Consider the following 114,149-nt stretch of genomic DNA (forward strand, 5'->3'; position numbering starts at 1 on the left):
GTGACCCCTCAGGCCAACCACACCAGAGCCCCTCAGCTCTCACCTGGCATCTTTGCCCACCATCCTGTCCCCAGGCGTCCTGGTAGCCTCAGATCCACAGGGGACACTGAACATGTCTGTTCAGCACAGCAGACACAGAGGAGAGCAAAAGCCGCCTCCTCCTCCAGGCGTGGAGGTGGCAGGTGTGAGCATTCCTTCCAGACACCGGCAGTTAGGATTCCAGCGCAGTGTGGGGCGCCTCCCATGCACTGTGCCAGCTAAGGAGGCACCCCCCAGCCCTCCAAGGAGAACCACCGAGCAAGGACCCTGGGGATGGAGCAGCAAATGCCCCAAGCCAAGAAGGGGAGGGGGCAGGGAAGCAGGCAGGGAGAATAGGAAGCCAGTCAGTCCACAAGCATTTACGGATACAGTGTTAAAGGAAAGCGGCCCCAGAGTTGACATAAAAAAGCAAGATTCAGGGCCAGCCCGGTGGTGTAGTGGTTAAGTTCGCGTGCTCTGTTTCGGTGGCCTGGGGTTCCCAGGTTCAAATCCCGAGCACAGACCGAAGTACTGCTCATCAAGCTATGCTGTGGTGGCATCCCACATATTAAAAAAAAAAAAAAGTGGAGGAAGATGGGCACAGATGTTAGCCCAGGGCCAATCTTCCTCAGCAAAAAGAGGAGGATTGGCAACAGATGTTAGCTCAGGGCTAATCTTTCTCACCAAAAAAAAAAAGGCAAAATTCTGTAAAGTGCCATCCTCCAACTAAGAAGGGCAACAAGCACCTGAGAAATGGCTGGAGCCCACCAACCGAGGACAGGAAAGGGTGGCCCCGTACAGAAAGGGCGTCCAGCTGCAGAGCTGGCCCCAATGGGAGAGACAGACACACGGACATGCACACACAGCCTTAAGCTTGGCACAACCAAGGCAGCTAGAGGGGACGAGCAAGAAAAGCTGCCCAATGACAAGAGGATCTGTTTTCCCCAGAAGCCAGAAAACATTTAAACACAGGAAAGCATGCAAAGCAAGCGCCACTTCCAGGCAGCAAGGAGAACAGCTGAGCACACGCGACCTACCACAGGGCAGGTAGCCAGCAGAGAGGTGCGGCTGCCAGGCTCTCTTCCCCACATCCCCACCCAACACCATCCTCAGCTCATGGGGAGGCAAGAGCCCAGGCTGAAGGCACGATGAGTTCCTGAAGCAAGGTTTAAATAGACTTTATTGTTACAAGGGGGGCCCTACTGAGCAGGGCCTCATAAACAGATACACGTGGTCCCAGGAGGTCTCCACGGAGGAATCGAGAGATCATGATTGCAGAAAAGGTCACTGTAACAGAAGGACGTGATCCAGGGGAGGCCGGCCAGGAATGCAGCAGACATGATGAGGACAGGCCAGGGGTGGTCAGGTCACAGGGTCAGGGAGAGGCCAGCTCCCTTCACTCCCGCTTCTTGTAGCTCTCCAGGTGTGACAGGACCCAGCCCAACGGCAGGAGGAAACACAGGAAGCAGGAGGTGAGCCCAACGGCGACATCCTACACAGAGCACAAGAAAAAGGGAACCCCCAGAGTAAGGATGCCCCCAGGCTTCTGGTAGTCTGAGAGGTCCTCCCAGGTAGCAGAAAGCCCCCTCAGGGAGTCAACAGTCACGCTCCAGAGGAGGGACACAGCAGATCCAAGGCCCACTCTAGGGTCAGATATGGGGGTGGGGGGCAGTCTGGGTTAGGACCCAGGGAGAATCCACCACCAGCTGATAAAGTGAAGCACAGGAACAGGATTTTAAACCTGGTCTGTTGGGATCCAGGAACCTTGCATAGGCAGATAACTCTAAAAATGCACCTCCCGGCCGGTCCGTGGCTTAGCGGTTAAGAGCGCGCGCTCCGCTACTGGCGGCCCGGTTTGGGATTCCGGGCGCGCACCAACGCACTGCTTCTCTGGCCATGCTGAGGCCGCATCCCACATACAGCAACTAGAAGGATGTGCAGCTATGACATACAACTATCTACTGGGGCTTTGGGGAGAAAAAAGGAGGAGGATTAGGCAATAGATGTTAGCTCAGAGCAGGTCTTCCTCAGCAAAAAGAGGAGGATTGGCACCGATGTTAGCTCAGAGCTGATCTTCCTCACAAAATAAATAAATAATAAAAATGCACCTCCCCTTCCTTGCCTTAACCGCCTTCCCTTCCCATCTCCTTTCCAGAACCGCTATTCATCCTTTGGGGCTGGAGATAAAAGACTTTACAGTCACTTCCACAGCCCCTACAGCAGTTAAGACCACAGGACAACCTGGAGTCAGACTGGGGGTCACATTCCTTCTTTGCCACTGAAGGTGTGACTTTTCACATGCCAACACACCGCTCCTAAATTTCACTTCCCTCCACCACGAAATGGAGACAACGGCCCTCTCTTCTCGGGGTCACTGGGAGGACGGAATGAGACCAGCACAGTGCCCGGCACACGGCACACACTCGGCGGATGCCAGTTACAACTACCACGATGATTCCCTCCATGGCAGCGCTCCCCCGGCTCCGCTCCTAACTCGGGGCCCCGAACCTGGACGCTGAAGATCCGCATGCAAGGCCGAGTTCTGCCACTGAGGCCGATGTATAAAAGCGCCAAACAGGTGCAACTTGTTATTAAGGGTTAATGACATTTCTGGGAACTACACAGACCTGTTGTGGTCCTCCTGCCCCCCCCTTCCCTAATAACCATTCTCGTCGCTGACCGTCGTAGGGCACACCCAATGGACCGATGAGTGAAGGGGTTCAGAAAGGGCTCAGGAAGCTTGCTCGAGGCTGCAGAGCGAGTGAGCGACAGGGCGGGGGCCGGCAGAGCACCGACTGTCCCCCGGGCACTGCGCCCACGTTGGCGCCCGCGGACACTCCCAAACCGCTACGCTGCGGGCCGCCGAGGCCCAGCGCGCCCCCGACCCCGCCGCGGGACCCGCGCCCTCCCCGCCCGCTCCTCACCATGGTCCCGAGCTGCTCCCGCGCCGGCTTGGAATGGACCTGGGCGCGCGGCACCAGAAGCCGCCGGGCCGGGCCCGTCAGGCCCCTCAGCAGCAGTGGCGTCAACACGGACATGACCGCAACCGGCGCACTCCGCAGCGCAGCCAGCGCAACCCAAGGTCGGGAAGTCAAAATGGCGGCGGCGGGCGGAAGTTCCGGGGCGGGGGACGCCGGGAAAGGGCGGCCCGGAAGTCTCCCGGAAATGACGAAGGACACGCCTCCCGCCAGCCCCTGTCAGTTTTTGGCGCGTTCCTCGAAACAGCCAATCAACGCCATCTTACCACCGATGGGCGGGGCATGGAGGGGCGTTCCTTTCGATAATGCTCCGCCTCCAAGACGGCCTATCTTGATGAGTGACATCTACGACCACCCAATCACATAAGCCAAAAACAAGGGCGGCATTATTGACTCCTCCCTCCATTCATTCTCAAATCTCTTTCTATTCACAAATACCCCCTTCTCCGTCAGGCCTCCGTTATTTCCGGCCAAAAGACTGACACTAACCTCGTAGTTGAACTCTCCTCACTACTATTACCCTCTCCAATTCCAGTCTCTCTCCCTCCCTCCTTCCTTTTTAAACATGAATCTACCCAAATCATACACCTACTTACATTTCAGTGGCTCCCCATTGCTTACTAGACAAAGTCTCAATTCCTGGATGTCTCTCTCCAGCCTCATCTCTAACTATTCCACACAATTCCACACCTTCCTCCTTGCTCTCTGGTCCTCCCCCCACACCCACCCCCAATCCTTTTGCTTTGCATTTTATGTTCTACCTAGAACACATTTTCAACTCTTACCTAGCCCTCCTTTTCCACCACACTGACTCCTACCTCCAGGCCTCCACTTACTGGTACAGCTTAGTTTATTCAGCAGATATTTACTAGCCCCTACTGTCTGCTAGGTACTGTCCTGGACACGTAGTGAACAAGGTGGAAAAGCCTCCCTGATCACAGAACTGACCTTCCAGAGAGGAGACGGATAATGAACAAGCACTTAATGAAAAGCTATGAAAAGGGCCATGATGTGATAAGAAGTGACGGTGGCACTGCGTCAGGAAGCCTTCGCTGGCCACCCCAGGCCTGTGCCACCTCTGTGCCCAGCAGCCTCTGTGATGGTGAAGCTGTGTACCTGAGAGTTACTGTAAATATTCAATAAGATTACCTTTCCACCTTGTTATGAAAAGAAGTTAATCTTGTCAATTTGCTGTTTTCTTGTTTAACCTGAGCCGTGACTCAAGGGTCATAAGGATTTATGAGCTTCTTTTACAGGAGAAAAAGAATGCCTTCAAGGAAGTTACGCCAGATAACCAGCCCCCAGGTGACACTGATGGCCAGAAGTCAAATTGCCCAAGGGCTTATCTGGAGTGAAAGAAACATGGATTTCCCCTTTTTTTCTCTGAAACTCCTCCTGCCAAACCCCTTAGATCTATAAAACCCCCTGCTTTCTTCTCTTATGAAGGCAGATTTGAGAGAACTTATCCTCCCTCCTTCTTGTTTGGCCAATTTGAGTAAACCTTTCTCCATCTCCAAGATGTCTCAGTGATTGGCTTACTGTGCATTGGGCACACGAATTTGAGATTAACAGGTTCAGTATCAATGGCACTACCCACAGAGTCAGTCTCCATCCTAGACTGGGGACCACCCAAGGGCAAAGCCTGAGTCTGGTTCACTGCTGTCTCCAAAGAGCCTGGCACACATAGGACACTCAGAGAACATTTAAGAACTGCAGGAGACTGTAAAGTATTCAAGGAGGTAGAAGGTGAACAGGAGAGGGGATGAGGGGCCAGCCGGGGAGCCAGGCCTTGATACCGACTCGAAACAAGGTTGACATAAGGGAAGCCATATTGTAGAAAAGAAACCATATTGTAACATTGAATGACCTCTGATTAACTGACATGCTCTGTGGATTTTATGGCCCCTTCCAGCTGCAATAAGTTGATAACTTTGTTCTTTTGAGTTCCTTAGGAATGTGATGACCCCCGGGCAGAGAGTGTATGCTGATAGCCATCATCAATGACAACAGAAAAATCAGGGCATAGGGCATTGCTCTGGTCTCTGATGCATATCCAGTAAAACCAAAGACTATCAGGAACTAAGAACAGATGTCTGCCCCCACCCAGAGATCAGATGCCTCCCCCACCCGGAGACTCTACACAACTGGCCCATAGTGTTTGTTTTGTAAGACTTTTTCGGACAGGACATTAGTCGGCCATCTTCCCCCTTGCTAGCAAGCTGTAATAAACTGCCCTTTCTCTGGCCACCATCTTGCCTTTTGATGATTGGCTTTTGTCTGGCAGCAAGCGGATCGTGCCCTTGGTGCAGTAACAGCCTTACCTGTATGATCTCATTGCATCTTCACAACAACGTCTTGAGGCAGATGCTGTTATTATTCCAAATTTTTGACAAATGAGGAAATAAGCCTGGCGAGCTGGGAGACCTGCTCCAGGTCACACAGCTACAAGGCTGCGTAGCCAGGATTCCAGGGCAGTTCTGCTTCAAAACTCATGCTTTTAACCGTCACACAAGCCACTTCAGAGAGGGAGAGTTTCCAGAAGTTCCAGTTTTGACGTCCTGGTCAACAGCGTGAAAGGCTGTGGCAGGAGGCGGGTGGGGTGGAGTGGCAAGAGACTGGGAAAACGGGAGCTTCGGAGGAGAAACCTCAGCCCCATAGGGGTGCGGGGGTGGGGTGCTCACAGAAAGGTGGCAACGGACCCAGAGTACCCCGAAGGGCAGGCTGTGCCTGAGCTGCTTCTGGAGGGATGGACTCCCACACCCTGAGCTATCCAGGGCCCTTCCCCACCCTTCCCCTATCTCCCCACCCCATTCATGGGTATTGTTAATGTCCAGCAGTCTCAGCCCAGCCCCACCTCCAGCTACCAGGGCCTCTGTCCTCACCCTGCCCTGGGCCCTGGCAAATAGCCAATACTTTTAAACTGCCCCCCACTCCATCCCAAGAGGGCACAGGGCTGGGAGGCTCAGGCCCCAGCTGCCTGCTACTGGGAGAAGCAAGGAACAAGGACCTCCCTGCTGCCCTACTGGGCTCAGTCAGCCCTTTGTCCTACAATAACACCCAGACTAGAGCACAGCCAGGCAAGAGGCCTGGAGATACTTGAGGAAAGGGCGAGACTTGCTGTGGTTCCCGGGGCTACTCCTGGGGAACCGCACGTTCGTCTCCTTCACCAGCAGCTGGAGGAATGGAAGCAAGTGTTTGTCGAGCAGACACATGTGTGCTCTGTTCCAGGGCTTTCCCCAAGGCCACTGTGATGTGGCTTCTCTCAGAACCACGATCAGAGAGGAGGAAAGAGGCTGGCAGAGGTTAAGTCCCGAGGCTGAATCTACAAATGCCAGGGCAGGGTGTACACCGAGGTCTGTCTGCTGGATTAATACCAATGTCTCTGCTCTTCCCCCAGCTGCCGCCCCCCCCCTCCAAACCAGGGACAGTCCCTCAACAAGAAAGCAGGGCACTGTGTGGTGTTTTATACGACAAAGCACTATATAGGAACGGAAATGAACAAACTACAGCCACAACATAGATGGTTCCCACAGACACAACGTTGAGTAGAAGGGGCCAGACATAGAAGAGCACAGACTGTGTGATCCAGTTTCCATACAGTGCAGCAGAGGACAGGACTGAGCCATTGGAGGAGTGTCAGGTGGTGGGGTCCTGGGGGAAGAGGGAGGACACAGGGATGGAAGAGAGGTGATGGGGCTTCTGGGTGCTGGTTACACGAACGTGTTCACTCTGTGATGATCCCGTCACGAGTGGCTGGACGCTCGTGACTTGGGCACTTTCCTATGTGCTTGTTACACTTCAGTTAAAAAAGGTTTAAAACAGACAAGAAAAAAGCAAGGAGAACACAATGTGTGATATCATCTTGTTTTTCCAAAACAGAAAAAATATCCAGGGAAATAGACATGCATAGATAAAAGTCTGGAAGGACACACACAAATTGTGAACGGTGGTGTTCTCTAGACGGTTGTGGGAAAATAAGTGATTTTTGGTCTTTTTCTGCTACATCTTCCAAGATTGCACATTGGGCCCTTCTTGTGGCATTAAGATAAACAAGCAAGGAGAGGGGATTGGCTGGTCCAGTGAGGGAGGTTTGCCCTACAGGGTGACAGACTCTCTGGGAGCCAGGGACCCAGGACAGGTTTCCAAAGAGCAGGGATCTCATCCATCACCCTGGCAACTGCTGTGCTGTCTGCAAGGATGGGCAGCTCATCCTCCCACCCCGGGACCACCCACCACGCTCAGATTTCTGGGACTCTCTCCCTGCATGGGAGTGAGGCCTAAGGTCCCAGCCTGTGTCCTGGCTCTGATCCAAGGGCCCAAGCTGTCCCGCCCACTCCCCTCCCCTGAGTGGGGCAGTAGGAATAGATCCCAAGCCTTGGGGATGGGGAGGGGAGCTGGTCCCTAATCCTGAGACCAGCTTCACAGCCCACACCCCCAAGCCCTGACGGCCATACAAGGGCTGGGATGATCCCAGGTGCCCCATCCCAGAGCTGGCGCCCAGACCCCTCTGGCCGTACACAGGCTGGAGAAACACTGGGTACCCCCCACCCCAGGCCTGGCCACCTGTCCATTAAAGGCTTCGACCCAACAACTGCTCTATCCAAACACTGAGCTTGTGAGTCTTGGGAGGGGGCGAACCCCAACCTTGTGAGGCCAGCAGGAATGAATTCCTCAGCTGCCCCCACACACACCTTCTGGAGTTTGCCACCTTCCAGAGCATCTGAAACGGAGCTGGTACAAACCTAAGCTCCTCCCCCACCTGCCTGGACTCTCCTCCTGGAACATGGACGGGGTGCTGGGCACTGAGCCCCAGGGCTGGCCAGGGGACGGCTGCAGGGTGAAGGAGCCGACCCCAGGGCTCTTGCTGAGGGCAGCTGTGGCCTCTCTAAAGGCCCGTGGGGGCTGTCTCCCGGGGGTGGAGTAGCAGCAGGAAGCCCTGGTAGAGCCTTGGGAAGGGCCCAGTGTCCAGAGGAGGAGGGTTCAAGAAGGAGCGGGCGCAGGTCCAACACTGATTTGCTGGGTTACCTTGAAAATGTCCCTTTCCCTACCTGGGCCTTAGCTTCCCCATCTGCAAAATACGGGCTTTCATGCAAAGTCGGGCAGGAGAAAGCAGCAGGACGGCCTGGCCTCACCAGAAGAAAAGTGCTGGTTTGGGAAACTGAGCCGGCACTGGTCTGGATTGTCTCTGGACAAGGAGCAAGGGGCCCCTGGGCTGGGGGTGGGACAGCGATGATGCAGGGTCCCAGAAGGGACGTCTCCTCTTCCTGGGGCACAGCTGCTGCCAGGCACCAGACATCCAGGGGGCAGGTCCAGTCACAGCTGTTGGGGTGGAGCGACATGGGGTGTAAAAGCAGGGGATGGGGCAGGGGATGGCTCCCCTCAGTGGACACAGCTGTCCCAGCCCGGGCACCCCAGGGGTCCCGCTGCGGGCCAAGGTACAGCAAGGCTGTGGGCTGGTGGGTGCCCGTGGGAGCCGGGCAGTGGTTAACCCCTTCCGGCCCTCAGCCCACAGCCAGCAGCCATGTGTGACAGGACGAGGTCAGCTCACTGTGTGCTCACACGTGCAGGACAACAGCTCAGCTCAGGCTTCGCTTCGGAAGGCCGGCTTCACTGGGGCTGGAGGGCCGGCCCACACCCTGCAGCTGATTGCCCACAGCGACCGACCTGCAGCGGGCCAGGTGGCAGGGCTCCGAGTCTGCATGAGCTGTTGCTCCCCCGCCCCCCCAGCCCCAGTGGTACAGACGAGTAAGCTGAGACCCATGGAGGAGCGGGTCTGCTGGCTGGACCACCCCCCAAGCACACTCAAGGCCTCCCTGCCCCATCTCCCCAGGGCACAGCCCAGAAGGACTGGTGTGCAGGCGAGGAGACACAACATGCACGGCAACCTGATCCTCCAGTACCCTGTGGAGCATGGCATAGTCACCAACTGGGACGACATGGAGAAGATCTGCCACCACAGCTTCTCCAACCAGAGGTATCTGGCCGGGGTGGAGCACCAGGCGATGCTCACGGAGGCCCCACTCAACCCCAAGGCCACAGCAAGATGATGACCTAGGTCATGTTCAAGACCGTCAACCCTCCTGCCACGTAGGTGGCCATCCAACCCTGTGCTGTTTTTTTTTTTAAAGATTTTATTTATTTATTTATTTATTTTCCCCCCAAAGCCCCAGTAGATAGTTATATGTCATAGCTGCACATCCTTCTAGTTGCTGTATGTGGGACGCAGCCTCAGCATGGTCGGAGAAGCACTGCGTCGGTGCGCGCCCGGGATCTGAACCCGGGCCACCAGCAGCGGAGCGCGCGCACTTAACCGCTAAGCCACGGGGCCGGCCCGCAAGCCTGTGCTGTTGCTGTGTGCCTCTGGCCACACCAGCGTGAGGACCGCACCCCCGGTCTCACCCCTACCCTGCTGTGACCCCATATCCAGATTCCTCTGCCTCTGGGCCCCCAGCTTGGACCCACAACTCCAAACCCTGCGGACTGCTCTCTGCCTCTGGACCCCTGCCCCCTTCTTTGAAGTCCCTCATTCTTTTTCACTGTTCTCAATACGCTAAGGCCCTGCCCCTGAGAGCCCCATCCTTGGACCCCCACACCCCTCCTGCCACACTCCCCACCCCTCCCCACTCCCTGTATCCAACATTCAGGACACAGGCTGCCCCAGGAGGGCAGGCCACTTCCTTGCTCCCCCTCCCCAGCTCCCCGTCTGCAGCCCCACGTAACCCACTCCTCAGGCATCATACTGACTGCAGGGGTGGCGGCTCCCACAGTATGCCCATGAGGGCTACACGCTGCCCCTCCCATCCAGCACCTGGACCTGCTGGGGTGGGACCTCACTGACACTTGAAGGTAAAGATCCTCCCTGAGCATGGCTTTTTTGTCACCACTGGTGAGGGGCATGGGGTGGATGAGCCACCGCCCAGGCCCACTCCCTGTACCAGTGCCCTCCTGTGCCAGGAGGCCCACTGGTGCACCAACCCTTCTTCCAGGGCCCTGGAGCTAACAGTCCACCATGGAAGGGAGCTGGGCCCGCTCCTCCCGGGCAGCTGCAGCCAGCTCTAGTTCTGCTCCCTCACCTTGGCTCACGACTGGGGCCCCCCAACCTCATTCCGTCAGAGGCTCCTAGCCCTTCTCAGCCCGGTCCCTTCAGGGCCTCCTCTCTCCAACTTTGGGGTGGCCTACACTGAGCATGGTGTGGTGTGATCTGACCTCAGCCCAGCAGGGGCAGCTCCTCCCCCGCCAGCCTGCAGCGAATGTTCATCTTCATATAATTAAGATCTCATGGCAGGATTCCTAAAGCCCAAGAACAGGCTTACAGGTTCACCGTATCCACTTCTGCAGGGGCAGAGTCCAGGAAGCGCAGGCACCGTGTGCGCATGCCCGCGCAGTGGGAGGCCGCCCACCATGCTGCTCTCCCACCTGGGCAGGTGATGGGATTCAGGGGGCCTGGGTCAGAGAGGGCTAAGCTGGGCCGCAGGCTCTGGAGTCAGGGCACGTGGCACAGGTGGGGGACACAGCCCGCCTCTCCTCTAACCCTTCACCCTTTCCTCCCCATCCAGCCGAGTGGGAGATCAGGGAAAAGTGGGGGTACTCGGCCTTAGACTTTTTTTTTTTGTGAGGAAGACCAGCCCTGAGCTAACATCCGATGCCAATCCTCCTCTTTTTTGCTGAGGAAGACCAGCCCTGAGCTAACATCCGTGCCCATCTTCCTCTACTTTATACGGGACGCCATCACAGCGCGGCTTGACAAGCAGTGCATCAGCGCCAGCCCGGGGTCCGAGCGCTTGTGCCACTAGGCCGGCCCCACTCAGCCTTAGACTTTGAGCACGAGATGGCTCGGCTGCCTGCTCCTCCTCTCTGGAGAAGAGCTACGAGGCACCGGACAGGCAGGTCATCACCCCTGGCAACAAGCACCTCCCCGTCCCAAGACCCTCTTCCAGCCCTCCCGTGTGGGTAAGCCTCTGCCACACGGGGCGGCCACACCTCCATACCAGCCTTCTCAACTCCGTGCCCGTCTTTGTCGGGAGCCCCCTGCACGGGACAAAGGTAACCCCTCTCTCAGGAGAGAGTGCCCCTACTGGTGGGCGACAGGCCAGCTTTGTCCCTCCAGGCCAAGCACTGGGAGGGAAGACAGGGCCTCGAGGCCAACAGGTGCCTGCCTTGCCAGGCACGGAGTCCTCCAGGACCAACAAGACAACCTCCAACTCCGTCATGAAGTGTGACGCCGACGTCTGCAAAAACATGTGTGCCACCAATGTCCTGTCTGGGGGGCACGCTGGGCGCCAGGGCGCTGCAGATCGGACACGGGAGATCACTGCCCGGGCCCCCAGGACCGATGTGGGGGGCTCCCAACCGCTGGGGGGCTGTGCCGGCAGACGGCGCTTCCTCAGGAGGCAGAAACTCTGTCTCTCACAGCCTCTGAGGGGCATGGGGATGGAGGGAAGGGAAGGGGCTTGGGAGTCAGGCTGGGCTTGCTGCTGTCTTCCTCAGCTCTCCCAAGCTTCAGGTCACCTAACTGTTCTGTGGGGATAATACCTCCTACCCTGGGTTCAAATTCTGACTATGCCACCTACTACTAGGACCACGAAGTTACTTCACACTCCAGGACTCTCGACTGATCTCTAAATTGAGACCACCACCAGCACGATGGAACGGGGCTGTCATCCGGAGTGAATGAGATCATATGAGTAGGCGCCCCACAGCGCCCGGCACACAGTAAGCACTGTGTGGGTTGTCACTGGCACCGCAGGGGCTCCCCAAATGCCAGTTCCTTCCCCGCCACAGCCAAGTAACAACGCATCTGCATCAGACTGTCCTGTCCATGACGCTCCTCTGCAGCTCCTTCCCACCTGCCCCAGACCCTCGTCCTCAGGCAGCATAGGAATGGCCTCTGTGGTACTTGGAGAGGGAGAAGCAGAAAAAACTAGAATACAGCTGCGCTTGTCTGAATTGGCCACCTTCGAAGCCCAGCAGCAGAAACCACGTGGTGGGCAAGCTCCTCGCGCTGGGGAACGGCAGGCCCTTGCAACAGCTCGGGCTGACGCAGCGGAAGACCTCGCGCCCAGCAGTGCGCCTCTTGCTCCCCCTGCTCGCCAAAGGCGTGGCGTTTCGGCAAGTGCCACCAGAGTGAAGAGGCTTGAGCTGCAGCTGGAGGGAGGGGTGGAGGCAGCGGCACAAGGTGGCCACCCTGGAGAGGGGCCCCGGCCACCGAGGAAGGCGGCGGAGGAGGTGGGCACAGACCCCGCCAGCAGCGATGGGGGAAGGGCCCCACGCTCTTCCCCTACCCCGCAGCAATGGGATGGCCACCCCAAGGAGTTTCCACTTGGGATTAAAACAGCCTTCCAGGAACGAAGGACTGCGGGGGCAGAATTCTGTCACAGGAGACTCTGCTGCATCGCTAGCAGAGAGGACTGCCCCTCCCTTCCCAAGGCCTGTGACGTCTTCCTTGGTGCCTCCAAGGTAACAGCTGCACAGAGCATCAGCCCCGGGGCTGAGGCCACGACACGCTGGTACCCACTGGACAGATGCACCTGCTCCTCTTTCCCGGACTGTCACCCTGCCAGAGCGAAAACGCTCCGTGTGGCTTGGGGCTCCACCTGGCGCCCTCCCCACCTTCCAGCAGATGTGCTCACCAAGCAGGAGCACGCCGAGGCTGGCTCTCCAGTGTCCACAGGAAGTGCTTCTGAGCCCCAGCTCCCGGCCCACTTCCTGCCCCCCTCCCAGCTCCCCCTGGGCCAGGACTGGCAGAAGTCCTGCCCTGGGAGAAGCTGCATAGCTCCCGCTGTCCCACTCAAGGGCAGAGCCTCCCCAGCTCTTGACTTTCCTGCCCGTCAGGCCTAACATGAGCTACCCTTCCTCTGAGACTTTGTCTCTCGTGAGTGGAGGGATGAGAGGGTTGGAGTCTGTTTAAGAGACAAAGAATATTCAGAGTAGCCCAATAAAGTAAAATGGAGAAAGTGAACACCACTCTTATCTCATCTGTTCAACTCCCACACAAGTACGCTGGAATTTACATTTAGCTGCAGATGTCAAATGTCACGACGTCTGGCTTTAGGCTCTCTATCTAGGACGCAAAGCAGGCACCCCTCAGACGACCTTTGACCTCTACCCAGGGCTTCTGGGAAGTGGCGCGCACACACACACACTCGGTCTCAGTTCCCACCTCCGGCTGCTCGCCCCAGACACCCTAAGGTGTTGTCAGCCCCGAGGCTTCCTTCACAGGAATGGGTATGGGGCCTCCCAGGGTTTAGGCCCAATGCTGGGACAGTCGTGGGCATCTTCTGAGGCCACGCTGCATATGGCACCCCAGCATCAGGAAGCCACCCCAGCAGCTGAACAAAGTGTCTTTTATTTGTGACATACAAATACAATCAATGCAAAAAGAGATCACTTTTTCTCTTTGATTCCAGTGATAAGTTGCTAAAGAAAAAATATATAGATACCAAGAAGTTTATCTTCAAAGTTTCCTCTAAAACAAAAACCAGAAAGGGTTAAAAAGAACCATATACATATCATATACACATTTGACATCAACAAAAATAACCTGAAATAGGATGGATACAACTAGGAAAAAAGTCTTAAAAAATATTTTAACATGCCCCAAAGAAACAATAAACAAAAAAGCCTGGTACATAAGGCCGGCTATGTTTCTCAAAACCAAGACCTGGGGGAAGTGCAGAAAGACTGATGTTTGAGAACTGAGTCGATACCAACAACAGAGACCGAGCTGCTGTCTCAGGCAGCGCCTCCCACTCCAGCCCTGCCCTCCCAAGGCTGGACGAGCAGGGCATAGTACCAAGGTCCCCGTTTACCAAGGGGCTTGGGGCCAGGCATCCAATGACTGGAAAGAGACAACGTACACTGAACTCACCTTATGTGGGATTTACACTGAGGGTTCCTTTTGGTCCCCTGAGCGGGAGGTATCAGAAATCCACAATCTAAGACAATAAATATTTATCATTCTGCATCCTTCGAGACAGGGATTAGAGGAAAAACTCTTCCTAAACATGCTTCTGCCATTCCATGGTTCTTGGAAGGAGCCCAGCAATGCCCTGCCAGCAATTCAAATCCTCCCCCTTGGAGCCAGCAGGGCAGGGGCAGAGGTGGGCTTATCCCAGTGTAAAGCTGAAGGCCCTCTCCTAGGCAGCCCTGCCCCACTGGTGGCGGGGTCCAGAGCCACGCGGAGCACTCGGCGGAGGGCTGGGCTGGCTGAAGGAGGCCGTGTGTGTGGGTCCCGGCACAAGCAGGACTCAGCGGACAAGCAAGAACAGCTCCAGGGAGATCCGCCAGCACAGACCGCCTGAGTCAGGGCAGAGGGTGGGGTGTGAGCAGATCTGAGGTCAGAAGGACCGACAGATCGCCACAAGAGCAACTTCACGAAGGCTACCACCTTTAAGACACTCCCTAAAGCAGAGCTTAAGGATGTCCAAGGGGAGGCCTCAGATGCTTTTTCCTGGATAAGGATTTGGTTGTTTTCTTCCCTGGAAGAGGAACGAGGGTGAGGGTGAGCTCTGAGCCTGCACACCCTCCCTACCCCATGAGAAGAGGATGGCCTGCTCGTCCCAGCTCCCGCCCGCTGCCACAAGGTGGTATCAGAGAGAGAACAGCAGCGGATTCAGGAACAAGAAGGGTTCCTACTGCAGCCTGAGCTGGCGGCCAGGGCGCTGGCACTAGTGCCTCACTGAGGCCGCGAGGGGCAAGGCTGGGGAGCGCAGGCAGAGGCCTGCTGCTGGCTGGGGCTCTCTGCAGAGGTGGGGCAGCGCTGGGGAGGGGTGCCCCACCTTCAGAGAACTATCAGCACCAAGACAGGAGAGGAAATGGCACTCGGTGAGCCGGGAACGAGGGTCCTCCTGGGGGAAGATGAGGGCTCCCTGATGTTATCCCCACTTGGGAGTAAGAACAGAGGTATCTGGGGTGGCAGAGAGAGTGAGGGAAATAGAGAGGAACAAGCTGGCTGTGAATGGAAAACTCGAGTCACTGCCATGACGTCAAAAGGTGAAGCTTAGAATGCAGCCAAGTCCAAACAACCAGAGAAGCCATCGTCCCCACGGCCGGACCCATCCCACACCTTGTTCCTGGTCCTCTCGGCTCCTCTCACTGACAGCGATGGAGAGGGCGAGGCAGCCCTCCTCCCAGAGGCGGCTGGGCCCCTGAGAGACTCCACACCAACTGTGGATCCATAAAAGCAGAGCCAGAAAGAGCCCCCTTACTTCCCTGTGTCGTGGCACAGATCTTCCCATGGTTTCCGTCAGGGTGTTCCATCCACAAAACGAGTCTTCCTGAAGCCTTTCTTTACGCCCAGATCTTACACTGAGTCCATTCCTCTTTGGGGACCAGCCAGACCCTGATCCAGGGTTCCAGGACTTTCATAAAGGTGGGAATAAACACTCCATTTGTCCAAGTGTGTGCGAGTGTGGGGGGCTTGTCAGGAATCCGGCTGCAGAGAAGTTGGGGAACCTTACAATCGAGGGCATGAGAGCCGAGACAGAAGGCAGGCACTGTGTGAGGATGCGCTCCATACCCCGGCCTCTGCCAGCTCTTCCCTCAGCATCTTCTCCTCTCTGCTCCCTCCTGGCACTGTGCTCCTCTAGAAGAGGGGAGGAGGGCAGCTCGGACCACTCGTCCTCAGGGTTCTGTGCTCTCAGGGTACAGCCTGGCACGTGTAGGGCTGAGGAGGCCACAGCTCTGGGGGCACCCAGCAAGCGGCGTGAGACCAGGGGAAAGGACAGGCCTTGGAGAGAGCATTCTGGCTTGGGAGTTCAATGGCAGCAGCCGCCACAGTGCCCGCCCGTGTGGGAGTGCTGGCTGTCCCCAAACTTGGTCCTCCGGCTCAGGATCTCATAGGAGCAGTCCTCCCCACAGCAACCAGACATGCTGGGGGAAGAGTCGTCGATTTCAAATCTGCAAGGCAGGCAGGAAGAAAGCGCTTGCGGCAGGGAGCTAACGGCCTTCCTCCCTGGCCCCAGAACTCTTCCACCAACCACACTCACGATACCCCTAGACGGGAGGGCACAGGAGGAGGGCAGGGGACCAGGCCAGAGGGCACTCACAAGCCGTCTCACTGACCCCAACCCTATGGACCACTGGACGGGGGGCTCAGGCTCAGGCATCAGGATGAACGGGGGCCAGGACCAGGAAAAAGGCACTGGGGCAGGCACCTCCTACGCCCCGAGGGCCCCAGCCCCGAGCCCAGCTCCTTACTGCAGCGCTTCTCTGAAGAACTGGTAGGCGCCATGATTGTGCTTAAACACCGTTAACATAACTTTCTTCATCTGTGTGCTGAGAAGAAAGCAGAAAGAACACCTTCCAGAAAGAGAAACAGATGTTAAGTCATGCTTCCTCCTCTCGTGTCTGCCTGCTGTCCGCCACTCGCTCCTGAGCAGCACTCCTGAGCCCCGACTCCAGCCTCTGCTAGGGCACCCCACACTCAGTGCTTCCCCGTCAGGGGGCTGCTCAGACGGCCCGGCAGCAGGCCCCCATCTGACCAAGTTCTTCACCACCTCCTCTCTGCACCCCATTACTCAGGCACGGGACAGGCACTCACACGGGCTTGCTACACCCACCCGAACACACCAACTCCCGAGTCACAGCAGGGGACGGAGGATCTGACTGAGAGGGTTCTAGACGCCTTTCTTCCAAAACATTCTTATAAGCCTTGTCCTCCAAGGAGCCTCAAACAAGAGCAGATGCCACCTGAGCGACACACGGGGTGGCCCTTACCTATTGGCCATGAGCTGCAGGATCTGGATGAGGAACTTGCCCAGGCCTTTCCGCCGCACCTTGCTTTCCAGCTGCACCTCGTAGCTGGGTGAAGAAAGCGAGGGGAGTGTGAGGAGGCTGCGAGGCCGGTCAGCGGAGCCCACAGACCAGACGGGCACACTGGACTCTGCCACTGGCGGGGGTGCCTAGAGCAGCACGTGTCTCCCCCCACTCCTGCCCCCGCAGGCTGGGGCTCCTACCAGTACAGGACTTCATCCCCGCACTCCACGTCAAACCGGAAGTGAGAAAAGGCAACGGGGACGGAGCTGTTTTCCCAGGCAATGAGGTACCAGGCTCGGTCGTCCGTCATCTCCTCGCGTTTCTCTCGGTCCTTCCAGCCCCACTCGCTCTGCTCATACCTGGGAAACGGGGGCAGTGAGGACGGGGCGCTCGTGCTCGGGCGAGGAGAGGCAGCCTGGGGAAGAGAAGGCTGCCCTCCGTCGGGCGAGCTTACATGGTCTGCATGTTGGTCTTGGTCAGGTCGAAGGCCCAGTCCACGGTGGCCGGCTCCAGGCCAGACACTCGCTTACACTCGATGGAGACGTTTAACCTGAGAAGAGAAGGAGGCCTTGGGAGCCTGCTCCCCGTCCACCACAGCCTGCCGCCCTGAGAGCCTGACCGCGAGGCACGCCTGGCCTCCATTAATCCAGAGAAAAGCCAAGCCAAGCCTTGCCTCCCCGGACGTGACTCCAGAAGGCGCCTGTGAAGGAACTAAGCCTTTCGGGCCGAGATTAACAACTGTCATCACCGCCCGCCGCGCTGACCACAAGGCCCACTTCCTGCCTCCCCTGCTCGGCCCTTATCAGACTCGCACTCTGTGAACTTCTGTCCCTCTCTGCTACCTCTTTCTCTCTCCGCTGTCTTTTGTTCTTTGTTACAAACACTCTAGTTGTCTCTGTTCCCTTAGTTCCCGTCCTTTGGCATCTTCCCTGTTGCCGTAATTTCTGGACTCCTCTGGGCTCCCATGGGTCTCTTCCTCCTTATCCACCCGTCTCAGCTTTGAAAGCAGCTGGGTGACCTCAGGCCCTTCGAGAAGACTATGGCCCACACCCCCTGCGAGGAGTCCCGCCTGCCGCTTCCTCTGAGGACAGAGGGTGCTCTCGGCTGATCAAACAGGCTGGCCCAGGGTCCAACCCCAGGCTGTTTTCCTAAACTAACACATGCTGAAGGCATTAAGGTATCTTAATCTGCTCTTTACCTCTAAATGAAATTGAAGTAAATTACAGCTAAATTCCTTGGCCAAACTGTAAACTCATGTTCTCTAGGTGGTGCCACATTCTGAAAGGACTGAAGTCAGCAACTCTGAGTCCCTGCAGAGCTACCATATCAATATCTTCTAGTGGCCTCTGACACGACCCCTCAGAAGCCATTGCCACTGGAATCCACTGCCCCTCTGCTGACTGGCACGCCGTATGAGCTGTCCACGTGCTCAGCCTTGTAAACTCAGACCTTCCTGGCTCTGAAGCCCTCCTTTCTTTTTAAGTACTGACCATGTAGTAGTCAGAAATGCCCAAACACAGCACTGCATCTGTCTTAGCTTTATATTTTCCAAAGGCAGTCTGCAGGTATAAATTCTCTGCGAATCTGAGTTCTTTACATGAAAACAGGACCACAGGCACAGAAATCACACAAAATGCTAGGCACCAAAGGAGCCCAGAGTCGGCTGGCAATGCCTGCTTCAGAGCCGCTCTATATTTTTGGAAGTCAGCAAAAATGTGGAATATGGAAAACTAAGAGACATCACAGCAAGGGATCTCGAAACTATGTCAGGGGACTTCCCAGCAGCTGAATGACAAAGCTACTAGACAGACTGGAATGCATCTGATCACAGACAGGAAGGGGAATACATTAAAGTGATACTATGAAATTCAGACACAGCTATGCGAGGCAAATATAGCGTCACCTACGAGAGTCTTTACTTCATAATTCATATATTTGCATTTGTCTAACTGTTTCATTAAAATACTCACACCAGCTGCTACTTACAGAACTGGATATATTCTCCTTCCTCCTTCAACAACCTTGCAAGCTTGGCATCATCATTCCATTTAACAGATTAAAAAAATGAGGCCTGAGGAGTATCAGTGACTCATCCAAATACAGTTAACGAGAGGCACAGTTTAGATTCAAACCCATAGCCATGACTCTCTAAAACCATAGCCCCCGTTTTTCCCTAAGCCAACAGCATCTCTGTCAAGACAGATTATGCTTCCTCTTATATAAACCAAAAAGACAGAAAGGAAAGAGAGGCCTTCATCCAGATTCTACAGTAAACTGGATTAGTAGTAAAAACAGCAGTAATAACACCTAACACTGATCTCACTTTTAGTCTGCCCCAGGCACTAACCCTTCACATCTAATCCTCCTGATGACTCCATGAAGAGAGGACTATTATTAAATCCATTTCTGATTAGAAAATTGAGGCACAGACTGGTTAAGTAATTTGTCCAGGGTCTCACAGCCAGTAAGTGGCTTTTAACAAGTGGACTATACACTCAGGGAAAGAGCACTGAATTGGGAATTAAAAGCCCCCTCAGCTGCCAGGGAGAAAGTCCGTAAGCTCATAAATCTCATTCAACTTCTCTGAGCCTCAGTTTCTCCCTGTATAAAACAGGAATCACCCTAGATGATTTTTCAAATTTGTTTCAGCTCTATGATTCTTCATCCAGAGAGAATAACAAGTTCTAAAGAGACATCAGTCTGAGAACAAGCAATCTTTGCTCATTCACAGATTTCTCTGTCCCCCTAACCAGGGGATTTTGTATCAACGGGGCACTAGCCATAACTTCTGCTTTCTCATCACAAAAACCAGAGAGAACATCTGGGTCTGAGGAAGCCTGCCCTGGAGAGGTGAACTTCTGAAGAGACTCCAGGAGATAGGAGCCGGGAATGCCAAACACTCACCCATTGCGATCGTACTTCTTGAACACTGGGAAAGCCTCCAAAGGGTCCCCGAGCTGTGGAGGGAGAGAGAAGAGGAGTAGCACAGACACGCGGGGCACTCACAGGCTCTGCCCTCGAGGACGACGCGGGGCAGACCCATGTCGGGAGGCCCAACTCTCGGGCCCGGGAGAGCCCTTATACGGTCCCTCCACCTGCCTCAGCTCTGAAATCATGCAGGAGGGAGGCACTGAGAAGGAGGTCCAGGAGAGGGAAGTGAGCGTCATCTGACAGGGTAAGGGGAGGCTTCGCCAGCCTAACACTAATACTGGCCTGGGGGCGTGAAACCCGCTCACCTGACCCAGAGACGCAGCAAGGCCACGCGATCCACCTGCGCACTTCTATGACGCCCCCAACCAACCTCAGCTGGTCAAACCCAAAATGGAACAACCATGTCCCTGAGCCACATCCTTACAACTGTAGACTGTTTACTGAGTGGGCTAAAAGAATAACAAAAAGTGGGAGATGGAACGGGGGCAGAAGGCACCACCAGAATCTCTCCGGTTCAGTGTGAAGGCCAGGTCCGCTCACAGTTGAGCCCATCTGGCGCTCACATTCACGGCTACTCCTCCTGACTGTGGCCCCTGGACACCAGGCTGCTGCATCCTCGGCCCCAGCACAGCCTCTGGGACTTCACAGCCAGCCAAGAAAAGTTCGAAGGAATGAATGAGATTCTACCTTTTAGCAGGGAGGTTTCCTCCCCAAAAGGCAAAATCCTAATAAAAATTTCTCCAGACCCTCTTCCATCACTAAGGTAAGGAAGGAGACCCACAGAGAGATGTGAATCCACATTTCCCTGCACACCCGGGCCCATGGTGGCCCTCCTGGAAACTCTCTGGCCTGTGCTCATTTCCCTCCACAGCAAGGAGGTGGCAGAGGTGTGGGTGGCTAGTAACACAATTCTGCCACAGGGTGGCGCCAAAAGAAGTAAAATCCAAAACCAAGCTCCCGGAGGAAAGGACGGAGGGGAGAGTCACCCTGTTGGCGGCATCCACTTTGGCGCAGACGGCATCCATGGCTGCTCGTTCTTCCAACCGCTTCTGCTTCTTCTCCTTTGCTTTGCTCGACTTCCTCTGCAACAGGGAAAAGTGAAGTTGGCTGGAAGGGCTGTGGCCAAAGACTTGACTTTCCCTTTGAGGATCCCAAGGGTCAGTCCCCGAATCCAGAGCCTGGCCTCAGTGGCAGGAACTTCCGATCCTGGCTGCTGCACACTGGGGCAGTGGGAAAGGCTCAAGCGTTTGCCAGTTGTGAGACCTTGGGAGCATCACCAGACGGAAGAGCACGGACCCTCGGACCACCGGGTCATGGTGAGGGCCCAGGGAGAGCACGTGGTGATGCCTGCAGCAGAGCCTGGCCCCCAGCAGGTGCCTAATGAATATTCACACGTCCGCTCCCTCCGAAGGAGGTAACAACTAATTCAGACACATTCAAGGCAGGTTTCAGGGAGGAGATGGCATCTGAGGTAGCCAGTGACGGCTGTTCCTAAGCATAAGCTTCTTCAAAGCCTTTTCAATGGCTTCCAGCTTCAGGAGACAAACATCTGGCCTGGGGGCAGCCCCTCTGGGAGCCGGGCCCCCTTTCTAAGAAGGGCCAGAGCTCTCTGCCTAAGGAGATGGAGCCGTTCCCCCAAAGGGCTGCTCAGCCAAGGCCAATGAGTGGCGGGCACACCGCACACCTAGTAGCAACAAGGGCAGAGTGAAGGGCCCCAAGGGGGTCACCCGGGGACACAGGCCATGCTGACACGTGGTCAGCGAGGCCAACTTGCAGGGCACACAGGCAGCAGGGGAGGAGCAAAGGCAGGCTGTCCTTGCAGAGTGGGGCAGACAGCAGACCGCCCACAACCGCATCCAGAGCAGAGCCTATCTTGAGGCTCACGTGGGGTTCTCCAGGCCTAAATGGACCCTCTCACCCTCTTGTAAACAGCTGGTAACACAGGGAAAAGAGCCAGGTCCTGGAGGCTGACAGACTGTATCCACAGCCCCTCTCTGCTCTTCAGTGCCTGCTGGTCTTGGGGGAACACACAGCCCTTCTCTGACCTCCTCTCCTCATCGGACGCCTGGGCCCCTCCTACCTTCGAGGGAGTAAGCCCGGGGTGAGGGGGGGTGTTAATACGGCAAGTGCTGGATAAATGGCAGTTCCCATCCTCACTCGCAGGAGGACCAGAGCAGCACATGCGCGCGGAGGTGCTCAGCCCCCAGCCCGAGTCCAGAAAGAACCCCAAAGGCACTGGTAAGACAGCTCTGCTTTTTACCAACCGCACGGCCTCTCCTGACCCCACCGCCCATGCCCCGAGCTCACGAGAGACGTTTCCTACCTCCCCCCACACCTCAGTCTTGACCCTGACCAGCCCCAAGGACGGCGGAGCTGAAGAACCAGCTGCTGGGAAAGTGACTCAGGATCAGTTCTACCCTTGGTCCCCCAAGGAAGGACACCACTTTACTCCCCTCCAGGCAACAAGCAGGCGAGAGTGCGACACACCAGGAGCTCACAGGGCTTGCTCTTCTAGGTATGAACTTGTCCAATGCCAGCTGTTTACTACCTGCAGGCTGAGCACCGTGCCAGAAGCCAGGCTAGTGCCCACTTCCCACCTGCCTAGAGGGAGGAACACACAGAGAACAGACCGTGTCACTATGCTGGGATCTGGGGACAGAACGAGCCTCTCTCTACACACAGACGTTTCAGAGCACCCATCTTTTTCTCCGGGAATTTGGGTTTCAAGACAACACTGATACACTCAGCTTACAAAGTCCTTGCACAAACATTACCTGGTGCAATTCTCAGGGCAGAAACCGTCACCTCCCTTCACACGGGAGCAAACGGAAGCTCAAAGGGATGCCGTGGCTTGCTCAGAATTCCCCGGAGAGGAAATGGCAGGCGGGAGACTCAATCCCAGGGGCCGGGCCACAGATCCAGTGTTTGTTCCACCAGCCCCACCGTCTCCCATCTGAGCCCTGCCAAGATGAGGCCTGCGGCCTCAGAGCCCTCCGACAGCCACTCAGCAATTCATTTCTCACTATCTCTCTGGTTCAGTGATGGCTGACACGACACGCCAACACAGTGCCACCCCAGGCCCTACCTCCACACTGCGGCAGGGGTCAGGAACAGGAAGGTCCCCAGGGCTGTGACACTAGGCAGAAAGACAGGAGCTTTGGCATCAATCAGGCCAGACCCATGCTCCTCCTGCCCCACCCCCTGCAGGACTTGTGAAAGCAACTCCATCCCCAGGAAGACAGGGACGCAAATGCTGGCCTCGGCGAGTAGCTATAACGAGAGGGCAGAAGCCAGCACCCCTTCGCAGTAGAGGCAAGCTCGCTCCCTCCACCCTGCATGCTGGCTCTCTCTTAACACACACTGAGCTGGCTGAGCTGGCAGATCAAAGATGCTGGAAGGAAAGTGTGAGGCACGGGACCCAGAAAGCACTGCAGTGTGGGTCCCCTCCACAGCAGCTCCTTTCTAAGCACATGAAGTAAGTAATTCCTAAGCACGAGCAGCAGGAGGGCCAACCCCGGGCCTCCCGGAGATTTATGGGCTCATTCATGCAGGGGAACAGGCAAGCCAGGCAATGCTCAGAGCGAGGCTTCGAGGCTTTGGGCCGCCACGGCCTGCGCCTGCAGATAATAAGAGAGCCCCTTAAGCGCTTGGCTGCCAGCATCCGGGGTAGGAGGCGGGCTGCAGCCGGCTGGGCAGACAGGCTCCCCCTCAACCCAGCACACTCCAGGAAAAGCGGGCTCCTACTGTTCCAATTAGCTTTGCCCTGCCTTGCAGAGGTAAGGCTATCCTGCAGGGACGCAGGAAAATTCTCCTAATTAAAATGGGAAATAAGCACAGCGAACAGTAAAGCTCATTGTGGTTAAGTGTCTTCCCCAAGGGAGCTTTATATGATAAAAAGAGTGTCGGATTTTGAGTTGAGACCTGGATTGGGTTCTCAGCTCTCCCACTTCACAGCTGTGTAACTTTGGGCAAATCTTCTTTTCAGCAAGTTACTCAGCTTCTCTGAACCTCAATTTCCTCATCCTTAAAATGGGGCTGATAATGCCTCCACTTCACAGGACTGTCGTGAGGACAAAATGATACAATGTACGACATATAGAGTTCTTCACAGGAAGGACCTATGTTTACAAGGAGCCACTAGTGTCAGACACTCTGCTAGAGCTTCAATAAAGATGACATTTTTATCTTTATAGTAACTCAGCAAGGTGCGTGCACCCACTTCTTTGACGAGAAAACTGAGGTTAGATAGCTTTCGGCATTCAGGGTCACAGAGCCAGGGAACAGAATTCCCAGAGACATCTTCCCACCACCCGTCCTTCCACTGCCAGCAGACTGTACACTCTCAGAGGTAGAGGTCACATCATGTGCCAGTGTATACCCAGTGCTCAGCAAATGGGAGGTACTCAGGTCATGCCCGCCAAATGTATCATCCAAGATTCAAACCAGGTCTGAACCCTAAAGACCATGCTCCTTCCACCACATCAACTACATTAACATGGCACTTGTTTTCACATGCAGCTGTGAAACTCCTCCCCTTCCTATTCCTATCAAACTAGTGTCTCCACACATGGTCCCCTAACTGCTGGCGGTCACACAGAGAAATTAAGAAACAGAAAAACCCCAGATGGGGGCGGGAGGCACTTTTTCAGAAAAGGGGTTTGGCATCTCTTAGATTTTCAATGTCGACGCCTCCATCCCACAAAGTATCCAGGATCCTAAAAGAACCTCTGTTTTTGGCGAAGGCAGACAGAGATCTAAATTCTAACTCCTAAAAGACAACTCCTGTGTGGCAGCAAGGGCTAAGAACTTTGAGAAGAATGGCGCTCCACTGATGCGGCTCTCCCTCAGCCTGAGGTCAGGCTGTCAAACGGAGCAGGGCCCTCTGCTGGAGGGTGAACACTACGATGACCTTCCTGCCACTGAAGTGGGGCGTCCATGGCTCCCACCCATGAGGGATGAGGATAATGAGAGGGTTCCAGCTCTGGTTCAGATCTCTCTTTTGCAGTAAGTTTTAGGCCAGGAGAGACTAAGTAGGTGCCGTTCTGAGAAACACATCTGTAAAGTATGAGTAATAAGATTGGGGCCCTAAAGGAAGCAAGGATGGCAGTATCGCTGAGGCCTGCTGCTTCAACTCAACCAATGAGGAAGTGTTGAACCAGAATGCCATGCTATGCTTCTTGTTTCTCACTCAGTCTGTAGTGGCTGATGCTGGGTAGACACTTACCCAGTGATACTGCAGACACAGGTTTCATTTAGTTTCAACAGGAGCTGGGGTCTGGAACCTTTCACCAAAATCAATGTTAAATACTCCCCAGGTCTCTAGACTTGATTTGCTACATATGAAGTACACAGTATCCAAAACTCTTTGTTGAAACATGATGAATGCGTTTTGACATGGATTACATAAAGTACTTTGACATGGATTAGACAACTATTTTTGTCTAACAAGTTGATTTGTTCAGTCAATAACTATTTGAGTGAGAGGAAAAAAAATCTAGGTTAATAACAGTAGGGAGACTGGGCCGGCCCCGTGGCTTAGCGGTTGAATGCACGCGCTCCGCTGCTGGTGGCCTGGGTTCGGATCCCGGGTGGGCACCGACGCACGGCTTCTCCGGCCATGCAGAGGCTGCGTCCCACATACAGCAACTAGAAGGATGTGCAGCTATGACATACAACTATCTACTGGGGCTTTGGGGAAAAAATAAAATAAATAAAATTATTTAATAACAGTAGGGAGAAACCCAATGGGTTAAAAATAGCACAAATCCATTTCAGATAACTAAAGACTGAGAATACAGGCAAAAATAACAGCCACTATTTAGGGGGCACCTATCTGGCTATTTATATCCACTATCTCATTTAATCCTCACATCTATTCTAAAGGGGGAGGTACCATCAACCTCGTGACGTAGATGAGGTGTCACTGAATTCAAATTCAGTAAGGCTATGCCACTGCCACATTCCATGCTGCTAGCCAGTGAGGATGGGCTGGAATTGAGCTATCTGGCTCCAAACTCAGGGCTCCCTAAAGGTGGTGGAAATTCCACGTAAAAACTAATATACACAGTACCAGGGAGGGCTGGTTCCATTTACAGGAGGGTGACTGATGCTGCTCTAACTGGGACTTAGGAAGCTGAACTCACAGAAACATGTGGCTAACTTCTGCTCAACCCTCTCTGAACACAGGCCAGGGAAGCACACAAAATGCACCCCCAGGCGGCCTTGCACGGAACAGGTGGTCACTACCCATCAGCGGCTGGGGCCATCACCCGTGGTCCCCATCAGCCCCTGCTCACCTCTGCACAGCTTCCTCACGCAAAGCCACCTGTAGTACTAAGACCACTAACAACCCCAGTAACAACAAGAACCACTTCCTCGCATCTAGGAGGCCGTGAAGGCAGGCCTCTGCTGGAAGGGAAGAGTTTTAGGAGCAGAGGGAACCTGGAGGAGAGGTTTCGAAAGAGTAGGGGAACTGGCTTCGCTGCGAATATCCGAGTAGTGGGAAGCGCAGCGGCCGGGGATCTGGGAGACCCGAGTCGGGGTCCGGCCCCCCGTCACCGCCTGTGTGACCTTGGCTGGGTGCCTTCTTTCCTCTGGGCCTCAGCTCCCTCCACGCCAGGGCCGGCCTAGGACGTGGGAAGCCGCGAAGCCGGTGACAGCCAGGTGATGGATGACCCCTGGGCGCGGGGGGACACGCCAGGGACCGCGCGGAGACTTTGGGGAGGCCCAGAAGGTAACAGGTCATCCAGGAAAGCAGGGCGGGGGGCCCCCGAGGGGGTGGGGCCCGGAGAAAGAGGCTCTCAGGGGATTCCCGGGCTGGGCCGGGCGCGGGGACCCTTAGATGGGGGAGTCGGGTCATGTGGGGGCTGGGGGTCACGTGAGGCCGGAGGGGGTCGGGGTCACGTGAGAGGGGTTCAAGGAACAATGGGGGCGCAGGGGGCGAGGGGAGCGGGGAGCACTCCCGGCCCTCGCGTCTCCTCTCCCCGCCTCACTCACCCCCATGGCGGCGGCGGCCCTCGGCTCCTCCTTCCCACACTTGCCGGCAGGGAGGCGGCGACGGCGGCGGCGACGGCGGCGGCGGCGACACCAGAGCGGCAGCGGGCCCTGCAGCGCGCATGCGCCTGGCGGGCTCCCCCGCGCGCCCCGGCGGGCACCGCGCCGGCGCAGAGCCCGGGGGAGGGGCGGGCGGGGCAGGCGCGCAGGTGGAGAGCCCGGGGGCGGGCCGAGGGTCTCGCACCCGAAGGGGCGGGAGGCGCGGAGCTGCGTCGCGCTGGGAATGACGTGCCGCCCGGGCCCGCCCCCCTCTTCGCCCGGCTGCGTCTGTAGTTATGGCAACGGCCGCGCTCTCCCGGGGAAGCGCGCCGCCGGGCAGCAGGGTGGGTGGGCGCGCCGCCCCTGCGTCCCGCCTTCCCCGCCGGCCGGAGCAGCTCGCGGAGCAGCCACCTTCACAGACGACCACACGCGTCACCTGTGAAGTGCCAGCCCCTCCTGCAGCCCTCGGGCACAGGGGAAGTCTTTGCAAACGTTCCCACTTTCTAGACCTTGAACTCTAGAAATTCCTTTTCTAGCTAGAGTCCTGTTATTCATTCATCCGGCTTCTAACCATTCATTCACCCTTCATTCATTCGTTCTCCCAATGAACATTCACAGGCACCTGCGCTGGGCTGAGCCCAGGGGGCACAGAGAGGAGCAAGACGCCGCGGCAGTCCAGAACTTCCTGTTCAGAGGGGAGACAGGCATGAAACAACTGTTTAATGGAGAATGGATGGTGCTGGGAAAATGAGCCCCCAGGTGTCCTGGGCAGTATTAATTTCAGTCTGTCCCAGCAGATCCAAGTGTGACCCCCACGTGACCTGCATCAGAACCAGCTGGGGAGCGTGTGCGCTGTGCACACCCCTGGGGCCGACCCCAGAGTCCCCAGGGGGAGCCAGGGTCTGCGCTTCTAAGAGCTCCCCACGTAGGTCGTACACACGAAAATTACAGAACCGCTGCCAGAGACTTAAGCTTCATAGACTTTGTCAGGTTTTGCTCATTATCCCATCTTCAGTGGTCAGCGCAGTGGTGGCTCCAAAACAGGCACTCAAGCAGCATTTGTTAAGTGTGTACTATCTGCTAGGCACTGTTGCAGGCAGCAAAGAAAACAACAATAACAGGGCCGGCCCCGTGGCTTAGCGGTTAAGTGCGCGCACTCTGATGCTGGCGGCCCGGGTTCCGATCCCGGGAGCGCCCCGAGGCACCACTTCTCCGCCCAACGCGAGGCCGGGTCCCACATACCCACATACAGCAGCTGGAAGGATGTGAACCTATGACGTACAACTATCTACTGGGGCTTTGGGGGGAAAAATTGAATAAATAAAATCTTTAAAAAAAAAAAAAAAAAACAATAACAAACAGAAAGGCACTGCCCTCATAGAGCTTGTGTTCTAGAAGGAGGCAGATAAACTAAATAAACAGATGAAATACATAATACATTAGATGATATAGGTTCTATGGAGGAAAATAAAGCAGAGAAGGAGGATAGGGAGGGTCAGGGTTTATAGTTGTAACTAGGATGCTCAGGGAAGGCAAGTTTTTTTTTTTTTGGTGAGGAAGATCAGCCCTGTACTAACATCCATGCCAATCCTCCTCTTTTTGCTGAGGAAGACTGGCCCTGGGCTAACATCCGTGCCCATCTTCCACCACTTTATATGGGACGCCGCCACAACATGGCTTGATGAGCGGTGCGTCGGTGCGCGCCCGGGATCTGAACCCTGGCCACCAGCAGCGGAGCGGGCTCACTTAACCGCTAAGCCCCGGGGCTGGCCCCAGGGAAGGCAAATTTGAGGTGACATTTGAGGCAAGATCTGAAGGAGGTGAGGGAGCAGGTCATGAGGATATCCGGAGTAAGGGCAGTCCAGGCTGGGGGTACGGCTAGTGCAAAATCCCCAAGCAGGAGCACGATTGGAATGTTCGAGGAACTGCAAAAAGAAAGCACAGAGTGGCTGGAGCAGAGTGGGCCAGCGGGAGAACAGTAGGAGGAGAACTCAGACAGGAAAGGGGAGGATCATTTAGGGCTTGTAGGTTTTGAAAGACTTTGGCTGGAGCTAGATTGAGCTGGGACATCCCCTCTGCATGAGTGGAGGAGCGGTAGGGCTGGCTTATGTGCTCAGAGGACCTCTGGCCGCTGGTTAAGAAGAGAATGTAGGGAGAGGGGCAAAGGTGGGCCAGTGCTGTAATCAAGGTGAGAGTGGTGGTGTTTGCACCAGCTGGATGGCAGCAAAGGTGGGAGAAGGGGTCAGGACCCAGATGCGTGTTGATAGTCGAGTCAACAGGTCTTGCTGGCGGACTGGATGTGAGATGTAAGGGAAAGAGAAGAGTCAGATACCGTCAAGGTTTTTGGCTTGTGCTACTGGAAAAATGGAGTGGCTTCAACTGAGATGTGGACGACTCTGGAAGGAGCAAGATGGGGGGGGACAATCAGGAATTCAGTTTTGGCTATGATGTCTTTTAGACATCCATATGGAGATGTGGTCATCAGAGTCTGGAACTCAGGGGAGAGGTCCAGGCTAGAGGTACAGATTTCAGCGCCATCAGCGTATGGATGGTATTTAAAGTTGGATGAGACTGGCTGAGACCTCAGAGGAAATGTACGCCAACTAGAATGAACGAATCTTGAGCCTGTATCTTATTCCTTGGTCAGAAAATCTGGTTGCTAGCACTATGGGGACCAGAAGAGGGAGCTAAGGGTGGGAGGAGGGTGGACAAGGTGGGAAGAGAGGACATCTGAATTTGCCCTTGAAGGAGGAGGAGACAGGGAGATTCCTGGGGGAGGGAACAGTATTTGCAGAGCTAGGGAAGCGCATGAAGGGGTGGAGGAAGGTGAGACTGAGGCCCAACCCCACCCCAGCCCAGTCCCCCACCCTGTTTGGGCTTCTCTTCTCTCTTTACCCACATTGAACTCCATGGTCAGCTGTTTCAGGGAACAGATGCCTGTCACGATGATACCGTGTACCCTGTCTCTTCCGCCACTCCCCACTCTTGGGTCCGCCCTCCCCCAGGCTGCTGGAATTTGCTGGATACCAAAGCTTGGGAGGTGAGCCCAGTAGTCCATTGGGAGGTGACATCATCAAGGCCCTATTCCTGCCCCACAGCAGAGTCCTTCTCCCAGGGGGTTGCCCCTGATTATGTGCTCTCTTCTGCTCAGGGCTTCCTCAGTCCCCAGGGTGGTGAACAGAGCCTGCTTTGGAGTCTGACCAGAATGGGTATCAACTCCCTTTCTGCTGCCTCCGGGCTGTTTGACTTTAGGCAGGGAATCTCAAGTCTCTGAGACTCAGTTTCTTTATTGATAAGGTGAGACCACCCATAGCAATCATCTTCAGCAGCAGCAGCATCTTCTTCCAGGGGGGCTGTGAGAATTAAGTGAGATTCATGCAGAGGTGATGATGGAAGGCACTTGGCATGGTCTGGGGCAGGAAAGGAATCCCCTCCCTCGGCACAGAAGTACATCTCTGCACCCTCCCCACCCCATCTTCCCCCCTCCCTTCCCTGCCAAACCTCTGCCCCCGTTGACCAGGCTGTCTACACTGCCTCATTAGTCACTCCCTCCAGCTCCCAGGCACACCCCCTACCCACCCTTCTCCACTCTTCCCCCCTCTGACCGCTTGAGACAGGGACACTGTCCCACCGCCCCCGTTCCTGGACTCCTCTTCCTTCCCTTCCTCCCAGGACAGCCACTCCCCCAAGCACGGTGCTTTGCCCTCCTCTCACTCTGCAGCCCTCAACTTCTCCCAACTATTCATTCACTCCTTTGCTCAGGGGAGGCCTGGAGGCTGCCTTGCACTCTATTTGTCCTCTGTGCTGGGGAACAGGCCTGGGGGACAAGCCCTGCCCAGGGGCAGCGGGCGTGTCACAGCACAGCTGGGGAGAGGCAGACTTTGCACTGTGTGATCAGCTGGCAGGTGCGAGTCCCTGGATGTCCCAAAAAGAATCTGAATGCGCCCCACCCTCCTCTCCCTGCCACCTGGGGAGCTGAGCCTCCTCCAAGGCCAGACCGCCCAGGGCCTCACCCCCTCAGGGTCCCTCCCTTCAGTCTTCCCTCCCTCCCCAGCCTTCCTCAAGGCTGCTCTCGGGCCTCCCTCCGTGCTCAACATCTTTTGGAAAACTGGCCTACTCTGTCGCTACCTCCTTGCTTCTCAGGCCGCTCACTCCTCAACGCTCTGCAGCCTGGCTGTCTTTCCACCACCCACCGAAGCCTCCTCTGTTCCTCCAGCAGCTTTGGTAACTCGAAGGGACACGTCTCAGTCCATATCTTTCTGGACCTCCCTGCGACATTGGACCTGTTATTCACTCCCTCTTCCTTGAAAGGCTGTTTTCTTCTTGGCATTTGTGACACCACATACCCCCCCTTTCTCTAAAATGCACATCTGCTTGGGCCAGTTAAAGCCCTTGGAGGTTCCAGATGCCATCGGGGTTAGGGGCTGCGAGGTTGGCCCCTGCCCGCCCCCCTCTTCACACCCTGCCTTTGCCCTGCTGTTCCTGCTGTTCCCTTCTGCTGAAACCCACGTTCCTCCTCCTCCCTGGGGTCCCAGCTTAGATGTTGGAAGCCTTTTCTGTAGCTGGCCCGGGCACACTTTCCGGGGTCCCCTGATGCCTTGTTCTTCCCCTGTCACGCAGCATCGAGGTCACTGGGCCCTGCCATCTCTCCCATCAGCCTGTAGGCTCCCTGCAGCTGGGGGCTCTGCTTCCCTCCTCACTGCTGTTAGGGTTGCCAGATACAATACGAGGGACAAGCTTACACTCTTTATCTGCGATTCAGATTTAACCAGGTGCTGGGCTGGCCCCGTGGCTTAGTGGTTAAGTGCGCGCGCTCCGCTGCTGGCAGCCCGGGTTTGGATCCCGGGCGCGCACCGACGCACCGCTTGTCCAGCCATGCTGAGGCCACGTCCCACATACAGCAACTAGAAGGATGTGCAGCTATGACATACAACTATCTACTGGGGCTTTGGGGGAAAAATAAATAAATAAAATTATTTAAAGAAAAAAAGATTTAACTGGGTGTCCCATATTTTTGTATGCTAAACTTGGCAACCCTAACGGCTGTACCCCTGGGACCCAGCTTGGCGTCTGACATAGAGCAGGCACTCAGTAAATGTTAGTGGAAGGAATAATGGTGGCAGTGATGGTGGCAGGCACAGGTGGGGCACAAAGGAGGGTAGCAGGCTCCCTAGAGGAGGTGACAGCTGAACCAAGGCAGATGGAGCCATAGGGTCCTGGCATGGACCAGCCCCTCCATGAGGATGCCTCCTGTAGGGGATTCAATAGTGTCCCCAAAAAGATACGCCCAAGTCTAGGCCCTCGTACCTGTGTGTGTGACCTTATTTGGAAATAGGGTCTTTGCAGATGTAATTAAGTTAAGGATCTCAGGATGAGATCATCCTGGGTTTATGGTTGGCTCTAAATCCACTGACTGGTGTCCTCGTAAGAGAAAGGAGAGGGAGATGTGGGACACACACAGAGGGAAGATGGCCCTGTGAAGACAGAGGCAGGGATCGGAGTGACACAGCTACAAGCCAAGGAACACCAAGAAGTTCCAAGAGCCGTCAGAAGCTAGGAGAGAGGCATGGAAAGGATTCTCCATTAGAGGCTCTAAAGGGCACCAACCCTGCCAACATTCTGATTTTGAACTTCTGGCCTCTAGAACTGTGAGAAAATAAATTGCTGTTGTTTTAAGCCATCCGGTGTGTGGTACTTTGTTATGGCAGCCATGGGAAACAGATACACTCCCAAGGCTCCATCTTTCTGAAGCTTGATCTAGAAGACTCTTCCTTCATGACCGCTTTCCCCCAGAACTACTTATAGTACCAGATCTCTTATCCAGCCTGTGACAGCCAGCCACCAAAATGGCCCTGGTGATCTTTGTCTCTGGTGTTCATGCCCTTATATAGTCTCCCCCCACATTGAATAGGGCTGATGTATATGACAATAAAAGACTGCAGAAGTGACAGTGTATGATTCCCAAGACTGGGTTATAAAACTCAAGACCCAACCCTCTTGGATTGCTCCCTCTGGGGGAAGCCAGCCACCATGCTGTCAGGAAGCACAACCAGCACATGGAGAAGTTCACGGGGTGAGGAGCTGAGGCCTCTCACCAACAGCCAGCCCCAACTCGCTAACCAAGTGAATGAGCCACCAGGAAGACGACTGTCCCACACTGGTCAAGCCTTCAGGTGACTGAAGCCGCAGCCTACATCTTGATGGCAACTCCATGGAAGACCTCGAGTCCAGATCATTCCTGAGATTCTGACTCACAGAAGCTTCTTTAGGGTCATTTGTTACGCAGCACTATTCTTGTATGACTGATACAAGGCCCCAGTTAAATTTTGTGCTTGTTGTTCTCAACTTCAAGGTCTTTGGCAGTAGAAGTCAACAGGAGGCAACAATTGGTGGTTGGATTTAATGGTGACAGCTGGCCTTACTGGCCTCAGGAAGCTGAGAGGCTTCTGGGCTGTCAGGGCTGAGAGGGAGCCAGGTGGTCATCTAGTCTATTCCTCCTTGACAGCCGGGGAAGCCAAGGCCAGAGAGGGGCCCAAAGAGGTGAGGGGGGGAAGACGTCCTGACTTTGAGGCCCATGGCCTCTTCAGGGCCTTGTCTGGGAAAGTCATGCCCCACCTGAACAGACCCCTGTGCCTGGAGGCCATTGACCCAAGTGGTAGTTTCCCAGGGTCGTTGTAACAAAGTACCCCAGACTGAGTGGCTTAACCCACAGAAGTTTATTGTCTCACAGTTCTGGAGGCCAGAAGTCCAAAATCAAGGTGTTGGCAAGGTTGGTTCCCTCTGAGGGCCATGAGCAAAGGAGCTGTTCCAGGCCTCCCTCCTTGGCTTGTAGATGACCATCTTCATGGTCACATGGTGTTCTCCCTATATGGCTGTCTGTGTCCAAATTGCCCCTTGTTTTTTCTTTTTTTGCTGAGGAAGATTTGCCCCGAGCTAACATCTGTGTCAATCTTCCTCTGTTTTGTACGTGGGTCGCCGCCACAGCATGACCACTGACAAGTGGTGTAGGTCCATGCCCAGGATCCAAACCCAGGCTGCCAAAGTGGAGTGCATTGACTTAGCCACTAGGCCACAGGGCTGGCCCCGAATTGCCCCTTCTTATAAGGACACCAGTCATATTGGACTAGGGCACACCCTAATGACCTTACTTTAATTTCCTTATGTCTGTAAAGACTCTATATCCAAATAAGGTCACATTCCGAGGTACTGGGGGCTAGGACTTCAATATATGAATTTTGGGGAGGACACAATTCAATCTATAACACCCCGGGACCCACTTTTTGGGGTCACAGTCTTTCTGCCCATAATTCATTCTGTTTCCCGGCCTCCTTCCTTCTCTCTGCCTCCCCACCACCCATTTTGTGCCCTCGGCAGACATTACTAATCCATCCTGGCATCCTTTCTGCTGGAGCAAGGGGCAGACTCAGAGTCCTCATCTGCAGTCTCCAGGCAATCTGCCCACCAATATGAGCTGGATATGACTTTGCAGAGGAGAGGGGGGAGGTGGAGGAGACTGTGCAGATAAGCACTCATTGAATGAATGACTGCATACCTCTAACCTATCAACAGTTCAAAGTCCATCAGCTTGTCTGTCTGTGCCAGGTTATCTGTCCCTGAAGACTCACCACTGGGCCCGAGCCTGCTTTCCGTCTGGAGCTGCGCCCTCTTCGCTGGTTTCATCCTGGGAAAAGTGGGCACCTGGGCGCCGTGACTTCAGGGCCAGAGCCCGTGGCTGCTGGGGAAGAGAAACCCCTGCCCCCTTCTTTTGTTTGTAGTTCAAGCAATAAGTATTTCTGGATGCTGTAATGCAGGAAGGGTGCTTTGTCAGGTGGATGGGGCGGGCAGTGGCGGGCAGGGGAGTTCTACCCAACAGCCATGCTTCCTTCTTCCTTGCTAACGGAGCTCCACCTCTGCTCGGGTGATGGGTGGAGACCCCTGGATATCATGGCAGGTGTATGCTGGAGCACGGACACGATGGGTCCAAGCCAAGCGTGGGCATCCTAGGCTCCTTTGCTGGGGATTGGTGTAAGGGGCATGGGTCTGCTCAGGGACTCCTGGGAAAAGTTATTCTCCCTGATAAAAGAGAGAGGCCAAGGAGAAAGCCCCATGCCTCTCCCCTCCCACTCTACAAGTTGTCCTTCAAGGATGGGATGCTCAGAGCAGCTGCAGCCACATAGTGACCATGCGGGGAAATCTTCTGATGCATGGAAGAGGCAGAACTGAGAGATGAGAAACACCTGAGGCCTGGATGACCACTGAGAGCTGTCTGTGGTGACCATCGACCTTCACGCTTCTGAGGAGAGATCATAAAATCTCTGCTTGGCTCACACCACCATTGAGTGGCTGTTCTTTTCCAGGAGGAACAGCCAAACGCCTCTTAACTGAAAGGGCGTGGACACAGGGATGCGAAAAACAGGGCTCTGGGATCAGCCAGCTTGAGCTCAGTCCCAGCTCTGCCACTTTGAAGCTGTGTGGTCTTAGGAGATCATCTTCTTCTTTGTTTTTTTTGTTTTTGTTTTTTTTTTTTGGTGAGGAAGATTGGCCCTGAGCTAACATCTGTTGCCAATCTTCCTCTTTTTGCTTGAGGAAGATTCACCCTGAGCTAACATCTGTGCCAGTCTTCCTCTATTTCATATACAGGTCGCTGCCACAGCGTGGCTGACGAGTGGTGTAGGTCTGCACCTGGGATCCAAATCCGCGAATTCAGGCCGCTGAAGCGGAGCACGCAGAACTTAACTACTACACCAGGGGGCCGGCCACAGGAGGTCATCTGAAACCTCAGCTCCCCACCTGTCAAATGAAGGTAACTGGAATACCCACCTCATAGGGCTACTTTGGGGGGAAATGATAATTTTATGCAAGGATTTTGCACACACTGGTTGGTCCATCTAAACATTCAATTTGTTTGTTTATTCATTCACTAATTTATTCAACAATAATTATTATTATTTTTTTATAATATTTATTTATTTTTTTCCCCCAAAGCCCCAGTAGATAGTTGTATGTCATAGTTGCACATCCTTCCAGCCGCTGCATGTGGGATGCGGCCCCAGCATGGCCGGAGAAGCGGTGCGCAGGTGCTCGCCCGGGATCCGAACCCGGGCCATCAGCAGCGGAGCGCACGCACCCAACCGCCAAGCCACGGGGCCGGCCCTCAACAATAATTATTGAGCATCTGCTATGTACTCGGACTAATCTAGGGTCAGAGGATATAGCTGTGAAAAAATAAATAATAGGAACTCAGAGAAGTTGGCTCTTTCTATTATCATTGTAAGTCTTTGCCTACCACGAGCTGAGCTAATCTGTTGGTAAAATCAGGGGAGATTTGGCAGAAGGATTTTCTCAGACATGGTGGCAGCATAGACGCCTGCAGAGTGAGAGGCTGGGGCAGGTAAGTGGGAGAAGGGCAGTGAGGAGGGCTCTCTTCCAGAGGTAGTGCTTGGGAGATCTGAGCTGATTCACTCAGCAGCCATTGGTTGTGCACCTACTGTGTGCCGTCTGCTGCCTGAGGAGCTGGGGATGCACAGGTGAGTCAGATGCCCTGCCCTCTCTGGGCTCAGCCTCAAGGAGGGGACAGAAAGGTACACAGGCAGGCGGTTACATTGGAGTGTGATCTGTGCTGAGATGGGGAGGGAGGGGGATGTCCCAGACAAGGTGCTCTCTGAGCTTCATTTGCAAGGTAAATGAGGGTCAGTCAACTAGAAAGGAGCGGTTTCCCCAGGCATCAGGAATCGCATCTATAAAGACTCCGAGGGAATGGCAGGTTGTTCAGTGCAGCCGAAGAATAAGTTCAAGAGGGGTAGTGTTGAGGGATGTGTTATTTCAGAGGCTGTGGTTGCAAGTGACAGAAAACTGAAATCAACCAGACTCAAACAATCATGGGAATGTATTGGCTCACATAACTAAAAAGATCAGAGGTTCAGTGGCTTCAGGTGAGGTTGCTCCAGAGGCTCAGCGATGTCACTGAGAGACCAGTTTTTGGGGCCGGCCCGGTGGCATAGTGGTTAAGTTCGTGTGCTCTGCTTCGCCGGCCCAGGGTTCGCTGGTTTGGATCCCAGGTGTGGACCTACACACCGCTCATCAAGCCATGCTGATACGGCGTACCACATAGAGCAACTAGAAGGATGTACAACTATGACATACAACTATCTACTGGCTTTGGGGAGGAAAAAGGAGAAAGATTGGCAACAGATGTTAGCTCAGGGCCAATGTTCCTCAAAAAAGGAAACCAGTTTTTTTGGCATAGTGGTTAAGTTTGGTGCTCTCTACTTCGCCAGCCCAGGTTCATGGGTTCAGATCCTGGGCAGGGTCCTACACCACTTGTCAGCCGTGCTCTGGCAGCAACCCACATACAAAATGGAGGAAGATTGGCACAGATGTTAGCTCAGGGCGAATCTTCCTCAGCAAAAAAAAAAAAAAAGAAAGAAACCAGTTTTTTTCCATCTCTTTGTGGTGCCCTCCAGTGTTCGCTTTCGTTGATGATCAAAGATGGCAGCCAACACTCCTGGCTCAGTTTCCTGGCCTTCATCCCATATTTGTAATGTGCTGTTTAGGTCTCTAGTCCACTTCTGAACTGCCAATCACGGCATCCGGGGCCTCGGGAAAGACTGACATTGGGGTGGGATCAACCCCACAGCACCACATGGAACCCCAAAGGAGAAAGAGGAAGGGGGAATGGACGTCAGGAGGCCAGATTTTGAAGGAGATAAGTCATACTCAGAAGCTTGAACTTAACCCAAGGATGAGGAGAAGAAGAGGATTGACTTGATCAGATTGGATGTGAGAAAGATCACCCTGGCTGTTGAATAAAGAATAGATTAGAAGAGGCAAGAGAGGAGGTAGGGAGGCCAGAAGGGAGGCTGTTTCAGTAATGGGGTGAGGGGGCGTGGCCATGGGGGAGGGAATTGACAGAAATCCGAGACTGATGGACAAGGAAGTGAAGCAAAGGAAGGAGTCCAGGGCCACGCCCACATTTCTACTTTGGGTATTGGTGGGTAGGGGAACTGGGAGAGGGGCAGGCAGTGCAAATGGGCGGTCAAGAGGCTGAGATCCGTCTTGGAAAGGCTGGGCTTGACATGTCTGAGAAATAACGCAGCACAGCTGTCCAGAAGGCACTTGGTTGGATGTGGGGGTCCTGAGCCCGGGGTGGGGGTCTGAGCTGGGGATGGAGCTTGGAGTGTCCGTAGCCGGGGGAGTTCAGGAGTGACAGTAAGGGTTTGGAGGCAGGCAGGAGGGGAGCCAGCGGGGAGCTCGTGTCCAGGAGCAGAGGGGCCCTCTCCACCCAGTCCTGCCCAGAGGTGGAGTGAGACCAGGCCCACCGGGGGTCCTTTGGGTTCAGAGACAACAGCCACTGGTGACCTTGGCAAGAACAGTCTCCGTGGAGTGGCGGAGGGTGAGGTGTCATTCAGCGAGTCGGGAAGTGAGTGGGAGGTGAGGACAAGGATAGAGGGGTGTGAACAACTCTTTTAAGAAGCCCAGCTTAAAAAACAGAGAGGAAAGGCAGCAGTAGCTTTAGCTCAAAGGAGTAAAGATGAAGATGGGATGGAGGGAGGGGTGCGTGTGTGTTGGTGTGTGTGGGGGCTGGGGGTGTTTTAGGGTGGAGGGACTGAGGCAAGTTGACGTGCTGAGGGGAAAGACAAGAATGAGGGAGGAGAGGCCCTCAGGAGTATGTGAGTGTGTGTGTGTGTGTGTGTGTGTGGACGGGGGAGATGTGGAGCCTGGGAGCGAGGTTGGCCTTGAAGGGGGAAGGTACATCCACTAGAGGTGAGAAGGAAGTGTGGGCACAGGCCTTGGAGAGGGTTCCTCCCAGATGGCCTCAATTGTCTCTGGAAGTGGGAGGCAAGGTCATATGCTGAGAGCCATGCAGCAGGTGGGGTGGTGGAGGAGGAGCATGAAGGGGGCAGGGTGGGGGAGCAGGAAGCGTGCCCGCTGCCAGGCCAGGAGCCCGGGATGTGCCCTGACAGAGCAGAGCTCACCTGCAGAGGCCAGCAGTCCCAGGGGACAGCAGGGCGTGGGGCATCAAATAGTGGGTTGGTCAGGGTTTGCGGGGTGGAAGGGGCCTTCTGGGCCACCAGTTAGGGCACAGCAGATGGTGAGCAGACCCGTTTAGCTGAATCAGAAACATGTTAGAAAGTCCTAGAGTACTGGGCTGGGAGAGAAGTGCCAACTTTGCCTGGAAGGCAATAGAGAGCCATGCAAGGTTTTTGAGCAGGAGTGCGACAGGATCAAAGCAGTATTTAAGAATCTGTGTCCAGCTATGTGTACACGAGGGACTGGAGAAATCAGACCATCAGACCGAAGGCAGGAATTTGGAGCAGTGGATAAGTCTGAAGGGAGGGTGTCGAGTGTCAAACGTCACAGAGGAAGAGCTTTTAGCTCCAGAGGTCAGCCCCAGGAGCCCTGGGTGGTGATGGCCTTCAGCTGGTCCCCAGAGCAGGGGCTGCCTCACAGAGCTGCCGGAGTACCCAAGAGGAGACTCCTGCTTCAGAAGCAAACCAGCATTGAGGGAGGCTCTAATTAATTCTATCTGAGGTGATGTTGGATCCTCCCAACAATCAAATGAGGTCAGAATTATTGTTCCCTTTGAAAGATGGAGGGACTGAGGATCAGAGAGGCCAAGTTACTCACCTCAGGCCACACAGCAAGGGAGAAGCAGAGCCAGGACTTACCCCGGGTCTGAGCTCCTTGGCCTACATGGCTCTTGCACTTTCCCTGCTGTTCCTATCTCCTCGGCCTTTTCTCTAGGGGTTTCTGCTCCATCTGACTTTGTTCTGGGAGGTTCTGGGTGGTTCTGGGCCTAGGAGACTTGCTGGGGACTGGATCTAAAGCTCAGTAACTCCAAATGGCCCAGGGGACCCTGGATCCCATGCACTCACCCCAGGAGAACAGCCTCCTGGGACATTTGTGGCCAGGCTGAGGTGGGACCCTTGGTTCACGCCGTCACCGCCAGAGGGCGCCGCTGTTGCCCAGGTGAGGGCAAGGGGAGGCCCCCTTCCTGGCTTCCGGAAAAACAGGGCCGGCTTCTGGGTCTGGAAGCAGCCCCCTTGTGGGTCCAGGGAGCCCCTGTCGCCTTCTCGTGTCTCTCTCAACCACGCCCTTGCTGACCCTTCCTCCGCAGCTCTGCTTTGCACAGGGAGTCAGATTCCTCCGGCGTGGGTGTCGGGAAGCCTGGGGTCTCCTTGCTGCCCTCCGCGCCCCCACCCCCACCCTCACCCCCACCCCCAGGGCCAGTCATAGATGTGCCTGCCTCGCCTCCTCTAGCTTCCCTCCTCACGCGGAAACGGTGCTGAGGTGGTGCCAAGCACCGGATTGTCACCTCTGTCACCTTCTCTCAGCCTCTTCACAGCCCTGGGGTGGCAGTGCGGGCCAGGCCAGGGGATTACTAACTGGGCCCAGAGAGGGAGAGGGCAGCACTCTGGGCCACACAGCTAGCCAGTGAGCCCCAAGCGCTTGGGGGCAGGGAGGAATCGAATTCCTGCCTGGGCAGGATTGGGGGGTGGGGGCCCTGGAGGGAGCTCCCCATGCTCCTTCCGGCTGTAGCCCATTGCCTCCATTTCCCAGCTTTATCTCCCCCAGGGCCTCCAGTCCAGGGCGGTCCAAGGGAGCATCTCCCTCCAGCTGCCCCAATGCTCAGCCAGGATTCTGCTTAGATCTCACCACCCTCCCCCCTCACCCCAGGGCCCGCCCGCCCGCCTGCCTCCCCCCCCAAGCTTAGCCCCTTGGCTGTGGCCACTGAGGGCCTGGCCGGGGTCCCAGGCAACACACCGCAGCGGCCAGGGCTCGGGACAGTCCCAGTCTGTCTGGCAGGGCTGCGGGTTCAGGATTGGTTGGCGCTGCCCCCGCCTTTGGGAGGAGGGAGCTGGGAGGGGAGGCCCGGTGGCTCACTCAAGGTCACCCTCCCTTTCTCTCCCAGCATCCCTGTTCCATCTCTGTCCCTTCTACCTCACCTTGAGGAGGGAGGAGGCAAAATGCCCCACAGGCAGGGGACAGAGGAGCCCAGGGAAGAGGAACGCCTTTTGGGCTCTGGCGTTTATTCATTCAGCAAATATTGAGTGCCAGCTAGATGCCAGGCACTGAGAACTCAGCAGTGAGCATGGTGGACACAGGCCCAGCAGGGAGACAGACCAGAAATAAACAATCACACAAATCATGTAAACTTGTGCCCCCAGCAGGATGGCAAAGGCCCCGAGCTGGGCTTTGGCCTGGCTTCCCTGGGGATCTCAGGAGCAAGGAGCCTTATCTGGCCTAAGGGAGGGAGGCCGGCTTCAGACGGGCCAACGGCTTTGCGGAGGCCCGGGTGGGGGCTGAGCAGAGCCTCAGTTTCCTCAACTGGAAAACGCAGGAAATAAATGTGCCCCGATCAGGGGGCTGCCGCATCCTGGCCTGCAGCCCTGAAAAAGAAGGCAAGTCATCATCCCTGCAGAAGGGTGAGGGAGCTCATCAGGAGAATGGCGGGGAGGGCATTCCTGGAGACCAGCAGCTCTCAGAAAGCTCAGAGGTGGCCTCAGGGACATGAGGGACCTCAGTCCCAGGGCTGCCCTCCTGAGCTTCGTTGGCCCCTTGCTGCCCCGAGGCTGGAGGAGAGGAGGGGCTGGTCCCTGGGGCTGCCTCCTTCTCTATCCTCCCACACCCCCATGATCCTGGCCACGTGGCACCTCTGCGCCCCCGGCCTGGGGGAGGCTGATTCTTGACCTGGGGGCTGGGAAAAGCCAGGGGAAAGTGGGTGGGGTTTGGGGTACCGCTGAGAGCAGGTCCCGAGGAACGCCTGCTCCACCCTGCCTGCTCCACCCTGCCGCACAGCCCTGGGGCGGCAGGGAGGGGGTGCTGTCTCTTTAAGAGCCTTCAGGCTGCTGGGAGCAGATGGCCAGGCCGGCCGGGGCCCCTTGTCCTTTGTGTGGCTTTGCACAAAAGAGGGGGCCAGCTGGGGAGGGGGCGGCTGCAGCAGGTGGGAGGGTGGGGCCTTGCCCCTCCCCCTCCTAACCCTGCGCCATTGCCCCTTGGGGAGGGGGTTGCTCACTAGGAATGTGCCTCTTGTCAGGACACTGTGGCCCCCACAGTCACCCCAAACTCCTAGGATACCCCTGTAGTGTCGTGTCCCACCTCCTAGGCAGAAGCTTCATCCCACCAAGGCCTAGGGACTCCCCCGACCCCCAACTCCAAGGAATAAACCTCCCCTCCCTGCTCCCCCTCACCCCCCCCCCCCAATCTTCCTCTGGCCATGAGCTCCAGGCTCTAGGGAGAAGGGAGAGCAGAATTAGGTTCTTATGGCGGGGCGGGGGGGAGTGATGCTAGTGGCTAGGGGTACCTAGGGCACCCCTGGAGAAGGGAGGCCAGAACAAGCATGATGCTGAGGCCTGGGCGTCAGGGTGAGGGGCCTGGCCCTGGACCCTAGGTATGAGTGTCAAAAGGAAGCAAGGTGATGTGAGGGAGCCAACTGAGGCCCTGCCTGATGGGGAGCTGATAGGCAAGATGGAAGACTCCATCCTAGGAGAGGGCTGTGTGCAGTGATGGCTGCCTGCCAGGCAGGAGGGCACAGAGATGAGAGTCTCCCTAAAGACTGGAGGTGCTGGGGGTGGGGGTGGCACCCTGCCACTCCGGAGGAGTCAGGCTGCAGGGGCTCTTTTCATCTTGCAGCGGACCCCTTAGCTCAGACCTGCCCTTGGCCCATTCATTCTCCTCCTTTGTCCAGACTTCCCCACCCTGGGGCTTGGTGCCCAATCCATGATTTAAGAGGAGGAAAAAGGCCCGTAGCTCTGGCCGGAGGTGTGGCGGGCAACGTGGCCGCGGGCTGGGTGGCCCCATGTGGCCCGACAGTGCCGCTGCCGGGTGGGGCGGTGCCTGACTTTGCCCGGCCGCCCGCAGGAGCCCCCAGGACCAGGCGGCCCCAGCCGGGTCGTGGCCCGACCGCAGGACCCCGGCCGGCCGGCCGCAGGCAGCGGGTGGGGGCGGGGATCCCTGGCTGGGCCCTGGGTTGCTTCTAAATTTAGGAATCTGATTACAGAGTGGCCGAGGAAGGGAAGGGAGAGGAGGGTGCGAACGCAGGCTCGGCTCTGTCTGGGCACAGCGGGGTGTGCCCGGGTGGAGGTGTGTCTAGGAGTCCGGGTGGGAGGGGCGGCGGGCGGGGGCTTCGGCCTGTGTGCGCTGCAGCACGTGCCCTGGGTGGCGGGGACGGGCACCGGCGCAGCTCGCAGGCTCAGAGCCGCCGCCGGTGTGCGCGCTGGCTCTTTGTGTGCCTGGCAGGGTGGCTGGGTCTGGCTTTGAAAGTCTCTGCCCACCCCCCTCCCCCATCTCCGTCTGTGCCGCTCTACCCGCTTCCCGGTCTGTCACTCTGCCCGTGCTTGTCCTGGGGGAGGGGGTGATCCCAGCTGGGGTGACAGTGAACCCAGTAGGGAGGAGACCCAGCTCCTCCCTCTCCTTGCAGTCCAGACTTTCCCCTACACCTCCCACTCCCCAGCCCTCAGCCCCTTATGCCACTGTTTTGGGGTGCACGCTGCAGCAGTTAAAGGGAATTGGGGTGACCCCTGGGGACCCACAGATGCACCAGAAGCCAGGATTTGGCCCGGGAGCTCTTGGACGAATTCATTCCTCGCCTGTCCGGCCTCCCATCCGCTCTAGCCCCCAAGGGCGCCTGAAGGGGGGGTCCCCCCTGCGGAAGGGGGGGCGGGGAGTTCCTTGGCAGGAAGGGAAATGGAAGGAAAAGCTGGGCTCCACCCGGGCGGGCGGGCAGGCGGCCTCAGGGCCCCCGGGGCAGGCGGCAGTAACCCGACCCCAGTGGTGTGTGGGGCTGGTGTGAACGCGGGTGGGGCTGACCCCCGGCTACTCGTGGGGGGCAGCGGGGTCTTCCCCAGGGACAAGTCTGGGAGCCCGGGGGGCCGGCAGAGGGAAGCGCTCTCCACCCTGGTCCTGACCCCACCCCCTGGAGGTCTAGCCCCGGCCCCCAGGCCCCGCCCCCCGGGCCCTCCCTCCCACCCCAGGGCCAGATGTTCAGCTGGCGGAGGCATCGGCTGGGGGAGGGGTGCTGAGGCCGCAGCCGGCACTACTTCCCTGCCAGCAGCTTCATTGTGTGCGCGAGGAGCGAGCGGCGGCGGAGAGCGGGCGAGCGAGCGGCAGCCCGAGCGCGGCAGGGAGAGCGAGCGCGCCGGGGAGGGTGCGAGGCGGCACCCACGGCTGCGCTCCGCCCGCCTCCCGGCAACTCTGCTCCAGCGCCCTGCGCCGTGCGCGCCGTCTCGCCGCCGCCGCTGCGGCCCCGCCGGCTGCCGTCGCAGGCAGGGGTCTGGTCGGGACAGGGGTCCCCACGCGGGGACTGGGGCATCCCGGTGCAGCCGAGAGGTGCGGAGCCCGCGGGGGGCGCCAATTGCACGGCAGCGGCCGCCTGCTGAACTGCGTGGGCAGGCGGGCGCTGGGGCTCCGGGGCGCCCCGAGGGCAGGGCGCCCCGACTTCTCCGGGGAAGCCCCAACCCCGTGGAGCGCACAGAGCGAGCGCGCCACAGCCGCACCGGACCTTGCGCGCATCCCCCGCGTACCCCACTTCTGCACAAACTTTTCTGACGCCTTCGCCCGTGGGGGTCGCGGAGAGCGCCGCGCTGCGCCCGCTGGCCTCCCGCCCCGCCGGACCCTCGCCACGCTGACCTCCTGCCTCTCGTAGCCTCAGTGGCGACCTCTCCAGGCCGGGCCGGGCACGGCACGCGAGGCGAGCGCGGCAACCACCGCTGCTCTCCGAAGGCTCCCGCGCCCTCCGGGGCAGCTGGGCGGGGTAATGCCCTCGGTGATGGAGAAGCCGAGCGCGGGCTCCGGGATCCTGTCCCGCAGCCGGTCCAAGACGGCGCCCAACGGCGGACAGCCCCACTCGGAGGATGACAGCAGCGAGGAGGAGCACTCGCACGGTGAGCCCGGCGGCCTGGGGTTAAAGGCGCACCGGCTCGGGGGGCGCGGAATGGGGCGGGGGAGTTGCCGACCACGGGCATGTTATACTGATGATTCCTGCCACCCCCTGGCTTGGAGCCTTTGCCTTGCTTCTCCCCAGGCCGGCGCAGGGAATCTGGAGGCTGGGCCCCTAGAGGCGGAGGAGGCTGTCCTGCCCGCCCCCGCCCTGCCCTCAGTCCCTGAGGGACTCAGGCGCCCCTCCCTTCCACGGATTGGGCCCCTCATACCTTGCCACCTTGCAGGGGACTGAGGTCTGGCTCAGGCAGGGGCTGGAAAGACACCTTCACACCGGGCAGAGCCGTGAGGCTCATGTGGTGGGGAGGAGCTTGGATTCCCTGCAGGGCTGTGGTCCAGGTCTGGGGGCAGCCCTCCAAGCCCCCTGTCCCCCCCAGCCAGAACAAAGGGCTCTGCTTGGCCTGGGCTCTAAAATTGGTCCCTTGGCCCCCTCTCCCGCCCCCCCATGGCTGTGACTAGGTAGGGTCTCTCCCTCTTCCAGTTCCTTCTGTGGCTGAGGATAACTGAGGGGGAAGATAGGGTAAAGTGAGCCTCCTGGAAGGTGGGGGCCCTGGGTGGTCAGGAAGGAGAACTCCAGGCCAGTCACCTCCCCCGCTACATCCTCCCATCCTCCCTCCCTCCCTGGAGTCCTGACTGCCTCCCCCTGGCTCCGCAGACAGCATGATCCGCGTTGGAACCAATTACCAGGCCGTAATTCCGGAGTGCAAGCCTGGTGAGTGGCAGGGCAGGCTGCGAAGGGAGGGGGGCAGAGGGCCCGTGGCTTGGCCCAGAGCCCCACCTGGGGGAGCCCTTGGCTGGCGCCCACTGGAAGGACAGGCGGGTGGGCGGGTGGGCGGGGGTGGGTGGCCCTGTGGCATGGTTAGTTTTCCTGCTCTGCCTTCCTGTCTGGGTCTCTGCCCCTCCTTCCCTCTGGGCCTCACCTTGCAGGCCCCACTCCTCTGCCGCCTTCTGGCCATGGGTTCAGGCCAGCACCACCAGGCTGGTCTCAATGTCTTCCGTCCTCTGCCTTTCAGAGAGCCCCGCACGCTACAGCAACAAGGAGCTGAAGGGGATGCTGGTGTGGTCGCCCAACCACTGTGTGTCAGATGCCAAGCGTGAGTGGGGTTGGGACCCTGGGTTCATGCACATCCCTGGGAGCTGGGGGCTGGGGGCTGGGGTGCATGCTAGCTGGCGGCCAGCTCTTCTCAGCTCTTCTCAGAAACGGGCTGGAGGCTGAGGTGTGTGGATTCAACCCCTGCCTAGTCCCTGGGGGTGTACCTCTGTCTGGGCAGGCCTGGGTTAGGAGTCGTAACCCCTCCTCCAAGACCCGGCCCTCCCGCCCTTGCAGTTGACAAGTACATTGCGATGGCCAAGGAGAAGCATGGCTACAACATCGAGCAGGTGAGCCTTGGCCCTGCAGGGATTTGGGGTGGAGACGACACGGTGCCAAAAATGGCTGAGCCTGAGTTGTCTCCTCTCCCGGGCCAGGCCCTGGGCATGCTCCTGTGGCATAAGCATGACGTAGAGAAGTCCCTGGCCGACCTGGCCAACTTCACCCCGTTCCCCGACGAGTGGACTGTGGAGGACAAGGTGCTCTTTGAACAGGCCTTCGGCTTCCACGGCAAGTGCTTCCAGCGGATCCAGCAGATGGTAAAGCCCCTCCACCCCCGCCGGTGCTCCTTAGCCCCTCCTTTCTGACGAGCCTGCCTGGGGCCCGAGTCTTGGGTGGGCCCCAGCCTCTGGCGTTGCCCCTTCAGCTGCCCGACAAGCTGATCCCCAGCCTGGTGAAGTATTATTACTCTTGGAAGAAGACCCGCAGCCGGACCAGCGTGATGGACAGACAGGCCCGGCGGCTGGGGGGCCGAAAGGACAAAGAAGACAGGTGGGGGCCCAGGGAAGGGTGGGGGCAAGCCAAGCCCCTGGAGGCCCCTAGCCTCTGCCTCACTCCCTCCCTGGCCCTGTGTCAGTAGTGATGAGCTTGAAGAAGGACGAGGAGCCGTGAGTGAGGGAGAGCCGGATGCCGGAGACCCCAAGAGAGAGGTGAGGTCCCAGAGCTGGTCTGGCCCTGCCCGCCTGCCTGCCCTCTCTTTGGGCTCTGCACCACCCACCCCCTCTCCTTTCCCTGGCAGCCTCTGCCCTCTCGGCCCCTGAATGCCCGCCCAGGCCCGGGGAAGAAGGAGGCCCAGGGGTCTCAGTACCGCCACCACCCGCTGCGAACCCGGCGGCGCCCACCCAAGGGCATGTACCTGAGCCCCGAGGGCCTCACTGCCGTGTCAGGAAGCCCGGACCTTGCCAACCTCACGCTTCGAGGCCTGGACTCCCAGCTCATCTCCCTCAAGCGCCAGGTAGGGCCCAAGGAAAGAAGGGGCCATGCATAGGGGGCAGTTGGCAGCTGGGAACTATGATTGCGGGCAGCTGAGGTGGAAGGGAGGTGGTGCAGGCGCCAAGCCTTCCTCTGCCCCATCCTCTGGGCTTCCGAGTAACTGGGTGTTCTTTTCTGGGCCTTTTTCTGTGAAAAGGGGCGAACCCCGGCGTCTCCTCTACTGAGTGGTTGTGAGGGAGGAATGAGCTAGATGGTGGGTGGCGAAGAGCTTGGTTGGCAAGGAGGGCCCTGGCGGGAGCTGGTATTGATGGCCTCCGTGGCGTGGAGGGTCTGACGTCCCTTTATTTCTCGACCTTCCCAGGTGCAAAGCATGAAGCAGACCAACAGCAGCCTCCGCCAAGCCCTGGAGGGCGGCATTGATCCACTGCGCCCCCCTGAGGTGAGGCTTTTCGAGTTTGGGTGCAGAAGGGGGTTCTCTTGGAGGCAGAGCAGGAAGGGGAGTTCGCTCAGAGAGCAACGCCTCCGTTTCCGTATTTTGGAGTCTGAAGGATATATTCCTTCCTCTCCAGGCCAACACCAAGTTCAACTCCCGCTGGACCACGGATGAGCAGCTTTTGGCTGTACAAGGTGGGTTCGCCTGTGGGGGAAATAGAGGGCCCCCAGAGTCTTCCCACCCTCCGAGGACCCGGGGTGGAGGGGGAGGATCAGGGAAGTAACTAGTTCTCAGGGGTGTTCACACTCTGCTGCCCTTTTGACTCCTTGCAGCCATCCGTAGGTATGGCAAAGACTTTGGGGCTATTGCAGAGGTGATTGGGAACAAGACTCTGACCCAGGTGAAGACCTTCTTTGTGAGCTACCGGCGCCGCTTCAATCTGGAGGAGGTGCTGCAGGAATGGGAGGCCGAGCAGGATGGGGCCCCTGGAGCCCCGGTCCCCATGGAGGAGGCTAGGAGAGGGGCTCCCTTGCCAGCCCCGGCCCTAGAGGAAGATGATGAGGTGAGAAGGGGAGAGGAAACCCTTCAGAGAAGAGAGGAGAGGAATCGCCTAGACGGGGCCGAGGGCATGAGAGAGCCTGGTTTCTCGCTCTTTTCTCTCCTCTCAGGTCCAGATTACATCTGTCTCAACATCCGTGCCCCGATCAGTGCCCCCTGCGCCACCCCTGCCTCCCCCTCCCACCTCGCTGTCCCAGCCGCCCCCACTGCTAAGGCCGCCTTTGCCCACAGCTCCCACTCTGCTTCGCCAGCCACCCCCACTGCAGCAGGGCCGCTTCCTCCAGCCCCGGCTGGCCCCCAACCAGCCCCCGCCACCTCTCATCCGCCCTGCTCTGGCTGCCTCCCGCCACAGTGCCCGCCCTGGCCCTCAGCCCCCACCCACCCTGATTGGAGCCCCCCTGGAGCCTCCAGCACCCTCACTCTGAGCCCTGAGCCCCTCCACCAACCAGAGGCTCCAGAACCCCTTTGCTGGACATCCTCAGGCACCTCTGGCTTCCCTGAGGACGGAAGGGATTAGAGCTCTTGCCATGTCTTTTGAAGATCCGGCCAGCTGATGGGCACAGCCAGCCTGGACCTGCAGGTTCTGCACATCTTTCTGGCAGCTGAGCCTATCTCCGCCCCCACCCCAGCCAGTGGCTGGGACTCGGGCCTTCCGAGCTGGCCCGAGGGTACTTTCTCCTCTGGCTGGGACTGGAATGGCTGCCTCCTGGTCTGCTGGGGCTTGGCCTTTGGGCTCTGCCCTTTGTGTAGAGGGGGTAGTGATTAGCTCGGTGGGTGGGGGAGAGGACAGTTGGGTGTGTGGGCTGTTCTTCCTCCTTCCCTTCTTTTAGCAATAAGTCTGGGGTGAGGTGGGGAGGGGCCCGGAGAGGGGAGGTGGGCAGAGAGGTTCCTTGGGGCCTGCTGGCAGCAGGGGCTGGAGGGGCAGCTCTCCTGTCCTCAGGGGCTGGGTGGGAAGTGCTGAGGAGCTCTGAGGGTGCCCACTGTGCCCCACCACCCCCAAGCTTAGAGAAAGGAGGGCTGGGAACATATGCAGACGTGGGTTTATTTTTCAATGTTTTTAAAAAATAAATAAAACCTTCCAAGCTCACCGAGTCCTCTTTCCCTTTTGGAGTAAGGACCTGTCAGTGCCATGAGGGGAGGGTAGGAGGGAGCGCCGCCGAGTGCGGGCCTTTCCCCCAGGCCCCAGACAGTAATCAATTCTCTCCTGCGGCAGGCGGGCTGGGCCACATCTTGCCCACCGGGACTGGGTCCCTGCCCGGGTGGGAGAAGAAACAGGTGGAGGCAGCTCAGATTCCAAACATTCTCTTTATTACGTGTTTGATCCAGGGGAGAAACTAAGTGCAGGGGGGGGCTGGGTGGGGAGGGGCCACCTTGCCTGGGAGCCCCCCTGGCCACCACCCCCTTTGGGAGCCAAGCCATGCCCTCCGGGCCCCTCGGAGCACCCGGGCTGTTCCATAGGGAAGGAGGGAGGAAGGGAGGGGGAGCCCTTGGTCAGAGCCGGAGCAGCCCGCAGTCCAGTCGGGGCTTGGGGCAGGAGGGCTGAGGTTGGCGAGGCCCCTTCCTGGGACCCAAGGGCTCGACTTGCCGCGGAGCCTGGCCTGGGAGTGGGGGTGATGAGTAGGGGTGGAGTCATCATAAATCAAAAAAAATAAAATAATAAAATAAAAAATAAAACCCATCACAAAAAAATGTACAACTCAGGTGAGGGTAGGGGCAGCCTCTGTGCAGGACCCCCTCCCCCAATTTCTCAAGAACAGAAACAGCAGAGAAATAAATTAAGGGATGCAGCGGCCGCCACCAGCCAAGTGCCCATAACCAGCCACTCCCACACTGGCCGTGGAGGTGAGCAAGCTGAGAGTCACTTGGCCTAGCTGTCCCCCACCCTGTGGAGGGCAGAGGCTCCCGGCCCCGCTGCCCCATCCAGCCCCCACCAGGCGGCCATGGAGGCCCTGGGCAGTGTCTCCTGAGAGGAGGGGCGACAGTGTCAGGAAGAAAAGGCAAGGCCGAGAGATGAGTGGTGAGGGAAGTCACTGCTATGGAACTAGCTGGTGCCCAGATTAATGCCAATGACGGGGAGCAGTGGGGAGGGAAGAGAAACGGCGAGGGGGGCTGTGCTTTCAGACAAAGGCTCTCCCATAACGGAGAATGCCCAGGTCCCTGTTCCGGAGACTAGCAGCCCAGGCGGCCCCCTGGGGGCTGAGGAGCCCATCTGCCCTGCAGTCCCCTCCCCTCTCCCAGCCCTGGGGTCAGCCCCGCCTTCTACCCGGGAGGGGATGGGAGAAGATGGCACAGACTTTTGAGGAGGGGAACAAAAGTCCCCACAGCAGCTTGTGGAAGGAAATGCCCAGCTCAGGGGAAGGAGGGGCAGAGGATACAGTGTGGAGGGAGGCCGAGCCCCATGCCTCGCCGCCAGCCCCACCTGCTTCAGGGCTGCACAGCACCCCCCGGCCCAGCCCCAGCCGCGCAGGCCTCCAGCCCTGGGGCCTGAGGTCAGGGGAAGGCCACCTCTGGTGGTTTGCTTGGAGGGGAAGGAGGGGGAGAGGGGAGAAGCCCAAAGTGGGCCTGGCGGAGGGCCTGACAGGGAACTCCACCACTCTTGCCTGAGAGTGTTCCAGCCCTGAGCCACCCTCCCGGGAAACCCCACAGATCCAGTCTCAACTGTCCCAATGGGGCAGGGAGGAAAGGTGGCCGCTGGGATTTTTTTTTTTTCTTTTTTCTTTTTGGTAATAAAAAATTTCTTGGTTTAGGCGAAATACTCTGTGCAACCGCAGTACCGAGGGGGAGCCCTGCCCCCCCACCCCTCCCTCCTCTTCCTTTGCCTCCTGTGGGAGCGAGAGGGGAAGGGGGAATTTCTGGGCAGGGGTAAATGTGGGAGGGAAGGAACCATCTCCCATCCCCCACAAACATGGAAGAAAAAAACTGAGAAGGGCGGGGAGGGAGAAGTGCCAGCAGGGGGAGACACACCGATCCATCTCTGCAGTCTCGCCCAGGTGGGGTGGAGCGGCCGGCCCCAGCAGCTAAGTCCAGCTGGCCCGCCTCCGTCGCCCCCCACTCCTGGCAGCCTGTTAAAGCTTAAGCTCGTTGGCTATTTTGGAGGCAATGTTTTTGAAGGCCATGGAGGTGCCCGATATCCGCTTAAATCGAACACCGTTGAGCGAGAGCCGCGGCAGTTTGCACACCTCCATCTCCCACTGCACGAAGTTCTCCTGGCCCGGCGTGCCGTGCATGCACAACAGCATGTACTTCTCGTGCAGCTCGCTCTGGCAGCTGTTTGCGTCCAGCACCTTGCGGATCTCCCGCATCATCTCGTTAGGCTCCATGGAGCTCGTGGTCTTCATACTCCACGTGAAGCGTAGTGAGCGGGGTTTGGCCTCTCGAAACTCCTCCTTTTCCTTGTCATTACCTCCACTGCCCACTACGTGAGGTCTGCGGAGAGGGCAGAGGCGGGGGTCGGGGGGGGGCTGAAGCACCCTACCCACCGGACAGCCACCCTGGCAGACAGACCCTGAGACCAGAGAGGAGAGCGGGAGGGTGCCCAGGAGGCGACAGTGCTCGAAGAGGGAGCATTAGACCTGGTTCGGGGAGCAGAGGGAGGGTGGGATAGGTGGGCAGTGCTGCACCTCCGTCTCTTGGGACAGAGAAGGTGAGGAGAAGCCAGGCCCTGGTGGGGGCGTGGGTGACAGTTCCATGCTCTTCTCTGACAAGGGGAGAGCCAGGGAAGAAAGGGGAGCAGTGTTCAACAGCCCTGCGCAGTCCACAGCCCAGACAGAAAGCAGCGGCTGAGGCACAGGAAAGTGAGCTAGTAGATGGGTGGGAATCTGTAGCCCCAACCACCTAGCCCAGGGCCCCTGCTTCCAGAATATACTAGATCTGAGAAGGGCCCACACCTACTGCAGTTGGGGTGTGGGGATTCTCTGAGGAAAGGGAGGCCCCAAGAGGGTGAGGACAGGGCAGAACCACTGGAGGAAGAGCCAGGTGGCAGAAGGAAGGAGGAGCAGGAGGCGTGTGGAAGCCCGGCGGCCCGGGCAGGGCCAGTGCTGCTCCAGCCCTCTCACCTGAGCGTCTCCACTCGGTCTTTGCTTTCAGGTTCATTCAGGTTCCTCAAAAAATAGAGCGAGGGAGAGTTTAGTGCTGCGACCTCTCGCTCTTTCCACCGCCACAGACCCAGCTGAGGGTGGGTCTGGGGAGCTGCCACTGGTGGGTGGGCAGGACCCAAGCCTAAAGGCCACTTGCCCATCACCTGGCAGGCCAGTGTGGCTCTGCGGCACCTCACACTGGCAGCTCAACTGTCCCTTTCCAACAGGGAGCCCAGCGCAGGGCTCTGTCCCTCCCCACACTCCCAGAGATCTGTGCTGGGGGGAAGGAGCCTCTGCTCCGGGGGGGAGGAGGAGGGTGTGGATGTGCAGGCATACACATCGAGCACGCAGCCACAGCACGAGGCAGCTTCCCCCGCCAGCCCACAGCCAGGGCTCACGCTGTAGAGCTCAGAACTGCAGTGCTCCGGGACAGAAGGGGCTGGGGGAGACAGAGGCCTCTCTCCAGAGGCTCAAAGGGCCAAGAGCCGGATCTGCTTTGAGGACACCTGGGGCTGGGTGGGGAGCAGAAGGGCCCTGAGGCAGACTGCGGACCAGCTCGCCTCGCCCATTCTTTTATAACTCCTCTGACTGCCAGGCTGCCAGGCCGTCTGCTTGTACAGAATGGAGGATGGAAGGCAGGGCAGGGCAGACACCTTGCTTGGGAGGGTGGGTGGGGAAGAGGTCTGGCCCCGCTGAGCGGCTTCTCCAGCTCCTGGCTGGAAGATGGGTGCCTGGAGCCGGGAAACTGGGGATTGCGGAGGAGGGCAGGGACGTGAGGAGAGAGAGAGAGAGCGGCTGCAGCACATGTAAAAGGAACACAAAGACACAACAGACGCATGAATGCAAACCAGCACACCGCGAGCAGGGAGCCTGGCTGTGCAGGGGAAGGAGGCTGGCCGCTCTCTCCAGCCCCACCTGGCTCCTGCCCTGTGGGTGGAGGTGCCCTGCAGGGCAGGCCCCCGCTGGGGCCTCGTGAGTCAACAGTCAGCCATGCAGTGAAGGGCTGGGTGGGGAGCAGTGGGCGGAAGGGGGAAAGCCCGAAGACCCTGTCTTGGCTGTTCCTCTGTCAGCTGGGACACCAATGTGCTGGCTGGGTGTCCCAGACCCAACACAGGGCCTGCGCTGACAGCCTCGGGGAACCAGGGCTCCCAACCTGGCCCTTGGTCTTCAGCTTGGTATTTGGCCCACCCAGGCCTCCAGAGAGAATGAGGGTAGGGCCGGGGGTGGCAGAGCCAGGATCTGGCCTACGAAGGGAGATGCCTGAGGTGGGGATCTCCCATCGTCTCACCAGGGCTTAGGGGTAAGTGGCCCAGACCTAGAACATCCCAGCTCCTGGCTCTTTGGAAGCCACAGGCCATATCCAGAGCACCCAGCCCAGAGAGGCAGCTTGATTCATCCAGACACTGCTGGAGGCAGCAGGTGTGCTGGGGTAGGGTGGGGTGGGCCTAGTTCTGCCGGAGCTGCCAGAAGGGGGTGCTGTGCCCCACTTGTGAGGCAAAGGCTCCCCAGGCCTGGAGGCTCAGACTGAAGTCCTGGGATCCCAGTGTCCCTGCAGTAGCTCCAAAGTCCTACCATCCCATAGGACAGGGGCAAGAAGTCACAAAGTGCCGAGGACCAGAGAAGGGGAAGCCCCCAGCAGACCCGGAATGAGATCCCATCCCAGATGCACTTTCGACCCCCGTGGAGCCTCTTCACAGCGCATGCACCGACAGGGCAGAGGGCCAGAAAAGGAACCCAATGCTTGGGACCAAAACCTTGGCTGGGGGTCGGGGAGGAGACAATCTTAAAGGGACAACTCCCTGAGAAGGTCCCCCTTGCTGGGGACAGACCCATGATTTTCAAAGCCATCTGCCCTGAGAGGGCAAACGTGGCCTCGTGCCGCCGCCCAGTCAGAGGCAGTCTTCATCCCTTTAAGATGGCAAAGAGAGGGCCACACAGACGTGGTTAGCAGATGGAGGAGGGTGCAAGAGCCAGAAAAGGGGAGTTAGTGACGGACGCAGGACACAGGACACAGACAGACACACACACACACACACACACACAGAGCGGGCTCAACGCCTACCTTCTGGCAAACCTGAAAGACAGATTTCTAAAAAAACAAACAAAAAAAGACAAAATAAAAAAAGAAATAAAAAAAAAAAAACACCAACAAGACGGTATGTGGATAAGCAGGTGGGGAGTGGACTTTACAGGCTCAAGGGTCACCCCATCTATGGAAGAGCCGCTCAGCGAGACTAGAGGCCCAGACATCCCGACTGCTCCCTCCCTCCTGCAGCCCCGCACCTGCGCTCCAGGGCCCAAAGGGGCACGGCTTCTGGCCGCTGCAGCTGAGCGGAGCGGAGCGCAGGAGGAAGGGCAGACAAGCCTGCTCTCTCCAAGCCCCCTGCTGCTACCCGAGCTACACTAAGGGGCTTAGAGGAAGCGGTGGGACGGAGACAGACAGCATCCCAAGAACCAAAGCTGTCTGTTTGGGGTGGTCAGGGCCAAGTGTGAGAAACCTCATGAAGAGAATCCCCACCCTGGTTCCCGCATAGAGAGGCAGCAGCACATCGGGCTGCGAGGGAGGCGGCCGCCCTGGCGCCCCCCCAGCTATTTCATTTATGGCTTCATCTTGGCAACTCCTGGGCCGGCTGAAGAACATGGCTGCGGCAGAGGGGAGTGGCTGCAGCCAGACCTAACCAACTGGGGCAGGGGAAAGGAGGGCAGAGGGGGCGAGGCGAGAGACCAGGAAACTCTCCTTGCTGGCCCAGCCTGGCTCAGGCCTCATGACTTTGCAGCTGCGTCACCAAATATAAGTTTCCATGGGAACCCAGGAGAGAAGAGGGGGCTTTTATTTTAGCATCTGAGTTCACACTCTCTGAGGGAGGAGGCGGCATCGGCCATCTGCTCGGGGCCAGAGAACGAGGGGTGTGTATAAGGAGTTGGGAAGGCCTGAGAGGACGGGCAGGCTTGGGCACCTGAGGTGCTGACAAAGACCCAATTTCTTAGGCTTCCTGAGGCCTCTTCTAACCCCAGGACCCAAGTCCAGTTCTGGGTGTCTCTGTCCCCACCCCCAGGCCAGGAAGGCCTGGCCTCAGCCCCTCTGCCACCCTAAGCCCCCTACTCACCTGCGTACAAACTTGGAGGTGAATTTGCTGAAGATGCTCCCAGAGGCCCCCCGCCGGCCCTGGCTGTTGCCCGAGGGAGAGGCTGGGGTCACACCGTAGGGCAAATTCTGCTGGTCTCGCACCTGCCGGAGCTGCCCAGCGTGGAAGGTGCTTCGACTGGACACACCCCGGGGGAAATTAGTTCGGTCTGGGGCTCCACCACTGCTGCTGATGTTGTGGGCGGAGGGGGAGGCGACAGGGACACGCTGGGGGGCTGTGCTGTGGGAAAAGAGGTGAGGGTGGGGGAAATGCATCAGGGCATGAGAAAGCCATCATCACTGAGCACCTGGAGTGCCCTGGGGTGGGAACAGGGAAGGGGGATGCTAGGGCAGAGACAGCCATCACGGAGGACACAGAAGGAAGGGGTGTGACCACTGAGGACACTGGTAAGGAGGACGTCTGGGTGGAGGTGGAAGGAAATGGTTTCGGGGAGGGAGGGAGGTAAGGAAGGACAGTGTGGAGGGCAGTACAGGCTGGAGAGAAGTGGCTCCTTGGGAGCTAAGCAGACTGGAACCTCAAGGGGACAATGTTGACCAACCCTCAAGGATTGAGTCCCTGTGATGCTGACTGTCCCCAGGGTCCTAAGGAAGTCCAGGAAGGCTCAGAACAAAAAGGCTTCCTTCTGGAGCCTCAGGACGGCGTCTGGCATATCTGTTCTGAGAGGGAGAACTGGAGGAAAAGAGGGGCATTAAGCTACTTTTTGTTCTCTCCATTTCCTGGCTACAGGGGACGGAGCCATTTCTTGTGGCTAAGACTACGAGAACAGAGCAGGACCTCAGGTGGGAAGAAACTGTGGGGGTAGGGGGTGGGGCAGGCCGAGGGCAGCAGGTGCACCAGCTGCCACAGCACACTTGCCTGGGCCGCGGCACCTCACAGTTACTGTCCGTGGGGGGCAGCCCAGTGGCCTTGTTGGGGTGCACGGAGGCCGACATGGATTTCTGGTGCTGGCGGGGCCGGGCCGCAGAGACTGCGGCGGAAGCAGAAGCCGTGGAGGCCCGGGACCCTGGCATGGTTAGGCTAGGAGACAAAAGCAGCGGAGAGGCCTGGGTTAGGGGTGGGTGGGGGCAGGGAGGTGCGGGTTAGGAAGCAAGGGCGGGGTGGGAAGGGCCAAAGCTGGGAGCCTTGGCAGGATGCAGGGCAGGCCCCGGAGCAGCAATGGGATGCAAGTCAGAGCCGAGGAGCAGGGCTGGGAGGCGGAGGGCAGGGTGAGGAAGGTGAGGCAGGCCCGAGCCTGGGGGAGGAAACCAAAAGTGCAGGAAGCCGACAGGAGGCAACTGCCTCTGGCTGCACTGGTCTCCTAGGAATTCTAAGAACAAGGATGTTTCGTTGACAGAAAGAGCAGGGTGTTGCTAGGGGGAATTTTCATTAAGCTCAAAAGAGGCGGAGCCAAGAACACAACACATCAAGAGATGCTGACAGTCAAGGCTAGGGGAGCTCTGCTCTCATGGGCACAGCGGGAGTCACCCTCAATGTGTACGCTCCTCAGGTGGGCATCTTGGTTTTGCCCTGAGCTGGGGCCCTCAAAACAAAGCCTCAGGCACTGATGCCTAGAGGAGCACAGTTGCCATGCCCTGGCCACTGTCAAGAAATGAGAAGGCAGCTGAGACGACCATGGAGTCACACTTGGTACCCCGCAAGGGGCGGTCACAGGAGCACAGGGAAGAGGAGACAGGGTAGGGAGGGGTGGAGAGCAGGGAGGAGGCGCCAGTGTGTGGAAAGCTGGACCGGACAGAGCCAGGACGGAATTCCGGGAGCAGGGAGGGGAGGTGGTGCTGCTGACAGACGTCACCGCTGTGAGAAGAGGCTCCTGGGGAGCGTGGCAGGCATGGCCGGGGCCTGCTCACCTGTCTTTGCCGTTCTGGATGGAGGCCTGGCCAAGGCTGGCCCTCTCCAAAAGTGGGGAATTCCTGCTTCGATTTGTGCTGGTGGAGAGGACACTGTTCTGTAGGGAATAAAGGGCAGAGTTGTATCCAGAAAACCAAAGTGTTCCACTGGCAGGTTCATAGCACCTGCTTCCTCTCCACCTTCCACCAGGAGCAGACAAGGGTAGGGAAAAGAAAGGATTGTGCCTTTACTCTCGGGGGCTAGGCTTTCTACAGTAAGCAACAGTGGTCCCGTAGGGAAGTCGGGTAGGCAGCCAAAGGGAGCCGGATTAAGAAACGGCTGCCTGGAGAGGGCAGGCCCCACCGCAGGAGGGGAGAGGATGGGAAGGAAAGAGCAGGGCTGGCCAGGAGGGAAGGGACGGCGTGGCTCACCGTGGAGGGGGTAGGGGTGGTCTTCTTCCTCTCCAGGCCGGGCAGGGGGCTGGCAGGCACTTTGGCTGTGCTGCTGGCCTTCCGCCCTGACTCCCGGTCCTCCTCAGGCCGCTTGTTTTCTGCGTTGTTACTCTGAGTCTTCTTAGAGTAGGAATTAGAGGTGGGAATGGCAGGACCAGCTGCTGGGCCAGAGGGACGGTGGGAATGCGTAAGAGTGCCCGCCACATGCACGGTGCTCTCCTGCAGTCTTGCCAGCAACCTAGCAACCCCATTTCATGGAGGCCAAGGGAAGTTCTTGCCCAAGGCTATGCTACAACTAAGCGGCTGAATGGGGACTGAATCTCAGCTGTGTCATACAAAGACCCCAGAACCTGCGACCTCTCAGGAGAGGGGTGAGCCCCCACCTGCAACTCCCCAAAGCACTTACCCTGGTCGCTGAAGCGCCGCTGCTTGGGGTTGGCTGAGACGCTGCGCTGTACCTTGTGGGAGGGGGAAGGGGCACTGCTATTGGTCAGATCGGTGGAAGGCCGGGGCTTCAGGGTGATGGTGTCGCCCTCCAGCTGTAAGAACAGAAGAGGGAGGGCTGAAGTCATGTGGACATGCCTACGGAGGGACTCACTATTATGTATCACTCTGCCTGACACAAACCCCCCCCCAGGCTCACAGGAGACAGACCCCCTGCAAGCCCAATGTGCATCTCAACACTCCTGGGGACACACATGCCCCAACACAGCCGCTGACAAACATAGCCAAAGACACCCCCTCAAGACCCCCGCCCTCAGAGAGGGATATACACGTCCACAGGAACACATTCAGAGACACCCCCTGACCCCCCAGATACCTCCTGAGCAGGCTAAGGTGAGAACCCAGAGAAGGAGCCCAACACCACCACAGGGAGAGCAGGGTAGGGAGGCTATGGGTGCATGTGGGGACACACAGATGGTGAGCAAAACCCCACTCCCACAGAAACCTATGGACTCAGACACAGACATGATGACCCAGACAGGCAGAAGAACAATCACGAAGCCTCCAGACGCACAGATGGGAGGATGGACATACGTGTATACAGATGCACATACCCAGACACAAGCACCAGGCAGAAGCAACACATAGACTCAAGACTCCTATAAGAAAGGCACAGAGACCCACACACCCACAAACCCGGAGATGTTCACTCCAGCTACAGAGAGACACAAACACATAGAAACAGAGGGGCTGGCCCGCTGGTGCAGAGATTAAGTGCGCGCGTTCCGCTGTGGCGGCCCGGGTTTCAGATCCCGGGTGTGCACCGACGCACCGCTTGTCAAGCCATGCTGCCGGCATCTCATATAAAGTAGAGGAAGATGGGCATGGATGTTAGCCCAGGGCCAGTCTTCCTCAGCAAAAAGAGGAGGATTGGTGACAGATGTTAGCTCAGGGCTGATCTTCCTCAAAAACAAACAAACAAAAAAAACACATGGAAACAAACACAAAGATTTATAGATCAACACAGAACTGATCCAGCCAGAACGACCTAGAGCTGGTCTAACCAACACAGACGACCGAGCCACATCTGCTCACCCACGTGAAAACCCAGACCCAGGCCCAGCCCCCAGCAGCTTCCCTGCGCCTTCACTGATGGAGACCGGCAAAAGCAAAGGCCCGAGGACCTGGGCCACCAGAGCTGAGGCTTAAGATTCGTCAGCAGAGAGCACACCTATTCAGAGACGAGCTTCTGCCCTCAATGGGCGCTAGAAGCATGGCGGGGCCACTGACAGTGAAGCTGGCCAGGTCAGGGGGTGGAGCAGGGGGCACACACCTCGGAGCTCTTGTAGCCCAGGAGCAGATAGGTGGCCATCACCTCGTTGTACCTCTGGCCCACCAGCGAGTCCTGGATCTCTTCCCGGGTGTAACCCATGGACACCATCAAGTCTGCACAGGGGGACACACAGTTAAGGTTGGTCCCGAGTCCTAGGCAGGCTCAACCTCCTGGCCCAGCACAGCCTCACCTGTCCGCCGGGGGTCCTTGTAGTCAGGGAGTGGCTCCACATAAGGCTTTAATTCATCATCTTCATGACCCACATTCATCCATCGATCTTTCATGATTTGCTGGGGAACAAAGGGAAGGGGAAGGGCAGAGAGAAAGGGGACTCAGCTGGGAGGTTTCCTTGGGAACCCAGGACCTTCCAGCCAGCTGGGCTCAGGCCGCTCACCTCTAAAGTGCCTCTCTTGCTAGGATTAAGGATGAGAAATTTCTTAAGCAGGTTTTCACAGTCCGTGGACATGTAGAACGGAATACGGTATTTTCCCCTCAGTACCCGCTCCCGCAGCTCCTATAGGAGGGAAATTTAAATCATCCCAAGGCCAAAGGACGAAACCTAATATTCAGGCTCTTGAGAGCTTTAGATTGGCCAGGCAGATAGAAGTGAAATATGGCAGGAGGCAGAGCCCGGGACAAGGCACCTCACCCAAGAAGCGGTGAAGTCAAGCACCCTGTGCCGTCCGGCTCGCCTGAGGCCTGCAGTCCTGAGTGCCTTGGAGGGGTGAATGGACACATGATTTAGCCCATCCCTCGAGAAAAGAACTGCGGTTATTACACCAGGTGCGGGAGCCTTTTAACTGCTGCTCCCTTCTGCAAGCCCTCCTCTAAAGCTCTGGCTTGGGAAAAACGTAGAAAGGTGGCACACGTGTGCGATCAGGGACAAGGCCAGAGGCCGAAAGAGGAAATGAGAAGTAACACAAATGATCTGAGTCTGCGCTGCACTCCACCTTGAGGTTCTGTCCATCAAAAGGCAGGGATCCGCTGACCAGTGTATACAGGATAACTCCCAGGCTCCACACGTCCACCTCGGGTCCATCGTACTTTTTGCCCTGGAAGAGCTCCGGAGCAGCATAAGGAGGGCTGCCACAGAAGGTATCAAGCTTGTTCCCAAAGGTAAACTCGTTGCTGAAGCCAAAATCTGCAATCTTGATGTTCATATCAGCATCCAAGAGCAGGTTTTCTGCCTGGAAGGTAAGATGGAAAATGTCAGGGAACCAAGTGGACTTAAGGCACGGGACAGGAAGGAGCAGAGGGGCATAGGAGAACAGACAAGAAGTCATCTCCAGTCTTAGAACTTTCTCCACCAACTCCAGGGCAGGCCTTCAATCAGTGTGAGGAGGCTGGGCCGAGGAGGGTGGCGCAGGCCACTCCTCACACAGGCAACCATGTGAGAGCTGGGATCTGAAGGCTCGGAGACGCTGCGAGCTGTGCAACACTTCCGCATCAGGTCCAGGGTAATCATGGTCATGTCTGTGAGGACTCAGGGGCCAGGAGGCTCACATGCAGCCTCACCCCCTAACATCTCATGAAAGAGATGAGTGAGCGTGCACGCCTGCAAAGCAGCTGTGACACAGCTGTGGGAACAGTCAACATTCTTTCCTTGCTCAGCCGCCATGCTGCCTGAAGGACCAATAAAGCCTGGAGCACTCCTGCCACGTTTGGCTGCCCTGGAAGGTGATGTGCCAACAGGTGAAATGGCAGAGACCCTCTGCTTGCTGGCTGGAATGGGATCCAAAACTCAGTCATAAGGCCTGTATCAAAAGCAGCCCTAGGGGCTTCCTCATCATCTCCAAAAAATTAAAGGCTGGAGTTTCCTTGAACACTCAGAGCCTGATGGTTATGTCATGGTGAATGGAGGGCAAACAACCCAGCCCTAACAGAGAGACACGGGGGGTAAGAGCACACCTTACCTTCAAGTCTCTATGAACGATAAACTTCTGGTGACAGTACTGCACAGCAGACACTATCTGAAAGGAAGGAAGAAGGGTTAGTCCAGGGGCACTTGAGGATGGGCCCCAGGGCCTGGCGGAGCTGTGACCTATTTCTAAGCTGCCACATAGATAAGCAAAGCCCAGAGGACCCTCTAAAGGCCACTCACAGACAGGCGGCTCCTCCATGTATGCCAAACCCCAAAAGGCAGAGGTTGGGCCCACATTCCATGGAGGGAGTCACACCCACCTGGCGGAATTTGGCTCGAGCCTCTTTCTCTTTCATTCTGCCATGAGCCACCAGGTAATCAAACACCTCTCCTGCAAGAGACAGGGCAGGGTCTAGGTCAGAGCTTGTGGGGTCTGGGGGATGCAGGGGCACTGGAAGAAAAGGCAGTTCCATACCTACCTCCACTAGCGTATTCCATGACAAGGTAGAGAGTTTTTTCAGTTTCGATCACTTCAAATAATTTAACTACAAGAGAAAAGGCCAAGCCATGAGTCAGAGAAGTGGCAGGGGCCATACAGCAAGCCCCAACACGCACAGGGGCATCCTAGGGATGAAAGCTCCCCCCTTCCCATTCCAGCCTCCCAAGGACCAGCTCCTCTCAGAGCAGCCGTACTACTAAGGACAGCCCAGTGGGCCGGAGGCAGAGTTGGACGTTGAGCTGGGCTTCCCTAGAGGCGGCCTTGAAGACTCCAGAAGGCAACATGCCTCAGGGAGGAGGACGGCATGCTGGCAGGCGGAGCCCTGCTGCGGGGGAAGAAGAAAGCAATGACTACTGGTTCTCACCTATGTTCGGATGGTTCAAAACCTTCATTATTCTCACTTCGCGGAACAGCTGGAAAATAAAATACCAGTGGTCACGCCTGCTCAACTTGCTCCCCTCAGGTCCCCTCTAAACAGAGCCACTGCTAGGATTCTTTTTCCAAAAGAGAAAACAGGCAAGGAAAAGAAAGAGGGCAGTTGTCCAGATCATCCATGCCTGTCCCTGAGGGCTGAGAAGCAGGTGAGAGGGACGGAGAACAGGAAGGGTCAGCGGGAGAAAACCTGGGCTCTGACGACCAGTACCCTCAGCTTCAGCACCTGCACGAGCCAGCCGCCCTCTGCTGCAGTCTACCTGAATCCAGCCCCCAAATGGCAGCCGGGTTTTGGCTGGGTGCCTCTGAAGGAGGCAGTGTGAGCCCATGCACATGAATATTCAGAAGCTGAGCTGCTTCCAAAGCTCAGTGACAAGAGAGATTCCAGCTTAGTTTGTGTGAAGGGGTGGGGGAGTTCTAAGGGGTACCCCATCATCTTCTGATTTACAGAAGTCAGAGGGCTCTGCACTAGTGGGTAGGCCTTTCTCTCCTGGGCCTCTGGGGTGGTGACAGAAGAAGCCACTCCTATATATAGCCGATGCCAATTTTAATCAAATCCACCTCCACACACTCACGCTCTCTTTGTGAAACAAAATCAGGGACTCCAAACCATACATTTCCATAAAGAAAGATGACAAAAATGAACTCCAGCCCCTCTGCGGGGGCCAGAGAACTGGAGGTGGGGTTTTTCATAACTTCCAGGCCTCATCACTTGCACAAAGAGCAGAACTAGTTGTTTTTTGTTTGTTTTTTGGGGGGGGTGGTTTGGAGGATAGTTGATGGCATAAAGTGAACATTTTTTTCCCTTTAATGAGGCCCCAGAGCTTTCGTGAGCTGGAATGGAAAAGAAGAGACACGCTTTTCAAAATCTTCAGGAACTTGATTCTTTTTTTGTTTTTTGTGAGGAAGATCAGCCCTGAGCTAACATCCGTGCTAATCCTCCTCTTTTTGCTGAGGAAGACCGGCCCTGAGCTAACATCTATTGCCAATCCTCCTCCTTTTTTACCCCCAAAGCCCCAGCAGATAGTTGTATGTCATAGCTGCACATCCTTCTAGTTGCTGTATGTGGGACACAGCCTCAGCATGGCCGGAGAAGCAGTGCGTCAGTGCGCGCCCAGGATCCGAACCCGGGCCGCCAGCAGCGGAGCGCGCGCACTTAACCGCTGAGCCACGGGGCCGGCCCCAGGAACCTGCTTTTGACTTTGGCTCCCTTTTCTTGTCAGAGCCCAAGTTCTTCTTGCTGCCTTCCCTGGCCCAGAAGTTGTCTCGGATGAAGAGGCAAAAAAACCTAGACACCACCTCAGGGGCAGTAAAGGGCAGGAGCACTGAAACGGGGTCCAGGGGCAGCTGCCAGGGTTCCTCTGCTGAGGGTGGCCGCTTGGCCTGGAAAGCGTGGAGTTTCCTGGGCTCGTCTAGAACCCTGAGGGGGCTAGCTTCCTCACTGTTAGTCCTTTAGGGATCACTGTGGGATCAAATTTAAATAGAGTGATTTGGCCAGAATCAGATTGGCCTTGGTAACAGAGTGTGTTAAAAGGCTTTTAAAACGGCTACATTTGTCTGGTACTGGTGCCTTCCAGCCAGTCAGAAAGAGGCAGGGAGAAAAAAGGAGGTGGGGCATAAGATGGCCTGGCCAACTCTGGCAATGATGATGATGGCAGGCTGGACGGCTCCAAAGACCAATTGGCCACGCCAAGCTGGCTTTTCCTCTATGGGGTCTGAGCCAACAGTAGCCCTCTTTCCCTTCCTTCTGGAAAGCTCCAAGCAGAGAAGCCCTGGTGATGACAGCATTGTTTCCTTTGAACCAAAGAACCTTGAAGGGATCTCAGGGGTAACAAAAAATAAACACCTCGGTTTTGGCTGTCAGCGTGTCAGGGCACCTCAACCCACACTCTAATTCTGAGAGCGTCTCTCCCAATAACAGCCCCCAGTCCCTGGTCCCAAGCTTCCCAATCTCACTGTAGCTCACTCTGTTAGCATGAAGTGTGCCCTCTCCTAACTCAAATAACACAACGTCCTCATGAAAAGAAAAATTCAATCTGTCACGAGATGAAAAGAACTAGGTTAATCAAGGTCAGAAATTTGAGCCAGGGTCAGCTGGAGTATGAGGGCACAAAGGAAACTGGACTGACCTGAACAGGGGCAGCTTTTTGGGAGCCAGAGGGGAGATTTCCTCCTTCCTCTAACTGCCGGGGCCCAGCATGGGGAAAGTACAGAGAGTTTCCAGTTCTTTTTTTTTTTTTTTTTGTGAGGAAGATCAGCCCTGAGCTAACATCCATGCCAATCCTCCTCTTTTTTTGCTGAGGAAGACTGGCCCTGGGCTAACATCCGTGCTGATCTTCCTCCACTTTATACGGGATGCCACCACAGCATGGCCTGACAAGCGGTGCATGGGTGCGCGCCTGGGATCCGAACCCGGGGCCACCAGCAGCGGAGGGCGCGTGCTTAACCACTATGCCACGGGGCCAGCCCCAAGAGTTTCCAGTTCTACAATAACCAGCCACTGGCAAGCTGCCCCTTTCTGCAAATGAAAGTCTCCTTTTCTCACTCCTACCAGCTTCTCAGTTTCTTGAGCCGGGGGAGGGCAGGTGGTTGCACTCTCCTGGAGGGCCCCCCCACCAGCTAAGTAAGACTCCTGTTTCCCGCCACAAGTCACGGAGGGAAGGAAAATTTCCACCTCATCTAGTGAAGATCACGTGCAATGACTGTGCCTTCTAGTCACATAGGGCCTGGAGGTGAGAGGCAACTGGGAGTACCTGTGCTTAACCTGCACACTGTCAGAGGCTTGGAACTGGAGTCCAGCTTCTAAAAACCCCAGGCTTCCACACTCATCCTCTGGCATGGAATCCCATGGCAGGTTCCCGGCCTCTTCTTATCCCTGTACTTCTACAGCCACTCCCTTGGCTCATTCCAGATCTGGGAGGAACTGCATGTGTTTCTAGTAATGGCTACAAACATGTGTTTTGGCATAGGGCTGGCCACAGGCCAGAATATAACAAGATGCAGGAAGTAGGTCAGACAGGTAGGCCAAGTGGCTGGGAAGGGGCAGAAAGACTTCTAAACAGCAGTGCCTGTGGCCAGGAAGTCCAATTAGAAGGAGTCCACACAGGGTATCCAACCAAAGCCTTAAAGACAGCAGAGCCATGGAGAGGGGCGTTGGGGATAGGGAAATGACCAGAGATTTTAAACTAGGGATTCAAGAGGAGGTCCAAATGGGGTCAGTAGATCACTGACCCCGGAGGAGAGGTGTAGAAAGGGACAGGAGGTGCGGTATGCTTACTTTCTGGAGGCTGGAGGAGTTCAGTTGAGTCTTATCGATGATCTTCACAGCTACCTGAACGTGAGACAAAAAGCTCAAGATTACCTCTTTGACCAAGCTAAACCCAGGACTCGAATCTACTTCTCTCCTTTCTATTTCCGCCTCCTTTTTACCCCTTCCCTCTTAGCACCCCTATCTGATCAGATCTCACTTCTGCTTGAAAAACAAGAGGTTGGCTGTGGTAGAGGTCCCACTACTACCTGCTGGAGTGTCAACAGCTGGGAGATGCTGCCATGTTCCAACCCCAGCGCTTACCTCCTTCCCCGTTAGGATGTGCCGAGCCAGCTTCACCTTAGCGAAGTTACCCTTGCCGATGGTCTTGAGGAGCCGATAGTTGCCAATATGGGGCTGCTCGTCAGCAGAGGTGGCTGAGTTGCGGCCCCGCAGCATGTTGGACTTACTGCTGGGCTTGGAGTCGAGGTGTCCCAAGCTGGGCTTCAGGGGGGAAACATGCACACCTTTAAGTACGCTGCCCTACCAGCTCCCTACACCCTTCCCTTCAGCCCTCTGCAGAAAAAGTAAGCGGCTGGGGGTGTAGGGGCAGATTCCAGGGGCCTGGCAGGCATGCAAAGAATCATAAGGCAGGGGGGAAAAAGGAGAAAGAGTGAGCCAGTCTTCCCCCCAAGAGCACAGCGGCAGGTCCAGTGCCAACATCCTGTGGGCGCTGGAGCTTACGACCTGAGCTATGCCATCAGCGGCTCCACTGCCTGGAAATACACTCCTCCATTAATAACCCAACAGCTCCTCTGCCTCACGTGGGAGAGCGTCTCCTACTGTTCCTGTTGCCTGTTCACACCGTGAGAAGGCTGCCTCTCAAGTCGCAGGAGCAACACGATCAGAATTATTTCAAAGCACTCATCACCACCCAACACTTTACATCGACCTTTATTATTCATCATTTTGCATTGATTTGTTGTCTATCCCAATGAGAACGGAAGCTCACGAAGGCAGGCATATATCATTTATTCATTGATACATCCCAGCACCTAGACTGGACTATGGTACATGCCCAGTGAATACTCACGCAATGAATGAACTGAATGACAGGGTCTGAGCAAGGCAACAGTCTGCCCTCCTCAGATACCCCACAGCTCAAGTTAAGGGTGTGAGGAAGCAGAAATGACAACAACGGCACTGAGCAGGCATACAGACATAACACAAAAAAGGGTATGGCCCAGATGAAAACATATGTCCATACAAAGACCTGTACAATCCTCAAAGGGCTGAGCACAGAGTTACCGTGTGATCCAGCAATTCCTCTCCTAGGTCCATACCCAAGAGAAATGGAAATGGATGTCCTCACAAAAACCTGTAAGCCAATGTTCATGCATAATATCCTCTATTCATGATAGCCAAAAAGTGGAAACCACACAAATGTCCAACAACTGGCAAATGGATAACCAAATTACGGAATATCCACACAGTGGAATATTCGTCGGCAATAAAAAAAAATGAAGTACTGACACATGCTACAACACGGATGAACCTTGAAAACATTATGCTAAGTGAACGAAGACAGTCACAAAGGAGCCCATATTGTATGATTCATTTCTATGAATGTCCAGAATGGGCAAATCTACACCGACAGAAAGGAGATTAGTCTAGGGCTAAGGAGGGCTGAGGAGGGGGGGGGATTTGGGGGTGACAACTAAGGGGTATGGTGTTTCTTCCTGTGATGATGAAAATGTTCATTGACAGTTGACTGTGGTGATGGATACACAGCTCTCTGAATTTCCTAAAAGACACTGAATTGTACACTTTATTTTTTTTATAATTTTATTTATTATTATTATTTTTTTCCCCCAAAGCCCCAGTAGATAGTTGTATGTTATAGCTGCACGTCCTTCTAGTTGCTGTATGTGGGACACGGCCTCAGCATGGCCGGAGAAGCGGTGCGTCGGTGCGCGCCCGGGATCCGAACCCAGGCCACCAGCAGCGGAGCGTGCGCACTTAACTGATAAGCCACGGGGCCGGCCCCTGAATTGTACACTTTAAATGAGTGAATTGTGTGATATGTGAATTATATCTCAATCAAACTGCTGTGAGTCTGGTCTAACTCTAGTTCTTATTTTCCTCTCAGAGAACATCTGACGCCCTTGCTCCAGCAGACTGGACAAAGCAGCTGCCGAAGTCTCATCCCAGAACCATTCAGAGCTGCCTTGTAAACTTCAAGGCGACAATTTGGAGGGGAGCAGAGTGACCAGAGGAGTGTGAGTCAAAGTTCTTCACAGCCTCTGCTGGCTGTAGGTGAAGCCCTCAAAAATCACAGAGAAAAGGAACGACTTGCTACCACCCAAGGAACTGTCCAGGGTTACTTGACAAGAAGCTTGCTTTCCCTACCAGATGCTTTTCAGGCAGAAAAACAATAACACAAAGTAAGTGTCCTGCTCTTGACTTTCCCCTTCTTCACCGTGTCAAGGTAGGGCCTTCCTTTCTGTCTGCATTGTAGCTGCTGGCTGGTTTGGGGGGAGCTGATTGACTCAGATTCCAGAAGCACATGAGGTCGGACCTCAGAGTAGAAAAGACCCCACGCGTGTGGCAGACGTGGAAGGGAGAGGTTCCTGACATCCCCTAGGCTCTTTTTCTTCTGGGAGTCCTCACCAACCTTCACACCTACAACACGTCCCCAAAGCCTCTGATGTCTGCCCACTCCAGCCCACAAAGCTCTCCTGCCCTCTGTTCTCCAGACACCCTGTAGCTCACCTAAGCCAGGCTGGTCCTCATGCAGCATTGCTAGACCAGTGGATTTTCAAATACTTGGTTTTTTTCCCTCCAAAAGGAACTCTAGGGTTCACACCCCTTGCAGAGAAGGGCACTTCTAGGCCCTGCTGGTACCCGCATTTGGGTCAGTCTACCGAAGGGCACCCTGAGCCCCATCCTTCAGGGTCCTGAAGGCCTGGCCTCCATGGCCTACCTGTTCCCATCCCCAACCTCCCTGCAAGTGCTGCTACACTGCCTATTGCCCTACCCCGCCTGCCTAAGGGGCCATGAACAGGGGAAATCTTCCCTCTGCCCCAACTCCTACGAGAGGAAGATGGGTGGAAAAGTTTCCCTGGCAACCTCCAATTCACCTCCTAAGTTTCTTGTCACCCCCCTCTTTTCTGAGGATATGAGCCAAATGCAGCAGGAGCTTGGCAGTCTCAAATCCTCAAAATTTGGAATAGGGATTTAGTGTCTACCTGAGGATTTAGTCCCTTGGCCCCTCTGAAGCCAAGTCTGGGAATCCCACCGCCTGTCCTGAGCTCTGCTCTGCCCATCCCTCTTGGGTCTCTGGCCCCAGGAGCTGGTCTGTGTGGCACAGCAGGACAGCACTCCCAGCCAGGCTCAGCTGCATGAGGAACGTCAAGGAACATCCACAACCACAAGAAGGGCTCTGTCATCCACGCGCCTCCTTACTGGGATAGAGAGTTGTGATTAAGAGTGTAGATGCCAGGGCCGGCCCCGTGGCTTAGGGGTTAAGAGCACGCGCTCCGCTACTGGCGGCCCGGGTTTGGATCCCGGGCGCGCACCGACGCACCGCTTCTCCGGCCATGCTGAGGCCGCGTCCCACATGCAGCAACTAGAAGGATGTGCAACTGTGACATACAACTATCTACTGGGGCTTTGGGGGGGTGGTAAAAAAAAGGAGGAGGACTGGCAATAGATGTTAGCTCAGAGCCAGTCTTCCTCAGCAAAAAGAGGAGGATTAGCACGGATGTTAGCTCAGGGCTGATCTTCCTCACAAAAAAAAAAAGAGTGTAGATGTCAGAGACAAACTGCCAGGGTTCGAATCGTAAATCTGCCACTTACTCAACAGACGCTAACTTTATTATTATCAACACCAGCCTTCAGAGGGAGAAGAGATTATTACAAAGCAGGAAGGAAACCATCCAAGAGATGACCGGTGTAGGGTGATCCCACGCATCTGTGGTCTAGTGGATGGTCTAGTGGATGGTCTAGTGGATGCTGAGGAGCTCTATCCAACAGAACGTGGCTCCTACACTTACCAGCGTTAGTTTCCTTATTTGTAAAGTGGTGATAAAATATTCCCTACTTCACATTAGGCAGGTGAGAGAACACACGTAAAATGCTTTATCCAACACTCAATAAGGAGCAACCGTTATTGCCATTATTTTTAGTTCCCAAACACTACTGTCTGCAAAGCCAGAAGTCTCATTGTCAACAAGATTTCCGCATGTAAGTTGAGCCCTCCTGAGCCAGCTGCAGCCCAGATGGAGGCCAACCAGAGACGCTATGGGCCGCCCCACCCGAGAGAGGTCCAGGTGGAGTGTCGGCAGCCCTCCCCTCTGGCCCCACTGCCCACCTGCACCAGCACCTCTAGCCTTCACAGCAGGGGACTAGACAGGGCAGCCGTGAAGGGCTGGTTCCAAGTTGGGTATCCAGGAGCGTAAGAGAGAGAAGGTTCTGCTTGTCCAGGACCCAGGGAAGCAGAGAACACTGGCACATCTCTTTGATCCCCTGCTCCCAAAGTCACCCATTCCCCTTTCAGGACTGAACCTCCCAACCCTCAGGACTGAAAGGGCACAGTCCTTCTCTTACCCCCTTCCCCTCTTCCACGTTCTAAGATGTTTCCCACAGCAGGGATGGCGGCCAGGGTGAGGAGAACCCACGGGGAGGAAGCAGAGAATGGAGAAAGGGAGGAGAGAAAGGAGAAAGTCTCCAATAGAAAATGTTTCTTGGACCAAGGCCCCAAGCGAGGCGGCTTCCCTGAAGGCTGAAGAGGAGAGAAGGGTGTGTGGTGGCTATCGTGGAGAGAGAGTCCCCTCCCTAGTTCTGACTAGGCCCATTCAGCCTGGACCCAGATCTCACCAACAGAGTGAGGGGCTGAGGACTAGCTGCCCTTCTGGGCCAAATGAACAGGATCTGGCTAAAGCCATGCTCTCCCCTCCTCTATCCTCCTTGCTCACAGTAAGACAGAGAACACCAGATACTCCCAAAGCTCTGGCCTACAGCACACCCCAGGCAGGCCCCAAAGGTCTGAGGAAGTCTGCTGAAAGTAGACCCCAGGGCTCTCAGGCAGCCTTCAGAAAGAACAAGGGGGTCACCTGTGAGGCAGTATGTGGAACCAAATGGCAGGCCTGATTCAGAAGTAGGGCCCTAACAGCTTCAGGGTCCTCCAAAGAGAGGAGAGAATGCAGGACGCAGAGGATAAAAGAAAGAGAGTCTGATCTCCAGCGGGCCCTTCAACCTGGGATCTCAGAAGTCGGCGCAGGCGTGCTGCCAGGTTCACCCGGAAGACAGCCTCCACCCCGAGAGGCCCGGCGCTGACTCAGGTAGGCAGGGCCCCTTCCCTAGTGCTGGAGGCTCCTACCAACAGCTTTCCCCCAGAAAAGCTCGTGCTTTGGGGCTCTGCATTCTGGGTTGGCCTCAAGTGTCCTGAGGTTTCCCCAGGGCTGAGAAGGGGCCAAGCCAGGAGGGGTGATAGGCAGGCACTCCTTGGCCAGAGGCAGAGTAAGCCCAGGCACCGTGGAGTGGAGAAAGAAAAGCGTCCCTTGGGCACTATCCTTGGGTGACCGCCCCAGATCCCAGTCTCCCTCACTGTCACACCAGAGCGCCCTTCCTGAGACCCTGCCTGTCACCTGCCCCTTCCTCTCACTCTGGTTGAGCCTGCTGACTCCATCTAAGGGGAGATGACTCCTGGTATTTACTCTTCCTTTCTCAGCCAATGCCTCTTCATCTGGAAACCCTTCCCATGATTTTACTGCCCCATGCTAGTGCCTGGCTCCATTCAGCAATTCTTTAAAGATGCGGTGTTTGGGGTGGGAGGAAGGAAAGAAGACGGGGTAATCCTAGAGCTAAAAAGGGGAAAACATACCCGGCTGGAGAAAGGGACAAGGACTACCAGCGACTTCCATTCAGCAGAGCCCACAGCAGAACCTGTCAGGCAGCGAGGGCAAAGTACAGAGGCCGGGAAGAGCCAGGCCCAGGGCGGGGGCTGCCGGCTCCGCCAGCCACCCTTACTCAGCCGCCAGCCACCCTTACTCAGCCGCCAGCCACCCTTACTCAGCCGAAGCAGGCGACACCTTCCACCACCTCCTCAGTGAAAAGTAGCGAAGCAGCCAGGCCGAACGGCTCCTGCCTGGGAACCTGGACGGTGTCGCAACCGAAACCACCACTAGCAGAGAGAGCTGGGGCTTGGCAAAGAGAGCAACGGGGACCAAGCCCCACCACTTCCCGCAGGCCAGGGCCTGGTGGCCAGGAAATGCATGCAGTTCCAGGACACTACACCAGGAGCAAGGTGGGAGGAAAGGGGCAGGAGGGGCACGAGAAGGAAGGAGACAGAGAGAGAAAGAGGCGGGTTTAGATCAACTTCCTTCTCCCTTCCCCCTCCCCCTCCCCGGAAGTGGGCTGCCCCACCCTCCCCAAGGTGCTTTGCTGGGTAACAGCTGGGACAGGGTGAGGAGGAGACTCAGTCCAGCCAGGGCTGTCATAAAGTCCTTATCTCACCTGCAGCAGGTGGGACCTGGGTAAGGGCTTGAATCAGACACGCTGACCCAGAGAGCAGCAGCGAAGACCAGCAAACTACCCCTCAAGAAGGAGGGTGGGGAGAGGGGAGCAGAAACCAGCCACCCAACTGTGGCAGATGGACCTCCTACTTCACAAAACGCAGTGTTTAACCTTAGTGTATATTCCACTTACACGCAAAATATTTTGGACATAACTTCAGGAGGTTCAGGGACCTTGTGAAGCCCCTTAGAGGTCTGTGGGTTCTAGACTGAGAACCTTTGTCACTGATAGAGAATGATGTTTAATCCCAAATTTTGCCCAAAGGCTGGGGAACAAACCAAATGTCCCTTCTAAGTCCCTTCCAGCCCTGACTCTGGGAGTCTATCCCTAGGTTCCCACCCCCTTCCAGGTCTCCAACCCCCCCTACCCCCCGCCGCTGCCCCAACACTGCTTTCTTTAACTCTGAGGGCCTGTGGGCAGCAGGGGCAGCCATTTGCACACCTTTCTCCTGCAAAGCCCCTGCTTTCTAGGCATCTGCTGACGTGGGGCAGGCTGGAGCCCACCCTTGTCTGTGTTCTGTGCTCTGATCATGGCCTTTCTTCTGGCTCCCAGATCTATTTCACACTCATTCCACTACTCCAGGCTAGAATCTGTCCCATTAAGCAACTCTTTAAAGATCTTGTGCTGGTCGGCCATAAATACCTCTAGGGAAGGGCAAAACCTCCTCTGTGCCCTCACACACCTGAGCACAGACATTTGGGAGACCATGCTACTCAGTGTTCACCTTACGTATGAGCCCTGGTCAACAGAGTCGACACTTCTGACACTCCCGTCTGCCGGCACTTACTTCCTATGTTCTCCATACCACCGACCTATGGGGTAGGTAGCATCCTCATTTCACAGATGAGAAATTAAAGCACAGAGGTTAAGAGACTTGCCCAACTTGTCTCCAAGCCTTGCAGTGCAGAGCTGGGACTGGAGCCCAAGGGATCTCGTGCCCGCTTCAGCACTCTTTACCAGCCCCCTTTACCAGGTTCTCATCAACCCTTCTTGATGCCTAATGTGCTCTTATTTCCCCTAAAAGAAGATAAGTCCCTGGCTCTTCCTCCAAGGAGGGGAAAGACGTGAAGACTCAGGAAAGGTACCTGGGATAACATGAATGCCAAAGGCCAGTTAAGGCCAGTGGGGAGGGCTGTTTTAAGGCCCACCCAGGTGGTCCCACAGCAATCCCTCCTCTCACTCCTTCTCAAAGTGGGCCCTGATCTCAAGGAAAGAAGTCAGGGTTTATTCTGGACCCTGGGCTCAGGCCTGCTTGGGACCACTTGCCCCTTTACTCAGAAGCCAGAGCAGGATGAGACGGCTTCAGTTTTCCAGTCCCCAGGATTCTGCAATGTGACAGAAGGACTGTTTCCTCAATCCTATTTGTGGGAGGCATTAAGGGGTTTTGTAAACTGAGGAAGCACCAAGCACTAACCTCAAACAGACAGGATGGGGAGAGATGGGGTAGGACTGAACTGAAAAGTCATGTGGCTGTGGCAAGTTGCTAGTTCTTTAACCCTTCCTCCTTCGCTGCATCCAGGAGCCTTCTGTGCATCCTTTGATCCTGGGAAACTGTCACTCTCAACTGCCAAGAATCAACAGACCACCAGAGCATTCTGGGTAGGAGAGACCTTGTAACCATGGTAAGCACTGATCAGTGGAGAGGCTGGATACACCCCCCATCCCTGAAATTAACTGTCATGGCTCCACCTGGGGACCCCCCATCCCTTTAATACCCCATTACAGAGGGGAGGTGGGGGCTGTATATAACTGTCAAAGGGCTGCTCCATCTTTCCAGCCAGGGTAAGTGACAAAAGAGACCAGCAGAGCCTGCAACTGAAACACAAAGCTGAAAGTTAGGTGGTTCACTGCCCTTTAGCTCTCTGAGCTGCAAGCCTCACCCAAAGGCAGGAGGACCAGCACTGCAGCATGGGCCACGAGGAGAGCCTACAGGCCTCAAAGCAGCCACAGCAGAAACCAGTGCCTGCCTGGGAAGAGCAGCAGGCAAGAACTGACCAGCAGTGAGATCAGAACTGAGCCCCTCCAGCTCACTCCCCTTCATGCATAGAAGCCACAACGTAATGAACACCCTTCCAATCTCCTATCTTTTGTGTGTGTGTATGTGTGAGGACCACTGGCCCTGAGCTAACATCCGTGCCCATCATCCTCCATTTTGTATGTGGGATGCTACCACAGCATGGCTTGATGACTGGTGCAACGGTCCGCGCCCGAGATTCGAACCTGTGAACCCCGGGCTGCCAAAGCAAAGCGTACGAACTTAACCACTATGCCACTGGGCCAGCCCCAATCTTCTGTCTTCAGAGCCACTTGAAATGCTGGGCTCCTCTTCAAACACAGTGGATTCTACCGAGCAACTAGGGCTTCAGAAGCTTCTAGCTCCATTTCATCCCTGAGAATCTGCTCACTGGGGTCTGGTCTCTATCTCAATCCAGAGGAGGGATCAGGGCCAGTTGCCAAGTTCAGAGAGATCTGGTTCCTGCCTTCTAGAAACTTAGAGGAAGGGAAGTGTACATTAGTCTCACTACAGTATCTCTACTCACTGTACTGAGGGGGCAGGAGAGCACAGCAGGGGAGCCCTGCCTTTGCTCCTTACCAGCTGACTGAACACGAGCAGGATTACTCTCGAAGTCTCAGTGTCCTCCTGTGAGACATGAGGATACCAGCTGTACCCAGTTCACAGGATTAGTGTGAAGAAGCAACAAGGAAATCCACGCCAGTGCTGACCACAGTACCTGGTGTTCAGTAAGGTCTCGACAATGTTTCTATGATCTCTCTTCACTTTCAGTAGGAACCTTTGTTTCCGTCTCAAGGGATTCTGAGCCCTGAGAAGGGCTATGATCTCTAAGAACTTGACTACAAGCACCAGTGTAGCGAAGATAGTATTCCTTCTAGAATAAGGAAAAGTCAAATTTCTACTATGGCTGGACTGTCAGGCAAAAAGGACCCTCTTTCCTAACATAAACCCATTCCTGCCAAGTTGTGGGTGAATGAGACGGCAGCCACACACCTCTGCCCTCTGAGTAGCCCCAAGGAGGAAGAAAGTGTGCCTGCTCTGCCGTTTCTCATTGGTTCCTTAACTCCTTCCTCCCAGAAAAAGCCTAAGAAACAGCCGACATACCAGTACCACATGGTGCCAAGGGCTGGGGGAAGCTCGCATTGCCAGCCTTACACTCCATTCGGCTCCTCCCTGTACCAGTGGGTTATTGTAACCATGGAGACCAACAAGTTCCTCCATAGCACAGGAGAGCCAGCCTGCCAGCAGCCCAGGGCTCTGGGGGAGGCAGAAGGCAGCCTGCAGCAGGAAGGTTGGCTCACTTTACAGAGGACTGTGGGGAGCTGATGGAGACTAACCAGTGCAGCTGAGGTGCCTGGGCCTCCCTCTAACTTCCTTTTCTTTGCCTAGTAGTTTTGTGTTTTTAGCACACTGTCTGGCTGTTTATGGTGCGGCAATGAAGGGCGTCACTCTGGAGTTAGACAGACCTGCGGGGGGACCCCAACTCCACCACTCTGGCTGCCGTGTAGGGCACAGGTCGGAATTGTGGTATGAAGGGTTACACAGATACACACACACTAAAAGCAAGGCTCCAACTATCATATGATGCCTTCTTTTAAGTGATCCAAGTAAGTAAACCCTCTTATCCCTTGTTTATCCCAAATCCTTTTGTTCAAAGAATTATCCAGACATCTTCTTAGCTGAGAGTGATCTCTCCCTTCTCTGGACTCTCACAGCACACTATCTGTACCTGTTCATCTCTTCTGACTTAACCCCCACGCCTTAACCTCCTCAAGCTCTGAGACGTCGGAGACAGTATCTTGCTCATCTTCACATGCCTTAGTGCCTAACAGTGACTGTACCTAGCTGGCCCATGTTAAAATACATACAGAATAAAAACGGTACAACTTTTTGATCCTTAGAGTTGCCCTTCCTCCATCCCCCCAAGAGATAAGACAAGGGCAGAGGAAGGAAGATTAAAACCTCTAACCATGAGACCCCTTTCCCCTCTTTCAAGGCATTCATTGCCCTCTGAAGTTGGTTGGTTACTATCTGTCCTTCCCATTAGACTACACTACAAAGGGAGGGACCCTGGTCTGTCTTATATCATAGCCCACAACAGTGACTATAGCACAGAGCAGAAGTATTGAATAAGATACTAAACAAAGAAATGTGCACGAACGCATAAATAAGAAACGTGCTGGGGCAGCTTCATGACAGTCTCCGGGACCCAGACCAATAACCCACGAGTTGTCTCTGCGGGCAACATCCACGTGGGCAGTGGGCCACCAGATCCCCTCCCCCAAGGATGGATGACATCTATGGAGCATTAGTTCTACTAAGAAGCTTTCTCAGGTGGTGATACGGCCGGCCCCTGGTGCTCTCTCCTGACACAAAGCTCGAGGCAAAGGTGGTCACCAAGGTGAACTAGAGACAGACTCAGAATACAGGCACAGCCAGGGACCAGTAGGGCCTACCCTATCCCCGCTGCCTGGCCCCCCTCTCAACCAAAGCCCTCCTTTCGTCACAGAAGGGGTACCCTCTCCTCCAAACTTCCTGCTGCCCAACAATCACCAGGCCCTCCCACTTAAGACAGTTTTCTCTGCCTTTCTACATTCAACCCCTCCACTGCTTTGCTATCAAAACCACTGTGTCTTGCTGTGACAATGCAATGCAGCTCAAGTCATTCTAAGAGCTCCTGATTTGGGGAAGTGACAGTGACTTGTAGGAGACATTTGTTTACTGTTTGCCACACTGAGAGCTCTGCTTTAATATTTCCTCCTTGAACCACTGTACTGACTGTAAGACCCTGTCAACTCTAGAGGGCCAAAAAATTCACCCATACACACCTGCCTCCTTTCCTGCTGTACAAACCAGCACTCCCATCCTGCCCCCCACCCCTCCCCAAACTGCCTCCTGTTACAGAAAAGCAAAGGAACTAAAAACGGCAGCTGGGGAGTGCAGGTGACTCACCCAGCATAATCATCTCCTCCCAGAATCTCCCATCTTCTCCTGGGGTTTTTGCCAACACAAAATAAAATAGAAGCACAAGATATTAAAAAAAAAAAAAAAACTCGCTCAGCATTTATGCAACAGCCTTTCCACCTGAGTGTAGATTTAACCCTTTATCTCTACCCTTTCCAGTGTGGTTTCCTTAAAGTGTCTTCATGCTGAGGAGCAGATCCGGCCCAGGGCTGGAGAACAGGCCTTCTGGGTCCTATTCAGCCCCAGTTCTACACTGGAAGGTGCTGAATAAGACGTGTGCTGCTCTCCACTGCATCCTCCTCTGGAGGTGGGAAAAATACTGCCTTCCTACTCCTCTAGGTTCAGAGGGAGGAGGAGGAGGAAACGTCAGATGAAACACTGGGACAAAGTTTGCTGCCCCAGAAGTCACCATGGCCAGAGATCAGAGTCAAGCAGGAGAAGTAGTAACAGAAACCACCTAAGGCTGTCACGGCCACTCTTGCCTCAGCACTGTCCCCACCTGGCCAGGCTGCAACGTGGCTGCTCCACTTAAGTGACCATTAAAAATCCAAGTGGCCGCTCTTTCCATAAGCAACCCCCACCGGGCTGCTCCTGCTCACAGTATTATCTTCCTCCTGCAGCAGATCTGCCCACACCAACAGGTGAGGGCACCTGAGCTGTGAAACTGGGGGTGCCTCTGTTTCCAGTGCTACCTGACAATGGGTCAAATCAGCCCAAACTGAGAATTCAGTCTCACCTGTCCCTCAGAACCATCACAGGACACAAGTACAGCTCTCAGCAACATTTCTGCATAGGAAGTGATGTGTGTGTGTGTTTCTTTTTGTCTTTGTGATTTGGCATCCAGAAGGAGGACTTACTTTTGTGATAGATGGTGTTACGACTAGAAAGTAATGAGGACTCTTCCAGAAGGCACATGCAAATCTGTCACAGCATATTAGTCAAGAAATCCCCAACTTACCAGAAGTTCCGTTCTGAGAAGGGGCTATTTTCCCAGAGAAACACGTTTCAAATGGAGGTTGTGTTCTCAGGCCAGCCCATGAGGGCCCACCATTGTAACTAAAGTAGTATATTAGCCATACTGAAGACATAAACCATAGTCCAGAACAGGGAAATGAATTCAGTGTTCCAAGGTGGGGCCTAGGAACATATCTTTGCTCTCCAAGCAGCATGGGTAGCAGAAACTGGGGCTCTCTAACCTTCAAACCCTGGGTGAAGGCTTGAAACAAGAGGACTTGAGGTGGGCAAGGGGGCTTCAAAACATTTGGGGTATTCGGGTAGGAGAGAGGGTCTAAGGAGATATGAACCCAGGTGGAGACGAGGAATTAGGCTCAAGGAAAGGAATTTTGAGTAGGTACTGCCTTAGAGGAGAGAAGGGCTAATTAAGGAAGACCAGAGAGAAGAACTTTCAGCTAGAGAGACACAGTCCCCTGACATATCAGGGGCAAATGTTCTTTAGAACTGTCTCCTTGCTTGGCAAATGAAGCCGGAGAGGCACCTCATATCTGCCTCACTGGGCCTGTGGCTGCCACTGCAGTTTCTTTTTTTTTTTTTTTTAAAGATTTTATTTATTATTTTTCCCCCCAAAGCCCCAGTCGATAGTTGTGTGTCATAGCTGCACATCCTTCTAGTTGCTGTATGTGGGACGCGGCCTCAGCATGGCCGGAGAAGCAGCGCGTCGGTGCGCGCCCGGGATCCGAACCCGGGTCGCCAGCAGCGGAGCGCGCTCACTTAACCACCAAGCCACGGGGCCGGCCCATGCCACTGCAGTTTCAACCCTGGGCTGAGGGCAGAGACTGCTGGATCCTGTCACTGACTGGCCATGACCCGGGCAGGTGCCTTGGCTAGCTTGCCAGATAAATGGAGGGGGTTCATTTGTGAGAAGTTAGGTGGAGAAGATTGGAAAGCACAAGCTCCTCGGCGAGGCTAACTACATGTCAGCTTCTGACTTTAGGCCTAGTTTGTCCCCCAAAGCCAAACACTGTTCATCTGCTGGTGGCAATGAGAGTTCTACTCCGAGTGCCCTAGCTATCTGTGCATTTGGCCTGGGAGCAGAGAGTACGGTAAAGGAGATAACAGCCATCTTCCATTACAAGTGCCTTCTTAAAAAGCACTTTTTCTAGTTAATTCATCTTTTCAGAAAGAGTCCTAAGAAGCGAGTCTGATTGTACTGGTTTCCAAGAGAAGGGAGTGGTCCAGAGAAGGCCCAGCGTAGCCCTGGCCAAGGCGGCAGGGACACGTGGGTCCAGACTTCAGTGTTGGAGGTTCTGAGCTTTCTGACCTCTGTGATATGAACCTAGGAGCAGCGCTCTTTGGTACGGATTGGCTCATGTGATGGTGGAAGCCCTCAGGAACTAGTACCACCAGTTAACAGGTGGTGTCGGGAGGAAGGGGGCCACTTTTGGGCATTGTCAGATGTACTATTACACAGACTGCAGACAAGAGAATGCTGGTTGTTTTGAAGGAGGCAAGCAGCCAAGTCTGTAGCTCTTCACCTCTGAATTCACTCAGAGAGGGCAAGGAAGAAAGGATGGCTACAAAAGGAATACAGATCCTCTGCAACAAATCCTGAAGGGCAGCTCTAATTGCCAAGAGGCATGATGGCTTAAATAAAGATCTGAAGACTGAGAGGAAAACCCCACCCAGGATACCTCCGATCAGAAGAATCTAGCAGGGCCGGCCCCGTGGCTTAGCGGTTAAGTGCGCGCGCTCTGATGCTGGCGGCCCGGGTTCGGATCCCGGGAGCGCCCCGAGGCACCACTTCTCCGTCCAACGCGAGGCCGAGTCCCACGTACAGCAACTAGAAGGATGTGAACCTATGACGTACAACTATCTACTGGGGCTTTGGGGGGAAAAACTGAATAAATAAAATCTTTAAAAAAAAAAAAGAAGAATCTAGCTGGCAGCAGAAGGCCACTGCTACCCATTCTGTTGTTCTATCTAGTCCACGAGACCACCAAGGACAAAGACCCCACAGGCATAAAAGGGTCTCCACCAAGAGAAAACAGAAGGTGTTAAGTCAGAAATCACCGAATATTCAACACCGTCCAAAACACTTAGAACAATGCCTGGCATACACTAAATGCTCACGACATGCCTGCTATTATTACTATAATTCCATATGCTTTCCCAACTTACTCTGTAGGCTACCAGAAAAAGATATGGCTTTTGGCTTTAACTTCTTTACCCAATGATCACTGCAAATGCTCTCCATCTCTACCTGGATCTTTTCCTACTGCCCCAGAAGAGCTCTAGAGTTGAAGGCCAAGTTCTGGTCATCTATTCACATGGCCTGGACTTGGACTTGGGTTTCCCGCAGAGCCAGAAAAGGCTCCAGCAGCTCAACCGTTTTATCCCTTCCATAAAAGGCCACTCTGCTTTCCCCTGATAAAAAACACTTTAAACATCCACATCCCACCCTAGGAAAATCCAGAGTACACACCACAGCTCCTGAGATATACAATGTCAGCAAGCTTGCCACAATCTTCCAGATATATGGACCTGGAAACTTTGCAAATCAATAGTCACAGCGGGGTATGCGACCAGTATTGAAGACACATACACACAGTGTGGCTCGAGTCCCTGACTGTCATGCCCTGAAGAGTGCTGCCTTTTCAGGTGTGAGATGAGGGAGACCTGCGTGTGGGGGTGATGGTGGTGGTGAACACTCAGCTGCTCTGCCAGCCCCCGGGTGTCTCTGGCGTGGAGACTCAGCAGCCTGCTGTGGCAGCCAGGCTCCCACCGCCAGCTGTCCTTCACACCACATAACAAGAGCACTGTTTGGGAAGATGGGATTTTCAGTGTTGGATTTTGTATCCCATGAATTAGCGTGCATCTGTCTCAGGGGCAGTTTCCTGAAACAGCTGCATGTCCTGGGCCTCTGCAGACAGGATTTGAGACACAGGAGAAAGATAAATGAGATGCCAGAAGTAGGAATTCAGGGATAATAAAGGCAAGAAGGAATAAACTGTCTCGCTGTCTTCTCTCTCCCATCCCCCGGGAGCTGTCTTGTCCTACCTGGTCCTCGCTAAGGAAGCACATCCTCTCCCATTTACTTCCTTGGCAGACCCAGGCTTCCTCCCAGCTCTCCACCTCTTTACCCTGACAGCTCGACCCCGTCAAGTGACCATGGTATCTAAAGCTGATGCTGGTTACCCCAGGAAGAGATAACCAAGGTCATGTGAGCTGGCCCGACACGTTCTGCTGCACTTGTTTATAGGCAAGAGGATTAAAACAACCTGTCAGGGGAGGGAAGGGGGCAAACCCTGTGCCCAGGGCAAGCACTGGGAACACAGCAGAGAGGCCTCCCGCCAAGAAATCTTTCGCTCAAATATAAAGCAGAAATCTGTTAGCAAACGCCAAACCAGTTAACTATGCCAAATACCACGTACGATACACTGACCTTGAGGCACTGCTCAATTTTTCCAATGTTCTTTGTAGGAAAGGTTTGGGTTTTTTTGGGGCTGGGGGAGACTAGAGGCATGAACAACACAGGCCCCCATAAAGAGCCCCAAATTAAATTAATACCCACCCAAGCAAAGCCTTTATAGGCCACCAAGAAATGTACGTGATGTAGGGCTAAAGAAAGGAAGGTTTTAAGGGTACATCTGCATAAAGAAAGCACTCAGTTCCCAGATGCCTAAATGCCCAATCAGAAGTCAAACTACCAAAGCAGAACTTGCTGTGACCATTTCTTGTCCTACCCAAAGTCAGAACTGGGAGACAAATCAGGTACAGCTCCAGGGCTGAGGGGCTTGGGCAGCAGGGAGTCCAGAGACCAGGGCAGGAGCGTCCTCTCTAACCAGAGGGCCACCCTGACAGTGACAGCCCTAGCCACAAGACACAGGAAGAAGAGAGGAAGGCAGCACCTGAGCCTGTGGCTCCAGGCAGTCTAGGCTCTCGACAGCGATGCCGCAGAAGCTGGCCCCTGGTTCTGCGAAATTAGATTCTCTCTCCCTTGCTCCTAAATAACAGCCCCTAAATAACCAATCCTCCCCTCTCAGCAAGCTTGGGCTGCTCCGGTCTGAGCTCTGCGATAGGCACTCAAATCTTAGCAGCAAGAGGATGTTTCCATTTGGGTGTTCCCTTGGCTGGCTGGCGAGGTCGGCAGGAGAGCGCTAGGGTGGTGCTCCTTCTCTAGCCAGCCAGAAGAGGAAAGTGAAAGGCCTGCTGGCCACCTGTGCTCCCTCGCTAACATCTCCTTTCTAGCAAAGGAGCAGCTATCACTTTCCTAACCTTCCACCCAAAGTCTTGCCAAAGCCAGGGAAGATGCACCCATCCTAGGAAAACTGAAGGTAGTTAAGTCCAGCCTAGGAATTAAAGAACCTGGCTTAGGAAAAAAAGTGATATTGTGCAGCAAGCGATTCCAAGAATAAACTCCTCAAACCACCCACCAAGCTCTCCTGAAGAGCAGGGGTGTTTAGAAGCGCTTTCCATTTCCCCACGCCTTGGAGAACAGGGTGGCCTTAGGCAGACACACACCTGGCTGGGTCATCATCTCCCCTAAGGAGCCCTGGTCTCCCTACCACCATAATGAGTCCACACCTGCCACAGAGGACCAGCCTGAGACGGTAATGTGCTCCAGAGTTCACAGACTTACGCGTCCATTAATCTTCCTCCAGATCGCTGCTGTCATGCAGAGCAGTGAGGCGGGCTGAGTCCCACTCTGCGCCTGTGAGCCGGTCACTCTAGTTTGCTTGGCAGTATTGGGGGGTAGGAGGGGGGAGAAGGAGGAAGGGAGATTATGATTCTCTATTTTCAAGCCCCGCCCCTAAAATCAGGGAGGGAAGCAGCTGGGCTCCCGGTTGCAGGAGAGCTCCAATCTCTGGGCACTATAGAGCCAACCAGCTGCACCGGAGAACTCTGGGGAACACGCACATCAAACACTGGGAAAAGGAGGGGAAACCAACCCGGGCAGAAGTGGGTTGGTCTCCTGCCAAGAACTCTGAATGGTACTCCTATCAGAACTAGAACATAACAGGAGGTGGGCAGGTTTATGGTCTCTGGGGAAAGGCAGGAGGGGAAACAGTAAAAGCTGGACTAGCATGGGAACAAAACTCGCTCCCTGGCAGGAGAGGGGACAGCCCAGCTGTCTGCAGGGCAAGGTCCACATGCAGTCAGAAGTGAAACGCTGTCCCATTACGCCTTTCCGAGACCGACAGTCCACACTCTAACCTGAGGTCAATTTTCACACGCTTTGCCGGCTGCTCCCGGAACCCTGCAGCTCAGAGCGTGGTCATTTCTACAGCCCTGTAAGCTAAGGTCTGCCTCTCAAGCGCTTGTGCCCCTCACTCCCAATCACAGCAGGGGAGCGGGACTCACTGGTGTGTTGTGCAATCTAGTCTGTGACCAAGGACAAAGCAAAAGCCACAGATGATGGCCCCTCCCACGGGGAGGGGAGAGCTCCTTCTCTGCCAGAGCAGAGCCCAAGGCTGCCACAGAGAGGTGCTGTTTAGTGACAGAAATGTCTGTCAGGAGTGGCAGAAGGGATGGCTACCAGGTACTTCCTCTTTCTCACCAATTGCTACCATGAGCCTCTTGCAGGCTGCCTCTGAAAAGCCTGCAGAACCTGTGGGGGCAGCAATGGCTTGTGAGTCACTCCCCCATGAGAAGAGGGAAACTGGTCCTGACCCCCGGGCCTGAAGAAGCCCCACAGTGTCCTCAACCAGCCCTGCTCCAAAGCTAAGGCCAGACCCCAGGACTGAAACCTGGGACAGCCTACTCTCCCCTCACTCCAGCACACAGAAAAACCAGTCCCTCTCACTCTACAACATGGGTGGGGTGGGGGCCACCAACAGTCATCTCAGCAGGGCACCCAGCACCGGGAATGGGTAGTGATGGCTTCACATTCAAAGTGCCCCTTAAGCACATGTGCATACACGTGATTTTTATACATGTATGTATCTGCACACATATGTATCTAAATGTCTATGTATGTATAAATACATATACATGTAAAATTGATTTTCAAACTAGACCCACATGGTTTCTGGATTTTTCCTTCAGCTGCATTATGAGTTGGCTGGCTCCCTTTCCCTGCCTGCAGATCCAGCCTCGCCCTTGTCCCTTCCTAGGGTCTCACTCTGGGCTCCAGCTACCTGTCTTCAAATGTACAATGTTCTCTCAGACCTCCAGGCCTTTCCTTCAGCCTCCTACTGCCTAGAACACTTTGCCTCCATCATCCACTCTCATTCTTCTTCCTGGTTAGCCTCAGCTCAGACATCCTCCAGGAAGCTTTCCCTGCTCCACCCCTCTGGCATCCTGAGGTCAGCCCTTCCTGCACTAGGAGTTCACTGCTTGCTGAATGGCCTGTCTTCTTCACAACTCTTGGTGACTATCTTGCTCACCATTATACAAGACTGAGAGTGGCTGAAGGGAAATTTCCAAGACTTAAGTCATTTCTGTTCTCAGTCCCCAGGTACAGTGACTGGCACTTAATAGGCTCTCTTGAGGCTTTCCTAATTCATGAAAAAAGACAGAGTCATGGGCCGGCCTGGTGGCATAGCGATTAGGTTCGCGTGCTCCACTTCGGCAACCCGGGGCTCGCAGGTTCAGATCCTGGGCATGGACCTATGCACTGCTCATTTAGCCACGCTGTGGAAGCATCCCACATACAAAATAGAGGAAGACTGGCACAGATGTTAGCTCAGGGCCAATCTTCCTCAAGCAAAAAAAACAAAAAACAAAAAACAAAGACGTGAGGGTCAGGGTCTTCCTGCTTTTTGTGGAGTGACTCCTCATCCAATAGCTCTTAGCACAACTCTGCCCCATGTGATCCCTCCCACCTGGGTCAGGGCTAGAATGCTGGTGCCCACTGCTTTAAATCTGTTCCCTAGGCCTTCGGGCGCCTCTATGGACACAGTCTCAGGCAGGATTTCAGAACTCATTGCTGGTGTGTGGAGCTGGGGCCTGCCATTCTTCCGCTTGTCCTCTCCCAGCCTCCCCTCTGCCGTGAGGTCTGCACGTAGCCCCCACACAAGCCTTCTAAGCAGCAGGACCGCCTGTGAAGTGGAAGCAATGCGGGGTATAGTGCCAAGGTCCCCAAGAGAGTGATTCTCGACCAGCTCCGTCCAAACAAGTGATGTAAACTTGAGCAAGTCATTCACCCTCTTGGGATCTGTGTTTCCCACTTGGAAATGAGAGGCTGGAGACGAGCTCTAAGGGTCCGTCCCATGTGCGTGTGAGGGCTCTCAGTGCCTCTGTGCTCACAAGCCTTCCAGCGCTGTCTCTGAGACCACAGCAGAAGTAAGCATGGTCTGCATGTCCTGAGGAACACATCCTGACCTTGGCTTACATCAGATCAACCCGCCGAAAAGTCTGGCTCCATGAGTAAACCTCACCTAACATGCCTTGGACACCAGGCTCACACACTGGAAAATCTCTTCTGCCTAGGGGAAAAAATTAAAGTTAACCTAGGTGACAATTCCGGACTTAGAAACATGACAACCCTGAACGCAGTGTGCCCTAGGGAAGGATCCTCTCCCTCCCTTGACTTCATTTACCCACAATTTACAAGCTCTTCACCCCTCCCAGCCTCTCTGCACACCATTAATTTGGCCATAAGGTGCAGGGAAAGGCACCATGACACAGAGTCTATTTCTAGCAGGCCCCAGGGCTCTGCAACCTTAGTCTGAGCAGGCGCAGCCCCTGGGAGGGTATGTGGCCCACCTGGTGCCTGGCACCTGCCCCTACCCGTAGCACGACTCCCCACGACTCCTCTGAGGGCTCCTGGGTGGGAAGCTGCCCGCCTGCCCGCATGGGTAGGTGATCCACGAGGAGAAACTGACTTGGCAAAGCCCAGCCAGCAGCAGTTTCAGTCTCTCTGTCCAGAGTGGAGGGAGGGGGAGGCGGGTCCAAGCAGACCAGTCCAACAGGTCCTTTCTCCACCACCCTACACAGCTGGTGCCTTCTGCACTGGTTCAAAAACAGGAGACTCAAAAGCCAGGTGGAGCTTTCACGTCCTGAGTCACAAAGACGAGGGAATCGAGAAGAAAGGAGAAAACGGTCATCTTTCTCACCCTTGCCCTACCCACAATGGTCCTGGAGAACACAGTCCCTGATCTCACACCTCTTGGTCAATTGAGAAAAGCAACTGATCTCCCCTGAGATGCTCAAAGAAAAATCTGGGTCCTCACCATCCCCAGGCGCTGAGGTGGTGTGAAATCAGTTCTTCCTGTGCCATGCTCCTGAGTTTTTCTCTCACTATAAATAACTCCAGCCTTCTGATACAGACCACATGATGTCTCCAACTCTGGACAAAATTCCCAACACTCACTGTACCCCTCTCTGTTCATCCATCCTTAAAAGGGGGAAGGATGAGGCCAATTTAACCAAGAGCCACAATGTAGCCAGACATGCTGTGTGTCAGGGGCAAGAACAGACTCAGCAAAACTAGGAGGGCTTGGCTTTCTGGCTCTGGTCCCTATAAGCCAGACAGGGTTCCCTCAGCAGCACATTCTCCCCCTGTGGTTTCCTCTCTAAGTTCTTAACACAATCCAGTAAGAGTATAAACCTTCTTCCTTACCCTCTCACCCTGAAAAAGTTGTTCTTTTTAGTCATTATTGCACCTATTAAGACACTGATTAAGATTTGTGACTTATATGGCCAAAAATTGGATAGACAGATGTCTGATTTACAAATCAATGTGGACACACTTCCCCATGGGTGGTTGTAAGTGGAAAATAATGCTCACGTTATAATTTTTCTTATGTTTTATTTCACAAATAATTCATTGAGAGATGACCACACGCAAAGCACTCTAGTAAACGCTGGGGGAGGAAGGGATACAGAGAAGGATAAAATACAGCCCAGCCTTCAAAAGAGATGATTATCTAGCAGGAGAGAGAAGCATAAATCACACAATCCGATGTGGGACCAAATCCAGGAACTAAGGTTACAGTCCACCTTTCCCCCCAATTTATTAGAAGTCTGTGGCTGTTATTTTTCAGGGGAACCACTGGCTGAGAGATCTGAGGATCCCAGGTCTCACTTCTAGCTGGGACCACAAGTTCTGCCAGAATCTATCTAAACCCCAGGGCTGCAATGAATGGGGATGCCCACCATTGAGCCAGCCACGGTGAGAGCAGTGCCATGCTGGCATAAGAGGAAGCCAACCCAGGAAGACTTACTAAAGAATCCATCATTTAGCCTCCTCCTCTCATCCCCACCTGGAAACTAAGCCCAGGCCCAATATACAAGCAAAGATGATATGGGAAGAACTTAAACACCAAGTCAAAGTTGCTCAAGACTCAGGTCATGGAAATGAAGGCAGAAAAGCCCCTAGGAATAGAACAGAAGAAAGTGTTCTTGGAGAAGATTTGGAAGGGATTCCTGAAGCTCTGCATCCAGAACCCCCAGATCTCAGTGCTGGCTGTGACTAGGGAGGCATGATTATATAGTTTCCTTTCATTTCCCAATTGTTGGTTGTCAAGCCTGGTCTCCCTCCCTAATTCCCATTCAATCAGTGCTATAGCTTGGTGCACACCCATACCAGCTTTTAAACTGTACCCTTACCCATCAGGCACCCAGCAGTGTCAGAGCTCTTCTGGAAGGTGGTAGGAAGGAGTGAATACTCATTCCTGAAAGCACTTGGAAAGAAATAAAACTCCCTAGACACACAGAGAACATTCTATGCCATCTAAAAAAAAAAAAAAAGTCACTTAATTCAGGGCCTAGAGATAAAGAGTAAGGCCCCAGTCTTCCACTGTTAGAAGAAAAACAATTCTGAAGCTAGTTCTATCTTTAAAATGGGAAAAGCCTTGGTCCAAATCACCTTAAAAGAAAATCACTTCCTTAAATTAAAAAAAAGTAGGTGAGGGGGAATGAGAATTGGTTTGTTTAAAACCTTTCCTGTATACTAGATAGCAGATAACTACACAAGACTCTTCTGGAATGGTTTACCATGAAGAATTTTATAATGTAAGCATTCTGAATGTGAAACTGGGAGTTCAGCAACTAAACATTTATTATTGAGAAAAATCCTCACACCACAATCATAATGAAGGTTTAACATCAGTGTTTGACATTTTGTCATTAAGGGATTGGTTTTAACAGTGTGGATTTGGCAGCTTGCCCTATCGGCTGTTTCACAAGCAGTTTCTGTGGTTTCAAGAAAGGCAGGGTGTTTGCTTTTAAACACTATCTTAAAAATATATTTCAGAAAAGGGTTCAACCATTCCAAGACAGAAGGAGGGAATGAAAACCAAACCAAATAAAGGAATCTGGTGCTACCAAACAGAAAGGGAGCACACCAGAGGCACCAGGGAGGAAAAGACATTATTCACCACCTGCACCAAAATGACAAGAAAAGCCAGCTCAGTGCTCCTTACTACCAAGTTAGAAAACAAGCACACAGAAGTGGCACTAAAGACATGAGATTAATAAAGGGAAATCCCTACACAGATCTTCATCTCTCCAGAAATAAACTTACCTTAAATAAATCTATTTGTTTATTTAAAAACAATACAAAACAACCCCAACACTTCCACATTGATGCAAAGGACTGTCATCTAATCAATTAGCAGCCACACCTCTCTGCCAGCTGATGTGGTAATTAAGGTAGAGATTTTTCTCCCTGGGAATACAAGTACAGAAGGGCAGAGCCCCTGTGGACCTAACCCATTATGACAGCCTTTTCATTAGCAAGAAAACACTGCCATGCACTCTCCTAGGAAGCAGTGGCCTGCATTACTAAAGAACACCTGTGTGTGAACAACAGCCACCTCTGCTGAGAGATAAAAATGTGTTGGAGATGGGGAGTGGGGAGGAGGAGAACCACTCCTAAGAAAGCCAAGAGGCTATGCTTCTCAAAGTAATTTATGTGGACCTTGGTTTTCCAGTGTAACAAAAAGATGGGTTCTAAAGTAATTTAGAAATGGCATATAACTGCAATCTTGGAGAAATGAATCAGGTCTGAACACAAATACAACCATACAGTTGAACTCCCTCTCTTTCTCTACTAGGGCAGCAGAAGGGCACAAGTGCATAAGTGATGCCTGAATCAGGGGCAGTGGCTCACCCCTTTACCCTCACCCCATGCTGGCATCTTAAAATAGGCTCAAAATTTCAGAACCTTGCTAATAAAAATCAAAACCTCTAACAGGATACAAGAAAAGGCACTATTGCCAGGGTGAGACAGCAAGTAAATCAAACCATAAACTCATAAACTCCAGTTAACTAACACTCCACAGAGGAGCACACAGCAATCTCTCACTAAGACACAACTGCAGACGTCTGGGAGGACCACATGAAGAGCTATGGGGACCAGCTAAGCTCAGGAGAGAGAGGGGAACCAAAAGAAAGACCGAACAAATGCAACAGGAAGTAGTAGCATATTACACAAGCAATGGGATAAAGAGACACAGCAGGATGGCCAGAGTTCAGCTCCCGGGATTGAACCAGCAAGTCCCAAACGCACACAGAGGCCTGGCACTACCAGCTACGGTGCTCAGTGCCCTTGGCAGCCAAGGCTAAAAGCGAGGAGCTCTGGGCCTCTGCCTGTGTAAGTGGCACGCAGAGGGTTGTAAAGAGAGAACGTCAGTTTCATAAGGATAAAATGTACACAGTTAAGATCCACACACAAAAGCTCTGTTCTTCTTTTTTGGGTGGGAGGAGGAGGAGTGCTCACACAAAAAAAGAGGTCTCGAATCCCAGCATTTTATGGGTGCCACAGAGCAGGACAGTCAAATCTAGGAATCCAAACTGCCCTATCCTATGGAGGTGCCTACTTGTTGCTTACCGATTTTAGGTCTCAGGACTCTGGTTTTTCTAAAGGGGTTCTTGAAATTCCAGAAGATGAGAAGAGATAAAGAGGAGAATCACCAGCCAGAACTAAACAACAGAGTTTTAAAAACAGTTTCCCAGCTCTTGTGTGGAGCAGTCAAGACCAGGGAGGTGAGCCCAGAGAGCTGCATGGCTGCACCGCAGCCCCCGCACGCTTTTACAGTAGGCCACAGGGAGCAGAAAGAAACAGTCAGGCAGAGGAGCCCACACACCACTCCAAAGCCAACCTGGGAGATGTGTTTAGCCCCACACTGACTGGGAGCTAATCCTAAGGGATCTATCTTCTATTGCCTGGACACAACTTAAGCCAGGGCCCAGAAAGTCTCGTTCTGACACGAACACACACTCTCGACCACTTGGGTTTGTTACCTTAACCAAGTTACTCAACATTGCTGGGCCTCTGTTTCCTCTGCAAAGTGGGGAAATAATAAGACCTACTGTCCCACAAAGATGAAATGAGCTAACGAATGTAAAAGTTAAGTAAGTGTCTGGGACAAAGTCAGTGCTCAATAAATGTTGGCTATTATTTTGTCTATCACTAAAGACACTAGCCTCAGGACACCCCTGCCCTATGAGTGAGAACGGGTAGGTGCAGTGTCCACTCCTCACAAACTCAGTCCATTCCCTTTAAGAGTTTCCCAACCACTTGGAACAGAGTAATGTACTCAGAGGGCCATCAGGAGGCACTGTTACTGAGTCACTGCCTTAGCTAATAGAGTGAACAAATCTCCTTTGAAAGCAAAAGTCTATCTTCCACACAGACCAGTGGCCAAAGAGAGAGAAAAAAGCACATCAAGTTCAATTCTGGAATTGAAATGAAAGCCACATGTGAATCTGAAAAGAAATATGCTTTGTGTAAAAAGCAGAGGATTATGGGACTTGCTGAGTGACGGGAAATGGAGCAATAACGCTGCAAGTCTATCTGCAGCCTCAAGTTGATGTAAGTTAAGCACTTGATTAAAGTTTTTTTTAATGACTCTGAGAAGTGATTCTGATTAAATGAGTTTGAAAAGATTTGCTTAAACTTAGTCCAAGTGACTATCAGAAGAGGCCCAAAGGTCTACTATTCTCGGTACTAAGGGAAGCTTTTAAAATTCAGAGGTGCTACAGAAACAGGAGGATGAGTACAAGCAAAAGATAAGGTTGAAATTATCAGGTCATTCAGAAACTGTGTATCTACTGCAATTTCATCTGTCTCCTAAAGATAAAGTTCACACACTGTTACAAACACAGCATGTGGGGCTAAAGCGAATCCTCTTACAGGAGAAAATAAAGCGTACCTACCTAAGTGTGGGATTTCACAGACATGTTTCATTAAGAAACAGGGCTAACGAAGAGCTAAGTAGAGAGAAACAGGAACAAAGTGTGTGGGCTCTAGAGCCACCCAGAGAACAGACTGGTGGCTGTTCTGGCCTTAGTGAGTGACTAGAACCTACCAGCCTTCAGCTATTGTAGGCATCAAGGTTCTTCAAGGAGATAGGCTAAGTAAGCTTTGCAGTTTTCAAATTTGGAATTGACCAATAGCCAACACACAAGCTTAAAAAAAAAAAAAACTAGTGTCATAATGAAATCCAAGTAAGCCAAATGATCTTTTTAATGGAATAATAATAATTTTTAAAAAGCCAATGCTTTGTATTAGGAGGAGGAAACAAGCCAACTTTGGTGCAAGTCCCTCAGGTCACTGAGAACCAGCTTCTTCAGCTAGGATGTCTGCAAACCAAGGCAGCAAGTGCCTCCCTGCAGCCCAGCCAGGACTCTGGGAATTGCAAAACAAAGGTTCATTATGAGGTCATAGCAAGTAACCAACCAATTAAGGAAAGGGATGACCAATCCTCTATTTGTCTACAAACGTGAATCTCACATCTCCGTCTGGAAACCCTTTACACTCTTAATTATTAAGGACCTCAAACAGTTTTTGCTCATGTGGGCTATTGCTACTGTATTATAATTAAAACTGAGAAGATGTTAAACTATCTATTAATTCATTTAAAATAACATTACTAAACCCATTACATCTACACATCTCAGTAACTATATTTTCCAACATATCAACTTAATACATATCATCATAGTAAAACCCAAGTTAAACTTAAAATGGAATTAAAGCTTCAACATGGATGAACCTTTTTTTTTAAATAATTTTATTTATTTATTTTTTTTCCCCCAAAGCCCCAGTAGATAGTTGTATGTCATTGCTGCACATCCCTCTAGTTGCTGTATGTGGGACACGGCCTCAGCATGGCCAGAGAAGCAGTGTGTTGGTGCGCGCTCAGGATCCGAACCCGGGCCGCCAGTAGCGGAGCGCGTGCACTTAACCGCTAAGCCATGGGGCCGGCCCATAGATGAACCTTGAAAACATTAGGTTAAGTGAAATGAGCCAGACACAAAAGGACAAATATTGCATGATTCCACTTATATGAGATACTTAGAACAAGTAAATTCAAAGAGAAAGAAAGTAGAATAGAGGTTACCAGAGGCTGGGGGAGAGGGAGATGGGGAGTTATTGTTTGGGATGATGAAAAAGATCTAGAAATAGTGGTGATAGCTATATAACATTGTGTACAACAGTACTTATTGCTGCTGGAATATGCACTTAAAAATTATTAAAATGGTAAATTTTATGTTATGTGTATTTTACCACAATAAAAAAATGAAATTAAAGCACAAGGCCATGACAGGGGCCAGCCTCGTGGCGTAGCGGTTAAGTGTGTGCACTCCACTGCTGGTGGCCCAGGTTTGGATCCCAGGCGCGCACCGACACACTGCTTGTCCAGCCATGCTGAGGCAGTGTCCCATATAAAGTGGAGGAAGCTGGGCACGGATGTTAGCCCAGAGCCAGTCTTCCTCAGCAAAAAAAGAGGACTGGCATGGGTATTAGCTCAGGGCTGATCTTCCTCACAAAAAAAAAAAAAAAAAAAGCACAAGGCCATGAGAAAATTTCAGACTACCATAACTGAGGAATATTCTAAAAATAACTGACCAGTATTCTTCAAAATTGTCAACATCAGGAAAGACATGCAAAGACTAAGAAATGGTCACAGATTTGAGGAGACTATGGGGACGTGACAACTAAATGCAATGGGGGATCCCGAACTGGATCCTGGGACAGAAAAAGCACGTCCGTGGAAAAACCGATGAAATCTACATAAGTTCTGTACTTTGGTTAATAGTATTACACCAAGATTAATTCTTAGTTTTGATACATGTTCTACGGTTATATAAGATGTTAACATAAGGGGAAGCTGGGTAAAGAATGTACAGGAACTCTTTGGACTATTTTTGCAACTCTTCTAAGTTTAAAATTATCTCAAAATTTAAAAAAATAAAATTTAACTGTTTAAAAAAAACTCACAAGGCCAGTGTTATGTATTTGAAGGAGGAAATAAGCCAACTTTGGTCAAAGTCCCTTGGGTCACTGAGAACCAGCTTCCTCAGCTAGAATGACAGCAAACCAAGGCAGCAAGTGCCTTCCTGTGGCCCAGCCAGGACTAAACAGGGGCTGGGAATTGCAAAATGTTTTTTATGAAATTACCAACAAATTGACCAACCCAAGCCAGGGAGAATTAACCCAAGTTTTGTCTACAACCATGATTCTTACACTTTTTGGTTTCAGAAACCCTTTGCACTAGAAGAAATAACTGAGACCCCCAAAAGTACTATATTAGAAATTAATAAGACTGAAATATGTAACCATTCATTTAAAAGGACATTAATAAAGCTGTTACATGTAGACATGTTACTTATTTAATGAAAACACTCTTTTCCAAACCACAACTTCACACAAACCAAAGGAAGTCCACCTGATGAACTAATCTCATAATGCAATCAAAACACAATGCCAGACCAAAAAAATAAAAAACGAATACCTACAAACTAAATTAGAAACAAAAAAAGAAAAAATGAGAAAAATTAAAAATGAAAGAACAAAGAAAAAGGGAAAATGACAAAAAGAAAAAAAATAAGGAAAAAAGAAGAAAAGGTGGGGGGAGAATAAACAAACCACAGATAAAAGAACAAAAACAACAAACCTCACAGGGCTAATGCTACACGTATTAGAAGAAAGAAATAAGCTAACGTGGGTCAGTCTCTGAGGCGCAGGCAGGGATTAAACAGGGGCTGGGAACTGCAAACAAGAGCTCCTTAGGAAGTCACTGCAAGCAACCAACCCAAGACGGGACAATCAACTCAGGTTTTGTCTACAACAAAGGTTTTCTCACCTTTTGGTCTCAAGAACTCTTTACACTCTCTAAAAAATCATTGAAGACTGCAAATGTTTCATTCATATGGATTATAGTTATCAATAGTTACCTTATTAGAAACTGAAACTGATAATTAAAAAAATATTTTTATTAATTCATTCAAAATAACAATAAACCTATTACATGTTGACACAAATAACCTATTTTCTATTAAAAAACTATATTTTCTAAAACAAAGTGAAATTCCTGACAAGAATTGCATTGTACATTCTTGTACATCTCTAAATGTCTGGCTTAGTGGAAGAGAGCCGACTTCTCATATCCGCTTCTGCACTCAGTGTGTTTCTGTGTGTTGTTTTGGTTGAAAGACATGAAGAAAATCTCATTTCACATGGGCCTGTAGTTGGAAAATGTAGTTTAATAGGCTTTCAGATACCGAGGATTTTCTTCTTTGATACTAGACCAAAACTCAACAAGTCGTAGTTTTTAAAGGCTAGTTGCAATGTGCAATCTGATATTTTATCAATGAACCTTTTGTGTACTTCTACATTGAAATCCATTGGTCATCTTGTAGTTTGAATGGCTCTTTTGCCCACTGGCAATCTGGGAAATATTCCTTCAGAGAATTACGCAGAATTTCCAAATATTGGCATTTTATACAATATCAAAAAATCACATTCCATTAATTTTACCACCGATCTCATCAAAAAAATCTTTGAGAAATACAAGTTTTCCAAAATTTGAATTTTCGCCTGAAAACTTGAATTTTATCACTGGCTATGATGACAGACTCACTTTGTTCAATTTCAAGAAAACATCCAGTAAAAATATTCAAGTATGAATAACTACAGTTTGTCCATCAGTTGTTCTTTCAAGTAAAAATGATGATCCACGCAGCTGGTTCAGCTCCAACACCCAAGTGCATTTTCTCAAGACAGTCATTGTACTATGGTATACAGCAGCAACACTCCACGGATACTTTGCATTTCATCACTCAGAATATTAAAGAGATCTTTATAAAAGGGTTGAGGTTTAATAAAAATTAATAACTTTTAGTGCTTCATCCAGGACATTCTTAAGTGAAAATGGCTTTTTTTTTTTTTTAACCACAAGTGTGTAGCAGGAAAGAAGTCCACGACTATGACCACTAGCAGAGTTTGGTGCCACTGCCCTCATTTTTGTTACGGCACCAGCAGTTTTCTCTGCCATTGCTTCTGCACCAACAGGGCAAATGCATATGAAGTTGTTCCAGGATAAACCACAAGAGTCAAAAAAGTTATTCAACCCTTTGCATATTTATCACCACTTGTGTTTGTTGTTGAGCATTCACATAAAAGAAAATATTCTTTGAAGCATAGTTGGTGCTGATACAAGATGAGCCACATCTATAAATCTGCTCATTTGTAAGGTGAAAGTAAAATTCTGTAAACAAGATATTAACTCAGTCTTCAGTGTGCAGCTAAATCTTGAATTCGACGAGTCACGGAAACGTATGAAGTGGCACTGCCCTGTATGTTACTGACTTTTCGTCCAGTGGGCATTCAGGAATGTCAGCCGTTCAAGACTTCATCAGTCTCTCTGCTACTGGGTGGGCTTTTCCAGCCAAGCAATGTGATAACTTATCCTGTAAGAGGCTTCAGCAACGTTTTCCATTTCTAGGTTGAAAAGCTGCAACAAATTTTTGCTTTTAAAGAGCTCATGGTGTGTACACTTAAAATCTTCAACTCCTTTTTCTTTAAACTCTGAATGACTGATCTTGAAATGATGCCGCAGCATAACCAGCACTATAACACTGCATGAAAAGGTTCCGTTGTGTAAGATGCAATAAGATACATTATTAACATCTATAAAGCTGAGAAGATAGCTTGCATCATAATTTCATTTCTTTTCATTTTTTTCCATTTCTTATTTACAGTTTTGCCCAGTTTCTCTGGAACAGATTTCTCCCTTTCACTTGTCCATGTCAGTAAACAGAGGCTGCAGCTATGTGTTGAGAAAGCAAGTCTTCTAATCTCCCTTTTTTAAGCCAACAATTCATCCTTAAATATAAGAGAAATATTATAAATTTTCTTCTATTTTAGAATAAAACAATTAAATGCTAAAATAAGTTGTAAACAAAATTTTTAAAATTAGAAGTTTTCCCAAAAGTTTTTACAAGTAAGTGTTACAAGTTGTACTTACTTCTTATTGTGTTTCCTCGAAGGTGCCAGGAAAATGCCAGGATTTCAAAATAACTATTTATTGGACAATAACGAGGTTTACAGAGATTATAGCAGGTATAACTAAAGCAAGCTAATAAGAGCACAGTAGAAGTACTAAGAACAAATCGTGTTCATCATTGAAAACTTTCACATTTATACCTTAAAGCACTACCTTAAAAATTCTAGAAAACACAAGAACACAGAAGCACACATTTCATCAGCCAAGAGTGATGATGTCAGCACACATCATTCAGCTCTGGAAAACTCCACTGTATCCTGAGAGAGAATGAGAGTGAAAAACGCAAATGCTGCATTAATGTTACGATGAAAATAATTCTGACTTCATGTACCACTGGAAGGGTCTTAGGGACCCCCAAGTTCCCCAGACTACACTTTGAGAACCAAGTTCAATATTGTACTATCCAAAACTAACAAGTGGCTCCTCAGATCTCTCCCAACACAGGGTCTAGAGTTATGGCATTCCCAATAGGTCAGAGGAACAGCCCAGAACTAACTTAGACTCTGTCACCAGGGAAACTGGGATGCTGCCCCTAATAAGCTGTCACATCGCCAAGCCTGGCTTTACAGAGGAAGGCGGCCTCCGAGACATAAAAAGAAAATGTTTTCTAAAGTAGCGAATCCTTAACCTTACAGAAATCAGAGGAATAGGAGAAAGAAAGGACTGAGTGGTTGTGGGATTCTATACACGCAGGAGATCCTGACTACCAAATTTCCTCTCCTGAGCCATGCCACAGAAGAGGCACAGGAACAGGTAACGCAGAATGGGACACGGAGATGAAAACCGGGAAGGACAGTCATCATGAAGGAACAGAGTTCAAAGAAACCAAACGGAAAAAAACAAAGTGAGACAAGTCAGCAGAGGGGTCAAAAGGAGGAGGAAAATACAGTGAAAGAAATTCCCTGACGAGCTCTGAGGTGACAGTTACCTTTCTCCTTGGCCATAATTGTAATGCAAAAACACTAAGCAACTTCCTTGCTGTCCTGATAAGGCCTTCAAGTTCTAGAAGGGGCAGGAGATGAAGACAAACAAGGAACCAACTGAGACCAAAATCTCAGCCCAAGATGCACAGTCTACAAACTCACAGGAGCAGCTGAGAAATGGGGGTGACCCTTACAGGCCTCACCAAGGGGAGGCTTTCTTCTCCCTTCAGAGCAGCCAACAGAGGCAACAAGAACCTGTCCTTGAAGGCCCCTCTGCTAGTGAAAAGGGAACCTAAAATCATCAGCTGTGAAGTTCCCAGGAGGTCTTTAGGAGAAACAGGGAGCTTTCTCTTGGGGTAAATGCTGCACCTGAAGAAAGGGACTCAATGAAAGAAACTCTCCATGGGGCTCCTCTAACACCCTGATCCCAACGCTCAAAAAAACCCACGCCCTGGTGACTGTGGATTTGGCCTTGCAGCCATCAGCAAGGCTGCACATCCACCACCACCACCATTCACCACACAGAAGGATGGGCAGGCAGAGGGTGGTGTGTATGTGTGTGTGTTTTCTTTAATCAATAAAATTGCCTAATATTGATATCTTGCTAATAAATGAACTCTCTTTTTTTGTGTTTTAAAGTGCTCTCAAAAGTACTTAAACCTCTCCAACAGCATTCTGTTTTCTTTCAGGTAGCTGATCGTTAAAAAAAAAAAAAAAACACAGAAATGCTAGAAAAAGCACCTGTGGCACCCAATGGCTGGAAGAGGCCAAGATTCTTTCCATTGATTACAGGGAAATTCCAATGTACATCCCTTACCCTGACCTGGAGCTGTGCGGTGCTCGAAGAAAATCTACCAAGTTGCTCAACCAGAACGATGACGAAAATTATTACATCCTGCCAGGCACTATTCTATGTGCTTTATACTCATTAACTCTTTTAATGCTCACAACTACCTGTTAAGACAGGTACTATTATTACTTCCTTTCTACAGATGAGCAAACAGGCCTACAGATTAAGTAAATCCATGGTCACAGCAGGGGCTGACCCAAGACTCTAAAGAACCACAGGGAAACCACTTATTTAAAGTCCAAAAGTGCTGGGATCTCCTTTCAACTCTGCCATAAGCTCAACTCAATCAGAATGCTCTGCTAGACCAAGAGGGCCTAAGGGGCCCCACTTCCTGTGACTGGAGAACCAGCAATTCAAACTCTTGTGGGCAAAAGCAAAGCAACAAGCTACAAGTGCCTCCAACACTATAGGCAAAGACAGCCGAATGATGACCATCTGTGGAGGGAAGGCGGAGAAGTGATGGGGTAAGAGAAGGCCAGCAGACCCTTAGCTCTGAAGAAGGTGGAGGAAAAGAGGGCCACCCTGCATACAAGATATCAGTAACCAAAACAAAACTCTCAGTGAAATGGTGCTCAGGAGAAGCACTGAGTAGATCATTGTAGGAGCAACAGGGGCAGCCTGCCCCCAAGGACCAGGGCACAGGCTGGAGTTCTGTCTGTAGGTAGCTTCCCTCATTAATTACCAAACTGTCAGGCTTGGGAGTTTTCTGCTTAGTGGGAGACTGGGAAAACAATCCTGCTACATTAGCAGCACTGATGGTGCAGCAGCCTCAGAATCCTGCTCTGCCCTCCAAAGAAAGAGTCCCTACTGCCGTTCAGGAAGTGCCAGCACGTGGGGACTGACAACTCCCACCTTTCCTACAGGTACCCCAATCAGGGACAAACTCAAACTGTTCCCAGTGGCTGAAGTACCTGCAGAGCTGCCAAAGACCAAAAACTATTCTCCCTCCTTTTTTCTTCCCCAGCAAGCCCGGACGGACAGTCTCGCTGCCCCTAGCCAAAAGGTCTGGAGTTTCAATGGATCTAGCAGCCAGACCACAACAGCCAGGAGTCCCGAGCCCCTTCCAGATCCACAAACGAGAAGCCAACCACAGACCCAGTGCCTTCCTCCTGACAGATGAGGGGCTTTTGCCAAGCTGTGAATTGTGAAGGGGGCCCAAGAAAAAGAGCTGTATCTTACAGCTTCCAGTGAAAGGTGTGTAACACACAGCTGCCTTGAGCTGCACGGGGTGTAGAGAAGGCCCACTCCCGTAGAGAGGCCCAGCCCAGAGACCCATTCAGTTTTGGCTGGGAGAGGTTGTTCACAGACATCCTTCAAACTCCTGTCTCAATGAGCAGAGCCCCAGCGGAGGTAGACCTTTGTATTGCCAACTTCCCAAAGAGCACAGGGGAAAATAGGCCGAGGCTGCTCAAAACCAGCTTGACTGGTTCTACAGAAAAGCCTCTGGTCTGGTCCGCCTTCCTCTGTTAAAAAGAAAAAGGTGGCTCTGAGCCAGTCATTGAACACATCCCTCCTCTCTCCCTTCCCCATCCCCCCACTGTCCCAAGGATTCACCTAGCCACAATATCAGTGTCCATCTCACCCTCTCTTCTACCAAACCTTGTGGTTATATGGCTTTATAAGGCTAAAATTACTCATTTGCTGTCCAAGAGGAAATACATTTGTTTTTGCCCTTTTTGCCATTTTCTAATGAGAAATGTAGGAATAAATGGAAAGGGGGGAAACGAGTGCCAACCCAAAGACAGACACCTGTGGAAAAAACTCCCCACAAGGACCGAGAAACTCCAAACACTCTAGACAAAAGCAGACATTCAGATGAAAGACCTATTTATACCCCCAAAAGGAGGAGCAGGTCTAGTGGGCAATAGAAGGAACTGGGCTCCCTCCTCCTCTGAGAGAGAACTGGAAACCAAGGGGCCAGATCCTCTCTTGGTGTTGTTTCAGAATCTGACGTATCATCTCAAGATCTCCAAGACAGCAATGACATTCAATGGCCTGCATCAAAGGGGCTGTGTGGGGTAGTGACACTGCTCTGAGAGCTAGAACTTTCAGAGTTCACATGGGGATAGACGGCCTCTCCTCAGGCCAGAAGTGGGCAATGGGTGGTTTCCTCCCTCACAAGGTTTGTAAAGGCTTACTCTTCCCTTTGCTCAGACAGAAGGGGAAAATGCACAGATAACACTACAGTGACTCACTCCTGTTTGATGAACGCTGAGAGAAAGCCTGGAGAATCCAAGCTTCAAGTGCAAAATATACAAATACTGGAATCTCTCATCAAGAGAAGGAAACTCAGCCACCTCTCTGGTTTGTCATTTTGCTGAACTTCCGCTGAAAGAGGAAGGGCCAGGTTTAAACTCCACCCACCCTTTCCACATCCCTCTCAGTTTTTGCTTTGACAGGAAAGTGGTGAACCTGGCAGCACCACCACGGCTAAGAGAGACTCAAACCCTTTCCACAGCCTCCTCTCAAAGCAGAGGCCTAGAAGCCACAGTCTACAGCTTGACCAAGCAGAGGGAGCTGGGTCTGGACCTGGCTACTGCAGAACAGCCTCATCAGGCAATCTCAGGGAAAGAAGGACGACCACCCTCCTTGCCCTTTCCATCTGCTGAGGTTACTTCATCCCAATCCATTAATGGGCTTCAAAGTGCTGCTGGGGGGAGTCCATTTAGCAGAGACGCTATCAGGGGGCCAAAGGTGGCACCCAGCCCCCACCCCGCTTGTCGATAATGGGCCACACAGTCTGAGGCTTGGCTGCACTCTAGGCATAAAATATTCATTCAAGTTGACATAATACACATGTAGGAAAGTCATGGAAGCTCCTGGGAGAAGACAAATGCCAGCCAGGTGGCTAAGTGCTCAATGGGCGAGAGTTCATGAAGGCATGGGTTAGTCCTGGTCAAATGACCACTGAGAACTGGGTTGTTCTGTCCAGAGGGGAAGCAGTCTAGTCTGAGGAGTTTTTGACTCCCAAGGGATCTAACCACGCAAACCTCTCAGGCAAACAAATTCTCAATCTTTTCCTACCTCATAGGTATCCATTCTGCTTAAGACATTTACACGGAAAGAAATCTTGGGCCTGATCTTTGGTCACCACTGGAAAGATTCAGTTATCCCTGTGCAAACTTGATTTTAATCTGAAGCAGACCAAGTTTCAGTGACTGCCTTGTATCCATTTGTTTAGCTGCTTCCCAAAGTCCACAAATGAGAGAGAAATTATTACAATTTACTAGGTAGTTACCTTTACTGGGTTCAAAGGTTATGGTATGGCAAGTCTATGAACTCTAGGGACTCCTAAGGCACTTGCTCTAACCAGATGCAATTCCTGATTTCCAGGGCCAAGCAGGAAGTGAGAACATATCTGACATCCACTCACATCCCTGACCAGAAGGCAGCACCACCAAAGAGCCCCTTAGCCAGAGTCAAAGGGCAGAGGTCAGAGTCGGCACGCAGAGCACGGCGCTGTGCAGCTCACAGGGCATGGAGTGACGTGACAGCTGACTGAGCACTCTACTAGACGACACTAAAACCAAATTATTCAGTGCAACATTCAGCCAGGATCAACACCGGGATCCAGGGGATACGTGTGTTTGGAGTGGCTCAGTTGTTCTTTACAGGATCCTATATGGTAGATTTGCCTCCTTCACCAGGACTTCCAAACTCCTCTTCCCAGAACTCTCTGAGAGAATAAACAATGCCACTCACCCCCTAGAAGAATGACAGCAACCCTCTCCCTTGCCCACTGCAGGAGAAGCGGGGTGGAGAGTGACAGGCTCCTGTTTTCCCTCAGGAGCCCTCTCTCCCCGTTCCTGAGGACTAGAGATGGGGCAGGTCTGCAGCCATGGAGCCCCTCTACCAGGTGTTACAGAAAGTGCTAACCAGCGGCTGGGGAACTCTGGAAGCTGGACCCCTCTCCACACTTGCCTATGACTGCTGCTGTTGGCTGGAAGACAAACAGTCATCCTGCTGACTGCTTTCACTGCTGCCAAGCCTCCAGGCCAGTGGAGCTCTTTGGAAAAGAAGCCAACAGAAAGCTCAGCTCACAGACCAAGAACCCCCATACCACCGGCCCCAGGTCACAATCCTCCTGCAAAAGGAAGAAGAGTCTACAGCTGTGAAGAAGCACATCCGGAATCAGGTGTCACAAAAATCACCTTAAAGACACAGCTTGACTTTCTTTTATCTCCTACTTTCACTGTTAGAAGCAGAGCTGACAGCAAACAGGCAATCTCCCTGCAACACAAGGTTTATTTTTATTCTTCAACATTTTCTGTGTGTGTGTGTGTGTGTGTGTGTGTTTAATTCAGACGTGATCAAAGAGCTCCTGAAAACAGCTTCTCATCAGCCACATATTTTAAAGAAAGGGGGAGAGGAAGAGCAAGAAGAGATTGGAGCTTGAAGACAACCAGTGAAGTTTGTGTACCTATTTCCTGTGGAAACCAGTTTAAATAATTTAAGTCTAAAAAAGGGGATAGAGCACCTTTGGGGAGAAGGAATCAGCCCAAGCAAATCCCTGGCATGTTATTTCATAACGTTAAGGCTTACTGCAATGACTGAGCTTCCATGACTACTCAGTGGAATCCTAACAGGACAAGCATGATCCACCCTAAAAGAGGCCAATGCTTCTGCATCCCTGATCTCGTGATCAGAGGAGCTGCTACTTGGTTTTTTTCTTGATTTAAAAAATACAGGCACCTGCCGGCAAAAGGTGGATCCAAGGTTTTCCAAAGTCCATGCTTTTACTAGAATGAGACTTAATATCAAGTCAATAGTGTGACTGGCTACACTGAGAACAGCAGCAGCAGCTATGAAGTGGCTCAGGGGAACCTAAGTCCATAAAGAGTGGAAACAGGACGAGTAATTCATAGTTTGGAACAGGATGACAATGTATGCAGCCACTGCCCCGGACAAAGTTATCAAAGAGCAGCTTACACTCCCAAATGGTTCACCGATTACCGCTAGCATGAAATCCATGGTGTGCACCGAGTTCCTACTACGCGCTCAGCAGTATGCTGGGCATGTAGGGAAGAGAGGAAATCAATGCACACATCACAAGAAAAAGACCATGGTGGGAATACATTTACATTTAGTAAACAGCACAAAGAAACCACACTGAGGCAGTCTGTTACTCCACTTTGCTGAACACAATGCCCCCCACGGCCTCGCTGAGAGAGTAGGCACTCCACTCCAAGCCACTCCCCAAATGCCTGAGGGTGCCAGTCAGTCACTTGGCCTCCTCCTACCAGCTCACAATCAACAGTCTGGGAAACTTCTCTGGTCAGGCAGGGTTCACTTGCTAAAACAAAGGTTGTGATGGGAAAAGGAATGGCATAGGCAACGTCAAGAGGGCCTGGAGAAAGCGGTTCCCGGTAAGGAGAGAAACAGCTGGCAAGCGAGGGAAAGCCTGTGGGATACAGACCATGCTCCTGTTTCCAAAGACCTCAGGCCCCTGCAGAACCAGCTGCCAAACCCAGTGATGAAATGGAAATCACCCATCCCTCCCTCTCAGCCCGTTTCAACCCCACAAGCAATCAATCCGTCAGTAATGAAAGGGTCAACCACTGCAGAGAGAAACTCAGTCCAGAACTCCTCTTGAGTTCCTGACTGCCCAGGGGACACAGAGCCGGGGGTAACAAAAGAAAAGAACGTAGCAAAAATGAAAAGAGGGAAGATTTTTCAGAAAAGGTTAACATGCAAGAGACTATAATGACGGTTCTGTTGGGCTCCGAAGAACGAAGGGAACAGAAGGAAAGCAGCAAGGATGTAACGAGGGAAAAGGATGCAAAAAGCACTGCAGCCCCAGGGGAGAAGAGCTCCTTTTTCGAGTCAAGTTTTTTTGGCCTAGTAAAGTTCTCCACCAAGAAGGGCGTGACAGGCAGGGGACTCTCCACAGAGCAGTCAGCAAGGGACACTGGAGATGGTGAAACAAAGGGGAGAGGTGGAAGTGGATGCCTCTCAGCTCAGAGGTGAGATGACAGAGAAAAGGCTAAGGCTTGGGTGACAAATGACGGCAGTGATTGCCAGGATGAGGGGGAGCGTGTAGCTCAAGAAACCAGCATGCAAAATGCCTGGGCCGAGGAGTTACAAAGACTAGCCAATGGGAAGGGGATGGAGAGGGGCATATGTGGGGAAATAAACACGGTGTGAAGAAGGCAGGAGACTAATACCGAGATGAAAGGCAATCCTGATTAAGAAACATAGTAAGGATTATGAGGTGAGGGTAAAGAAACCGCAAGACAACAAGCAAGGAGGAAGATACTATGAAAAGTGACGGATCCGGGAGTGAAGCGACAGGAAGGCATCATGGTTTGTGCTGCGATGTAAGAAAACAGAAGGGCAAGGGCGGTGATGCAGCGAGGCCCGGGAGAGGACTAAGCAACAGGTTGTGTTAACGGAGTGGGGCTGAAATAGTGTCTTTCCCTCGGTAGGAAGAGCCCGGGGAGAAGGCTGGTAAGGCACCCACAGGGAGAAACAGGAGGCCAAGAGACTTAAAAGCCAAACTCTGGGGGGAAGAGAACGCGAGGGATCCGAGGACTTTGAAGGGAGTGACGACTGGAACCCCAGAGACAACCTGTGGGAAAACTATGCGCATGACAGCTGTATGGGAAACACGGAAGCAACAAATGCCAGCGCGAGGCACCAGGGAGCTCCTGGAGAGAAGGGAAAGTGATGAGCACAGAGTAGGCGAGCGATTGGGAAAGGTGATGAGGGTAGAGCTGGTGGGTTGCAAGCAGGAGGGAGAGCGCAATTTGGAGAGGGCAGAAGCAGGGTAAAAAAGAGGAGGAACTGGAAGGGGACAGGGTTCAGGGATCGAGAACACACTCCGGGGAAGGACCCTGAGGGTGATAACCAGGGACTGGGAGAACCGGTGCGGGCGGAGGGGGAGCAAGGCGAGAGAGATGGAGGAAGGGGTGGACGACGATCTGGGGCACATCGCGGGGTGCTCTTCGAGGAGTGGGAGGGTGGCTGCTTTAAGCGTGGGTGGAGAAAGACCAGAAAGGCCCCCGAGAGAAAAAGGGAAGAGAAGGGGAAGCTGGGGAGGTAACACGGAAGAGCGCAGGAGGGCGGTGAGGGCAGAAGGGGGGTCGGCAGGAAGACAAGTGTGCAGCTTGGAGTCAGGACGAGGTGGGTCCCAAGACCGGACTCGGAGGGGGATGTGCGGGGCCGAGAGCCAGATGACAGGGCAGCCGCGGCTTGCAGGGTGGCAGCAGGGCACGAGGAGAGCAGAGGAGGGAGGAGGCTCCGCAAGGTGCAGGGGCCCAGCCAGAGAATCCGGGGAGCCCTCGGGGCTCCTTACCTGCTCCGTGTCCCTCTCGTTCAGCGTGGGTAGGGGGGTCCGGGCGCTGGACATGGCGCCGGTATCTCAGGGGAGGGAACCGAGAAGCTTGGAGGAAGGGAGGGAAGGGAAGGCGCGGAGCCCGGCCGGGCGGGGCTTCTCACAGCAGGGGCACCCGCCGCATGGGCCCCGGCCGGGGGTGCGGGGAGGCCGGGCAGCCGCTCACGCCAGCCCGGGGATGCGCCGCTCGGGCTAGGCCGCGCCGGCTCCGAGCGGCTCCGGACCGCACCCCCCCGACCCCCGGCTGGGCTGTGCCGCCTTTCGGCCGGGCCGCGCCGCTCCGCCTACTCTCTGCCGCCGCAGCCGGCCGCCCGCCTCGCTCCTCCCCTGCCCTCAGCGGCACTGCTCCGCGCCCGGCACACAGGCAGCCGCCGCCGGACCTGCTGCTCCCAACATGGCCGCCACCACCGCCGGCCCTCGGCTCTTTCCGCCGGCAGCAGCCGGAAACATCCGAAGCGGCTAGGAACGGGAGGGGGGCGCGCCTCCTCCTCCCGGCCACGGACTACGGGTGAATTCCGGAAACACCCGAAGAAGGTAACCCCTGGGGACGCGCGCGCCTCCTTGATTCCGAAGACCGAGTTTCGGCTCTGTTTACGGAAATCCACGAAGCCACCCCGGGTACTCCAGCCACGCCCACAGGCCTTTCCCCGCCCGCTTCAAGCTGGCGCTCGGCAGTTTCCGGAAACACCCGAAGAGGCTCCGCGAGCCATGAGCCGGCCACGCCCCCGTCCCGCTCCGCAGCCGACGGCTGTCGTCGGCCATTTCCGGCAACACCCGAGGCCTGGCGAGCCCCGGGTCATTCCCTCGGGAGGTATCCAGAATCTGACTCTTCGTTTCTTTCCGTCAGTTTTCGGATATTTTCAAATCTTGAAAGGGAGCGTGGATCACCTGTGCTTGTTATTATTTGACTAAATAGAAAATGAGGCTGTCAGCGGTCCTTGCGATTGGCATCCTTTGGTTTTAAAGCAACTTCCCTTCTCCGCGTCCGTTCGTCCGTCTGTTGGTCAGCTCATAAAATCCATCTCGTTTGTCACCCAACCTGTCTATCAACATATGTCACCCGTCAAATGCAGTTAGCCTATTGTCTGTCTACTATCATTCATCCCCTGCCATCGTCTTCTTGGCTTCTATTTATCTACCCATACACCCACATCAAGTCCGCAGGGCACCTCAAGGACCTGGGCAGACACTTGGTCAGCGTCCTTGGCTCCCAGCTGCGGGAGGCTGCAGAAGTCCCCCCAGCCCTGCATCCCAAGCCCAGTTCTGTGGACTGAAAATGCTGTGTGACCTTGGAAAAATCACATAACATCTCTGAGTGCAGGCTCCTTGACCTCCCTATACTGAGAGAATCCGTGCCTTTGTTCCAGGGTACATTCTAAATAACATCTTTAAATTCCAGTGAACTTTTAATTTCAAAAAAAATCTTTTAATTGTTCAAAATAGCACAAAATGACATCACACTGTGGTAATGTTGAGTCACACCAGTTACCTTTTTAAATACCCCTGTAAGGTAAGGCAGGAGAGAAATTCTCATCTTAATTCACATTTCAGTTATCCCTTCTAAGACAAGAAAACTCGTGGAAAAAGAGAGAGAAACTAGTTGACAATGAAGATGCCTCAGGATGGCACAAAGAATGGGCACCTGGAGAAGTTCCTTTCCTTCCCTGGGCCTCAGTTTCCCCATCAATAAAGCGAGGTCGCTGGATTCATGAGCTCTCAGGTCCCTCTCATTTTTGCAGAGCTCCTGACTAACAGGAAGTCCATGTGGCAAACTGAACCCACTCTTCACTCACCCTAGACTGTCTCATTGGGAGAGGCTGATCTGATTCCTCTGGCTCCAAGGGGCTCCCACCCATCAGATCCAGACATGTTGGAATTTGCCCTTGCCCCCCGCCTCCCAGGGCTCAACAGCAGCTTCAGGTGGGCAGAAGCCAGAGTTCCCCCAGAAGCCAGAGACCAGGCTCAAGCATCAAGTCCCCAAAAAGGTACAGGAGCAGAGAGGCCCCAGGGATTGCGAGAAAAAGTGCTGGCTGGACCTCAGATGCTTCAATTCCAACTCCCAGCTACAGTTTCTAGAGCAGAGCCCTCGGCCAAGTCACCCAGAGAAATAGGCAGCTGGACAGACGCAAGGAGATAATGATATGAAAGTACTTCCCGAGGCGACAGGTACCACCTACAGACCTAGTAAATGTCCGGGACTCTAGGACAACTCCCCATGCCCTGCCCCAGCTCCATCCAGGCACCCAGCCGTTGATGAAGGAACACAGGAGGAGGTGAGGACAAATAAGAGGAAGAGGTGAGGACAGGGGACATTCCACTCCCCAACCCCAAATTCGTCTCTGAAAATCCATGAGAATGATCTGCCCTCTGGTGGCCAGAGGGAGACACACTGCTGAGTCCTGTGCCCGGTGTCACCTCCAAGGGTCTGGAAAGAAGGAAGAAGGGGAAGAGGTTGGAGGAGCAGAGGAAGGTGTGCTCGGGGGTCTGCCCGGGCCCAGGTTCTCGTCTCAGCAAACTCTACCTTCTCCATCCTTGTCCTCGCTCGTGTTCTCACCCCTGCCCTCTGACCCTTAGCCCCCACCCCCACCCCACCCGTCCCCTCGTCTTCCTCACAAGGCTGCCTAACTGGTCTCCCTGCCTGGACTTTCTCCAACGTACTCCACCAGACAGGCCAGAATAATCTTCCTAAAGTCCAGCTCTAATTACATCTCTGCCTGCTGGAAGGTTCTCACCAGCTTCCTTGAGGGACAGGCAGGGCTGGCTCCATGGGCCTAGGACCTGTGCAGTCACACAAAGCCCTACTCTTAGAAGGGCCTTGAGCTTGATGTAATGCTCTGCTGTCATCCTCTTGTAATTTTCATCAAGGGGGCCCTGCCTTTTCATTGTGCGCTGGGCCCCAGACATTTCGTAACCAGTCCTGGAGGTAAAAAAAGCCTTTAGCCTGCATTCGAAGCTTTGCACGATCTGGCCCCAACTTAGCTTGCTAATATCCTCTCCAACTCAGCACTGCTGGTTGACACCTCCCCCCAGCTGCAGCCCGGCCACCAGGCTCTCTCACCTCCATGCTTTTGTTCAGGCTGATCAATGGCCAGTCACCTACCTCAGCTTCCGGACGTACTTCAAGATTCAGTTCAGATGTCACCTTCTCCAATCCCGGAGCCTTCCTAGTTCTCCTCAAAGATTAATTATCACTGCACATTTACCCCCCTCCAATCTGCATATTCATTCATTCACAAATCTCTATTGAGGACCTACTATGTGCAAGGCACTCTTCTAGGTGTATCAGTGAACAAAACAAAGATCTCTGCCCTTGGGGAACTTACAACTGCGAGAAGACAGACAACAGACGTAATAGTATTGTCATGGAAATAAAATAGAGCCAGCTAAGGTGGGTCAGGGTTGCTGGGGTGAGGGGGTAGAGGTGAAAGACTAAGGTGGTTAGTGTAGGCCTCACTGAGAAGGTGACACTTGAGCAGACTTGAAGGAGGTGAGGGAGTGAGCTCTGTGGATATCTGGGGGGAGAGCATTCTAGGCAGAGGGGATGGCCTGTGCAAAGGCCCTGAGGCAGGAGCGGGCCTGGCTGTTTAAAGAACAAGAAGGCCAAGGAGACTGGAGCAGAGTGAGGGGCTGAGTAGTGGAGAGGGCAGAAAGGGGATGTGGAGCTAGGCCACAGCTTTGGCTTTCCCTTGGAGTGAGATGAGGAGCCGCTGCAGGGACATGATCTGATGGGCTGCTGAGTTGAGAACAGAGCGAAGGGGCAGGGCAGGAACAGAAGCCTGGAGACCAGGAAGGAGGCTTTTACATAATTCAAGTGAGAGATGACAGTGGCTTGGGGTGGGGCAGCAGCAGTGGAAGCAGTGAGAAGGAGACGGATTTGGGATATATCTGGAAGGTAGAGCTGACAGGATTTCTCGATGGATTGGCTTAGGGGGTCTGGGAGAGAAGTTAAGGATAATTCCAAGCTTTCCAACCTGAACACTAAAGACAAAACAAACACAAGAGTAAAGGCAGCTACCACAGGCCCTAGACCAGGTGGACACCAGCCAATAGGAGCCGTGCTCCAGGGCGGCCGTGATGCCCCCTGGGATCCCGGAAGGCAGAGGTTACGGGATTCCCAGCTCTGGCAGGGGAGCAATCCCCCTACATGGATGAGCTGTGAGGAAAGAAGTAAGAAGAGGTAAGAGTGCTGGAGTGGAAGACATCCTTGTTCTCATCCCTCCAAAACACTGCAACTCATCTTCACCTTTCTCCCTCCAACCTGAGGAGCCAGAGAGGATGCGCATTCCAGGCAGGCCACTCTGGGAGGTGCAGGATTGCCTCAGAATTGCCCTCTGATCAAGAGTCAGAAGCCGGGGGTGAAGCAAGACCCACCCACGCCCTCTGACTCGCCAGAGACTCTCCCATCTCGCAGAGCTTTATTTTTCTTGATGTCTCTGAATTTCCATCACGCGCTTTATCGACATTGACATACACCGTGTTGAATTTAGGACATTTTGGAGACGTTAGAATGTGAAAAAAATGTGCATCTTACAATTGATGGAATAGAATATGTTTATTATCGGTGCCCCCTGCCCAGCCACCACCAGGACGTGAACACAAGGGCTGGAACTGCCAGTCTCATTCCTCTGTCTTGGTTTTGCTAACACGCATCGAGAGCTGTGTACTGTGTGGACGTCACCACATTTAATTCTCAAACAATGTGCAGGAGGCACTGTGATTTCCCCCAGGTTACTAATAAGGAAATCGAAGCGTAGAGAAGTTTGGTCCTTTGCCAGTAGCAGTGGGAACGGGAGCATCAGCCTCAGCCCGTGAGAGGCGGGTAGTGTAGGGCAGTGAGCAAGCACAGACCCTGCCACCAGGCTGCTCCTTAGTAACTATGTGATCTTAGGCAAGCCTCTTGACTGCTCTCTACCTCAATTTTCCCATCTGTTAAATGGGGATAATAAAACTACCTCCTCCTAGGGTTGATTTGTGAGGATGTAACGAGTTCATCTATGAAACATGCTCAAACAGAGCCTGGTGGACGGCCAGCGCTTTGTGTGGGCTGCTGTCATTATCAGGCATACTCTAGCCAGCCTCCCCGAGTCTCCTGTTAAGTCTCTCTGCTTTATCCTTCCCATTTCCCAGAACACTGGATCAGAAATGAGAGAGCCCATTCTGGTCCCAGGTGTTCCCAATGGATCATGTCACCCATTAGGTAACCCTTTTCCCCGCTTGGGGCCTCAGGCTCCTTGTCTGTACAATGAGGGGGAGCTGGACTCTTTGTTCTCTGTGGGGTCCTCTATAATGCTGTAGACTGAATTTCCGTCCCCCCAAGATTCATATGTTGAAATCCTAACCCCCAAGGTGGTGGTATTTGGAGGTGGGGCCTTTGGGAGGTGACTGGGTCACGAGGGCTCTGCATGACCTAATAGGCATGATGGGATTAGTGCACTTATAAAAGAGACCCCACAGAGCTCTCTAGTCCCTTCCACCATGTGAGGACAGCAAGAAGACGGCCATCTGTGAACCAGAAAGTGGGCTCTCACCAGACACTGAATCTGCCAGCACCTTGATCTTGGACTTCCCACATCAAGAACTTTGAGAAATAAAATTCTGTTGTTTATAAGCCACTCAGGCTATGGTGTTTTGTTACAGCAGCCCGAAAGGACCAAGATACTCTCCAAAACCCTAACCCAGCAACAATGTCCCTCTCACCCTTCCTCGCCCATGACCTGGCCCCATGCCCGGGAGGGAAGGGACAGTGTCCCTGCCGGCTTTGCTCTTATGTTTCTACAGTGCAGGAGGAAGGTCCAGCTGCCCACGGAGACCACTGCATACCAACCTGGGGAAGGGGTGGGGAGGGGTGGGGAGGGGAAGGAGCATCAGGAAGGGAGGCCACCTTCAGAGTCTGTTCTCCTGGGAGGAGGTGCCCTTTGGACCAACCCACTAGCCCACACGGGCTCAGTGTCCACCTCCAGGAGGGAGAGCCAGGCTGCCGTGTTGGCAGAGGCCCTGTGAGAAGCAAAGGAGAGAGCAGAAGGGGGCGGTTTTTAATGGGGCTGGGAGGGGGATACCCAGAGTGGATGATCTGGGGCCTGTGGGAGCATGGGGACTAGAGGGAGCAGCAAGGAGGGCTTCTTAGAGGAGGTGATGCTGAGTCGGATCCCAAGGATAAGCAAAGGGATGCAAGGAAGGACCGGTGGAAATAGGGGCAGCCCGTGGAGGCATCAAGGAGACTGGCCCTCAAGGAGTTCCCATCTCGTGGTGACGTCGGATGGGCCAACAGCAGCCTCTGACTTGGAGCTGGCATAGGGGAGTTGGTACTGGCTTGTGTCCAGGGCTCTCACTGGCTCTTGGAGGAGGTGGGGGGGGACAGGCCGGCCAATGACTCACCAGTGTGCCAAGATGATGTCCCCACGTATCCAAAGCTGTAAATCACTCCTGGAACCGGCGGGCAGGGTGTCTGTGGAGGAACACCCCTGCTTTCCCCACCTGCCACCCTCCCCTGGAGGACAGTACATGAGGTCCCCAGCCCCAAGGAGAGCAGGAACATTTTCTGGTTCCCAGTGGTGTCCTTGGTGCCTCAAACCATGCCTGGTATGTAGCAGGCTCTCTGTGAATCCCTTGGAAATGAAAGCCACAGTGCATTGGCACTCCTTGTCCTCTCTGCCCAGAGCTCCTTTCCCTCCTTAACTGCATGGCTCTCTCTCTGCTTGAATGTCTCCTCCTGAGGAAGCCCTCTTGAGCCTCCATCTCAAAATCACATCCGTCTGCATGAACGCACTAAACAATATCCTGGCGATGCAATCAGCCAAATCCAGATTGGAGGAAATTCTGTCTACAGAACACATCACTGTGTTCTTCAAAAAGAAAAAAGAAAAGAAACAAGGAAAAAACAAGGAAAGAAAGGCAATTACAGGTTAAAACATATCAACCGAATGCAATGTGTGGACCTTACTTAGATCCAGATTCAAAGAAACTAACTGTAAAAAAATATTCACCGAAGAGTCCTGGAGATTTGTTGCACAATGTGAATGTACTTATTACTGAATTGCGCATGTAAAAGCGGTTAAGTGGTAAACTTTACGTTATGTGTATTTTATCGCAATTAAAAATTTTTAAGCAAGATATTCATGGACCAGTTGGGGATGTGAACGCTGACTGGATATTAGATGATACGTTAAGGGATTATTAAGTTTTAAAGTGTGATGATGTATGCTTTACTGAAAAGAGTCTGACTCTCTTAGAGATACACACAGACCTATTTACAGATGAAATGATATAATGTCTGGGATTTGCTTTAAAATAATCTAGAAGGGGCTGGCCCCGTGGCTTAGTGGTTAAGTGCGTGCGCTCCGCTGCTGGCGGCCCGGGTTAGGATCCCGGGCGCGCACCGACGCACCGCTTCTCTGGCCATGCTGAGGCCGTGTCCCACATACAGCAACTAGAAGGATGTGCAGCTATGACATACAACTATTTACTGGGGCTTTGGGGGAAAAATAAATAAATAAAAATTACAAAAAATTTAAAAATAAATAAATAAATAAAATAATCTAGAAGGGAGTGGGATGAGAGGAGATAAAGATGGACGAAAATTGGCTGTATTTATTGAAGCTGGATACATGGGGGTTCGTTATGTCATTGTCTCTCTCTTCTTTTGGGTGTGTTTGCAAATGTCCATGATGAAAAAAGAAAGAAAGAAAAGAAAAAATAGCATCCCCCCATCAGGCCCCAGCGCTCATCCCAGCCGGACATACTGAGACCCTCCTTGATTGCTGTCTGTCTCTCCCCGGAATGGGGGGCGCCAGGAGAGCTGGGACCGTCTCTCTCCTTCACGGCTGTATTCTCAGCGCCTGGAACAGTGCATGTACCTCACCCGGCTCGCAGCTGTGGGTGTGAGTCTGCATGGCCTCTTAAGCCTGAGTTCTGAACTGCTGTCCACATACAGCTGTCTCGACCACAGTTCTGACCTCAGAGGGCCGTGAGTGAGTCTCTCAGAGGCAAACCGCTCACCCAGGAAGATGTGGCTGCCATGGTGGGCAAAAGGACCCGCCCCAGGTTGGGGAGAGGGAGTGGAGGGGACAGGGCAGGATCTGGGCTAGGAGAGCTCCCCTACCCCCCACCATGCCCTGCCCCCTAGAGTGGCCCTAGCTCATGGGGATATCATGACCTATGACCCCCATGACTGGTCATGGGGACCAGTCACTGCTTTTGTAGCCTCCAAATACGGAGCCCAGCCTGAGCCAGCGTCCGAGGTCGCTGAGTGAGGCCAGGGCCAGCAGGCAGGGTCTACCCAGGGGCCCAGGAGCCACCTTCTGGAAAAGGGGCAGGTGAGGACCGGGACTCCCTCCACCCTCAAAGCCCTCAGCTTGGTTCCCAGACATTGTCACCTGGGGCAGGTGAGATGAGCGGCTTTCCGCGTCTGCAGTGAGCCCTTTCAGTCGGCACTGCCAGGCACAGGGCATGCTCCCAGCAGGACCTTGGTGACTCTGGAAATGGCCTGGCAAGGGCACTGGGCACCACCATCAGAATGATGGAGTAAATAGGTGTTCGGAGACCCAATTTCCAACATGGGGGGGTTCCCCACACATACAACAAGTAATTCTCGGGCACCAGCTGGATGTCCTACAATTGAACTCAATTCTGACACAATCTACCCAGAGACAGTATCAGATTCCACAGGTTAAGAGTTCAGTCCTACAAGACTGCCTTCTCCCTTGAGACACCAGTCACAAGCCCAGGCTGTTACCTGTGCTTCTGCAGATTGGCGGCTCCAACGGCCCCCGCCTTGGCAACTCAATTCAGACTCTAGTCGCAAGCCCAGGTTGTTACCTGTGCTTCTGACCCACTGGCTATGAATCAGAGGTTCCCACGACCTCCTCCTTGGATTTTTGCTAGAGCGGCTCACAGCTCAGAGAAACATTTTACTTACTGGATTACAGGTTTCTTATAAAAGGATATAACTCAGGAAGAGCCCGATGGAAGAGATGCACAGGGCAAGGTATGGGGAAAGGGCGCAGAGCTTCCATGCCATGTCCAGGCACCCCACTCCC

At 53.7% G+C, this 114,149-nt stretch overlaps 4 protein-coding genes across 14 annotated transcripts; 1 reads left to right on the top strand and 3 right to left on the bottom strand.

Annotated features, from left to right (window-relative positions):
- Positions 1-1,180: 1,180 nt before the first annotated feature.
- On the bottom strand, positions 1,181-3,111 carry COX8A (cytochrome c oxidase subunit 8A). The gene is made up of 2 exons (XM_004437527.3): positions 2,943-3,111; positions 1,181-1,510 (listed from the first exon to the last, which is right to left on the bottom strand). Exons 1-2 carry the CDS (start codon positions 3,054-3,056, stop codon positions 1,415-1,417), a joined length of 210 nt encoding a protein of 69 aa, XP_004437584.1. The 5' UTR covers positions 3,057-3,111; the 3' UTR covers positions 1,181-1,414.
- A 10,214-nt stretch (positions 3,112-13,325) lies between these two features.
- Positions 13,326-26,821, bottom strand: NAA40 (N-alpha-acetyltransferase 40, NatD catalytic subunit). 2 transcript variants are annotated; one of them, XM_014792964.2, is made up of 8 exons: positions 26,679-26,821; positions 20,669-20,764; positions 19,656-19,708; positions 17,206-17,301; positions 16,952-17,110; positions 16,713-16,796; positions 16,194-16,271; positions 13,326-15,893 (listed from the first exon to the last, which is right to left on the bottom strand). In XM_014792964.2, exons 1-8 carry the CDS (start codon positions 26,682-26,684, stop codon positions 15,752-15,754), a joined length of 714 nt encoding a protein of 237 aa, XP_014648450.1. In that variant the 5' UTR covers positions 26,685-26,821; the 3' UTR covers positions 13,326-15,751. The 2 variants fall into 2 exon arrangements, with proteins under 2 accessions (XP_014648450.1, XP_087278863.1); XM_087422737.1 differs by lacking the exon at positions 17,206-17,301.
- Positions 26,822-43,760: 16,939 nt separating this feature from the next.
- Positions 43,761-48,658, top strand: RCOR2 (REST corepressor 2). Of its 2 annotated transcripts, none has more exons than XM_087422744.1 (12): positions 43,761-44,596; positions 45,307-45,363; positions 45,665-45,745; positions 45,979-46,031; positions 46,119-46,280; positions 46,388-46,512; positions 46,598-46,670; positions 46,760-46,975; positions 47,315-47,392; positions 47,523-47,580; positions 47,719-47,948; positions 48,055-48,658. In XM_087422744.1, the coding sequence occupies exons 1-12, from the start codon at positions 44,470-44,472 to the stop codon at positions 48,367-48,369; spliced, it is 1,575 nt and encodes a 524-aa protein (XP_087278870.1). In that variant the 5' UTR covers positions 43,761-44,469; the 3' UTR covers positions 48,370-48,658. The 2 variants fall into 2 exon arrangements, with proteins under 2 accessions (XP_087278870.1, XP_004437581.1); XM_004437524.3 differs by having other exon boundaries at positions 43,762-44,596; positions 46,601-46,670.
- A 572-nt stretch (positions 48,659-49,230) lies between these two features.
- Positions 49,231-105,618, bottom strand: MARK2 (microtubule affinity regulating kinase 2). 9 transcript variants are annotated; one of them, XM_087422738.1, is made up of 19 exons: positions 105,076-105,617; positions 65,583-65,762; positions 65,289-65,342; positions 61,944-61,992; positions 61,560-61,625; positions 61,401-61,471; positions 61,133-61,189; positions 60,170-60,406; positions 59,614-59,733; positions 59,410-59,509; positions 59,220-59,332; positions 57,849-57,981; positions 57,422-57,603; positions 57,011-57,108; positions 56,022-56,183; positions 55,128-55,385; positions 54,083-54,109; positions 52,000-52,044; positions 49,231-51,370 (listed from the first exon to the last, which is right to left on the bottom strand). In XM_087422738.1, exons 1-19 carry the CDS (start codon positions 105,127-105,129, stop codon positions 51,010-51,012), a joined length of 2,367 nt encoding a protein of 788 aa, XP_087278864.1. In that variant the 5' UTR covers positions 105,130-105,617; the 3' UTR covers positions 49,231-51,009. The 9 variants fall into 9 exon arrangements, with proteins under 9 accessions (XP_087278864.1, XP_014648433.1, XP_087278865.1 ...); XM_014792947.2 differs by having other exon boundaries at positions 57,422-57,600; positions 105,076-105,611; XM_087422739.1 differs by lacking the exon at positions 105,076-105,617 and adding an exon at positions 82,409-82,495.
- Between the last annotated feature and the right edge of the window lie 8,531 nt (positions 105,619-114,149).

This window comes from Ceratotherium simum, chromosome 34 (assembly GCF_057802395.1).
Source record: "Ceratotherium simum simum isolate JZ-2026a chromosome 34, ASM5780239v1, whole genome shotgun sequence".
Lineage (NCBI taxonomy): Eukaryota > Metazoa > Chordata > Mammalia > Perissodactyla > Rhinocerotidae > Ceratotherium > Ceratotherium simum.

Bases quoted from the DNA above. Each gene is read 5' to 3' on its own strand.
- RCOR2 (XM_087422744.1), top strand. From the start codon at position 44,470: ATGCCCTCGGTGATGGAGAAGCCGAGCGCGGGCTCCGGGATCCTGTCC. The intron at 45,746-45,978 runs GTGAGTGGGGTT...CCGCCCTTGCAG, and splicing joins CTGTGTGTCAGATGCCAAGC to TTGACAAGTACATTGCGATG. The intron at 46,032-46,118 runs GTGAGCCTTGGC...CTCCCGGGCCAG, and splicing joins ATGGCTACAACATCGAGCAG to GCCCTGGGCATGCTCCTGTG.
- NAA40 (XM_014792964.2), bottom strand. The intron at 16,272-16,712 runs GTAAGGGCCACC...CTTTCTTCTCAG, and splicing joins CTGCAGCTCATGGCCAATAG to CACACAGATGAAGAAAGTTA. The intron at 15,894-16,193 runs GTAAGGAGCTGG...CCTGCCTTGCAG, and splicing joins TTCTTCAGAGAAGCGCTGCA to ATTTGAAATCGACGACTCTT.
- COX8A (XM_004437527.3), bottom strand. From the start codon at position 3,056: ATGTCCGTGTTGACGCCACTGCTGCTGAGGGGCCTGACGGGCCCGGCC. The intron at 1,511-2,942 runs GTGAGGAGCGGG...TGCTCTGTGTAG, and splicing joins GGGAGCAGCTCGGGACCATG to GATGTCGCCGTTGGGCTCAC.
- MARK2 (XM_087422738.1), bottom strand. From the start codon at position 105,129: ATGTCCAGCGCCCGGACCCCCCTACCCACGCTGAACGAGAGGGACACG. The intron at 59,734-60,169 runs GTGGAGTGCAGC...TCCCTCCTATAG, and splicing joins TTGATGGACAGAACCTCAAG to GAGCTGCGGGAGCGGGTACT. The intron at 55,386-56,021 runs GCAAGTGTGCTG...CTTTTCCCACAG, and splicing joins TGTGAGGTGCCGCGGCCCAG to CACAGCCCCCCAGCGTGTCC.